The sequence below is a fragment of the Carassius gibelio genome, chromosome A21 (assembly GCF_023724105.1).
Source record: "Carassius gibelio isolate Cgi1373 ecotype wild population from Czech Republic chromosome A21, carGib1.2-hapl.c, whole genome shotgun sequence".
Classification (NCBI taxonomy): Eukaryota; Metazoa; Chordata; class Actinopteri; order Cypriniformes; family Cyprinidae; genus Carassius; species Carassius gibelio.
The window spans coordinates 12656002-12781019 of NC_068391.1; the positions used below are offsets into that span (position 1 = coordinate 12656002).

General features: G+C 38.4%; 1 protein-coding gene across 5 annotated transcripts; it reads right to left on the reverse strand.

The window, feature by feature from the left end:
- Nucleotides 1–5523: 5523 nt before the first annotated feature.
- LOC127942181 (protein turtle homolog B-like) lies at nucleotides 5524–95275 on the reverse strand. Of its 5 annotated transcripts, none has more exons than XM_052537822.1 (21): nucleotides 94982–95275; nucleotides 75042–75233; nucleotides 71208–71354; nucleotides 60235–60386; nucleotides 53153–53270; nucleotides 51230–51371; nucleotides 49152–49297; nucleotides 45737–45879; nucleotides 44595–44735; nucleotides 44372–44488; nucleotides 44129–44279; nucleotides 36476–36587; nucleotides 31170–31345; nucleotides 29344–29570; nucleotides 28889–28973; nucleotides 27731–27892; nucleotides 27333–27378; nucleotides 21289–21375; nucleotides 15412–17055; nucleotides 12473–12600; nucleotides 5524–9570 (listed from the first exon to the last, which is right to left on the reverse strand). In XM_052537822.1, exons 1-21 carry the CDS (start codon nucleotides 95043–95045, stop codon nucleotides 9356–9358), a joined length of 4395 nt encoding a protein of 1464 aa, XP_052393782.1. In that variant the 5' UTR covers nucleotides 95046–95275; the 3' UTR covers nucleotides 5524–9355. The 5 variants fall into 5 exon arrangements, with proteins under 5 accessions (XP_052393782.1, XP_052393781.1, XP_052393785.1 ...); XM_052537821.1 differs by having other exon boundaries at nucleotides 36464–36587; XM_052537826.1 differs by lacking the exon at nucleotides 5524–9570 and adding an exon at nucleotides 14399–14444 and having other exon boundaries at nucleotides 12470–12600; nucleotides 36464–36587.
- Nucleotides 95276–125018: the final 29743 nt, after the last annotated feature.

Below are 125018 nucleotides of genomic sequence, written 5' to 3' on the forward strand. Positions count from 1 at the left end.
TTCAACCTATGCTGAAGCTACTAAAAGGGTTAACATTGCTATTCTACAATAATAATAATAATAATAATAATAATAATAATAAAGCAAGGAAATTATAAAATCACAAATGAAGGCCCGTGACAAAAATACATTTTAACAAAATACTAAGCAAAAAAAAAAAAAAAAAAAAACCTGACCAAATGAAAACTGCCAAAACTATTTTGTACCATATAATTATAACCGCTTTGTTTTCCTAACTGCCAAGTGTCTGGATCAAGTATTTTCTAAATGCTGAAGCTCATCTCGAGTTTTCGGTAGCACATTCATGTAACAAAGTACATTTTTTCAGGTATTCATGTGTGGTTTTCTCTCATTTACTTTGTTAATCTACAGGAAAGATGATGAGAAATGGTAGGCACAGAGTTATCTCTGGTCTGGACCACAAAATATATCAGCAATAGCACCAAGTCATGATATATGTTCAATGGTATGGATGCTTACACACCACACTGAGGTCTCTAGAAAAAATTACGGTGGTTGTGAGAATACATACAGTACCTACTACAAAAGCAGTTTGCATCATCTGCTATTCGCTAATGACCACACCTTGCTACCGTGAGCATCTAACAGCAGAAAGAACATATATTGTATTTCTCCATAAACAAGACAGCTAAATTGGAACTAATCTTCTCTGTTTTTCTCGCAGTACAAAATTAAAGATTCCACAATCCGCCTTCATTACATAATTATAAATATCTGTTATTCATACATACAGTACATACTGTCAAAATATTTCTACTGGTAAAGTCTTTTGACTATAAGAATACAGAATACATATATCTTGGACTGTGCTGCTATACATATTGCAGGTGCCACACATTCTACCCCCACAACAGACCGCCTAATGTCGTTTTAGTCAACAGACACAAGATCTTGTGCTGACTGGACAAACAGCACTGTAGCTGGACTACATATCAAAAATAAAGAAATAAAAAATCAATTTCTACACTGCATGATTTGACTTATGCAAAATTCAGTAACTGGTAATGGTCATTTTGTGAACCATTTCAACCATTTAAAATAGGCATATTTCTAAAAAGATATTGAGAATAGTTAATTTACAGTATATATATATATATATATATATATATATATATATATATATATATATATATGGTTCTCTAAAAATGAGCATGAATCATTTATTAAATAATATTCAGAACATGCTTTCTCTGAAATGGGATTTTTGGGAAGATAACAAAAATGTCACTTTAATAAGGGTTTTGTCTCTTACTGTACATCGTGTCATCATGTTTTTCTTTGATTTTGTATTGCTTGAACCAGAGCTGTACTGTATGAAATAAAACACAGAAAACTAAAATAATAGATTACACCTTCCATTTTGGTTTGCAATTCTAATAGCATGTGTAACTTTGAATGTTATAATATATTCCATCTGTAGACTGCTACATGTCTCCATAAACCACAGAGACAGACAGTAAAACGACTCTATGACCACTTATCCATCAACAGCCACAGTGTACCACATATTCTCATTTACAAAAAATATATATTGCATGATTTGCATTTTTTATTTATTTACTTGTAGAAGTTCTGGTATATGGGTCTGCTGGACATGACCACCACACTCTCTCATCCCGTACATTGTGCTGATTCCATGCATTCTGCCTCTTGATCTGAAACTGTGTACCAAAACAATGAGCAGCATGATTATTCATATACTTTTTGTATCCCTGATGTACTATAAGAGGTCATCTTTTGAGAAGTTAACTAATAGGTTAGTTTGTTAACTCATTAGTGGCATCAATAATTGAAATAGAGTTGTACATTTGTTCACGGATATATAATATATGCAACTGTCATGAATAAAAAGGGTCATTTTAAGGGTTAAAAGCGTTCTGAATTTCTTCTGCTTAAACCTCTGCATAAGTTTTTATAATAAGTTTTGAAAGAGCACATGAATTCATGTCATTGCTCTACTTCTCAAACTATCATATGTGTCACTATTTCTTTTACATTGGTGAAGAAAAATCGTTCCCTTTCAGTCAGTCACATTTGGTGTCACGTCGTCACTGACATTTAGGTGTCTCACTTGGGAGCCCCAATCACCTTTGAGCATGACAAGAAATGGCCCATAACTACTGGCGAGTGGAATTTGCATGTAAAGCCACTCTCCATACATTCAGGTAAGATGGTGAAGTGCATCCACTCAATCAGATTTTGGCCAGTCCATCCCATGGTGGACCCATTACAGTATCTCATTTGAGGCTCCTGAAGAATATAAGATGTTGATCGCTGCATCAGAGAAGGGGGTTTTGTCTTTAGATGCTGAAGACTCTACTGAGCAGCCCCCGGAATTGGTGGCAGCTCAGTCAGAGTCAGAAATGTAGCATTGTTTTGGAGATGACCTCGCCTCCATCTCCTGAGAGCTCGAGGCTGGATGATTGGTATCTGGGCTCCGGATATGACTCTCAGCCCCATCCCACCCCGCCCAATGCCTTACTTTCCAGAAGGCCCCGTACACGGCCCGGTCAGGTTCGAGCTCCTCCCTATTCACTACCCTCGATGGTGGAGTGGCCAGGGGGTATGTGGATGTTCTCTGGGTGGAGTGTCAACTGGGAAAACAACAAGCTCCCCTCAGTGCAGAGCATTTTGTTTCTCGGTATGGAACTGAACTTGGTCAACATGACAGCACATCACATGAATGAGTGTGCCCAATCTGTGCTGAACTGCCTGAATTCGTTCAGTGGCTGTTCATGTTCCAGGTGAGCTAAATCATGCAGCTGATGCACTCTTATGACAGCTTGACAGAATGGAGACTCCATCCCCAGGCGGTCCAGCTTATTTGGAGTCAATTCGGGGAAGCTTAGATGGCTTCCCAGGAATCACTCCCACAGATTTTGTGCAAGATCAGGGAGGATGATGAGCAGGTGCTTCTGGTTGCGCCGTATTGGTTGACCTGGTCCTGGTTTTCTGACCTTATCATCCTCGTGACAGCCCCTCCCTGGAGAATCCCCCTGAGTAAGTATCTTCTTTCTCAGAGGCAGGGCACTGTCTGGCACCCACGTCCCGGTCTTTGGACCTGCACACCTGGCTTCTGAATTGGATGCGGTAGACCTCACTGGCCTTTCACAGGCTGTGATTGACAGTAACATTCAGGCTAGAGCCCCCTCTATGAGAGCTTATGCTGTGAAGTGTGGTCTGGTGTTTTTCTCATCAATATGACCTCTGTAGATACCCAGTCAGCATTGGAGGCTGCCCTCCAATTTGAAAGTGTATGTTGCCACCATTGTGGCACATCAGGATGCAGTGGATGTAAGATCCATATGGAAGCACAACCTGATCATCAGGTTCTTGAGAGGTGTGAGAAGATTGAATTTGTCTAGATCGCACCTCATGCCCTCTTGGGATTCCTCTGTGGTTCTTGCAGGACTATGGAAAGCTCCTTTTGATATGCTTGACCCAGTTGATCCTATCATTTAAGCAAGCACTCCTGGTCATGCACAAGTCTATCAAGAGGATTGGTGACCTGCAAGCATTTTTGTTCGACGAATCATGGATTGAGTTTGGTCTGGCTGACTCTCACGTTATCCTGAGACCCCAGCCTGGTTATGTTCCTTAAAGTTCCCTCTACTCGCTTTCAGGACCAGGTGGTGAACTTGCAAGCACTGCTCCTGGAGGAGGCACATCCATCCCTTGTTTTGTTGTGTCCATTTGTGCTTTGCGCATTCATGTGGAACACACCCAGAGCTTTAGATGCTCTGACCAACTCTTTGTTTGCTTTGGAGGTCAGCAGAAGGTAAAGGCTGCAGAGTAGCAGGTAGAGCCTGTAAGCCAGAAAGTTCCCTGTGCTGAACTCTGGTGGTCAAGCTCCTCCAACACTAAGAGGCGTGCAGACTCAGCAGAGGAGCCTGTTACTGGGTCTAGTACTTGTGATGAATGCTTTGGTCAACCCTTGAACTGGACTAGGTGTCCATTCAAGGGATTCTCCTTGGATAATCCTGTATGTTTTTTTCCAGGGTATGGTTTCCTTTGGTAAACCCATGTCTTTCCCTGGACTTGCTGTCATTTCTGCTGTGCACCCCTAAAATTGGGTTAAGACAGTATCTTGTGACTAGGTATTCTTACATGGATGTGTGTCCGCACCCCAACAGTTGCTGATATAATATTGTGAGAATTGGAATGGAACTCCTTTTGGCTTCCTTAGTAAGCACTTACCACTGATATGTTATCTGGCTTACGGGGCTTTGGGCATGTTACGGATTGAGGTACATCTGTCCTGGCAAGCATGCTTACCAGAACTTTCGCCATCAATTCTCGTAACACAGTTCTGGTTGTGGCGCATTCCATTGGGACTCCTAACATCAGTGTCAACATGACGTTGAACGTGATTGACTGAAAAAAAAAGTGTTGGTTATGTTATTTAACCATTGTTCCCTGAAGGAGGGAACAGTGATGTTACATCCCTCATGCCACTACCTTGAACTGCGCTGAAAGCCGGGATGCTTCTCGGCTACTCAGCACAATCCTGAATTAGTGGATGCATGCCGCCATCTTATATAACCGTATGTAGGGGAAGTGGCTCAGAGGTGATTGGGTCTCACTTGGGACATCTGTTATGTCGACACTGACGTTAACATCAGGGTTACCATAATTTAACCAAGACTTGTTTTTTTTTTTACCTCTGTTAAGTGGTGTCATTGCTTGTCATTAGCAATCAGTTAAAAACTGAAATTCTGTCATCATTTACCCCCCTCTTGTTTTTTACTTTCTTCTGTGAAAGCAAAAGATATTTAAAAAAATGTCTCAGTGCTTTTACATTTTGTGAACAGAAGCATTCTTCAAAGTATCTTACACAAAAGAAAGCAATTCTGGAACAACATGAAGGTAAATGACAGAATTGTGTATCTACAAGTGCCAGTTTTTTGTGCAATGTTCCTCTCTGTTTAAATTAAATAAATATAATAAACACTTATTATATTTCATTATATAATAAGATATAATATCATATCTTGTTGCACCAATATTATGATTGATTGGTTCAGTAACATTCAGCAAAATCCCAAAATCATGCTACAAAGGTAATAAATAGAAACCTATTCTTTGTTTATTATGTAAACATGTATATAATAAACAGGGTTAGACTCTCAAAAACTTCTCTAGACTTTCATAAATTACATTTCAAACATTTTAGCTCTTTCTCTGTGACTGGAAGCAAACGGTTAAAGTAATGCCAATGGTGGCATAAATCAGGATCCAAACATCTTCTGCAACTTAACAATCGACAGACAAGCTAAAACCGGATTGCCTATGAGTAAAGCATCTTTCATTCCAAGATGAAGTAGTATTTGGGCATTTGCCAGTTCTGCGAAATGTGCACTTTCTTGAAAGTTGCTTTGGTAAGCAAGTGTCCGCTCAGGACATAAATGTGAATGTGAACGAGTCATGAAAAAAAACTAGAAGATGCAAAGTAGAAGATGCTAGCAACATGACATGACCATAATAAAACAATACAAAGGAACAGAGATTTACTAAGATGATTTTATTAAAAATTATGCACCTCTGAGAATGATCTGGAATGGAAAAAGTCTAATCTTGAGATGTTTTGTCAAAAGCAATAAAATGCTTTCATCATTGTTTAGATATTAATGGCATATAAAATCAGTACAATATAATAATAAATAACTAATGCATGAATGAATCTCTAGCATGGCTATAATGCTACTAAAAAGTTCAGAAAGTGTTACAATGAATCTTACACCACCCATGAGGCGAATCAATTTAGCATTAATTGCCTCTCAAAAACATCTAATTTAACCGGCCGCTCTAGAGTTAGCCAATCTGTTCAATGATTGATGCTACAGTTGCAGAAGTTTTCTGCAAAGCAGAATGTTAGCTAGACTGGTATCCTTTTGGGTTTAGACATAATAAACGTTCACTGACAAAATAAACAAGTTGTAAATCCAATGTGAGGGTGAATGCAAGAGGGCTGAATCATTTACAACACATTAATATAGCTCTTTTGGCTCAAAAATGCTCTCATACATTCCAACCCTCAGGAAAAAGTAACATATTGGAAACTGAATCCAATATATGACAATATGTTTTATATCAATAGTTTCTGTTGCGTGCATATATTTGGCCAATTTATTCAAAATGACTAAAATTTTATAATACATTGTGCAATATATGCTATTATATTATATACAGTTTTTTTTTGACATATTACAGTACATTCCTAGCATTTTGGATATTAATTTCGATATTAATCAAGAGATAGATTCTCTTGTATGAAGGCTTTAAATAAAAAAAGGAACACAATGTTTAGATAATTAAATAGTTGTATATCTTTTAGAAAGCACCATATTTGACAATTGCCCAGTGAAATGGATCAAAAAATACTTAAGATAGGCACATATCCCGAATGAACGAGATTATCAGATGCCTCTATCTACCTAAAAAAGTGTGTTCTGACACATAAATAGAATACCTAAGCAAGTAGGTCTCATCTAATCTGGTTACTTGATTTACAAATAAAACAACAATTACAAGTGTGAACAATCAAGTCTTTGCTCAAAATTTAAAGCCTAAAGCTTAAAATGGTGTCTGACTCTTTGAAAATCAATCAATCCCCTGATCCAAATCAACATCTTCCACAAAGGTTGACCATTTCTGACGCCTAAAAGGTACAAGGGAGCATGTAATGCTCTGGCCTGTCATGTATAAGCAAACATTACATCCAAACAAACTTATAAACTCTTCACCAGACGGGAGCTACAACTACAGCATAGCTTCTCCAACCAACATGTACGCTTCATATCTCAAAACTCACACTCGCTAATGTTTAACGCTCTGATGCTAGTCAAGTAAAAATGTCGATATCATTGATGACCCTCAAAATGCCACAGCAGACGAATTTTGACGAAATTTCGCAGGGCCAAAAAGGGCCACTGTTTATGAATAATAGTAGCGATGTACGTTGCACAGCTCAGACAAAGTTCACTTTCAAACCAAGTTTTCTGTCAATGCAGCCAATCTGCTGACAAATTGAAACCTATTGCGAAATCTACAAGGGGAAATCTTTCACCCTCACGCAAAATTTCCAAACATGAGACTTCAACCACAAAACAAAACTTTTTTGCTCACAAAATTTTGTTGAAATTTCACTAACCTTACGGCACCTTTAAGCAGCAGCCATTATCTGCTGGAAGATCAAATTAATGATATACATATTATTAACAGAGTTCAGTCTGAAGACTTTTTATAGCACCTTATAATGTGGTGATTGGCCGCTGGGAGGGGCTTAGCCATGAACCACGCACCAATAACCCCTTTAACCTGCTATTTGGAGGTCGAGGGTTCACCTTTACTTGCTTTTCGATTTGAATAATTTTCCCAGGCTGAAGAAACAGCACAATGTTCAGCCATTTGATACAGTTTTAGACATTTTTCAATGCACATCTGTACAAGTGATAAGACACAGAACATGCCACCTCTCGTCTGACGGCCATTACATCCCCTTTGGACAATGGCTAGCACACTAAAATGTACATTTGCCCAGGTATGTCTGTTCAGACAGTGAAAATACATGTCTTTCTGTAGAAAAGAAGCACCGTTAGATGATAGAAACACAATATAAACCTTTGGCCACTGGGAATAGCCCTCTCATCCCAAAGAGATTTTCCCCAAAGGGTCTTCACAGAGGAAAGAGACAGGCGCTGGGTTGCCGTTTCTGGTTTAACCAAAAAAACTAAAAGGCTTGAAAATGGCCTACAAAGGCAGTAGATACAATTTTTTATCATTTTAAAAAAAAGCATTAAGCCCTATTGTATGCCTTTTTTATGTAAGGGGGCATCGCATGTTGATGACAAAAATACTATAGTTTATTATGGCACAAAATCCTATCCTCCTCACAGTAAAGTACAATTTATAGTCTTATTGATTAAAGAAGCTGTAGTATTTTTGGCATTACTACAGTACTTTCTGAATAGAGCTTGATAACAGAGAGAAGTGAGGTTGGCATAAACTAAAAATGTCACTCACAGTAATCACCAAGGTTTTGCTTCAGTGCAAGTTTGTGTTCAAAAAGTGTAGAAGGATATACTGTAGCAGCTTCTGTAATAGAGTATGCATATGTTTATCAAAAATTGCATTGAAATGAAATGTTCCCTTATTCAAATGGCTGTTGCTGCCATCCAAGCCTGTGTGTTAGCCTGTACTGTAGCTTTAACAGATGAATTGTTGTGCTTGTAAAAGAGTGTTTCCATTTCCTCCTTAGTTTTAGTATAGTGTGTGTGAGTAGAGATCTCAAACGTATGCATAATCTTGTTTCATACCATCACTAATATCCACAGTGCAGGATGCTTATAAATGTTACAAATTCATATGCTTCCCTTTAAAAAATGTGGGGTCAGTAAGATTTTTTAATACTTTTATTTAGCACAGACACATTTAAAATGATCAAAAGTGATTTTTCACGTCACAAAATATTTCTATTTCATTTCTACAAATAAATGCTGTTCTTTTCATCAACAAAGAATTGTGAAAAAAATGTATCATGGTTTTCACAAAAAATATTGAGCAGTACATTTGTTTTCAACATTAATAATAAGAAGAAATGTTTATTGAGCACCAAATCAACATATTAAAATGGTTTCTGAAGGATCACGTGACACTGAAGACTGGTGTAATGACTGCTGAGAATTCAAGTTTGCTATCACATGGATAAATTGCATTATAAAACATACTGAAATAAAACAGTTATTTAAATTCTATTCATTTTTCAAAATATTACTGTTTTTACTGTATTTATTTATCAAATATACGCAGTCTTGGTGAGCATAAGAGACCACTTTCAAAAACATCAGAAAATCTTACTGACCATTGCACTTTATGATGGATGGTTTGCTAAAATGTTCGAAATATGCACTGTGGAATGTCATATTAGAAAAATACAAACAAATGTTCGGATTGCTAACGTCTTCTGTGTTTGTCAGTATAGCAGCAGTGAGATTGTGGTGAGTTTGAGGTATACCTGTGAAAACCCTGTGATCTACTGTTGGCAGAATGAAACAGAAGCTTGACAGCTATTCCCTTATCTGACGCACCATCTGTTAAGAGTCACTAAGATGAAATGAGGCATTTAAGAGATTCTTTTAAATCTGCTCAAGATGACCTATCCTTCTGAATTTGAGGTAAATGGACTAGAGCAAAACCTTGGAACATAAGCATGTTTTTGTGATACATTAAGCGTAACAGAAAAGAGGAGTAAACCATTGGATTCAGGGGTGGATCTGAAGTCGTTGGCTGGCTGAGCAAGGGTGGAAGGAGCTCAGAGCCTGTAATCTCTGGGACATCAGAGGAGAGTGGCGTGGTCTGGGTCTGCTGTGTACATACTAGCCAAAATGGCTTTCTGGTCTTCTCGGGGCGGGCGGAGGTACAGCAGAGCAGAAAAGCGGGTGTACGGGTCCTGGCGAGTCAACTTTTTCTTCTTCTTGCGGAGGTAGAGAACTTCTTCTGGCTGGAGGACCTGAGAGGTGTGGGGCTGCTGGGTCTGAGAGGGGGGTACACCTGTACAGAGAGAAAGACTGATGAGCATGTGAGGACAGATAGTGAGAAAAGTGAGAAAAAAATTCTACAGTGAGACACTAAGGTAAACCAGTAGCAAAAAGAGTTTAATCTAGTCTTAATATAGGTTTTAATATTCAACATTCATCCTGTAACTAAAACCAGTGATACTTTCATGCCTCTTATATCACAAAACAGAAAATTTCTGTTTTAGTATTGCTATTATTACAGTGTTCAGTGCTCCAGTTGTTTTTTCTTAGTGGAAGCTTTAATATAATGTTTACTAGCATTCAAAGGTTTGAGACTTATTTTCGAAAGAAGTCTCATATGCTCACCAAGCCTGCATTTTTCATCAACTTTGAAAACAGTTGCAATGCTTCATATTTTTGTGAAAACTGTGACAGGTTTTTTCTCAGGATCTTTTAATGAATAAAAATGTCTTAAGAACAATATTTGTTTGAAATATATCTTTTGTAACATAAATGTCACTTTTTACTACTCACAATCTTATTGACCCCAAACTTTTAAATAGTGGTGTACATTGAACTATAGGTAACACGGTAACATTTTAGAATAAGGTTCCATTAGTTAATGTTAGTTAACTACTTTCATTAACATGAACTAAGCAAGAACAATCCTTCTAAAGCATTTATAAGTCTTAGTTCATGTTAATTTTAACATTTACTAATGCATTACTAAAAATAAAAGTTGTGATTGTTAACATTAGTTAATGCACTGTGAATTACCATGAACTAACAATGAATAACTGTATTTTCATTACCTAACATTAACGAAAATGAATAAATACAGTAATAAATGTATTATCCATTGTTTGTTCATGTTAATTAATACATTAACTAACATTAACTAATGGAACCTTATTCTAAAGTGTTACCTGTAACACTTTACAAAAAGGTTTCATTTGTTAACTTTATTAGTTAACATGAACAGTTCCTATACAGCATTTATTAATGTAGTTAATGTTAAGTTCAGCATTTACTTATACATTATTGTCAATTGTAAATCTAAATTTTAAGAACAAACCATGAACAAAAATACACATGGTTAAAGAAAATACAGATTACATTATGTTATCTTAAAGGGTTAATTCAACCAAAAATGAAAATAAGCCCATAAATTACTCACTCTCAAGGCATCTGAGGTGTATATGACTTTATTCTTTCAGACAAATCCAATTATATCCAGTGTTATAAAAAAAAACAATATAAAAATTGTCATTGATCTTTCAAACTGTTTCATGGCATTCAGCAAGTGTTGCAGTGCATCAGTCCAAAACAAGTTAAATAAAAAGCACCCATCCATAATAAAAAGTGTCTCACATGGCTCTGGCGGGTGAACAAAGTCCTTCTGAGTTCCATTAAATAGCTTGAAAGATCAAACACAAGTTTTAATATATATCCAATTGCATTCGTCTGAAAGAAGAAAGTCCTATACACCTAGAATGACTTGAGGATGAGTAATTTATGGGCTAATTTTTATTTTTGGGTAAACTCACCCTTTAAGTTACAATAAACATTTGTTGCGTGCCAGGAACATGAAATGTATTTTATGTTGTATTATTATTTAAAATTACTTTTCTTTTCTTTTTTTGTAAGTGACACAATTTTACTGCTGTGTTAACTGGGTTGCTAATGGGTAACAATGTAAAATCTGGGTTTCTGAAGTGGAACCATTTGAAAACCACTGCAAAAATCAAGGAAAATCAACTTTTTGTGAATTATAAGCTCTTATTTCTTACATCTTGCACACTACACAATAAGTGATAATGAAATGTTATAATGTGAGCATATCAGTACAGTGCCAGAGACCAAAGGTATTCTAGGAAAAGGTTTTATAGTGTTAAAGGAAGAACTGAGAGCACTTCAATGTGGAGAACCTCTGTTATAAAGAGTCTCTCTTAACACCATCTTCTCACACATCAGTGCCCTACAAACATAAATTGCATCTTATTTTAAATGACCCATGAGGAAAATGCTAATTTTCCCTTAATAGAAAATGCTCGCTCTTAAAGGTGCAATAGGTGATTGTCTTCAGAAACATTTGTGTTATGCTGGTTGAAAGTCTCTTCACATCCCGACAGCAATCATTATGTTAAGTGGTCTTAATATATTTATCTGTATTTATATATTCTGTGGGAGGCGTAGGACAAAGAAATGTACGTCCAATCAAATCGCTCGCTCCTCTCGCACATATTTTGCACATCTCACTTAGTTAACACACCCAATTCAGATAACCAACTCGTTAGAAGTGAGCTATTGTGCGTGAATGAACTGTGTTCTGATCGATAAAATCCCTATCGATAAAAACCCCGGGTGCATTGCTTTCTACTCCCTGAGCAGGGGTTTACTTCACTTGGGAACATGGGCTGGAATTGGGAACCGCTGATGAAGCCTATTGTAGTTATGTTGTCTCTAGTATTCTGGTCTGTGTGCATAAATGCGTTCAGGGGGCGTGGCTTTGGACGGCGATTGCAGGGAGGGTGGGATGTTTGCTTTCAGTGCTATCAGGCTAATGTTAGCATTTTCCAAGATGTCATATTACACCTTAAATAAATATGTTGTCTTGATAAAAATGCATATTATCGCTCTGTTTAAAATCGAAGTGAGCTGTTCTCCATAGAACAAGTCAAGTAGAATAAGTCATTATAGATGTGCTCCAACATAAAGGCTGTTCAAAATGGATCCAAGCGACCCAAACCAGTAACTTACAGTATAATCTTCCATTTCAGTAAGCATGCTTCCATAGAAGGTAGTATACAACAAAACAACTCACTTGGTTTTGGAATAGAGCTTATAGTATACTTATGATAAGCAAATGTATCTTAATATTTTGTACAGCAGCCATATAGTATACAAACTATAGTAGCTTGTGACTTGTTTCTCACCCATCTTTCGTCTGGTCTTGGAGTTGTTATTGTTAATGCTGACTTTCTTGGCTGTTTTCACTCGTTGATATCGCAGCACTTCTATCCTCTCAGACCCTGCAGAGCCACTTGGTGCACCTCGACGTTTTCTGTGCAGGAAGCAAAGAGAGGAAAAGCCATCACACATGGGAAGGGTAGTGCGGTGGCTCGCCATGTGTGTTAAACTGTTAATAGTAGTGATCACATGGAGTTTGATTAAGTTACTTTTGCTATAGGCAACTCAGATTACCCATGAATCTCTTGCACTCAAATGATCTGACCCAGGCATGGTCCAGTTTATCATGATAAGTATGATGCAAAACATTTATTTGAGTGTAAAGAGAGGTATAATCAAAGATTTTCAGGAATTTCCTGCCCAGAATTACATTTATAAATATATATATAAAATGTAAATATTTTATTCATCATTAAGAAATTAATTTTTATTTTTTATTTTTTAAATGTGTACATTACATCAATATGCCAACATTATGTAACGGTTTAGAGAGAAATCCTGACATAGATCGGGGTAATTACAATGGCTGAGCATACTTAAATACATAATACAATAAAACTGTAATGGTAAAGTACTATTTTTTTATTTCTTATAAAAACATTTACATATAGAAACTATCGATCCATGGCAGACATTTAAGTTTGTATGTACAGTCTTCCCATCCAAATACAGAATGGAGGCACTTAAACCGGCAGCCTGCATACTCTGCCTCACACACACACATACAGTACTCTCTCTCTCACACACACACACACTCACAGCTCTCACTAGGCACAATAAAATAACAGAAATAGTATTATAGAAGGGACGTCCTTCTGCTGAGGCTGCCGAGAGAAATTAAAGGCCATTAGTAGAGGGGGGAAAATCACAGCTCAGCAACAAAGCATTGTCAGAAATGTGCTCATAGACATGAATACTGTCTACAAATGGGCTTCACCATGCTGACAGGGGGAGAGATGGCGGGAGGGGATAATGGCTACTTGGGAACAGTCACATAATGAAAAATAAAACAAAGCACTTGGACAACAAATGTAACAAGAATTTAATCAGATATTTGTTTGTTTTTCAACTGAACAGCAATATTTAGCAATGGCATGCATGGCAATTTGCACATGGAACAGAACTTTAAAGGGGAATACTCTGGAAAAGCACTTCATTAAGTGAAAGCCACAACTTAAAAAGGTCCATTTTCTGGTGCCAATAGTACTTTCCCCATCGTAAAGGAAGTGCAGAAACTGTTTTGGAAGAAAACTTGCTTTACATGATTGTGAAATGTGTTCTGCAGTCCAAACTTACACAAAACAAGTGATAAAGTTTTTTTTTTTTTTGCATTTTATAATACAAGGTGTCTGTAGAAGGCTTGTGGTTTTTAAATCACTTGAACTACTTTCAAGCAATATAAAGCACCAATACCTAAAATGAAGTATTACATGCAACTCCTGCTTGAGACGGTCCCTAATGAATGGTCTACTTTTTCCAGGTTGAGTTTAAATTCCTAGCTACTCCAAGTAGTGTTTGTGTTGTCATTTAATATTAACCATATTTCAGAAGGAGAAATTCTCATAAAATCAATATTAAAGCTCTGTTTTTATTTTTATTGCGTCTCAAGCATGAGGTTGTGTTGTTAATTAAATGAAATGTGCTGGGTTTCCTAATCAATCACTGGGAAACGTACATATGCATACTAAGACCAGAATGCATATGGGATTCAAGACTGCAGAACTAAAATATGTGGCTATCTGAAAACAAGTATTTAAAAAAAAAGCTGTAAACTTGGTTATAAACGAAAGGAAAGCAAGACCCAAAGACTTGTATTCCCATTTAAAGGACGAGGTGAATAAAAGCCCCACCTGCTGCCCCCCCCCTCTTTCAGACATGGATCCAACCCTTACCTATTGCGGTGTAGAAGACCTGGTCACAACAACGCTGCCCAGATAGCTGAGATCAATCAAAAACAAAGCAGGTAAGACTCGAGGAGTCATCAAGAATGACCAAATGCCCTATTTAAGATGATGGCGACATTTCAACAGATGAGAGCAGACAGTCCCTGCAACACAATTCGCCCAACAAGCCTCCCCTGGCAGTCAGACCTGGGGTGACCTGGGTGACAGGAGGCAGGAGAGAGGGGGAAGTGTTGAACTTTGGAAGAGGAGAAGAGCCCTGTGCCTGTTGCGCTGGACACACCAACCATACACTCTGAGAGTCGCCTAAAAAGCCTGGAGTTAGTCAAAACAGTGGGCTTCATTTTGAGCTGGGATTGGTCAATTTTATTGTACATGTGGGGTTCCTCCTGTTGGGTGAAAAGCAGGGTAACGCATGACAGTGAATGAAAGGCTGAGATCCTGTGGTGGTGTGCCTCTGATTCCAGGCTTTTTAGGGGCTTCGTTATTGCATTTTAAAACAACTTAAAATTTCTCCAGAAACGTAGCCCTAAAAGGTCTGTCACCACGTCTGTGAAGCAAATAATCCATCTTGACTTGATTTGAATCTGTTACCCCCTCAACCACATTTGGTTAATGTCGCTCACTTTTGATCTGAGACAAGAGCTTTAAAGTGCTTCACAGACCTTATGAATGAAATCGGATGTCTGACATGAAAAGCAGAATTAGTGGCATAGAAAATTGTAACACTACTTGTCTATGTAGAAAATGGTTTTGAATGGTTTTGAATAATTCAAGGCATCTGGGGCAGTGTTTCTATGAAAGCATGAGTTCTAACATTACTAAAACCAGCTTTAGGCAAGCAGCAAACATAATTTTGCCCATGTGTGCAAACTGTAGCGTTATACCAAAATCAAAAGTGTGGTTATTTCTGCACTGAGACCCCTGAAGGATCCTAGATGTTACACTTAAGCCAGATGGTAAATGGTTTATCAGTCCACACACTGCAGGCCTAGTGCACCTACCCTGAAGCTGATAACTGGGGTGGAGAAGGTTCTGATGGAAGGATCTCCTCCTCAGTCCTCCTCTGAGTTGGCATCTGCCCAAAAATGTTGCTGCTTTCTACAGGAGGTGAAGGGGACTGTGATGGATAGCTTGCTGCTGAGGTTGCAAATGCCATATGGGATCGATAGCTGGGACTTGCCCTTCGGCTGCCTTGGCCTTGAGCAGGAGAGGAGGAGGGGGTGGACCTTCTAGAGAAGCTAGCTGAAGAAGGAGGTTGAAGGGTGATCTCAGACATATCAGGAGGGATCTGGGGTTGGATGACACTGGGACGGGGCCTGGGGCGTACTACAATCTCCGGTGAGCCTTCATGAGAGCTAATAGGACTCTGTGTTAGAGGTGAGAGGCGGGATGGCTGGAGAACTACCATGCTGGGTTCCATCCTGCGGGGCTGCCTTGGGCTAAGCCTGGGTGTAAGCTCGTACCATCGAGTATCCAGGCTTCTGAAGGAGCTTGGGCCAACCATGTGAGACACTGGGTCAGGGTAAGGCAATACTGGTACACCCATACCGTGGTTTGTGTGTCTTAGCTGCCCTAAACTCTGTGCCTCTTGCATAGGTAAACGCTTGGCTGGAAGGCCCTGAGGCTTGACCTTGCTGGGAGACTTGCCGGGGCGGCTTTTTGGGGCCTGTAGCTGCAGGATACCAGGGTAAGGAGATAATTGAAGGGTGGAGGGATGGAGGGCACTAGGAGGAAGAACAAGAGGGGGAGGAAGGGGAGGTTCCGGATGAAGATGCAAAGGGTGTGGGGGTGGAAAAATAAAGTGAGGACCCTCAATTGTGGCAAAGGTAAAATCAGGCCGCTGCCAGATATCTGGAGAGCGTGAGGTTGAGGGGTGCGCCAGGGGAAGGGTGTAGCCAGAGACTGCATAATGCTGAATCTCTCCCTCACCGATTTCCTCTGGGATGGTGGGATGACCAAAAGGTCCCTCCAGGTGGTAAGGAGGAGAAGACATTACTGAGCTGAGAGGGCTGGTGTCAGGCATGTAGAAAGGAGGTGGAGGCTCTGGTTCCCCTGGACTTCCTAAGTAGCTGTAGAACTGGCCATGGGAAAAGGCTCGAAAGTGAGGAGCACCACGAATCTGCCCTGTAGCCTGGAGTCGACTAGTCTCCATGATAGTCATGCCTTCCATGGGCCTTTGGAAGCGGGGACTGTAGGCTGGGGGCTGCAAGTAAGACTCCTGGCTAGAAGAAATGGGGGAGATCTGATGGGGTCTGAGGGTAGCCATCATAGGCGGCATGGGCCCCGGATCATCATTCTCCTCATCTGACTGTCGAAATTCAGGGTAAAGGTCGGACTCCTCGACGAAGGGGAAGCCCTCAATGCGCCGTGCCTTAACTGGGGTTTCCACATCTGTGGGTTCCATGACAAAGCGCCCATCTGGGCCACGACTGATCAATTCAATTGGGGTGGTAGCCTCTGCCTCTTGCTTAGAGATGCTAAATTTCTTGCTAATTATTGCTCTCTTGGTCTTCATGTATAAAGACAGCTCCTTCTCCTTGGCAGGACTTTGAGGAAACTTCTTAGCTCGTAAACCATCGTCTGAGGACTCTGAAGGAGGTCCAATGGAGCGGACACTTTCTGGACTAACCTTTCCAGAAGATGATCTATAAAAATGGGAAAGAAAAAAGAAAAGAATAATTAATAATGAATTATGTAATGGTCATAGTAGTTTCAAGTTAAAATATGGAGACTTAGGTCCCTGCAGAGCAAAAGTGGGCGTTTATCACCTTGTGCGTGTTTTCAAACTGCTTGGTGTTTCTAAATCATGCAATCTAAATGACCCCCCTTACCTAACCCCACCCATAAACCTAACGTCATTTAACGTCAACCAGTCAGGTATCATGGTGTAAAAACACCCTTATCTGGTAACTCCCATTACTTTTCTGCAGAGACCTATAATTGAAAATATGTCTTAGACAATATTAGTCACTCATCTAAATGCTTGCATTTGTTGAAGTGAGAAATACTTATAACACACCACAATAAACCAACACACAATGTGAAAGATTTTCTGACAGTCTTGCACACAAGGTATCTCAAAGTATCCTATCACACCCAAAACTCTTGAAGTGACAGGTAAAGTCAGCATGACGTAAGCTATAAAATCCAACAGTATATATACATTTCAGCAACTGAAACTTGCTTATTTACTTGAAATGATTGCTATCATTGTTATTAAGTCAGTTAACAGTTTTCTGAAAATTTTTTGACATGCTTGAAACATTTCTTACGGAGCCCCACACATGGTATGCAGGAAAAAAGTAGGCTAAATCGTGCGCACAATTTACTATTTCATTCCCTCGATTTATATATTGCCCACACAATTTACTGATTCATTCCCTTGATTTGCTAAATCGTGTACACAAATTGTGCGCACGTTTTAGTACATCGAGGGAATGAATTAGTAAATCGTATGCACGTTTGGTACATCAAGGGAAAGAATTAGAAAATCCAGTGCTCGTTTAGTGCATCAAGGGAAAGAATTAGTAAATCGTGCACACAATTTATTTATTTTTTCTTGAATGTCATGTGCGGGACTCCGTAATTTCTTAAGATAAAATTGCAACTTTCTGCTTCTTAAGCATTACCCAGAATGATTGCTTAAGTGGTTTGTTTACTTTAAGGTCATAATCATGTGAGCTAAAAGTAAACTATTATTTAGATTACTTGCCTTTTAGGCATCTTTATGTTACTTTACATATTAAAAACGATCAGTAATCTTTAAATCAGATTGAAAATATCTAGGTCACAGGTCTTGAGAATAATTACACAATTATTTTAGGCCGCATAAAGTAGCACCCTGAAATCTAAGAGATGATTTCATATGATTACAATAAGTCTGATTGTTGGTTGTAATTTTCACTCTTTTTTCTGGAAATATCTTGTCATAACTCATCCTTGTTAAGGCCTTTTACTCTCCAGTCACCACTATTTGAATGCCACAACTACTTAAGTTTTTTGTTTTCTCATGAAATGTGTTTAGTGTGTGAATGGTAGACATCACAATGAGGGTCCTCATTAATCATAGATGGTGACATTTTCCAAGATATCCAACTGAGAGTATTTATGTGACAAAACAACGAGAAATAACAAGCATCATCCAGAAAAGAAGAGAGAAAATCTGAAAATGTTGGAGCCATGATACTTTATTCAGTAACAAATATACATGTAATGGCTGAAGCTTTGTTTTTGCTGAATCATAACACCATGCACACTTTCGCTTGTAATGGCTGCGGTGATGGAGCTTGGTTTCCATGGCAACTGCCTATTGATGACTACCACTCAGGTGCAATGACGTTATGCCTGCTCCAAGCAACAATATAGTGCACCATAAAGCAGGCTTTTCCCCAGCCAAGGAGAGGGAACACACAATACACACTCTTCAGCAAAAGAAAGTCCCCACCATTGCTCGAACAAATGTTTAGAGGCATAATATAGAACACAGAATACGTTAAGAGAATGAAAAGAAAACTAAATGCACAGACGGTTTGATCGGATATTGATTTGCTTGTCAACAAGGCTGTGCTTTCATTTTGCAAGTTGGATAAAAACAATGATAGAACATCAAAGATTTTGTGTGGGTTTTAGGTTTAATTATCATTATCAGCTGATCATTTCAAGTTGTTTTCCTACTAAATGTTGTGGTGAAAGATAATGACCTCAGGGTTGCCGACACAAAGATGGTATCAGACCACCAAAGAGGCCACCAAAATAAACCTTTTCTGACTGTACTTGTCCTTCCATGCTAATTTCTCCTAAACTTTATAATAACTTAAAACAACCTTCAAACCAAGATTCTATGGCAAATGAAAAATGCATACAAACATGTTGCTATTTTAGGTCACACAATTCAAAATCTTCCTGGAATAACTGAGCTGAACATTTAAGAATGATTGTCAGACAATATAGTACCACAGTTAATGCATTTTTTGGCACAGGATATCTCATTAAAAGCTCAAACTACTATTACCATTTACTGTAAAAGCAATTACAAATAACAACACAAAGTGCATAAGCTTCACAATATGCCAGGACTGTGCAATTTTTATCATTTATATAAGTTAAATCCACTAACAAAACAATACTGTAACAAAAAGCTATCTGAACGCAGGAACACCAACTGCTGCACATTAACCTCTGGTGTGCAAGGGTGTGTTGGTGAAATACAGGCAGTGGTTCAGGTGCTTGCGAGGGAGAAATCTGAAACAAACATTATGGGGGTGATTAAGACACATGAAAGAGAGTGCAGGCCAGCCCTCGGCAGCCCGTGGGCTTAATGTGTGCAATGTTATTTAAACTGCTTTAAATGTGTGGTAGCAGAAAAGTTCACATGCAATGCATTATCTAGAATACAGGAAGTAAAAATATTTTAATATTGTTATAAAACTGAAGCTATGAAATAGATTATACACAATTATATAAGTGTGTTTACCATATACATTATAAATGCATGACACAGATAAACAGACATGTAGGTAGGTAGGTAGGTAGGTAGGTAGGTAGGTAGGTAGGTAGGTAGATAGATAGATAGATAGATAGATAGATAGATAGATAGATAGATAGATAGATAGATAGATAGATAGATAGATAGATAGATAGATAGATAGATAGATAGATAGATAGATAGATAGATAGATATGCTACTTTTGAAAATGTGGACCTGGATGAGGAAAAAAAAACATTTGGCAGATGGAGGAAAAGTAGCAGATCACCCAGATACCCATTTGGGAGAGAAAGTAACGCTAAGAAGAACTGAAAGCAAACTGAGGAGGCTTAACTAAAAGATGTGAATGCATCACAAAAGCATCAAAACTCACATCCACACTCTCATCTCACACACCTCGGATTCATCTCAAAGCGAAGGGCCAGCCATGTAATGGGTGACTTGATGAGAGTTCAGAGAGCTGTATTAAATTTGATTCAGGGATGATTGTGTGAAATATGACAGAAATTTCATTAAAAGGCTAAAATTATTTGAAGTCTGCTTGCTTACTTAATTCTGCATAAATGTGGTGTTATGAAAAGCGTTCATGACTAATTTGACCCAGTTCAGTGAAGAGGATTCCACTGCTCTTATTGTGCTGCCTTATTATAATCCAATTAAATGATCTGTGTCGCCCTCTGCAGGTCACGTTAAAACTAACAAATTAAAGGTTTGCACTAGGTTATTTAAAACCTAAAGTTGACTGTAGTTTGGTATGCTGTCAGTTTCCACCAACAGTTCTAAGTCCCTAATTTAGAAATGGAACGCGGGTAAATACACTTATAATGGAAGACTAATAAGCAAAAAGCTTCATGTAGTGCATATTATAGTGGATTAAACTTTTCAATTTTTGAGCTGTGAAGTTTTTTTTTATGTAACTATCCCTAGTATTTCTATATTAGTTAACCGTTGCAAACCCTGATAAGAGGAATTATTTGTGTAGTACATAACCAATTACACCACCAAGAGAACTACTGCCACCTCAAAATAAAGATAACTTCAAACAAAAATTAGTTTTAACTTAAATTATTGTAGGGGCTTAAAAATGATACAAGCTTTACATTTCTGATGTGTAACCCTCTGGCACACTTTCCTGCTTCCATTAGAAGTATACAAGTATTAACATAGGCTAAAAGAGAAATTAAGTAAAAAAAAAAAACAGAAAGTGCCTTTAATTTCGAGGTGCTAACCATAAATGTGTGGTGCCAAAAGGTGGCATATTCTTAAGATTTGAGTCTCCTGTGTGTATAGCACATGGGTTCACAGCCTGCCAAAACAACCATGGCCAGCAGCGCACATGGGACGCATGCGACATAAGGCAGTGCACACTGCTGAACAAGGTGCAGGCACTCACAGAGGACTGGAGGATGGAGGCCTGCAGCTGCTCCTTTCCTGCCCTTCCCAGTAGGGTTCTATGCCAGGCAGAGGGGTAAGAGGACTCCTGCGGCAGGAAACACAATAGAGATGGGAGGTATGGGGAGGGGAGGGGTCATGTTGGCCATTAACGAGGCTGCTTTATATACCAACATAGCAGAAAGAAAGCAAAAACAACTGTGACATGGAAAGATAAAAGTGAAGGAAAGATAAAGGGAGAGCTTGAGGACATAAGAAACTATGATGATTAAGGGCACTGGATTGTTCATTTACTAAATGACACAGTTCGCCTTAAGTTCGTCTAAATCTTTCACACATTTTAGGGCCTATGCATGCAGGGATGTCAAGGCCAGCTTGGATCCATGCAGTCTCCTTGTTCTGATACACCAACAGACATTCAGAGATTCCTGGAAAAAACAGCTGATATGCAGTGGAGTGCAAAGATCTCAGACTTAAATGCTTCAGGTCAGTATATATATATATTTTTATTATATTCCCAACTTAGATGTAAAGAAATATATATACTTTTGATGTGCAAATTATTATCGGCACAAGGTGTTTTTTTTTTTTTTAAGTCTTTAGGTTTAATGACAACAGTGGAAGCAATACTGGCTGAAATTTGCTTATTTATGCTAAACAGTGACATTGGAATAGTGCAGAATGTCAAGCATTTCTCACTCATTTTACATTAACATTTCTTCATTTTATATTTTCTAAATTCCCCCAAATGTAACAGTTATTTTTAAAATGACTCTCTTTCTTTCTTTGTTCAGACTGAATACCAGATTTTTAATGCGTTTGCCTCCACTGTATGATTTTGCAAAGCACAAGCCTATGTAAAAAGAAGTACAATAACACAAAGTATATTTTGTGAAAAATGAATACTTGATGCCATAACAATACGGCAGATAAAAGCAGTTACATTACTGGCTAAAACAGAATAAATTCAATACTAAAGCACTGCCACAAAGACATGCCATATCCCAGCATATCATAAAATTAAGTGAGCTGCAATAACTGCATGTTTTTAAATGTCACGACGATGGAGTGTATGACTGACATCATACTGGAGTAAACCCACTTAGCTTTAGATTACTGAAAGATGCACGTAGGAGGGTCAAGTACTATAAACAATGTTAAATGCTCTCTAGTCAGTTAAATCTCATAGTTTGTGTTTCTCAAGCATTAGAGGGCATCAACCGATGTATCAAGTAAAATAGCTTCCTGTTTGTTTAAAGCAGTATTGAATAGTGTGATAGGATAATACTTTATATATTTAATTATGAAGAAATAATATGAATAAATACTACTAAAATGTATAAATACGAAAATCCTAATCACTGATGTCCACTGTTATTAGCAATGGGAAGAAAGACAAACAACAGAGTTAGTGTAAAATGTAAGTTAAGATGAGTAACGTTTGTTAGAGCGGTATACTATAGTATAGTACCGGAGAGAAGAAACCCCCTGTTCTTCAGATGTGTGTTACTACACCATGGTAAATGCAAAATAAAAATATGAAAGGGTTGTTACACGCATTCTTGGAAGTAGAGACAACACAGCATGCACATTTACCATGGTAGAAACTGCGGATATAAAAGAGCATCTGTAGAAAACATTATCCTCTTTTTTGTCCGAGAAGACACAGGCATGATGCCAAAGCTCAACCCAGGTAGGGAGCCCTTAAGAGTGGAGGTCTCAGTATAATGACTCTCTAAAACGAGAGGAGACCTGGCTGCACTCAGCACTAAAGACAGATAGCGAGGCTCACAAAACAAGGAGCCTACATACCAATAGTACTGTCTTAGCGGGGCTATGGAGAGCGGAGGCTTCAGCAGAATGACTGTCTTAAATGAGAGAAAATCTACACAATCAGTCCTAGTTTGAGCTCTTAAGAGTGGAGGCCTCAGCATAACGACTCTCTAGAGTGAGAGGAGGCCTGACAACACTCAGTGCTGAAGACAGTAAGCGAGGCTCAAAAAAGAGCCTACACTCCTTATACTGCCTAGGCGGAGCTCTGGGGAGTGGAGGCTTCAGCAGAACAACTCTTTAAAATGAGAGGAAACCTAACAACAGTCAACCCTGGCAGGGGAGCTCTTAAAAGTGGAGGTCTCAGCAAAACGACTCTCTAAAGCGAGAGGAGGCCTGACAACACTCAGTGCTGAAGACAGTAAGCGAGGCTCAAAAAAGAGCCTACAAACTCAATCACTACCCATGACAGAGCTCTGAGACCGAAGGCTTCAGCAGGAAATCTCTCTTAAAGGAAGCCTAGCACTCAACCCTCTTAGAGAAGCTCTTAAGAGTGGAGGCCTCAGCATGACGACTCTCTAGAATGAAAGGAGACGTGACTAGACTCAGCGCTAAAGACAGTTAGCGAGACTCCCAAAAGAGGAGCGTACCTACCAACAGTACTGTCCAAGCGGAGCTATGGAGAGTGGAGGCTTCAGCAGAATGACTCTCGAAATGAGAGGAAACCTGGCTACACTCAGCGTCAAAGGCAGTTAGTGAGGCTCAGAAAAGAAGAGCCAACACTTCCTTAACGGGGAGCAGTTGGGGGTTCGGTGCCTTGCTCAAGCACCCAGTAGCAGCATTGCCAAAACTCGAACCCACACCTTAGGGTTAGGAGTCAGACTCTTTAACCATTAGGCCACAACTTCCTGTCTCTTACTGCCTAGGCGGAGCTCTGGGAAGCGGAGGCTTCAGCAGAACGACTCTCTAGAATGAGAGGAAACATAACAATGCTCACCCTGGCAGGGGAGCTCTTACGAGTGGAGTTCTCAGTATAACGACTCTCTAAACCGAGAGGAGACCTTGCTACACCCAGCACCAGAGGCAGTAAGCTATGCTCAAAGAAAGAGCCTACAAACTCATATCACTGCCCATGATGGAGCTCTAAAGAGCGAAGGCTTCAGCAGGATGACTCTCTAAAGGAGACGAAGTCTAACACTCAACTCTCTTTGTGAAGCTTATTAAGAGTGGAGGCCTCAGCATGACAACTCTCTAGAAGGAGAGGAGACCTGACTACACTCAGCGCTAAAGACAGTTAGAGAGGCTCCCAAAAAGAAGAGGAGCCTACCTACCAAAAGAACTGTCCAAGCAGAGCTATGGAGAGTGAAGGCTTCAGCAGAATGACTCTCTTAAATGAGAAGAAACCTACACACTAAATCCTAGTTTGAACTCTTAAGACTGGAGGCCTCAGCAGAACGACTCTCTAAAATGAGAAGAGACCTAGCCACACTCAGCGTCAAAGGCAGTTGGTGAGGCTCAGAATAGAAGAGCCTACACTTCCTTAACGGGAAGCAGTTGGGGGTTCGGTGCCTTGCTCAAGCACCCAGTTGTGGCATTGCCGAGACTCGAACCCACTCCTTAGGTTTAGGAGTCAAACTTTAGGCCACAACTTCCCCTCTCTTACTGCCTAGGCGGAGCTCTGGGGAGCCGTGGCTTCAGCAGAAAGACTATCTAGAACAAGAGGAAACCTACAACGCTCAACCCTGGAAGGAGAGCCCTTAGGAGTCGAGGTCTCAGCAAAATGACTCTCTAAAGCGAGAGGAGACCTGGCTACACTCCGCGCCAGAGGCAGTAAGCGAGGCTCAAGAAAGAGCCTACAAACTCAATCACTACCCATGATGGAGCTCTGAGACCGAAGGCTTCAGCAGGAAGACTCTCTTAAATGAGAGGAAGCCTAGCACTCAACCCTCTTAGAGAAGCTCTTAGGAGTGGAGGCCTCAGCATAGAGGCCTCTAGAACGAGAGGAGACCTGACTAGACTCAGCGCTAAAGACAGTTAGCGAAGCTCACAGAAAAAGAGCCTACAAACCAATAGTGCTGTCTAAGCGGGGCTATAAGGAGTGGAGGCTTCAGCAGGATAACTCCCTTAAACGAGAGGAAGCCTAACAACACCCAACCTGGTTGAGGAGCTCTTAAGGGTGGCGGTCTCAACATAACGGCTCTCTAAAATGAGAGGAGACCCGACTACTAAATGCTAGACACAGTTAGTGAAGCTCTCAATAGAGCCTACATACTAATAGTTTCTGTCTAAGCAGAGCTCACTGCCAAAGACTCAATAGCTAGAGTACTAAGCTAAGAGTACTAACCATGCTCCTAGGTGTCGTAATCAGCACTGGGAACTGTGATTTCGGCATAGCAACTCGCAAGGGATGGGAGCTACCTGGCTCAAGCTGATCAGGGAGGCTCACAGAGAGAATCACACCTAGGCTGAGAGGATGAGGAGGCTCAGAGCAGAGGAGGCTCAAACTAAAGCCTAACAACTCAAAAAGACTGTGAGGCGAACACGCTCGTGCAAACGCTGGCAAAAATCTTGATTAATTCCGCGAATGCAACAGTGAGCACATCCTTCTCTCTCGTGAGTCAAACACATATGTGCTTCCTACACAAGGTCTCTTGAAGACAGAAAAGAGGATGATGTGTTCTCCGCAGTCGCTCATTTGCTTACGTCATAGGCTTCCGCCTACCGTTGTCAAGTTCATTGTCGTTATTTCATTCATGCTTCAACACCGGTCACACTTACAGAGTTCCCATGGCGCCCTCTAGAGGATGCAGCGTGGAGTTCACTTTCAAAAGGGAATCCACAGATATTGTTGTTATCAACCAATGTTATTAAAGAGTTCACCTTAAAAAGCGGGGTCATCTGTGCTTCATACTACATTAACTCTGGATTATCATCTTTTTAAAATACAGTTTTGACACTGGGTTAAGCTACATGTCGCAATTTTGAAAGGCGTTTAGCGCTGGTTTTAATGGGTTGGGGGGTCATGAAATAATGTTTGATGTTAAGCATAAAACAACTATTCATAAAAATCTGCAATGCTTTAAATATCCATGTTTTTATTAGCAGTTTTAATTTAATATTCACTGAAAAATTCCTCCCCCACCATTTAAATATTCACATACAGTCTCTATCTGTGTTGAGTCTTTTTTGCACAGATTTTGCATATCATTTACAGTGCTTATACTGTTGTATACTCTCTTTTCAGTGTCTGATTGTTGCCATGGGAACTCAAAAGCAGCAGGGTCACTCTCAATCGTTGTCTGTGCAGAAAAAAATGAGGATGAACCTGAACCCAAACCTACAGTACTTTCTTTACCAGGGTAGGAAGTATCATCAAAACCTTGACCATTCATAGACAGGAGGTGAACGCCACAGTCAATTTAACAAGCAGTAATACATGAACAGCATTTTTTCCCTATAATAACTGAGTATTATATAAATCCCACAGTAAAACACTCATATCTCAAATTGCTCATTAACAGTGATAAAACAAAAAAGCAGTTACAGAAAAATAGAAATAAACTTCAAATACTATTAATGAATGCTGTAAGGCACCATTGAAAATGCAGTGAACTTTTTTTGTAGTTTTTGTTTCCTTTGAAAGACCAAGATTCACACAAACCCGGAAAACCTGGATATACAGTATGAGAAAGCCTAATTCCAAATGTGCGATTTTCAGAACTGGAAAAATCATGACAATGAATAAGATTATAAAACACCATGTGCATTTTGTGCATTGAATATAAATTTAACATAAGTTAAGCCAAGCTCTAAAATGTTTTACTGGATAAATTCATTATTTACCCTGAAGAACATGCAGGCACTAAAACCGAAATCCTGAAATGTGATTTTAATTATAATTGAGTTTTAAACCTTTAAGAAAAAAAAACTTTAAATATTGCTGTGGACAATAGGGGACCTTGAGAACAGTTGAGAGCCATTGATCTATGCAAATTTAAGTGTGCAAATTAAAGCAAACAGACAAGAGAACTATTTAGAATTCCATACTTATGGTAAAATAAAATAAAAACTCCTCTTTGATTAAATTAACCTAGACTACATCCATGAATCACCGGCCTATCACTGAGCAGTAATTAATGGGTCTTCTTACAGGATTTTTAAACGAGGAGGCGTGCCTGTCGGATGCCTTGATTTAAGAAGCACACTCCACTTTCTGTCTGAATAAACTGAGGTGTGAGGGGAGAAGGGGGAAAAGTCTTAAAAGACATTACTTACGGAGTCTCCATGCTCTTTCTGCAGTGTGTTATAGACAGAGGGGGGTCTGTTGAAGAGAAAACCAGATTAGAGGTTTCAGACACGCATAAAAAGACTCATTTCCTGATGAAAAGCATCCTGAAAAATGTAAAGAAATTCCGCTGCATCATCAGTTTTGTGATTGTGGCAACTGCCTGTTATTTTAACCTCTTCATTCTACAAGGAAACAAGATTATGGGAACGTCTTGAAAGTTAAACATCATGGAAAGTTTCTCAGTGTTTTCCAGAACTACTTAGATAAATCATTAAAAAAACGACCAGTCTGTTTGAGTCGCAAGTCCATCTGTAGGGTAAGATGTGAAGGGCATGGGGTTGGATGAGAAAGAGGAGGACATTCTTGCCGCGAGGGCACCACTGACCTCGTCTCCGCTTGAGCTTACGCCGTCTCTGTTTGTTGACGAAGCAGGCTGCTAGCGTGCTGAAGAGGATGGCTGCTGCCAGGAAACAGATGGTGGCCACAATGCCTGCCACCACCGGCCGCGCCAGCCCCTCGTCTGGCACCTCAGGCAGCGGAAAGTAGTCTGAAAGACACAAACAAGCTCGCATTCAGCACACACACACACAGCAGCTCTTTCAATGTTAGTGTGGGCTGATTTAGTTTACAGAAGGAAAGATTTGAAAGACTGAAACAGAATGAAATACTCACCTATCTCGATTCATAAAAACATTCAAAATACATTCAAAATCACTGTGGGAAGCTTTGAGAAAGGAAAGCAAAGACTGAATGGCAGCCTTGTGTTTATTTTGACTTCAAGTAGTGACTGAATTCTGACTGCATTACATAAGCTAATCTACTATTTATTAAATTCAACCTTTCAAGGGTGACTGTCAATAACTGGAAAGTGGTAACAGAACTAGGACTGTCAATAAAATAGAAACGATTATAAAATAAATCTTAATCACAAAAAAAAAAAACATTATTTCAAATAAATATAGTTCTAATCAGCATATTAGAAAGATTTCTGAAGGATCACATGATGCTGAAAACTAGAGTAATGACTGCTAAACATTTAGCTTTATCATCACTGAACAAAGTACACTTTAAAAAATATATTAAAATATAACATATTTTAAATTGTAATAATAATTCAGAATATTGCTGTTTTACTGAATTGGTGATCAAATAAATGCAATCTTGGTGAGCGTAAGTGACTTCTAAAAATAACTTCAACTTTCTTTGGACAATATTTATTCTTCAATTTGGAATTTCAGTAAACTGTGGTTTGAGAGATTTAAATTTTTTTTACAGAAACATTAATACAGTTACTAGAGTGAAAAAAGAGCACAATAAATACAATATTTCTAAATATGGACTTGTTTTATTTCCCCAAAATGATTCAAACAAACTGTGCAATTCATATTAAATCCAGCAGATGGCAGCAGAGTCTCATCAAACCATGATTATTTCAGAATCTATTCCTTCCATTAATGTCACTAAATAACATGATATTATGTGGAGTAAATTTCAGTACATTTTCAAAAACCATACGAAGTATAAAAATCCTCAGAGCACTGACCTGTGCTAGAGACTCCCACTAGGTTACTGGGCTCACTGACAACGTCCTCCATAACCGCCATCACTCTGAACTCATACCAGGCCTCCTGCAAAACAATGAGACATGAAAGTTTAGTTCTAATAGATTAGAAAGCTGCAAGGAGTTTGAAATAATTTAAATGAATTTGCATCTAGATGTTAAAAATATATTTAAAAACTAAACTAAAAAGCAAAAAAAAAACATTAGAAACACAAAGAGAAATCTACTCCTTGAGGGAGATATTCCCAACTTTTTGCTTTTTGTTTCACCAAAATAATATACACTTATAAACATGATTGTGACTAAGTGATGACTAAACCTTTATTGTTGGGTGAATTATTCTTTTAGCGAAACAGTATTAGAAATCACTTTTTCACTGGCAGGAATGCCAATACGAGCCATATGTCAGTCTTTTGAAATAGCCATCACAGACATACCTGAACCAGGTCTCTAGCCAATAGCTCTGTCTCTGCAGCAGGGATTGCATCATCAAGAACATCCCACCTCTCCCCGAGACGGAACTCCATGATGTAGTGATCAATTCGTGACGTGTGATTGGCTGGAGGGATCCATGTGAGTAGGACTCCCTGCTGTGTCCGGTTGGCTGTGAGGCACCGTGGTGGGGTAAGCAGCACCAGTGGTTCTGGGGTACTTATAGGAAATACTAGAAACAACAAAGTAAACCACTGGTTCATTTTAACATGCTGAAAAACCATTTCTTTCTTATTAGTGTTGAGCTACTTAACATATTTTGGAAACAATATATATTAAATAAATAAATATATTCAGTGCATCCGGAAAGTATTTACAGTACTTCACTTTTTCCACATTTTGTTATGTTACAGCCTTATTAATACAAAATGGATTAAAATCATTATTTTCCTCAAAATCCCACAAACAATACCCCATAATGACAAAAACAACAACAACAACAACAACACATGTACAGTACTGTTCATAATTATTCTTTGCTCAATACTTTGTTGATGCACCTTTGGCACCAATTAATGCCTCAAGTCTTTTTGAGTATGATGTTACAAGCTTGGTACACCTATTTTTGAGCGGTTTCTCCCATTCATCTTTAAAGGACCTCTCAAGCTCCATCAGGTTGGATGGGGAGTGTCAGATTTTCAGATCTATTCATAGATTTTCAATCGGGTTCGAGTCTGGGCTCTGGCTGGGCCACTCAAGGACGTTCATAGAGTTGTTCCATAGCCATTACTTTGTTATCTTGGCTGTGTGCTTAGGGTGGTGTTCCTTCGCCCCAGTCTGACAGCCATAGGACAACGGCACCAGTGTGCTCACCACACACCAGCTACAAGGGCTGGTGGTGGCAATTTGGCCTGGACACCCTATTACTATACTGGGGTATTAGGACCTACACAGACCCCAGGATGAGCACACCCTGCTGGCCTCACTAACAACTCTTCCATCAGCAACCTAGTTTTCCCAGGAGGTCTTCTATCCAGGTACTGACTAGCCTCAACCCTGCTTGTCGACTCGACATCACGTGTGCCAGGTGTCTCGACAAGCTACAGCCAATGAGAGAGCAAGGCATGACCAGTGGAAACAGGATGCACCAGATAATAATGATTTTAATCTATTTTGGAATAAGTCTTTAACATAACAAAATGTGGAAAAAGTGGAGCACTGTCAATACTTGTCTTTAAAAATATGTCTTCACAGCAGGGTTATTATAGTTAACTAAAACTAAAACTAAATTTATTAACCTAAAAAAAAAAAAAAAAAAAAATATATATATATATATATATATATATATATATACACACACACACACACATTTTGGTTATTACAATAAAAAAGGACATTTTAAATGTAACATTAACTGAATAAAGTTAAATAAAAAAATATATAAAAAACTTTTTCTTTCAGCTAGTCGCCAAGGCAACATTTCTCATTTTAATTCAGTTAAACTTGATGTACTAAAATTTATAAAACCAAAACTACTAAAAATTACAACAACAAAAAACACAACAAAATTATCAAAACTTAACCTAACATTTAATTTAAAAAAATTAAAAACAAATTATTACAATATCAATAAAAACTGTAATAGTATCTCAGTGATACTAAAATAATACAGTTTTTCAGTCACTTTTGGTCAACTTGGTCAAGCAAAATAAATAATATAGTGTAATATAGTTAGGATCATGTATTAAAACCGTTAGAAGTCGGAATAACAGCATTTCTGTCAGGCAGAGATGATCTTGTCACTGAAAGTTGTATCATGTAGGTGGCCAACCTAGTGTGTTCACAGTGACGACCTCGCTGAACGGGCCCGTCCCCAGTTTGTTCTGGGCCAGGACGCTGAATTGGTAGGCCGTCTCAGACTCCAGGCCTTGCACCAGGAGCCAGTGCTGGCCGCTGGGCACAGGCATGGACAGCCAGTCATGTGGTCCTAACTGCTCCCTCTTCACCCTGCAGGAGGAGTCACATGCACAGATGGAAAGAGTTCAGAGCGGCACAAGCATACATGCACATACGCTCCAATAATGATTGCCATGTCGCTCACGATACTGATGAGAGCACTGCCTGTAGCTAGACGCAAAAAGACAGCTTGTTTGGCTCAGTGTGAGTGCTCAGTGATATCCAATAACACAAAACTGTCTCACGGTTTCCCAGTGGAAATTCCGAAGGATGCAATTGCATTTTGACTGCTGATCTTTACAAACATATCCTCATAGATCTTCAGTGTGACTTGTATGCCCTACAGCCCTTTTTTAATATATGGCTTTAAAGGAGTCTTATGGACAATACATCTCCGTTAGAAAACAGTCAGAATGGCTACAATGTTGTGGAGAAGTGATTTTTTTTTTATGTTGGCAATGTATTGTTTGCCTTAGAGTGTGACATCATGTCCTGTTGCACATGTCCATTGCAAGTAGTTTTGCATTCTCAAAGTGCACCTACAGTCAGCTTGCTTCATTCTGATAAACTGCTGCCCTTGGCATGCATGGAATGGCTCCCACGGGACGTCCTGACTAAATTCACACTGAAATTATTATATATTCAAATATAATATATTTATTATATATATTCCGTCTTAAAATAGGACAATCCATCATAAAAGTTTTAATGTTAAAAAAATATTAATATAGAAATGATAAGTCTAATATAAAAAAAAATGATATAATAATAGCAATAATAATAGTAATAATAAATAATATTACATTAAAAAACTTCTAGTTCTCTCTCTCTCTCTCTCTCTCTCTCTCTCTCTCTCTATATATATATATATATATATATATATATATATTTCAGTTGTTCATTTATAACATTAGAAATATAGAATGAATTTCCACACCAAAAAATTATTTTGAATACATATATATATATATATAACATTAATTATATATAAATAATTTTCACATAAAAAATATTGCAATATTGTATGTTATAATATATATATATATCGTTCTAATACAAGAAGCAAGAAGTTGGTCAAGAAAGTTCAAAATGTAATTTCTCTCACAGAATGCTGTGCTAAACACAAGGCATCATTTGAGATGTTGAAATTTCACTGTGTTAGGAATATTGATGACTTTCAAAAAGAAAACAGTAAGGAATTGAGTGCTTACGTCATTCACCCCGATCCTATTGGTGAGTCATAATATTCCATTGAGGTATAATTGATCACTTCCTTCATGCCCTTATAGCATAATTCACAGGCTCTTGAGATGTGTGTTATTCACAGCATCTCAGCGGTCGCTCAGCACCTCTCCTGCAATGCACAGGAAGTAGCAGGAACACGCCAACTATCTGCGTCAACAAGGCTGATGGAAGCTGTTGTTTAATCTCACGTGGGTCACCTTTAAAGGCCATTCACACACAACCTTTAAAGCATGAGTCACACTGCCCAATGCTTCAAATGACACCTTTAGTCAGCTCTTGGCACAGGCCTCCGATCGCATGGGCACCTGTGGTGGACACATCAGGCCAGAGGATAAGGATGATCTAAGAAGTCGGAAGCATAACAGTGAGGAAAGTCTGGCCCTTGGGTGAGGATTAACATGCTTTCATCCTCCATGGGGCTTCTATTCTTCTTTGGCTTTTGGATGTGTGGAAGGACTCAAGTTAGTACTCAGTACAGACTCTGAACTTTCGGGTGAGAATTCACATCAGTGTTTTTCAATCTAAAGCAACTTTTATTTTAATTTTTATTTTTTTATAATTGCATCCTATTCATCCTTAGCATGAAGAAGATGGAAAACAACAATAAAAATATATATACATTTATTAATATATGCCACGATTCTTTCAGTTAGAGTTGCAATGTCTATTGCAAAAATATATATAAATTAAACATGAGAGTAAAGACTTACATTGTTACAAGCTGTTCTTTTTAACTTTCCTTTCATCAAATAATCCTGATAAAAATATGTACAAAATATTAAGCAGCACACAAACTGTTTTCAACTGATAAGAATAACAAATGTTTCTTAAAGGGGGGGTGAAATGCTATTTTATGCATACTGAGTTTTTTACACTGTTAAAAAGAGTTGGATTCCCATACTAAACATGGACAAAGTTTCAAAAATTAAGTTGTACGTTTGAAGGAGTATTTTTGTGCCCAAAATACTCCTTCCGGTTTGTCACAAGTTTCGGAAAGTTTTTTTTTCGAGTATGGCTCTGTGTGACGTTAGATGGAGCGGAATTTCCTGATATGGGTCCTAAGGCACTTCTGCCGGAAGAGCGCGCGTTCCCGTATAGCACAGCACTGAGAGCACAACAGACATTCACTGATCAGAGCGATTCACTGATCAGAGCGATTCACTGATCAGAGCGATAGCGTCATGAAAAGTCACAAAAGAAGTGTGTTTTTGGTTGCCAGGGCAAGACAACCCTGCACAGATTACCAAAAAAAAAAAAAACAGCATTAAGGGACCAGTGGATGGAGTTTATTTTTACAGAGCATCAACGGAGTTGTGCAAGTGTTTTTTTTTGTTCCCTGCATTTCGAAGATGCTTGTTCACAAGGCCCAGTTTGACGACAGATTTGCGTATCGTTTATTTCTTAAGGATGATGCAATCCCAACGAAAAAGGGTCACGATCGTGTGTTGGAACCGCAGGCGGTGAGTAAAACTGCTTTAAATATCTCTGCCTCCTTGTTAGTGCGTCCCCTCCCATGCCAGAGACCCGGGTTCGAGCCCCGCTCAGAGCGAGTCGTTGCTGCTGCTGCTTTCGTTCAGTTTCAGCCTCTGGATCTGATTCTGGATCATAAATAAACGGCTGAATCTGACTGAAAGCCATGGTTTGTTTTGAATGATGGGTTTTCCCTCACGGTAATGTCACAGCTCCCAAACGCTCCCAACGCAAAAGCCTATTCGCGCTCGTGATTCTTTAGCTCCGCCCACACGTCACGCCTCCAGCCGGTCGTGTTTTTCCGAGGAAAAATCGGTACAGACTATCTTTCTCTTATGAATTTAATAAAACTAAAGACTTTTTGGAGTTATGAAGGATGCAGTACTACTCTATATGTACTCAAGATTAACAGGATATTGAGTGAAAACGAGCATTTCACCCCCCCTTTAAGTACAAACTCAGCATTTTAGAATGATTTCTGAAGGATCACGTGAAACAGTAACAGGAAGTCAGAACACAACAAAAGATGTGTTGAAAATACATAGTATATAAAACTATACACACTTCTCTTCCCAGGCCATATAATCCTTAAACTGTCCTCCATTTCTCCTCCATATAACAGTCATGCATGTCTCTAAACTCTCAAACTAAATTTCATTACTATTTATAGCTCAAAAAGGAGTGAAATCTGTCTCCAGGGCTTGCGACATGCTAAACCTGTTCATGCTACATTCCCATGAAACACTGCTGCCATCTGTCACCTGGTGTGACACTGCAGAATTATGTTCTAAAATGAGCAAGTACCAAATATCACTAAAAAAGACAGTTTTTGAAGGAGATTTAAAGTCAAACGTTTGAGATGTTCTTGCTCGTACCCACCAAAGCAAACAAACAACGGTTATAGCGAAGCATGTATCATTCTATAGGGGAAGGAGCACAGAAAGCTATAGAATGCTGATATTGCGAGTGAATATCGAAGAGGACAGCGCCACACAGGGAACAGAATCACAGGGATGCAGAAGCACTGGCATGGGCAGCAGAGAGATGAAGAGAGGCATGATTAAGCCAGAAGCGAGAGTTTGCCATTATGGAACAAGTCATTAAGAAAAATACCTCAGAGGCACCTCTTTAAAGCCTGGATGTCACCTTCCCAAAGCAAGTAATGAAAACTTTTCAAATTATGATACAGTAATTACTTGCAATATAGTTGGTTCTCTGCGTATGGTTAAAATATCAAAACTGTGAAATATCACTGAACTGCGCGAAGGCACAAGACAAAATCTTTACTTTAATAAATACTTTTCATGCATAAGAATCATCAGAATCTCTCAGGGCTCTATACTGTAATGTACCAAACTGTACTGTATGTACAAACTGGAAGATCACATCTGAGAAGTTCTACTGGACTTAACATTGTTTAGAAAATTACACTTGATGTTTTCTATATTATGATTAACACTATGTGCAATATGTTCATTTCTGCAATTAATCCAAATTATGACAAAAAAGTGACAAAAATCATGATACACAATAATTATTAATTATCCCTTTGGATAAACAAGTCTGTTAAATGTAAATGTAAATATCTAGCAAATGTAATAAAATGACCGTTTCAATCCACTTCACAAGATTGTTTTATTTTACCAATAAAAAAAATGTTTTGGAAAAAAAACTGGGGTTGAGACAAAGATGTAGTGTGAACTTCTACTTCTAAACATGTACTGTTAAACTCAAAATAAATATTACCCAGACATTTATATTGTCTTTGAAATGAAAATTTGGTCATCGTTTACCTACACTCATGCACAAAAACGTACATTTCTTTTGAAAAAGACCTTCTTGGCAGAAGAATGTTCCCTTGGCAACTTACTGAAATAAGTGAATTATTTTTAGTGTGCTGAAGTGTTTAAAAAGCAGTCGAACTGCACACGACACCAACATTGTCTCGTCAACTTAATAAGGTACTTTGCATGCAGCTCGACTCATAACGACTCTGTGGAGGGATTTTACTGCCGTATCATGCCATTCCAATTCTATCATTATGAGTCTGATTAACATGGCCAACATGCTAACTAACTGCTCGTAGAACAAGAAAACTCAATAAAGAAAACAGTGAATCTAGATTACTCATGGATGACTATCTTTGTTCAAGACTTCCAGTATGAAGAGTTTGAAGAATGTTACATAAAACTAGAAATTAATTATATGCCATGCCATATTATACCCATAATTATAACTCTTACAACTCTTAACATTTTAGCTGCACTGACATTAATTTGAACAGCATGTCCGACTCATGATCAGAGGGCCCTGCTGGTCATCTCACCCCTAGGGGGAAAGGTTTCGCCCCATTGCACAAAGTGCCCCCAGATGTAGCAGCCTCACAGCAGCAGCGGAGCTCAGGTCAACAGTTAGGAAAAGAAGCAGAAAGCAAAGCATGCTGGGATGACTCACACATGGCCGTACCAGACTGAGAATGTCTGCTCAAAGCCGCCGTCGTAAGCGGGCTCCCAAGAGACGTTGGCCGAGGTCGTCGAGACCGAAACATGGACTTTGGCGGGGGGGTGTGGGCTTGTGCCTGTGGGAGGAGGACAACTCGTGTCACACTCGATATAAACACACACTTGTAAACAAAATCTAAAGCAAGGTCACATATTTTATTTTTCTGTGTCTGTATGTCTGTAAAAAGCCCTCGGTCAGAGCCATTAGATCACTTGTCTTAACACAAACACTTGGGCTAACACAAACAAACAGACTCTGTGTGCATCATTTATTCTTAATCTTTTTTTCTACAGCTAACCGTTAGCCAGTGGGGATGCTTTTGAGGAAAATCCTTTTGTTCAGAGAGCTTTTTGAAAGGAACTCACTGAATAGCTAACAGTTTAACCTAGCAGCTGCTGCTTAGCTACTAACCAGCGTCCCAACAGAGTTTCTTTAGCTGACAGTTTCACTGCAGCCACATAAATCCAAACATGCCCTATAGCACACTGGACATCTGGACATGCCAAAACAGTGGGCAGCAATATAAGGACTGAGCTAGCAGTGTTGATCTACAGCTGCACTATAACCACTTATAGATAAAGAACATGAGGGCGTCAGAAATTGCACTACTTTCCTCTATTGAATTTATAAGATATATTCTATGTAGAATATATTCTATTAGAAGAGTTTAAGTCTGCATGCACATATACTTCAAAGTAAGATACTGCATAGCTTAATAGCAATACCAAGTAATCTTTACACCAAGTGTATTCTTTTGACAAGTGCTATTAATGTGATGTGCTTTACATGAAATGAAGACACCAATCATATCAATGTCCTAGAATGAGCTACATTAATATAATGAAGGTGATTACCAAGATAACAACTAACCTTCTCAGAAAACATGTTTCATTTTTTTCAAAATTTTTGATATACTATTTCTAGATAACGTCTCGGTTACGTATGGTAACCCTCGTTCCCTGAAGGAGGGAACGGAGACGCCACGTCGGATGACCGACGAATATGGGATATCGCTTCGATAGACCAATCTACTTCGAGTGTAAACTAAACGAGCCAATGCACATTGGCATGCAATTATTGCATCCAGCTGCCGCTGATCACTGCGTGAGTATAAGAGGGCAGCAGGTGCAATGCATACCAGTTTTTCGCTGAGGAGCCGAGCCGGGAACCCGGCAGCTCAGCGGCGGTACAGCAACCATGGCGACGGGACGTGGCGTCTCCGTTCCCTCCTTCAGGGAACGAGGGTTACCATACGTAACCGAGACGTTCCCTTTCAGTCGGTCACTCTCGACGCCACGTCGGATGACCGACGAATATGGGATCCCTATCAAAGCGCCATGGGTGCTGCCCCTTCCAGTGCCCTGTGCGAGCCGCCTGCGCCCCTATTAGGTGTAGGCCGGGGCTCAGAACAAGTAGCTCCACTCACCATTGTCAAAGCACTACCTCACTGGGTGAGATTGGATAACACTGGGAAAACGTACCCGGTCCGCTTGGAGCCGGGACGCTGCGGAAGCCCCATCCTTCCCAAAGGAGGTCTCGGAGGCAAATACACATATAGCATCCGTTTAGGAGTATACGGAGAAATTTGAGGTGATTAAAGCCCTCTTGGGAAGGCAGAAGTCTGCCGGGGAAACACGGGCTCTAAGGCTATACCGTGGACTATACACATACGAGTACCGCTTAGGTCTCAATATGGAGCCCAGCCTTCCATGGTTCTCACGGATTCATCATGAAGGCCTGGCGCCGGACGTTCCGCCGCGTCCAGCTGCCTAGGGTGATGGAGGAACTCAACAGGGTCTACAGTTCGGACACTCTGGAGCAGTTTTAGCAAGCCGACACTAACCGGGGCCTCTCAGTGCCACTACCCGTTTGAGGTGAGAACACAGGAGGATACCGGCTCTACACGAAGGCTATAGAACCTAGCGAACGTGATAGGGGTCGCCCAGCCCGCAGCTCTACAAATATCTGTCAGCGAGGCGCCCCGAGGATGCAACACTTCTAGTTGAGTGAGCTCGAAGCCTGAACGGGCAGGGCACATCCTGAGCCTGATAAGCCAGGGTTATGGCATCCACAATCCAGTGGGCCATCCTCTGCTTAGAGACGGCATTCCCCTTCTGCCGGCCTCCATAACAGACAAAGAGCTGGTCTGAGGTCCTGAAGCTTTGCGTCCGGTCCACGTAGCACCTTAATGCTCGAACAGGACAAAGCAAAGCCAGGGCTGGGTCTGCCTCCTCCAGGGGCAGCGCTTGCAGGTTCACCACTTGGTCTTTGAAGGGTGTAGTGGGAACCTTGGGCACGTAGCCAGGCCGGGGCCTCAGGATTACCTGGGAGTCAGCCGGCCCGAACTCTAGGCACGAATCGTTGACCGAAAATGCATGCAGGTCCCCTACCCTCTTGATGGAGGCCAGTGCAAGCAGGAGCACAGTTTTCAATGAAAGAAACTTTAGCTCAACTGAATGCAAAGGCTCGAATGGGCCCTGCTGTAGTGATTTAAGCACTAGAGACAGGTCCCAAGAGGGTATACAGGGGGGCCGGGATGGATTTAACCTCCTGGCCCCTCTAAGGAACCTGATGATGAGGTCATGCTTACCCAAAGACTTCCCATTCACAGGGTCATGGTACGCAGCAATAGCGGCAACCTGGACTTTGAGGGTGGAGGGAGACAGCCTTCGCTCCAACCCTTGCTGCAAAAAGGATAGCACGGCCGCAATCGGGCATCTTCGGGGGTCTTCTCGGCGAGAAGAACACCACTCAACGAACAGGTTCCACTTCAAGGCATAGGCGTGTCTCGTAGACGGTGCTCTTGCCGAAGTGATGGTGTTAACTACCTCTTGGGGTAGGTCACCTAGAACCTCCGCATCCCGTCCAGGGACCAAACATGGAGTTTCCAAAGGTCTGGACGCGGGTGCCAAATGGTGCCCCGTCTCTGAGTCAGTAAATCCCTCCTCAGAGGAACCAGCCAAGGAGGGGCTGTCGAGAGGAGCACTAGTTCGGGGAACCAGGTCCGAGTAGGCCCATATGGCGCTACTAGCAAGACTTGCTCCTCGTCCTCCTGGACTTTGCACAACGTCTGTGCGAGAAGGCTCACTGGGGGAAACGCATACTTGCGTAGGTCCCGCGGCCAGCTGTGTGCCAGTGCGTCCGTGCCGAGAGTTCCCTCGGTCAGGGAGTAGAAAGCCTGGCAGTGAGAGGTCTCTGGAGCAGCAAACAGGTCTACCTGAGCGGCTCTGAACCGCCTCCAAATCAGCTGGACCGTCAGGGGATGGAGTCGCCATTCTCCCGGGAGCATTGCTCAAGACAGCTCGTCGGCTGTACGACTGAGCAGGCCTGGAATGTGAACAGCACGAAGTGACCTCAGAACCTTCTGACTCCAAAGGAGGAGGTGGCGGGCGAGTTGCAAGATGCGACGAGAGCGCAGACCACCTTGGTGGTTGATGTACGCAACAGTCGCAGTGTTGTCCAATCGGACCAGCACAGGCTTGCCTCGTAAGAGACCTTTGAGACGGTTCAAGGCAAGGTGCGTTGCTAACAACTCTAGGCAATTGATGTGCCACTGCAGCTGCGGGCCCGTCCAAACCCCTGAGACTGCATGCCCGTTGTACGTGGCCCCCCCGGCGGTGGTGGAGGCATGCGTGTAAACCACAGCATGCCTGGAGATCTGCTCTAGGGGCACCCCTGCCCATAGGAATGCCAGATCTGACCACGGAGTGAGGGTTTGGCGACAGGCCGGTGTAACTTGGACCCGGTGAGTGCCGCGCTTCCACGCCCACCTCGGGACTCGGCCATAAAGCCAGTGCCGGAGCGGTCTCATATGTGATAGGCCGAGCGGTGTAAGTGCCGCTGTGGCCACCATATGCCCCAGGAGCCTCTGAAAGAGTTTCAGTGGGACCGCCGTCCTGCTCTTGGACGTATTCAAGCAGGCTAGCACCGACCGCGCACGTTCCTCTGTGAGGCGTGCTGTCTGTTCGACCGAATCCAACTCCATACCGAGAAAAGAGATCCTCTGCAATGGTGAGAGTTTGCTCTTTTCCCAGCTGACCTGAAGGCCCAACAGGCTCAGGTGCCGGAGCACCACATCCCTGTGCTCGCACAACTGATCTCGAGACTGTGCTAGTATCAGCCAATTGAGAATGCGAACACTCTGCTCTCTGAGAGGAACGAGAGCTGCCTCCGTGACTTCCGTGAAGACACAGGGAGACTGGGACAGCCGGAAGGGCAGGACCTTGTACTGATATGCTAGTCCTTCGAACGCAAGCCGCAGAAAAGGTCTGTGGCGCGGAAGTATGGACACATGAAAGTACACGTCCTTCAGGTCGATCGCTGCAAACCAATCTTGGGGACGGACGCACCTGAAAATGCGTTTCTGTGTCAACATTTTGAACTGTAGCCGATAGAGGGCCCGATTCAAAACTCGCAGATCCAAGACCGGTCGTAACCCACCGCTTTTCTTGGGTACAATGAGGTACGGGCTGTAAAGCCCCTTCCTCATATCGGCTGGAGGGACCGGCTCTATCGCGGCCTTCGCCAGTAGGACTGCGATCTCTTTCCGCAAGACAGGGGCATCGGACGCTTCCACTGTAGTGAAGCGGACACCGCAAAGCTTGGGGGGAAGCCGGGCGATCTGAATCGCATAGCCGAGGCTGATGGTTCGCAGAAGCCAGCGAGACGGGCTGGGTAGCGCTGACCAGGCGCCTAAGAACCGTACAAGCGGGACCAGCAGAACCACAGCCGTACCCGCAGTGGGGCAGCGAGGTGGAACACAGGGGCCCAACTCGGGCGGCTTGTGAGCAGGCCGGAGTGTGATGCGAGTGTGGGGTGCAGGGCTCACCTGGTTCCACGGGTTGGCAGAGGGTGCGTGAGTAGGGCCTTTGTTGACGCTCTCGAACCGCCCGCAGCTGCCATCTGGCGAAGGAGGAGGATGAGTGAGGTCCGGTGCTTGGCCGTCCGCAACTCTCCGTGCCCTCCTGGGACCCAGAGAGGGAGGAAACTACTCTCCTGTCGAGATTTCCAAATTCTCCGCCTGGCCCTCCTCCAGGGGAGGGAGAGGTGCCTACACCATCCCCCAGAAAGCAGCTACCTCTCTCTGGGTCACCCGTCCCAGGGCCTCTTGCTCTTCTGCTTACCGTCAGGTTTGACGGGGGCCAGGACGGGAGGGGCAGCCTGCCTGTGCCCAGCTCAACGGCACCACTTGGAGGCTGCTGCAGATGCGACGCGTGAGCAGGGGCGGATGCAGGGGGCTGCCCTCGGCGACGAGCAGGCTGGGGCACTGCAGCCGGCGGGTTCGGAGCTCTTCCAGAAGCGCTGGATCGTGACCACCCTCGTGCAGGTCTTTCAGTGCCTTAGCCTTGTGCACCTGCAGTAACGCCATAGCGTGTAAGGCGGAAGCAGCTTCCCCGCAAGCCACATAGGCACTGCCGGTCAGACCAGACAGGTGCCTACAGGCCCGGGAAGGGAGCACCGGGTCTCCACGCCAGGAGGCGGCGGACTTAGGACACAATTGCATCGCTACCGCCCGCTCCACCGACGGGATTCCTGAATACCCCTTCGCTGCACCGCCCTCGAGGGTGGTGAGGGAGGAGGAGCCCACCGGCTGGTTTCTGGCAGTAAAAGGTGCCATCCACGACTTGGTGAGCTCGTCATGCACTTCCGGAAAGAAAGGCACTGGGGTGGGGCGCTGAGAACCAGCGCGCACCACCCCGAGAAACCAATCATCCAGCCGTGAGGGCTCGGGACGCGGTGGGGGATTCCACTCGAGCCCTACCCTCTCGGCGGCCCGGGAAAGCATAGCTGCCACTTCGGGATCCGAATCAGGCTTTGTCACCATCCCAGAGGACGGTAGCGCAACCGAACCGTGATCCGACAGCTCTCCCTCCGATGCTGAGATCGACATCTGGTCGGGGGGAGTCCCACTGGATACCGCTGGTACGCTCCTTGAAGAGGGCCCAGCGCGTTCCGTGGGTTGCTCCACTGGATCGGAGGTGCTAGAGGAGTGATGGTCCCCAGAGGGTTGGTTCCCTGCGGGGTTTGCCACCACTGTGATCCTCAAACCACTCGCGCTACTGCCGGAAGTGGTTCTCGTCTGTCGGCCACCAGAACGAGCCCCAGATCGCGGCCGCGGCAACGGGACTCCGCCCCCCTGAAGGTAGCGGAGCCTGGTTTGCAGCTCCGAGATGGTCATATTCCCGCAGTGAGAACATGACTCATCCACGAAAGCCACCTCAGCGTGCTCGACGCCCAGACACGTGAGGCAGCGATCGTGACCATCACCCGGTGCCAGGTAACGACCGCACCCAGAAACGCACGGGTGAAACGGCATCCTTATAAGGACGATCCGTCGTCTTTATAAAGACGCACCCGTGAAGCTCTTTTAGAGAAATTTGCTCTTTTAGGAAATGCTCTTTTAGTGCTGAGGCGCACAGGGGAATTGGCCGCTTGCAACACGACAGGGGTAGTGCAACCTGAAGTGTGCAATCCACTCGACACAGGAACGACCGCCGCTGAAGCGCCGTCTCGCCAACACACGAAGCTTCCGAGAGCGTGCTGAACCCGTAGTTCACAGCAAACACAGTTGAGCAGAGCGATACTAACGCTCGGCTCCGAAGCGAAAAACTGGTATGCATTGCACCTGCTGCCCTCTTATACTCACGCAGTGATCAGCGGCAGCTGGATGCAATAATTGCATGCCAATGTGCATTGGCTCGTTTAGTTTACACTCGAAGTAGATTGGTCTATCGAAGCGATATCCCATATTCGTCGGTCATCCGACGTGGCGTCGAGAGTGACCGACTGAAAGGGAAGGATTATTATTATTATTATTTTATTATTATTTAGATAATTTGGAAAGGAGTCATTTAGACTTATTTGTGGACCTGTTAGACCAGCTCACTGAAACAAAAGTCCTTATAGAATCATTTGCTCAACATAGTTTTAGTGAAAGTGAACAGGAGTTACTGCTAAAACTAAAACTATTCAAATGAAATAATAAAATTACCATAACTTAAATAAAGCTGAAATAAAATCTTAGTATTTATAAAATACTACATGAAAAACTAGAACTAAAAAAAATTAAAGTGGAAATGCTACCTTGAAACTGAAAAAAAAATGTAAAAAAAAAAAAAAAAATAGAAATAGAAAAGAAAACTTTTTTTTTTGTAAAAATAACAAAAGTACATAACAAAATAAATAAAAATTATGCTAAAATTACAACAAACTAAACATATAGAAATAACAGGTAATTCAAAATACTAATACTAATATAAAAAAATAGAAATAATCATTAGCCAAAAAGGTATTTTACATCAGAGCAGAACTAAAAAAATAAATATATGTATATATATATATATATATATATATATATATATATATATATATATATATTCAATATCGAAATTTCCATGATTAAAAAAAAAATTCAATGACTGTGGGAATCCAGAGTCAAAGACCAATGGTGTCCTGCAAAATATAAACTAAAATCTTTGTGCACCTTTAAGGAAAATAACACCTTTAAGGCTTGTTGATCTAATTTGATCAAAACTCATCACTGTATGGAAAAATCACTTTATCGCAAGTCGTGTTTGCGCGTCATGGGGTAACTCTATTTGTCTCAACACCTCATACCGATTACTAGGAGGTGCGTGCTGGCAGTGATGCTCGTGGCGACATTGGAGGCAACACACTCCCACTCCCCATGGTCCTCCTTGCTGAGAGATTTGAACTGTAAGCTGCCTCGTGGTAGGACATTGTGCTTGCTTCTGCTGGGCTTCCCTACCTTCTCCAATAAAAGAAAACATTTCTAGCAAATACTTCAGTTCATTCAATGATACATGATCCTACTTAAGGATCCTTAAGGATGTGGCTTACCTTTCTCCATGTAATGTTGGGGAATGGGTCTCCTTCTGCCTCACAGGGGATGACCAGCTCTCGACCAGCCTCCTGCCTGTACTCCCCTCCAGGAACCACCAGAAATTTGGGTGGGTCCTATCCATTGCAAACAACACATTATACTGATGCAGATAAATGATATAATAAAAAGGTAAATAAAGAAACGTTAACTCAAATAAAACCTACAAGTAAAATTTTTTACCTTTAGCACCAGAGGGGCGGGAGGGGACTGTCCCATTGTACCGAGGCTATTGTAAGGCACACAGGTGTAGGTGCCGAGAGAGTCCTCTGTCACCTCAGACACTCGAATACTTCCATCTTCCATTTGGCTCCAGCCAGGGTACTGCAACAGAGAGAAACATCAGCACACATACAATCAGCAAAATTGTTTCCCATATCTCAAAATCTACCATTCTGCAACAAAAATAGCTCTGTTCACAGCGACCTGTTTTTTGTGCATGTCTCTTTAAATGCTGATGTGCTCTGCTAACCCCGCCTCTCTCTTCCGTTGAAGAGGAAAGATAAAAATCATAAAAACATGCACTAAAAATTTCATTTTCTCCTGAAATCAGAGCCACTGTAGACACACTGAATTTGTTTTGTTTTTGATGGTAATGTACCATCGAATACACCTAAATTAATTTATGCCTGCGCAAATCATTTTACTCCAGACTGCTTTCTGAAAGAGAGACACTTCAAGGCAGGTTTTGCTAAAAAGTTCAAACTCAAGGATGGATCAGTACCCACTGTTTGTGATCCAGCTGCACCTCCAGAAGTAGTAAGGCCTTCACTTTATATTTCTTATGATTATTTGCAAATCCCCTTTCCTCTTCCATGTGCTCATTAGCACTTTTTATAAAGACATGCACCAAAACGGGTCACTGTGAACAGAGCTGTTTTTGACACGGTCAAACCATTGAGGATTTTTTTTTCTTGTTATAATGGTTGCTATACCCCTGACAAGCCATACAACTATTGCATTCAGCGAAGTCAGTGGAGCGAATTTGCTCTCAGAGCACTTTAGATGTAACATGACAAGCCTGCACATTTTCAGCTACATGGCCACTATCCTCAAAAGCCAACTGTACTGAGGAAGAACAGGGTTTGAGAATGAAAGTGATATCCTGTTTCTTCACTAAGGTCAGTCATTCTACGTTTTGCTTTATAGCATATGAAGTGGAGCCAGTGATCTTTGTCTGTGTGAGACTTTGAGATCAATGTGAAATGTGAATGAAACCCATCACACACAGCTGAGAGAGAGAGAGAGAGAGAGAGAGAGAGAGAGCTGAGGCCCACATGACAGCATCTGTGAAAACACTGAGATCACTGTCCTGCTGGACTCACCTTCTCTATCCGCAGAGGCAGGCCGTCTTTTTTCCACTTCACTGAAGTGACAGGCGGGTTGGCATCCACCGGGCAGCGGATGAACCCCGGCAGTCCGATAGCCACGTAAATAACGGGCGGCATGTTTACAACACGGGCAGGGTCTACAGGATATAACGAGATAAAAACATTGAATACAGCATAAGCGCTGTTATAAAGAGATGTTATAAAATTAGACATTGTTAAACTGTCAGACAGATGAGAGGAGTTTGAACTGGATGTCTCTCTGAGCCATTAGTCTGGAACATTAACACAGATCCTCTGAATAAATCAACTACGGTTGGAGAAGTACACTAATAAAGAACTTTTCGCTCTTACGTACTTAAAATGAGAGTGTGAAATGAGGCAGAAAGGTCTGAACTAGCTCACACTGAGACTGGTATGTTATGTTTTTTATATGTTGTGTTTAAAATATGTTTTTTTACAGAAAATGTGAGATGTGTTTGCCCATGCATAACTCGATGGTAGGGTGTTGTGGGCTGATTTTAATTGAGAGAGCCACAAAAAAGATCCCAAATCCCTATGAAATTTTTGTTTTGTCACTAAATTTGGTTTACATTTTCAATTGACTAAACAGGGAGTGTTAAGAGTAAGAAAGCATTTCCCAAGGAAAATTAATTGGCTTCCAAGGCACAATAATGGCATTTCTAATTGTATAAAACAATTTCGATTTTGAGAGATAACTATACAAATATTTAGTGACTACAATATTTATTTTACTGTAGAACGGAGTCTTAAGTTGTCTCATCATTTAAAAGTTTAAGGTCAGTAAGATTTAATAATGACAATAATAATAATAATAATAATAATAATTAATAAGGATGCATTGCACTAATCAAAACTGTCTTTTTTTTCAGACATTCTGACATTTATGTTATTTAAAAAAAAACTATATAAAATAAATGAAGTTCTTTTGAATTCAATTTTTTTCCTCCAGAGATTTTTTCAAATTGTCCACAAAAATATTATGCTGCACAACTGTTACTTAATCCCCAAATCAGCATATTACAATGATTTCTAAAAGATCATAAGAACATTAAGCTTTGCAATCACAGGATTAAATGACATTTAAAATACATGAAAGTAAACAGTTATTTTATTTGTTAATAATATTTTATAATATTACTTTTAACTGTACTTTTGATCAAATAAATGCAGTCTTATTGAGCATAAGCTCATAACCAACCCCAAACTTCTGAATGAAAAAATAATACATAAATATAACAAATAAACACCATGAATAACATATTATTTGGTCAATCAACTGCATGTACAGAACTGTGCGATATCACAGGCCATGAAGGGAAAAAAACAATAAATTTTGTGAAAAGCCACTATTAATTAATTTGAGCAAAAAAGCATGAACAACAGCATTATTTATATTCTTTATAATGTATAGACAACATCTAAAGCAAAGTGTATCAATAATACTGTAAAAAGAGATTCAGTTGCATGTGACTCATAAACCACAGTCTCTTATTAGTGAAGACTCCAGCCAACCGCAGCATGCTGGAGAACGAGAGGGAGCGGTGCTCCGAAACGAACACTTTGAAGAAATCCACCGCTCCATCTTATCGCTTAGCAAAGTGCCAGGGTCTATTTTTAGACCCTGTGTGGAGCTGAGGGACGGGATGGTGTGTGGAGTGGACCAGAAAGAAGTGTAGAGTTGAGAAAAGAACAGAAGGGAGTCGTGAGGATGGAGGACAGGAATGCTAAGGCAAAGAAAAGGAAGAGGAGGAGGAAAGAAAAAAACCTAGGCAGTCTTAATGCATGGAGTAGACCTGCAATGCCGGCAGACGTCCAACGGGGCCGCCATCGCCCATGCTAACAGCCTGCCGGAGTCTGCAGGTGATGTCACTGCAGAGAAGAGGGCTTCCACACAGGATGATGTCATCCCTTTAAATTCCCCCCTCCTTTTTTCTCACTTACTGTCAAATACACTTTCCCTGTGCCTCTGCTCGCTACACACATGGGCGGCCAGGCTATGTGCCAGCGGATAACACTGTTTCAGAGGACAGGTGAAAATTCCTGCAGTCTGGGCTTTCTGCTATGATGTAATCCCTTTCCGCCACTTCAACCGTGCCAAGCTGGTCCGACACAGGCTTCCTCCCAGAGAGGGAATCTGAAATGTCTGTTGCCTTGGATACCACAGCCACTTCTGCAGCGTTCATTCCCATCGCTATTTACTGCAAATGCAACATGTTTTTTTTCTACAATGTCTAGAAACCCGTGTTCTTTGCATCCGTCTGTCTGTGTGGAGGACGTGAGCCGTGACTGAGTGATCTGCTAGCTTACTGACTCAAGGTCACTGTTTCAATTCTGTTTCAGACTCCGGGGACGGAAGGCCATTCCAATCTCTCGGTTGCAAATAGAAAGTATCAGCCTGCCCAACAGTGGCATTTGAAGCTAATACACCCTCGTGCCCATGTATTGAGATGGAATATGACAGGAGACTAAAGTAACCCTTTCATCCATTACAAAAGATCACTCTGCAAGTAAATCTGTTATATACCACCGTTATTCAGCATACATGTAAACGTAAAAATGATTTGCCCCAAGATGAAAAGGCATAATGTGCTGAAGGAGAGTTAGACCACTGTCATAGATTTAGGATCAAGGAGAATTCCTCTATTATGTCATGTATGACATAACGGAATACAATAGGAAATTGGGAATCACTGCTTCATCTAAAAAGGATTTGTTACAGTGAATGGCTGTCATTGTATCATAAGTAATACAGGACATCATCATTTAGTATAAATGACCTACACCAGGAAGTCTTAAAATCATTTGCATTAGTGTTTTGAATTTATGTATGTATGATTATTATTATCTGTTTTCATTTAATTATTTTCTTGATTCATTAATTTACAACAAACTGGAAAATTTACTACAATGAATACTTTATTCTTTTAATTCAACAATTTATTTATTTGTTGGTTTATTTATTCAACTATGTATTATTTACAACAAATTGGAAGAACATTTATGGCATTATGACTACAAGGTCACTAATCAAATGTACTGTATGCAAATTTGTGAAATTGTTTACAAACGTCAGATGTTCTTAGTTTTAGAAGCGCAATATGGTTTGGGTCATTCTAAAATCATGCTGGATAACATACATACATGATGATCACATTCAACAAAACAGAAGTTTTTCAGATTTTTGAACCCACTGTATGTTAAGCGGGATATATTGACAAGAAGTAAAAATACCAAATCGATTGTATTCTGGCTGTTTCTCGCCTACATACTGCAGTTGTAGTTCAGCATCTGAATTTGTAGGGGCACCAGAAAAGGACAAATGTTTTCAGATGAAAAACAAAGATGTAGTGTTTCTAAGATCTAGTTGTGTATCAGTAGACTGACTCACAATGCACTATCAGGTACGCTGATGCAGAAGGTGGGCGCCCAAGGCTGTTACTCGGGCTGCAGGTATATTTCCCAGCATCCTCAGGTTTCACCTGGGAGATGATGAGTGAACCGTCGATCAGAATACTCACTCTGCGCTTTAGATCACTGGAGAGAGAAAGAAAGATTGACAAAGAAGAATCGAAAGGGAAAGTTGAATTAGCATCAGTAGTAACGAATAACACAGTTTACACTACTTACAAGACGTTATTCCCACAAAGCTCTTAGCTTATACATACACTACCGTTCAAAAACTTGGGGACGGTAAGATTTTTAAAAAGAAATTAATACTTTTATTCAGCAAGGACACATTAAATTGATCAAAATGATAGTGAAGACATTTATAATGTTATAAAAGATTTATATTTCAAATAAATGCTGTTCTGTTGTAAATAATAATATATCCCGAAAAAAATGTTTTCAAAATTGATATTGATGTACCAAATTAGCATATTATAATAGTTTCTGAAATATATTGTGACTGAGTAATGGCTGCTGAACATTCAGCTTGTTATCACAGGGGGGAAAAAATTAAAACAGAATTTTTTTTTTTTAAATTATAGTAATATTTCACAATATTAACTGTTATTTTAAACTAAATAAACACAACCCTGGTGAGCCTAAGAGAGATCTAATACATTAAAAATAATCTTACCGACCCCAAACCTTTGAACAGTAGTGTACAGTATTTTTTTTTATTTTCCACTTACTGGAACAACATAGTTTGTAAATAATGATTTTTTTAAACTATCCCTATGTATTTAAAATAAGATAATAAAGCACAATTCAAAGCTTTATGAATTACAGTCTACTCTTTCAACAAGAACAGATGGGCTGTCCGGGACAGATGTCAGAGGACAAAAAAAGAAAAAACAAAAAGAAAAAACGCTCCAGTGGACATAATGCTTGTGTGGCTTCTATTCTTGCCTGTGCTTCCACCTGTCCTGCTGCACAGAGCCTCTGTTAGAAAAGAAAAACCATAATAACCTTTTTCTATAGAGTGAGAGGCCACCCAGGAGGGTGTCTTGGATGGCTCAGTGCACCACTTCTTCTAATCAGTGCTAGCGGAGCGTATGATGACACAAGTGCTATGACACTATGTGTCTCTATGTTTACAAGACTATCCTGCTGTTACCTTAGAAACATGCTATTGCTTAAGTCAAATGAAATCAGTTGGTCTTCATATGAGGTGTTGCTTTCTGTGTAAAACATTCCCAATTAGTCACTTAGAAGGCCTCAAAGTATTTCAGTTCGTCAGAACGCTCATGAAGGTGTTCACAGGGAAAGTGAGACGCAAATGAGACCATCTGAGGCGTGACTGACACATGCACGCAATGCAAACACAAGTGAGAAACACATAACAAACTGTCACAGTGAACTTGATAGTGCTTGATAGAACTTGATTTCAGTTGTAAGGGGCTCACACTTGGCACTAAATTAATCTTTTTTTGACTGATAACTTTTAAAAAATAAATGTAAATAAAAAAATGCATCTTTTTATCAATGGATGAACACCACAAAATAATCAAATTATCAAATAAATTCAGCCCTGGTTTTATAAAAAAAAAAAAATTCTGAGAAGAAAAAAAAAAAGAGTGTGGCAAAAACAAAAAGACATATAAATGTAGAATTGACAAAAGTTAGAATTGCGAGATTTTTTTTTCCAGGAATCTTTAAAAAGAACAGCATTTACTTTTATTTTTTATTTTTTATAATATCTATAAAAAAATCTATACAAATTATCTGTAAAAAAAAACACCAAATCTAACTGACGCCAAACTACTGAACAGTAGTGTACAGTGGTGGTATTTAGTTGATTTTGTGCACCTATGATAACATTTCGTTTACTATGAAAATGTCACAACACAAAGGTTTACAAACGGTTTAACCAAAGCCTAAAACAGTTTCACAATGGCCATAGTCCCTAAAACTCACTGATGCCTCAATGATGATGATGAAAATACATGGACTGTGACAAACTCCACATGGACACACGACAGTGGGGGTATGGTACAGTAATGAACCCGATCATAACTTTACTTCTTGAAGTAGACATTATCTTCCTCCCAGAACCAGGTGTACGTTAGGTTGCCAGGATATGCCTCAGCCTGACAAGTGAAGAATGCGTCCTGGGATATGTTTACGGTTATGTTCTCTGGTGGTGAAACAATAAATGGGGGTCCTGAAATAGAAAAGAGACACATAATAAATCAGCATTACATATCAGGATGTGTCACATCCTATTGGAGCATATAGCAATCTTCAAGTCCCCTTCAAAGTTAAAAACAATAGAACCGGAGAAAGATTTCATGTAAAAGTTTCTAATAATAGATATTTGCATGCTGTCATTTGTATTCAACAGCTGTTAGACAATGTCAGTTGATTGTGGAGTGAATCATATAATATTGGATTCATCAATATTTCATTTACAGTAGTGTACATGCTGAATACCGAATGATATCATACAGAATGAGATAATAGAGATTTAAATGAGGTTAATAATGTAGGTTCCGCTCAGCTGTACTGTACATATTTGGATCAGCTATCATTTGAATATCATTGGCCAAGATGATAAGATTTCTACCCAGTGTGACAATCTGCAAAGGCCTACCCACAGATCTCACTCTACCGCCCACTGTGGGCATGGTTTCAGTTGGCAGTGCCAGTGTAAAGAGAGGGCTCTTCTGTGGAGAAAGCCTGCAGAGAGCTCCCCGACTCTACAGATGCTCTCCGTCCTGCTCGACAGCACACACACATAACACTTCAAAAACAAACCCGCTAGACCGCCAACGTGTCTACAAAGCAATGTTTCTGCAACTTGCCTCTTTTATGTCTCAGCTGTTGATTTTTGTTTCAACTAACAGATTTATTTTTTTTGTTTAGTGAAGATCTATATGATACTAAAATGTCAATTCTTTCACTCAGTTTTGCATTCATTTATTTTTGATATTTCTCAACTGAATTTTATGTATTATTTTATTGTTTGACCCTTTGACATCTTCAAATGTGTGATAAAGTAGTACAGAGATTTCCTGAAAACCTTCTTGGTCTGGTCCACAGTTGTTAAGTCATTATAATAAGAAAGTTTCTCATTATCATTAATTACAGCATTTAATTTCTTTACCCAACTATGGCAGAAACAGGTTTCAATACTAAAGCACACCTTCACCAACACCAAATCATTTTAGCATTATAGATATTACAATTAAATGGCAGGTATTACAGTGATTCACTTTTAAACCATTCAGTACAGTGGGTGAAAAATTAATTTAAAAGAAGCATGTAGTTTTTGAAAAAATGGAATGTCATTTTATGACTGCATTGATTTTGATGCTGGTTTGACTGACATTTGATGGGACAAAAATAGGAAGGAGTGCTTTATTGTTGTCTAGAAGTGTGAATAAGGTGAATAAAGAACACTGTTGCCGAAATCTGCCACTGAAATCTACTGAAATTGTAATCTTTTGACAGCTCTTATATTTGTATAAAAATCTTAACAAGTAAAGTAAATCATATGTAAATCATAGGTAGGCCACAGCCACTAATTTTTTTATTAATACACACGCACACACAAAAAACATTACAAATAGACAATGAAAGTTATAAATCCATTGCGTTACTGGGTTAAATGCTAACACGGCATGCTAAAAGCAGCAGACAGAACAGATAGGGAACCCAACAGGAAAAAGCTTCTTTGGCAACACTATGGTGGAAAAACTCTTGTCAGTGAAACCATTACTGCTTTATACTGTACCAGACAGCCAACATATGGAGTCCAATTATCTCTGTAGCTCTCCAGCATGGGTGCCATGCAGCATGCAGCTTTGCAAGCATGACTGTACACACATACACAGACACACAGAGGACTGTTCAGACACACCGCACGGCATGATAGTGATGTCATTCAATCCATAGCGAACTATAGTGTCATGAGGAAACAGTTTAGGTCAGATATGGTGCTACCTTGGACAAGTAGGCGTGTGGTATGGACGGCTTCTCCCTGCTCGCTGTACGCTCGGCATGTGTACGCTCCCCTGTCCTCACGGCTGATGGAAACAATCGTCAGGCTGCCATCACTCACCTGTGGAGAGACGTCACAGCATCACCTACTGAGATACATATCACAATAATCTCATTAACATAAAGAAAATGATCCCACTGACAAGCGACGGCAATCACACACATCACTGTATGTATGTATATATTTGTGTATATACTGTGTGTTTCTATATACATAATATTGACTGCTAGAGGTTAAAATGGGCACTGCAGTCCAAAATAAAATTAAAAATGGGAGAACGTTGTTCCTCCTCTGACTCAATGCCCATGCAAGTTGCCAGACTGAAAACACACAACAGGAATGAGTGTAAATGAAAATGGAGTGTGACAAGCCTTACACTGTAAGTTGATTCAGAGTTGATTTCTATGCCTCTGGTCATGCCAAGGCTGTTTAGGGTGGGTAAAATCCACAATTTCTGACCCAATTTGTTGGGTTGCTTTCATGGCTGCAATACGTTGTGTTTTCCACCAACTGGCAACCCGTGGTGTCAAAATACTATTGGGTAAATTGACAGTGGGTTGAATCACACTAACCAAAACAAAAACAGACATTCCAACACAGAACGCACATTTCAAAGTAGAATAACTGGCTGTAGCATTGTTTTTCTGAGATACAAGTGTCAACTTTGCATGTTTCCTAAATGTCTGCAAACATTTTTATGCTTCAGTATTTTATGCATTAGTACATTAAAAAAAATACATAAATCACCTTTTAAAATTACATTTTTTGGTTTAAATTATTATTTTTTTTTTATTTACTTTGATTCAGTGCATATACTGGAAAACAAGACAAAAAAAATACTGATCAAGAAAATGACTTTGTTTCAGGGAAAGTGAGTTTCTCTGAAACTTCTATATATATATATATATATATATATATATATATATATAAATCATGATTTAACAATCTTTCATAAGTCAATATAAATCTCCCTTTTGCTCTTTAAACAGCTCAGGAGGGTTTTTTAAAGTCTATCTGCTTCAAGTCAACAGTAGCGCCTTAAGTCTTAAGCAACTTCTAATTTATCTCTGTGACGGATTTAGCTTTTTTCTTATATGAACACATAGATCAGTAGAAATGATGTGATGGGGGAACCATGCTCAGCATCCCACAATACATCCATTTTTCCTGCTGCCATAGTACCCACAGCTATGTTTCTTTACATTTAACACATGTCTCATGACAGGGGCCACTCTTACAAGCTTAAAAAACACTTCTCAATTTGACAAAACAAATTGTCTCAAACACAGTATAAACACAAGTGCTTTGCAGTGAAATCGCTGTGAACCGGAGACAGAGACTGCATAGAAGAGATCAAACAAACCAGACCACCCCAACAGAGACTTCAAGATCAATATGCATCTCTCTTTCTGTGCCCACACAAGGGTTATTTGCATTTTATCAATTGCAAAGTAGTTCTTGTGTTTATGCTCTGGATTTTCTTGGATACATAGGCTGTGCCATGTGGACCGAGGGGGGTTTAGTGTTTTTATTTAACATTTTAGAAATTAGGATCCAAAAGCATCATTTAGAGTGGGGACAGTTTAAGTAATGTCCAATTTTGTCCCCACTACTTTATTAAATAGCTGGGATGCATCCAATTCAGAGGAAGCATCTACATTTGTTATTTATTTATTAGCTCTATTTAATTATGTAGTAGTAGTAGTAATAATAATAATAATACACAAATAATTGATTAATTTTAAAAATTTTCTTTAAAGATTTTAAAATTATTTGAGGATAAACTAATCATTAATCATGAGCTAAGCCTTTTGTGCAACAAATGATCCCAGTCCATATATTATTCTGATGTTTTCTTTTGTTTTTAGTAAAATACTAGGCCAGACTGCTCTGTGACTTGTCTTTATTCTGAAATAATATAAAACATGCAAGTCGTAATTCATTAATAGGGTCTTTATGAACTCTAAAGCTCTTTTCAAGCTTGCTGGATCGGTTTCGCAGTCATCTTTTCAGGACAAGGCCACATTTATGAGAGAGTGTTTCTGCTCGAATAATCTGAATAATTGATTTACTCTGTACAAGAGTGTGTGTTTTGTGGCGGAGGGGCAGGTAAGGGGTGGGATGCTGATCCTTTCTATACATGATTTATCAGTGCCTGTTATTGCAAAGGGAAAAATTGTCTGTCTTTGTAATTTATCATCAAAATAACTTTCTTCTCAGCTGACATCATTTAAGTTGGCACTGAAATAACCTTTAATTGTTAGCGCAATATAGGTAATGTGATAACACCACACATGTGTCAATAATACCAAATAACAATAAATTTAAAAAATAAATAATTCTAGCATTAACATTAGAACAAGTCAAGAAGCTGAAGGGTTCAGGAGACAGATGAGTGGAGACATGGTAAAGTAAAGTAAAGCCTTCGCTGAAGGGGCTGTCTGATGAATTATTCAGCATTCTATCAGACGGTGTAATAGCAAGACCTACTAGCAAGCATCATCATTACAGTTCATGCGATATCAAGCATGTGTGAATTTCTCCTTAGAAGACTAACAGACCTTGAGGGAAATATTTCTATTTTGTATGTTAAACTTTGGTTTTTGATTTGAAAAATCCCAAATAATGTGCACTGGTGAGAGCCACTGTTGTTATTGTTAACTAAAACCATATTTGAAATAATGCTGGAATAAAATAAAAGTAGAAATTAGATAAATATTAGATGGATAAACGTAAAAATGAGAAATGTTGCCTTAGAAAATGACTTAAACAGTTAAGTTTAAAATTGAAGTACCAAGATTATTACAACTAAAATAAAATTAAATTTAGGCTACAATATACAGGGGGAATAAACAATTACAAAAAAATTATTTAAAATTAAAACTGAAAAAATAAAAAATAAAAGTTAATTTAAAATTAATACGTTTTTTTTATGAATAAATACTGTAATAGTATATAAATAATGCTAAAATAACACTGGTGAAAGCAACTTACATTTTATCTGTATACACAGCTACATTTGGTCACCAATGGAGAAAGGTGCTTTTTATTTATTTATTTATTATTTGGAAACATTTATCCAGCAGAAGTTAAGAGGACCATGCTAATCAGCCAAACCTTGACCCCTTGACATGAACATACACACTCTGTCGCTTTTACAAGCTGAACATACTTGCATTCAGTCTACAATCAGGCAGCATTAGGGAAAGTACAATGGCAAATTTACTCAACAAACGGCAACAGTTTGAGATTCCACTGTGGATCCCAGACTTCATAATTACACTAATTACACAGACGGAGATGCACGGCCAGGCTACGGCAGACCCAACAACAACACACGTCTAGTAAACACCACTTCAGAATGAATAAAAATAAAAAACATTACTATGGTTGACACAATTTATTTAGCATTATTCAAAGACTCCATTCCACCTTCCATTCATAAATAACCCTGATATTGGCTAAATGAATCCACAGCTATATCTTTGAAGGAGTCACTTGAAAAAAATGTGATGTTCCTTTGTTCAACCTCTGAAATATGTCACATTATGGAAGTAAAACAAGTGGTAAATTGAAACTCATGACTTTAATAAACAGTATTCAGTACAGTATTCGAGCACCACTGTGTAGTCTTGTACCTTTGTCTTTTTGTCCGATTTTCAAAGATTTTCTGCTTCAAATCAAAGTTTTGGACATTCTTCTATTCACCTCGCTAGATTGTTTTGTTCGTGGCTTATTTCACAAAGACTTTTGAAGAATCTCTATAGGAAAGATACTTCTGGAACCAAGTGTGCTAAAAAAAAAAGTAATACAATTTGGGACAGCTCTGATGTACTTTATGGAGGTAATATGACAAAATGAGGTGAGGAAACACTGATTTAGGATGGGGATTCCCCTCTTTTAAAGACAATTACAAGAGGTGAGTCTGTACAAACCTACCACATCATTATGCTTCAAACACATCCAGCAAAAAAGCAAAGCAATTGTAACCAGAAGCTGTCCTCTTTCCTCTGTAAACAACATTAGAGATCTAATCAGTCAAAACAACGCTCTATTTTGACCGAACAAAGAGCTCGGCATCATTCAAATTAACAAGCAACGAATACCGTTGTTCCTCTCCTGATGTTATCTCACCTTACTTCAAAAGTGTTCAATCACTGAGAAAAGCTGGTCCCTGACAGGCTGTCATTTCTCTGCTGTGTGTGAGGAGATGGAGATCTCTCTATGGGCTCTTGTAAATCAAACTCTTTTCAGGGAGAGAACTGAGCCTTGCGTTCCTGTAAGAGTCTCAGTGTTTAGTCTTCAGTGAGCAGATGGTTTATATGCAGGAAGCGTTTGATGGTTATGTTCAGTATGTTTGGCTTCACGGTTTTGATGAGCCACAATCAATGGATCGCTTGTGAGAAAAGAGCTTGTGTTTTTATACGCCGTCCTTGACAAGGAAATCTAAAAGTCTGTTTTATGTCACAGACGGCTCAATTGATGAAATATAAAATACGTCACTCAAGTCGAGAAATTCCACTAGTATTGAAATACTAGGATGGTTTATTTTGTTCCTTATTACATAGCACTGTTAACACACCAGGCCCAAGGGACGCCTCTACGACACATAGTTAAAATGAGCACAGTTACAGCACTGAGATGGACAGAGGGCTAGTGCTAAATGATTAGGGAATATGACAGGGTTGAGGGAGATTAATTAGCTCTTCCTACAGGCCGTGCGATTAGCATGTTAACACTGCTGCTTGATTTCTTCAATCTGACAGAGGAAGTTTAAAACATACAGCAGGAAACTCCAATTGTTTTCCTTAAAGGCACTTTAAGTGCTGTGGCATTCTCTCTGCATGTCACTTGTTGGCAGTTTACACACAGAAGCAGGAAATGAATTGTGCTGGTGGCCCACTGATAACCTCATGGAGGGCTGGATTTGGGGCCGTGACGATGGTAAATAGGACAGAGGATGAGAGGAAGAAATAAAGAGACAAAGCCAAAGTCAAAGTGCATTTGACCTCTCATTTTAACGTTCATCAAATATCCCAAGCCATCACTGTGACAAATCCAATCATGTATTTGATATCAATCAGAACATCATAGGAACTCTTAAGGATCCACAACACTAGGGCTGTCTGTCACATACTAAAGTTTAGTACTGTATATCACGATTTTCAATACCAAAGCAAAAACAAAAATGCTTTAAAATTTACAAATACCAAAAAGCTCATGGCAAGTATTTTTCATTTAAGTAAAAATGACTTGTCTACATGCTTTTAAACTATATATTAACTACTCTTCACAAACCCATAGCACACATCCACATCTCTTCTAACACGTATAGAATATATTGATATGGTTTCACTGACTAAAAGAGAGATCTGAAACACAGTCCGAGATGACTCAATGACTACACTGACACTCATGGTGCTGGACCACTAAAGCATCTTCAATAGACATCCTCTCACTGTCCCAGCTGAGAGGAAGTGAGGTGACAATAGCACAGTGTTTTCTTCTCCCGGAGTCGATAGTAAAAACACTATCATTTTTTCATCTGTCAGAGCTCTGGATTCTGAACACAGTCTCTGTCTGTCATGTATAACTTCGCTGTCCTGTTATCTCAATTAGGTAACAGACTGACAGTGTGCTTTTTTGAGGCCAGCCTTGGCTCTGGCACATTACTAATGCTTGATGATGAACCATGAACTATGATCTTAAAGTACTAAATTGGCTACAATATCTAATGATGGCTTGATGGAAAATATAGCATTATTAAATGCACTAATGATGGCCACTGAATTTTCCAACCAGTCCTCCAACCAATACGCTCATATAGGTCGATTATCCAAATCCCTGAAATACGACCCATCAGAGCGTATACTACAATTGAGAACCTGTCGGAAACAGGACGTTTTCATATCAGTGTTTTGTACTCTTTAATATACGCTATAATTTGGGTTTTCAAATTACTGTGAGATCAGTGTAAAAAGTCCACATGTACCATTTAAATAAATGCGTATTTTGATTGGTAATGATGTTATACGTCATTTTATGACGACAGATCCAACACGACACTGTCATTATTTTTACACTCGCTAGAGGGCGCTAAACTTTAAACCGTAAAATATAGATCATAATAAGGTGCTTGCACAAATGACCAATATGGTCGTTTTTTGTTGGAGGACAGGCTCTGGGACAAAACAAAAATATACACTACTGTTCAAAAGATTGTACTCAGTAAAAAAAAACATTTTTAAGGGAATTTAAAAAGTGCCTATACAGAATTTATACTGTTACAATAATAAATAAAAAAAGTTATTTAAAGTAGCAATAATTCAGTATATTACAGTTTTTTTATAGTATTTTACATCCAATAATTGCAGCCTTGGTGAGTATAAGAGATCTAAAAAAACATGAAAAAAAATCTTACTGACTCCAAACTCTGAAAAAACTAAGCTGCAAAAGACCATTTAGAAACCGCTATACGAATGACATTATAACCATGAGCACATTAAATAAACAAGACCACTGTTGCCAGATCTCAGTAAAATAATAAGTGAAAAAAAACCAGGCTCAAAATAAGTGGTTTTCCACACCACAAATAGTTGAATGAATATGTATGTAAATAATTATTTATTGTAGCATAAATTAAATATATGATGAAAAACTCCACAGAAAAATGTCTTGCATTAATTAATAAATGTAATTTACTTTACATATCTCCCAACTGAGTTCTGGAAATATATATATATTTTTTTTTACATTTTACTTATAAGCACTTTAAAACTCACTGGAAAAAAACAAGCCCAAAATCATTAATTCTAAAGAAACAGGGCAACACCGCATATGACATATTTAGTATTGACCAACATGTACTGTCCCGATGAAGGCCAGAGTAGTCTACACCTCTACAGTATGTCATGCCAATCATAACAGAGGGTCAGATACAGGGAGAAAAATAAATAACTGCTGTTTTTTTTTTTAGGGAGACAAACACAGTTAATATTCATAAATGATCTATGTGTTTGCTCACCTTATACTTGCTGCTGTCCTGTACGGGGTCTCCCTCCCTGAGCCAGCTGACTGAAGGTTTGGGATTCCCGAAGGCCGTGCAGCTTAGAGTGATGCTGCCCCCCTCTTTGGCCTCCACATACTGCGGCGGCGTGTCCGTGAAAGTTGGGGGAGCTGTGACACAGAGAAAGGATGTAAAAATTCCCTGTCTGTTCTATTATTCACTGAAATTAATTAGGCTGGTGATATCAAGGCACGTTCATTCGTAACAATATTATGCCTATCATTTACGTGTCTTTTACAGACCCTGTTGAAGTATGACTCAAGGCAAGCCTCATCACTAATGGATCGAGCAATAGGAGTTCAGAAAGCCATTGTCACAGTTTAGCTAGCTTTTCAATGTATAAAAGGTTTGAAACGGTTCTGCTGCTAATGGTGGATGAACAGAGAACAGTTATGATTACTCTAAATAAATAAATAAATATAACTACATAAATGCAAATTTATTAAACATTAAGCCCTACACAATGATATTAATTAATGTAATTAACATTTACATCACAAAACAACTTTGTATAAATTAGTTTTATTAAAATAATAAATACACTTAATTGCATACATCTTTTTTATTGTAAAATAATATATATATATATATATATATATATATATATATATATATAAATGTGTGTAGGTAATATATACTATATATATATATATATATATATATATATATATATATATATATATATATATATATATATATATGTGTGTGTGTGTGTGTGTGTGTGTGTGTGTGTGTGTGCGTGTGTGTGTGTGTGTGTGTGTGTGACCCTGGATCACAAAACCAGTCTTAAGAGTACATTTTTTTAAACCTGAGATTTATACAGCATCTGAAAACTGAATAAATAAGTTTTCCATTGATCTATGGTTTGTTAGGATCAGACAATTTTTGGCTGAGATAAAGCTATTTGAAAATCTGGAATCTGAGGGTCCAAAAAAAAAATCTAAATACTGAGAAAATCACATTTAAAATTGTCCAAATGAAGTTCTTAGCAATGCATATCACTAATCAAAAATTAAGCTTTGATATATTTACGGTAGGAAATAAAAAAAATATCTTTATGGAACATGATCTAATGATCCTAATGATTTTTGGCATAAAAGAAAAATTTGTAATTTTGACCCATACAATTTTTTTTTGGCTATTGCTAAAAATATACCCCAGTGTCTTAAGACTGGTTTTGTGGTCCAGGGTCACACACACACACATACGCACGCATATATATATATATATATATATATATATATATATATATATATATATATATATATATACACAATACATGTATTTTTTATTTTTTATATACTTAATGGAAAACCACTTAAATAGTTTTTATTATTATTATTATACAAATTATTGAATATATACAGCCTCATCCCTGACTGTCTTCATGTTTCTAAGTCACTGAAAGCCGCTAATTGATATGAACAACACATAATTAAAAAAAATTATATTACAATAAATTACATCTACATGCATACGTGTGTACCAGTATATGTAAAAAAAAAATGCTCATATAACAGGCTATGAGCCATAAAAATGGAGTAAAGCAATCATAAAGTGGCACCATACATGCTTTTTGTGAGATTGTATGGTTTCAGTGTGCAGCTCAATGCATCTCCTGTGTGTGATAACTTGAAATGGGTTTAAGTTTTGTAACACTCGAGGGGCAATTATGTTGTGCTGCGTGATATTTTATTCAGAACCAGCAAATTATTAGTGACTTGTTGCATAATTGGTCATATTTCTTACTGTGTCTCCACAATTTTGTTTATTGCGTCTCTTAAAATTAATTTGGTGGTTACACAATTATTTCGAGGCACAATGGTAGATGCTTGAGCAGAGGATGACAAAGGAACACTAGGAAGAAACTTTTCTTATTATTTTAAATCGGGTTCAAATATTTAAGACAGTACTTTTGACAAGAGGGTCACACATTACCACATACATCACTGGAACATCTTGCTCTTCAGCAGCAAAGAAAATATGGGTTCAGCGATATCTCTTCACTTACAGAGAGCTGGACTGAACCCTTCTCAAGCCAAGCATCTATTTTACATGGCTCTAAATGTCAGTAAAACCTGACTCTCTGAGAAACTTCTTTGATTCAGCCTTCTTATTCTGGATTGGTCTGATTATAATACTAATTTTCATACCTCGTTTTTCAATTTTCAGCACTGATTAATTGTGCTTAATTAAAACTTAAACGCATTCAGTTTTTTGAAGGAACCCCCAAGATCTGATGGCACATGACCAGAGTGCTGAAGGCAACATTTCTGAGGCCAGCCGCTAAAACATCTGCGCAAAACACGCCTCCATCTGCTGCGAGTCTCCGTTTACTGCCTTACACACACTGCTGACCTGTGATGTTGATTAAAAATATACACACTCACACACTAATGAATGCAGAAAGCACAGGCACACTATAGGCTAATGAGGAGGCTGTGTGGGTCTAAAATAAATAAAAAAACTAATCTGTTATTGTCTTCATGTTTCATAGTCACTGAAAGCAGCTAATTGATATGGACATCAACGTTTCCCTTTGCTTTTCAATCTACATTCCCATTAGTGTCTAAACATTCAGGCGAATCCACTTGACATTAGCTAAATGGCTGCCACAGCACACCAAATGGAGAGAGAGCAACTGCCCAACACCAGATAACTGAGAATATGTCTCACTAGACTGAAATGCCTTGTTCCAAATATTACTCTGTGATTTAGCAAATAACCCAACAGGTTTAAGATTACTATTCTGTCAATATGAAATTAGACGACCTAGTGAATACTGAAATGGTTTTTTATTTGTCCATCATGACTTGTTCCTAAAATACTGGAGCTCATAGGTATGTGAATGAAGAAGGACAGACAATGAAAAAAAGAAATAGCAGAGGACTTATTTTATGAATCAGGAATTTATGAGATTATGAAAGTTGTCGGTTTCATTTCAGAAATATTTTTTGTTTTGATGTTGGCATTAAAAAAAAAAGCATTTTGTACATTTTGTTTTCAAGTTAAATTTAGTAGTAAAAAAAAATGTGTGAAGTGGTATTCAGTTCATTTCCATGAATGATTTCAAAACGAGATTCAACAATGAATTTGCATTATTATAAGACGTGACACTATCATTCAGAAGTTTAGGGTCACCAAGGCTACATTTATTTGATCAAATATACAGTAATACTGAGAAATGAATCACTTATTTCTTATTGTTTAATAACTGTTTTCTATTTAAATTCCCTTACTATATTTTTTTCTGCTGAAAAGCTGAATTTTTTGCATGTTATCACCCAGCTATAGCATTAACATAACCAGTATGTAGCAGTTCACAGTCAAGCTGGATTTGAGAGCCCTCCAACAGGTTGTTTTTAGCTGTGTGGCCATAACAGAAGCAATTTTTTCTATGACTGAAGCACACAAGAGCCTCTAACTCAACCCCATTACAGCAGGAGGTCTGTGTGTTCATAATTATGCCCTTTTATTATTTCAGCTAACACACAGGCAAACAGTGAGAGTCCTGGAATAGAGTTGTTGAATTTGCCAAACGATCACCTGCTCACCCTCTGTGCGTACTCACACACACCTTCACGAAAAAAAAGAAAAACACAAACACATTTTGTCTTTGGAACTACATAATAATCCCTCTGATATTTCTGAGGCAAGATGACATCATCTCTTATGCAATGAGTGTGTGTCAGCCGGCAGCCAGTGATAAAATCACAAGCTCTTATCACAGGAACAGATTGTGAGAAGAATTCAGCTATAATAAGGCTCTGTGGTTACACCGGCCACACAGGAAGATGTTTTAGTGCATACACACGATAACAACACACGCATTGAACCAATTGGCAGGAGAAGCAAGGAAAGAGGGCTGCGTGGAGCTAGTCCCAAATGAATATCTTCATCCTGCTCATCTTCCTCTGTCTGTCTGTCTGTCTATTTGTCTATCTATATACACTGTAAAAAATATTCCATACAATATATGGTAAAAAAAAATGGCAGCTGTGGTTGCCAGAATTGTACTGTAAAAAATACAGTAACACTATTTTAGGTTTAATGGTATTACCTTAAATTTAAAGTTTAATACCATAATTTAACTGTTACAATAGTAATATACCAAGTTACTGAAGAATTGAAATCGTTTGGTACCTTTGTATTACAACCCCCAAAAGCAGGTGGTAATGAGAAAGTAATGTGATAAAACAAAGCCCATCACAAGCAGCTTTTAAAGAATGAGATACATAGAAGGTGCACGGTGTCATTCACACAAGCACTAAACACCATCATGGTGAGACTCATTAAACTGAAATATGCAATAAACATTAATTTAACAACATTATATGTAACATACAACTCTAATAAACATAACAGATGAGAAAAAATTAAGAAGAAACATAGTTATTTCAAAGAAAAAACATCAAATTCAAACAAGATTTGAAATGCAACGCAGAGAATTCTGGGAAAGTAAGTTTACGTTTTTTCCCTAGCATTTTAGCATTTTCACAGTTCTTTACCGTTAAAATCACAGACATTTTTTACCGTGCAGTAATTTGTTACAGTCTATCTATCTATCTATCTATCTATCTATTGACTCTTGGTCAAACACAAATTAAATGTGAGCGACACATACAGAGAAGACTGGAACCTCACCAGAGGCTGACAGGGGAAACTGAAAGCCTGGTGGATGAGGGGCATTTCAACAGAACCCAAAAAGATACAAAGTGCAGAGCATCACTGCTTTTTCTCCAAACCAACTCCACTGTCCCTGCTGAAACAAGCACTGATTCAATTAGCCCAGGATGAGAACTGACCCCCACTTCCTGTTTCTCTCTCTCTGTTACTTCCTTCCATGAAAAACGCAAGAGTAGTTCACCTCACTGCTACAAGAAGTGGCTGTGTTATGTTCTCACATATGCATATAGGTGTGATAAGTCTGATTCATTTTAGTGAATCAGTTTTTTCACTGCAGTAAACGATTCACTGTTCAGATAAAGTATTATGATAAAAGAATAGTTCACACAGAAATGAAAATGTATGTATCCTCAGACCATACAAGTAGTATACGAGATCGTTTCTTCATCAGAATTTTGACAAATTGACCATTACATCATTCACTAGTGGATCCTCCGCTGTGAATGTGAGCATCAGAATGAGAGTTCAAACATTTTATAAATGCACCACAATAATCCACAAGTAATCCACACAACAGTCTATCAATTAACAACTTGTGAAGTAAAAATTTGCCATTCTTAAGATGTTTCTAACTTCAAACATTGTTTCTGGCTTAAATAAGGGTCCTCTATGCATGATACTGCTTTCTCCAGCGAAAAGGTAGTCTCCCCTGAATCAGGAGAGAAATATGCACAAATGAAGACTTTGATGTGAGATGAAAAAAACTTTTTTAACTAGATATAACTAGCATTATTATGGACTCATATCTACACTACATATGGCTACACATCTACACTTTGGATGGCCTGAAATTTGGTTTTCAGCAAAAATGATTTCTTTAAGTTAAATACTGCTTGTCATCACTGTTCTACTCCGTTATGTACATCAATTTTCTATTAATTTGTGAGTGTGTGTTTCAAAGTAGCTTTGCAGACACTTTCATAAAGACACGGCTAGTAAGAACAGATTGCATAAACTGCTCCAGCTGTGAACTTCATTCCGGATTGTCTTTATTTATTCAGGTTTTCAGTAGAGTAAAATTTATCAAGTGGATAATATGGTGCAGGGCGATTTATTAAAGAAAATATATAAAATCTTGCTCATATCACAGTACACTAACAAAGAAGCAAGACTGAGATAACAATTTTTAATCCAAACCGCAGGGACAAATTTCACTCAGTTCATATTGTGTTTTATGTAAAGATGGTGGAACTATGAAACCTGCTACAACATGAAAGAAATCAGCAAAATGGAGCCGGTAAGGAGTTTAAAGGGAGATGAAGTGATACAGAAAGCTAATTAAGCACAAACATAAAAGCCAGAACCAGCCCCCAGACCACTATTCTGAAACACTAATCATAATGTACAAATCCTCTTTATCTCACAATGATGGAGATCTGGAAGATGATCCAAAAAGCTAAAAAAAAAAAAAAAAGTACTAATTATGTAATTCAACATAGACAGTATGAAAAAGAGCTGGGGGACACAATATATTGGGACTACATTGATTATCAGCTGGTATTTTTTTCAATTAATCTGTACTGGGTGTCCATGCTCATTTCCCCTATTTTTGAAACATTAAAATGATATCTGCCATCATCTAACTTTCATTTAAAAGGTAATCTTTAAAAAATACTAATAATTACTATTAAATACTATTAAATGTAATCTTCCCCAAATCCCAAAATGAATCTATATTTTTTTTACACACTACCATGCCATGATGCTTAAATACGTTTATTTCAGTTTTCATTTTAATATAAAGTTTTAGTAATTTTGTTATTTGCTTGACTTTTTATTTGTTTATTAATAGTAATATTAAGCTTACATTTATTTTTCATTTTTCATTTTAGTAATTTTAGTAATCTTATTTTATTTCAGATAGGTGTTAAGACAACCCTTATTTTCATTTATTTGTCTTATTCAAGTGTTTCATCTAATATTTAGTTTAATTTAATTTCAGCTTTATTTAAATTAATGAACAAATTTTAGTTGACAAAAACAACATTGCTATGAGCATGAAACCATCAAAATAATCTAACAAACAACTTGATCTCCAATGTAAAACCTGGGTCTTGAAGTAAAACCACCATTCTGTGTAAATCCTGTAGCAGTTGTTCCCTTTTTAATTTGTAAAATTATCAATAGCTTAAAAATCAGAGCTTCAATAAAAAAGGGTTGAACATCAAACATCCTCTCACAAACATGTAACACATTTGTCAATGAAACGAGTGAACAGACTGGAATAAGGGCTATAAGTCATTATTAGTAAGAGTAGTGCACAATGACATCACTCTTACCACTATGGTACCCGAGGGGCTGGCCTGCTGTCAGCTTCATTTAGACCCAGTGACAACACACCAAAGGCCATCCCTCAACTAAAACTGAACAAACAGGCCTGTCTGGTGCCTGTAGATAAACTCACACTTTCCATTCCCATTAACAAACCAACAAACATGCTGCTGGTCAAAATTCTGTCACAATCAGAGCTGCAAATATCAATTATGCCAGTTCTAGAATTCTGTGCCTACCCTTGTGCTATCGTTTAAAAGACTTTATCTCATGCCATGATGCCATCTGGAGTGTTTCTGAAGCATATGGCCTCATATGGCATTTAGCACCCACATGAGATTGTGAGACCATCAGGACCATGGACAGCTCCCCAGTTCACAACCATCAGCACCACGGACAGCTCCTTAACTCAACTCTGTAGACTCTGCTGTAAGGTCAGTTTGATTCATCACAGACCTGATAATGAGCCAATTAGAATAACAGCATAAGCAACAGTATCATCCAAACAGCCACGCTTCACCCTGAAGATCAATGAAGCTCTATAGAAAGCCTGTTGTGCTCGTTTGTCTCTGTGGCTTTACCAGGGCTTGTGCTCTATGCAAAGAGGTCACAACTTCATTTGCTTAACAAGCTTTGTGGAAAAGAAGATTTGTAATGGCATTATCAAAATTGCAGTTCATCTAAGCCGATTTATATATAACAGCGCTTTTTGAACTCTCACTTCTATGCTTTTGGATGAATTCACCTGCTCGAAGACAAATGAGACTTTTAAGTCACAAGTCTCTAAACCAACAATGCACGCTCTTAATTAAACATAAAATGTATAGCAGGTAATTAGCACCTGTTTAAAATGACAATTACTTCATCATTCATGGTTAAACATAAGAGTAAGAGTAACATCACTATTCTTGTATCCTTTTGCTTTGCGTTTTTGAAACATTTAAAAATATGGTTATTATTATTATAAATATAAACCATTAAGGTGGTTTATTAGCCTTTATCTTCTGGAATGTTGACATTCCGTATTTAATTAAAAACTTTTTAAACAGACACTTGTTTATAATTACTGTGCATGCCGTTTTTAACAACCTCATATCAAAAGAGTCAATAACTGTACATTTAAAACAAGCAAACAACTAAATACATTCATACAGTATGGTCACATCTTAAAATCATTTAAAATTAACTAAGAGTCAAAAATGGTTCAGATTAATTTATTACATTATAATGAATGAAGCTTTATATTAAGACAATATGTGTACATTTAAATAAATGATTATACAAAATATGATGAAGAACTTAAAAGAAAGTTATTCCTCAAAATGTTCAAACTTTATACAGTAAGGTGAATCTGGAGACCTTTTGGCTTGATTGTATTCACAGCAAGTGAACTGCCACCAGCAATCAAGCAATGTCACAGCATGAGAGTGAAAATGCTGTACGATTTTTGGACTGCCCTGAGACTAAGCAACAGACGTTCTCTCCTCATGCGGGTATCCCATTAAATCCCATGGGATTAGTCTTAGCTCACAGTCAGTTTGGAATAGATTTAACTGCTCTGCTCTCTTCTCTGACCATGCCACGGGGATTTGAGTATTAAAAAGACGAGATGCTTCAACAAACCAACCTCTTACCTTGTAGCCAGGACATGACCTCCTAGCTTAAAGAGTCAAGTTAACTTCATTAAGTCACCACAAGGGTTTGATTTCAGTGAGAGTTTTGTGTTTCCCATCTCCAATTTTGCAAGAAATTTAATCTGAAATCCAAAGGATTAGGGCTACCCAGCAGCGGAATATAAATCTACTCTAAGATCACAGAGAAAGCAGAAGATATCTAGTGCTGCTCTGGACATTATTCATTAATTCACCTGTTTAATAGAAAGAAAGAAAGAAAGAAAGAAAGAAAGAAAGAAAGAATTGTTTGTGTTATTTTTTTTAAATGTTGTTTCTTATTGCTTGAAATATAGCACCACATATTTCTTTCTCCAGGTGTGTTTCACAGCAGAAACATGATGAAGTGATACAGGTTTGGAACAACAAGGGGCCGAGTACATGGATTTTCATTTTTGGTTGAGTTTCTGTTTTAAACACACAGATCAAAGAGTGCAATCCAATGTCTCTCTTCAACAATCAACCATATGTTTGCTCCACCTTACTGCACTGATTACATCACTTCCTCTCCCCCTTCTTATCACTTTTGACATGTGCCTCACACCTCGAGGGACACAATTGCAAATTTGTTTTTGCGAAAATATCACAAGAACTGTAAAACAACAGCTCTGAGGAATGTAGCGAAAGCAGCTAACATGGAGCTAATTACTTTCCTGAGAGCCATGCTAACCACCCCTTAAATGGCCTCAAACACACCAGCACTCCACACAATAACCTTCAGAAAGCACTTTATCAGCCGGCCCCATGCATATATTCATAAAGATATGCAAATGTTTTTTTTTTGCACAAAAGCCTGCAGAAACACCTCAGAGAGAGCGGGAATCACTAATGAGGGGCGAAGACCTGCCTGTGACACAGATGAGAAGCAAACATATTACAGTACACCCTAAAGTACAGTTTAGTCTCTGATCAAACTGTGTGAAAGAGATCGGTGGAGTTCTTATTGTGGGTTCTGAATCCTGTGCTGCTTTCCTCAGCGCTAGACAGATTGGCTGTGCTCTCATAAAAGACACACTGCTGATATTAGTGTGTTAGTCACACAGAGCCGCAAGGCACACAGTCACACACACATCTCATCTACACGCGGCTGATAAACTGGCCTGTCAACACTCCAACTTGTGTGCTGAGCTGCTGGATTTAAGACTAGCAACAACACAAATGGATACAAGCATCCACAATGTCACAGAGCGATGTTGCAGCAGGCATGAGGAAGGAGGGGCGCCCTTTCATCCTCCAAAAACTTGGGAGTCAAATAAAAAGATGCCCAGAATTACAACACAGTGTGTAACTGCAGAGCTGTGCATTTGGAAGGGTGAGCTGATTCACAGCTGTTGTGTATTAGAAGAGGCTGAACATATATCACACAGCAATGAGCTAGAGTTAATGTGCTGTAACCAGTTTGGGGATTGGGTGTCTGCTACCTAGGCAACGGAATCTGGAAGCCACAGTGACATGATGCATTCAACAGGAAGACTGACACAGTGGCGTAACCAGGCACGATGCAGCAGCCAATCAGAAAAGTGCATTGACGAGTTACCATTCAAAAGTTTTTTTTTAAAGAAATAATTGTCATATTTTTAAGAAATCATGATTACTATACTTTTATTCAGCAATAGCTTTTAATAAATGTGTAGTAAAAGTAAAAAAAAAAATTGTTTAAATTGATAAAACAAAATTTTTAGATAACATTACATTTCTATATCAAATAAATGTTTTTTTTTTAACTTTCTATTAATCCAATAATCTTTCAAAACTGTATCATGTTTGCTCAAAAATATTAAGCAGCACAACCACTTTTAACATTGATAATAATAAGAAAAGCTTGATGAGCACCAAATCAGTATATTAGAATGATTTCTGATGGATCATGTGACACTGAAGACTGGAGTAATGATGCTGAAAATTCAGCTTTGGCCTCACGGAAATAAATTACATCTTAAATAATATTCAAATAGAAATCAGTTATCATAAATTATTCAAAATATTTCACAATTTCACAATTCCAGTATTTTCGATTAAATAAATGCAACTTTGGTGAACATTAGAGACTTAATTTCCCCAAACTACATCATCATTAGGGCTGTGCCACAGAAAGTAAAATCAAATAGTCAAACAAGACAGACTGAATTACAGCTGGTTAGGACAACCTTATTTAAGGATATAAACTGTAAACTATAAACTGACAACAACATGTTCTGAGAAGAACCTGACATTCTCAGCCTGATCCAGGCTCAGCTTCCTCAGCCTAAAAACAAAAGCTGAAAGTGACATAAGAGAAAAACTGATCTCAGGTCAGAGACTCACCATTGACTGTGAGGTGCACCCAGCTGCCGTTGTGAAAGGTGTGGTACTGCTGCTCCAGCATCAGGACCTTGCACTCGTACCAGCCCTGGTCTTCTGAGCGAACCCTCTCAATACGTAGAGACGACTTGCCATGCAGGCTGGCTCGGCCTGTGGAGTTCAGAGACACATAAAAGATGTAAGAGATGTTCTAATGGTATCCAAAAGTAAATTGTTTAAATAAATCAGTTTGAAACACAAATATTACTCTGTTTTCATTCCAAATTACATATAAAATGATAATGAACAGATAATTAAAACATTTATTTCAATCTCAATTAATTTTTTTAAAAAATTATCTGTATACTTATATATATATAAACAACAACGTCTTTTAATAAATGCTACAACTTTCTGATTTATCTATTTATTTATTTATTTATGGTGAAATATCTTAATTCTGACCTTTCTAGATTATGCCAAAGTAACCTAATGTAATCTATTAACTATGCATAAAAACCTGTCTGTTAACAGATATGGGTGTCATGCCATAACATACAGTATTTTTAATATGACTGAGTTTATATTTAAGCGATAAAGTGAACAAAACACAGGCATTTTAGCGATTACTCATCTGAGCACCTCTGATTGGTCATTGCATTCATAAGCTCAACAGCATCGTGAGTGATTGGTTAATGCACAGTGCTGAAAAAAACATCTGTTTCTGACTCAGCGCCAGCCAGCAGCTGATGATATGATGCACTGAACGCTCTAATCATGCTGGTGTGGTTGTATTAAATATAGAAAATATTGATCGGCTATGTTTTGTCTTTTGGATGCTGCATTTAAAATCCACTTAGCTCAAAAATCTGAGGGGGCGCGTGCCCCATCACTTTGAAATGAGCATGATGTCTCTGGTGCCAGTCATGGGCAAATCCATCATGGCACTATGATATAGCTAGCTAGCTCTCTCCAAGGATCAAGCAGAAATGGGGATTTATGCCTTTTTTCTCTATATTCTGCCAACAGTGATGACAGATGGCAGGAAACAATATCAGCACAGGCAGAGGGATTGCAAGGCCTGTGTTTGTCCTCAAAACTCTTTTTTTCAATACAAAAAAAGGCATTACCACCACCAATAGACAGTCTGAAAATAATTTGTTATGGTACCACAGCATACAAAATAAAATAATAGTAGAAGTGAAACGAGAGCGGTCAAACGCCTGGCCTATTTTTACACCTGTGAGAGAGTGTTGATGGGAGCTAGAGAAACAACATTGACATGCGATGTAAGTTAAAGATAGTCCTCAGGAAGTGATATAATGGAGGTCAATACAGTATGGAAGCATGAAACCGCCTAATCCTACATTCATATTCTTTTCATTTTTTTCTCTTGTACTTTCTCCCTCTCACTCATTAAGTTAGAGGCACAGTTCAAACCTGTATGCAGAAGACAGAGGCAGACTTTTTTGGAGAACTTTGAAGAATTTCGCACCACTGACCTTCAAACGGTCAAAAGAAAAAAAGGAAAAAAATAAGGGTTGGAATGACACGAGGGTGTGTACATTATGCAGTGTTATTATTGTTCACTAAAACTAACACTTTTAAAAAATACTTTTTTGTTCACTGAAATAAAGCTAAATAAAAAATACAACAAGACTTAGAAACATTTGAAATATATACAGTACATTTAAGTTGAAGAATTAAAATATAAAAAACTGAGCTAAAAATATATATATATATAAAATTAAATTTATGCATTTAGCAGACGCGACCTACACTGCATTCAGGCTAACAGTTTTTACCTAACATGTGTTCTCTGGGAATCGAACCCACAACCTTGCTCTACCACTTTGATATATATATGTGTGTGTGTGTGTGTGTGTGTGTGTGTGTGTGTGTGAGTGTGTATGTGTATATAAAATTTGACAAAAGCACATAACAAAATATTAGGACTTGAACATAAATTAAAAAGAAAATGAAAAATAATATATGAATAAAAAATTAAATATAATAATAAATAAAATAATAGTATATAAATAAAATAAAATTATTTTATACATTTGAATTTAAATAGTAAGGGTTTTGCTGTAAAGCTGTAATTAAAATAATTCAGACATGCTTTGAGGCATTATGGGAACCAGAGTCCTGCCTCCAACACCACAGGCCTTTTCTGTGCAGTTTCTGGGGAAAACGAAAAAGACTAAAACTTGTCAAGCATCACTGTTTCAGCTCTACTTAGAATGAATGAATAATACAGTGTATCTCAGATATGTGGACGCTTTATCATCTCTCAATCTCATGGTTACACAAAAACCCAATACATGGGATTCATATGGAGTCATTTGGTGACAAGCAGGCTTTTTGTGGTGGGCATTTGATATCTATGCCTGAGTTATGCTGGACGCACGCCAGTCACTATTACAGCAGGGGTCTCACACACTAAGACACAGAGCTACTGTAGATGTGCAGAGTAGAGCCATTAATCGGGAGGAGGCAGTGGCCAGTATAAGGCCAGAGGTCAGAGGAAATACACTGCTGAATGAGACCTCATGTATATACAGGTCACAAGGCCATCTATGGACATTATGGATCCTGCTCAGCGGAACAAAAAGACATGTTCAACTTGTGTTTCCTGTGTGGAATGATAGAAATAGAACAGTATGTTCATATTACTGCAACAAACAAAGATGTTATTGGTATATGTACTACTTACATATTAAAAGAATAGATCACCCAAAAGTGAAAATTACCCCATGATTTACTCACCCTCAAGTCATCCTAGGTGTATATGATTTTCTTCTTTCAAATGAATACAATCAGAGTTATATTAAAAATGACCTGACTCATCCCAGATTTACAGTGGCAGTTTCTAATAAGAATTTCAAAAAACTTCTAATAAGATTTCAACTCAGGTTTCAAGCACCAGAAGAGCAACTGTCTTTGAGATTAATTCATTTCTTAATTTGTTTAAAAAATATATACAACTCAGCACCGAACAATCGCTGCTGGAAATTCAGCTGTGGATTCAGGATGAGAGAAAGTGAAAAAAAAAAAAAAAACACGTTCCAATCCCATTAACATTCACTCTGAGTGAGAGCCATTAAAATTGCATATCCTGCCCCAAGCCACATCTGATAAACTATCACAGTTTCTTTGCTTTTATGAATCTGACATGCTCTTAAATTATGCCCTTTCTGTTTCCACTCCTTATCAATGATGTAATTCATCTCAATTAGGAAGAAAAGGATCATATTTGATCTCCCGCGCTCCCCTCCACTCCATCTCAAAACCCCTTTCATCTGTTTGGCTGATGCTTTACTCTTGAGATCAGCACCTACAGTATTCCACTTGTCCACAGATCTGGACCGTCAGATACACAGGAGCAAAATATAAGAGCATTCTTCAAACCAGCCCACGCGTTTTGATTCATAATCTATTGACACGGCTGCAAGACTGCAAATAATGACCTCAGACCAAACAGACATTTACTGTTCACTAATTTCATGTGACAAGTATAGAACAACAATAATTGAAGAAAAATTACATTGCAATAGTATTTATCTCAGAAACAAGGCCAAATTATGTTTTAATACAATTTATTGGGCATGTTGGTTCATGAAAAAGCTTCATTCATGCAAAATGAAAAATAAAATAAAATTAAATGTTGCATTGCAAAAATGCAAAACAAATCTGCCTGAAAAAAAAAAGAATGTATAAAACATGAGTGAATTTCCATTATTAAATGTAATAATTAATTATTTAATTAAAAACATATTTACAACACTGTCCAAATTATACAAAGTGGCATTATTTCTGTGGAAAATATAATAAAATGTAGTGGAAGTCCGAGCTCACCGGCGTACTCGGGGTCCACGTGAGGAGGGTAGAAGCGGAAGTTGATGAAGAAGGGGATGGGCACTCCAAACTTGAACCACTCCACCACGTAGGGCTGGCCGTTGAGTGGGTGAGCCACGTCACATCCCAGAATCACGGTCTCCCCTGCGCGGGCCGTCACAAACTGAGGCTCCTCTCTGACTCCGTGGGCACCTGTGAGAACATATGGACTTTCATGAGGATAGGATTGTACCAAACACTCTGAAACTGCTTTGGGGAGCAATGATTCATCTAACAGATGAAACAGACTTTGGTTAGTAGATCAAGTAAGCTTGTAGACTAAAGCATTGACTCAAGTTCTATTCTGTATAAATGAACTTGTACGGATATCCTGAAACTATTTTACTTACAGTATCAATATACACACACATTCATTCTCTATTCACTACGATGACAACTATACTGTTTTTTGTGTGAGTGAGTTTTATTAAAATCACAATTTTGTAAAAAGCTATATAAGCGATAACACAGTATCATAGAGACTTAATGAAATAGAAAACTGCTATCCACCGTTCAACCTTTGCTACAGTAACCATGATATCCAAGCTTATCTTGCACACAGCAAATAAATAGGTAATCAAAACTGATTCATCAAATATAACATTTGCATTAGATAGGATACGAATTCAAGTCTTGCTTCCTGCAGGAGCAAAACTGACCTTGGCTTAAGGTCACTAGCCAATGAAAAGCTGGTATAATGAGTGGATGCAAGAGAGTATGATAGCTTCCTTAAGAGGTGCTTCACAAATGAAACAGTCTGGCTTAATCCAAGCCCAGGTGGACTAAAATTGATTTATTCAGTATGTCATTTTCTTTGTGAGGCACATAACATACAAAAATCTGGGGAATCAAATGACTGACTCACAACTGTGATTAGATATAGTCAGCTGATGCTTCTCCTCTCTCTCTCTCTCTCTCTCTCTCTCTCTCTCTCTCTATCCTTATAATGAGGTGATGATGAGAGCCGGAGTGCCTCCAGCGCGTTCCCATATACCCAAGACTCCCGCTGCACCCACTACCTACTGCAGCAGCGCCTGCTGATTGGCTGCTGGTGACATCACCAGTGAGCAAAACAAGCCTTGCTATGACTTCACTGTTTGCACAACTGAGAGCAACAAGCGGTTAACAAGCTGCTCTCTCTCCTCTCCCCTCCAGATTTACTCCCGTTTACAATGAAAGACACAAGGGATCGAGCCAGTCAAACCACTTGAGCTCAGAGAGAAAAATGATGTCAATTTACAACAGAGAGAACTTGAGCATTCTGTGCGCTAAAAATCCAAGTGATCCATGTTTTTTAATAACAACTTTTTTCGGGCAGAATACAGTTGCATGTGCCCCTTTAAAACAAACAAATATTAAATAAATAAATTGGAATTAAGTTGCCCAATTATTAACATTTGAATTTACATTTATTCATTAGCAGCCAGCTACTTATCCAGATCACTATTTCTGATATCAATGTGTAGTTATTATTAGTAGTAGTAAGTGAAAGGAAAATCAGATAATTTAACTGACTCTCTCGCTTGATCTCGTGCATCAAAATTAACTTATCTTCAAAAGCCATTTTGTAAGTTTGATGGTTGTTATATTTTATTAGATTTTCAACTGCTTTTAAATGAATCAATATAATATAATATAATATAAATTGAAAACCGCCATCAGTAGATGTTGGAAAACTGGTTTTCAGAGTTTTGCCCAAGTACAACAATCTTATCATCAAATTCGCACTAATATACTGTGGAAAAGCACCAATATATAAGTCATACATTAACAATCTAGCAGCATATGAACTTTACAGATCTTGCTCAACATTATAAATGCAGCAGAAGGCTGGAGGCACCGTACTTCTTTTGAAAATCCCACTTAGGAAAGTAGGTCAAAGTAACCCGTAAGTGTTTCGAGATTGTACAGGATTTGATTCAAAACAGTGTGTTTCTCTGAAAACTCTGAATCAACACCCAATAGTCATAATATTGCCATCTATTTCAGCCAGCAACAAAGTCAATATAGCAAGAAAATGTTGAAATCTTATTAAACAAATATCTATATACAGGAAATGTTCCAGTAAGTGTTTTATCATCATTGTGGCAGTTCTTTAAATACACAAAATAAAGGCTACTGGCTATTACAAATATATTTTTTCAATACAATGTCACTACATGAAAAAAATTGGAACATTCAAACAAATATCATTAAATTAACATATTTCACCTGTTCAATTAATATTCATGTTAATCAGTTTTAAAACACTGTTTTTTTTTTGTTTGTTTTTTTTTAAAGTTTGTTGTGCTTAAAAAAACGAATCAAGCATCTGTGTTAGCATCCATCAAGCATCTGACTATTTCAGAAGTCTTGTCAGATTGTTGTGTAACTAATGAGTGGTGATGAGAGTTTCTGATTTGCAGAGTAAAAATCACACGCAGCAAATAAACAGGATGGATCCTGACTTTGCAATTACAGCTGAATGAGCTCACTGTCTGACAGAACAACCCGATGACAAGTTAAAATGGTCTGTGTATGACTTGGGAAGAAAAGAAAAAGGTGTAAAGACTGCAAATGGGCAAATCCAAAGAAAAAGAATAAAAACTCAGCTGTACAGTGCAAATTAAATGACATTACCTCCTCTTGGTGAACAATAGGCTGTAGCTTCCCCATTCATCTGTATCAGAGGATTCTGACAAGGCTGATAAAAAAACTACATATCATGGTGGCTTTGAACACTAATGATGCTCTAATGGAAGGGAAGGACTTGACCTAGTTTGGCTGGATCACACTACCCCTGCCATTGATCACTCACAGAGTTCACACAAAACCCTCAGAGGCTCAGTCTCTCTGTTGTCAAACTGCCCAAGCTGAGTCCCGACCAGCTCTTGACTCTTCCAGCAGAGCCGCGTTCTGATTTCAGGTGACTTACAACAATCTTATGATTACAGTTTGGGAAGAATACAGAGGATTTTGAGCTAATTAGTTAATGATTCCTGGATATCGTTAATGTTACAGTTTCATTCAAATGTTGATAATTAGATTATTTCATTCTACTGCGTATGCAGACCATAGATAACTGAAATTCTCTCTCCTTCATAACAATTAACTGAAAACTATATTTATTGATAAGACTACATACAATGGATGCTATAAGAAGACCCAAAAAGAATCTGCACTTATTTTGTAATGTCTTTTATGCTTATCGTGAAGGAAATATTTGGACAGAGTTAAATGAATAGTTTACCAAAATATGTTCATTTTGAATCATTGTGTGATCAGTTGTTCAGAAGTACTCATTTAGTAATCAGACTGATTCAGCTCTCAAGTTCAAATCACTGATTCAATTGGAATGGAAACAATTATCATTGAAAAATGACTTCAATTTTGATATGTTTCTAACAATAAGCTATCATATACCTTAGTATGTAGATTTAACTACTAATATCATAATACTTCAGTTGTGCGCTTAGCTGAGTGCATTTCAGGGTCTGCTCTCCCCTCTCTGCAGGACATCTACCTCAAACGCTGCAGAAGTAGAGCTGCAAAAATCATCAAAGACTCCACCCACCCCAGTAATCATATTTTCACTTTGCTGCCATCTGGTAAGCGCTTCCGTTGCCTGATGGCAAAAACTGAGAGACTCAGGAGGAGTTTCTTCCCCCAGGCCGTCAGGCTCTTAAACTCTAAACCAGCTTCTTAACATCCTCATGCCTCCACTTAATGTTCACTTTATCTTTTTACTATATTCACTACCTCACATAGACACACTGACAGTGTCGCCCTGTTTTGCACATCTGCTTCTTGTACATTCCTGGGTATCTTAATATTTAAGACTACAGTAAAATGCATATATGCACATTGTACATCCCTGTACATCTTAATATTTAAGACTACAGTTTACACTCATGCACATTATTTTACGTTCTATATTTAATTCTACAATATACATTTTTTATATTTTATTCTTATTTTTTACTTTTATTTCATTCTTACATAGCTTTATTTATGTATATTTTAATCTGTGTTGTTTTCTTTAATAATTGCACTGTCCATGGAGCGGACCTGACTCACATTTCACTGCTGGTTATATATGCTATATAGTGAAAGTGAAAGTGAAAGTGAAGTGACATTCAGCCAAGTATGGTGACCCATACTCAGAATTTGTGCTCTGCATTTAACCCATCCGAAATGCACACACACACAGAGCAGTGAACACACACACACTGTGAACACACACCCGGAGCAGTGGGCAGCCATTTATGCTGCGGCGCCCGGGGAGCAGTTGGGGGTTCGATGCCTTGCTCAAGGGCACCTAAGTCGTAGTATTGAAGGTGGAGAGAGAACTATTCATGCACTACCCCCACCCACAATTCCGTCCGGCCCGAGACTAGAACTCACAACCCTTCGATTGGGAGTGCAACCCTCTAACCATTAGGCCACGGCTTCCCCACAATATATAATTTTGTATGTGACGAATAAAAATCTTGAATCTTGAATTCAAACGATTGGGGTCAGAACGATTTTATTTTTATTAACTAATACATTAATTCAGCAGGGAGGCATTAAATTTTACATAAATGCTGTTCTATTCATCAATACATCTGGAAAGAAACAGATTTCTACACTGATAATAATAAGAAATCTTTCTTGAGCACCAAGTCAGAATGATTTCTGAAGACTAACAGGAATGGCTTCTGTAAATTCAACTTCACATGAATTCATTTTAAGATATAGTACAAGCCCCAAAATAAATTTTTCTTATTCGTCCTTCTTTAAGGTTTTCAGGTTTAGTTCAACAGGTCTACTTTTAACTTCAGTCATAAGTGCTCATAAGTGTAGCACAACCAGACTACAATTAGTCTATAGTTGAATATCATAAATTACTTAAAAAGCCTAATTGTTTCGTACTTCTAAAAGTATGCTTCCTCAAATTAGCTAGCTATGTTGCTACTGCTCGCTACAGTTTTGTTAACAGCTTGTAGTTTAAAAAAATGACTTAAAAATTGCCACTAGTATAGATAAATCGTAAAGGTTTGGAAGCTACAGTTTTACAGTGCTTTAGAGATACAACACTGTCACAAAGTTGTGATATTGTATGAGAATTCATTATTTCAGAAAGTCCAAGTGGTATTTGACACCAACATAATAACTTTTAAACTTGAATTGTAATCCCATAATAATCCTTTTCATTCTATTCCTCTAAAGTGCCAAGTCATTCCAGAATGATTTGACATTGAGGTACATCCCGGGATCTTATCAGTCTATAGAAAATGTACTGTACATATGAGACCTAGAAAAATAAAAGGCAATATAGTAGTTTGACATACCCATTACTGATATAACATTAATACTTTTTTATTACTTATATTTTAATTTAATTTTAAATAATTAGTACTGAGCAATGAGCAAGGCACCAAACCCCCAACTGCTCCCCTGGCGCCACAGCATTGGCTGCCCACTGCTCCGGGTGTGAGTGTGTGTGTGTGTGTGTGTGTGTGTGTTTGTCCACTTCTCACTGCTGTTTGTGTGGACTTGGATGGGTAAACTGCAGAGCACAAATTATTGTTTGTATACACAGAAACGTCCTTTCCTTCAACTTAAGCATCACAAACCAATTGGAACAAGAGTATCATAAAAATACTTAATTCAGTACTTAATTCTGACAAACGGTTTAATCCATTTTCTTTCATTAGGTTCATGCACTTTTAAGACTGAACGACACAGCACTTTTCATGGTAGACCAGCAAATATTGCTTTATATTCCCTAACACATTTGCTTCTTTTTTAATATTATTCGATTCAAAATGATTACATTGTATATACAGTAATGCCTAAGACTATGTTTTCTAGAAATTCGGATGGCAGTGAAAAGTCTGAAGAAAATCAAAACAAATTACTAGAAATTACTTTGGCAAATCTCATCTGCATTTGACCTGCAATGATAACTCCAGACTATGGCTCAGCTTGTAGAAATGCTAACCTACCATTAAAAAAAAACAATGCTAAACACTTAACACTTAAAATGCAATGATGGAAAATCACTTAATTGGATGTTTTTCATCCCTCCAGCACAGTGCTCTGAAAGAGAAGGAAATGGAGAATATAATTAATATAGTGTTCATACAATGTTCAACGCAGGGGCACAATCACTTTTTCAGACTGGCTGGTGGCTTTTTCAACAGTGAAGAAGAAACACAGGAGACAAAAAAGATGATAAGATAGATAAGAAAGTGTAAAAATGCTCTAAACCTGAACCATCTGTGGGGCGTAAACTGATCATATGTCAACACAACTGATTGTGTTGGAAAGTTTTTGGTGTCTTTTTCTGTTTTTGAGTCATTTTTGTTCCATTTAGGGACAATGCATGAAGTAGATTAGCACATCAATAAGTAGGACCTTGATTTCACTGAAGCACTAAACATGTACAAAACCGACGTGTGTTTAATGTGAAGGGTGTCTTGAAGGTGAATCGCTGGCTGTGTGGTCAAGAAACCTGATCTTCTGAAATCTCAGAATGAGCTAAAGAGGGCTGAAATCCTGCACTGAAAAATACCATATAAATCTTGTTAAGTAAAAAAAATATTCCCTTGTATTTTTGATGTGTCAACTGTTAGACGCATCTCATTTCTCGTTTCACTGCCAGTTCTCTTTTCAATATCCCACAGTTGTTGTGAGCGTGCGTTGTCAGGGCGGCAGAGGTTAATCTATCCTCCAGAGAGATGCCACATGATTAAGATCCAGCTCCACAAACTCCTCTGAGTATAGTCTGATTTCCTCCCCAACTCTCACAGGCAGCGTTCACTCCTCCTTTAGGCATGTGTGTGTAAATGACTCTGTAGTAATGACGTTAGAGGCTGACTCAATAACAGGCCAGGCAGAAACAGAAACAAAATATTGGTTTCCACTAATGAGGTCTTAAAGCTTTAAAAAAGCTTTAAGCACTTGTGAAATTCCATTAAGCTAAACTGGGCTCATTTGCCAGCAAATACAGCAAATCTTACAATGGTGGGTGCACTGTAATATACTGTATCAGATTTTGCACATATCCAGGCATCTATGGCAGACACCAGCTGCTAATCCTATATTTTTGGGGAAATGTTGACTGTATTCAATCCTCTTAGTCAGCAACTTTTCATGCTGAAGAGTCAGTGATTAATCTGCAGCCTTCCAGCGTCAATGTTAGGGGCAGTCGTGGCCTAATGGATAGAGAGCAAGACTAGTAAACCGAGGTTTGTGGGTACAAGTCTCAAGCTCAAGTGAGACCCTTGATCAACACCTTGGGTGCTGCATCATTGGCTGCCCACTGCTCTGGGTGTGTGTGCACTTGGATGGGTTAAATACAGAGCACAAGTATTCCGAGCATGGGATGTCATATGCCGCGTGTCACTTTACTTTCACTTTCTACAACTGAAACAGCAGATCCAAAATAATTTACTGGAAAATCTCTGCACATTAATGATTACACATGCTCTTTGTAGGAAATATGGGAGTGAAAGATTAGTGGTTTCAAAACCTTAATAGGCAGTTACTTTCTGTAACATCCAAATTGTCAGGGTATCTCATAAATGATCTTTACCAAATGCTCTAATACAGAGGCAGAACTCAAAAATTGCACTTTGCATGGGAAACTCCAATTTGATCACTGATTTTAAAGGGGTTTGAAATTAGCATGTCAGTATGCTAACAACACGATACTCTAATACTTTTCAATATTCAACTATGTTTACATATAATGAGCATTTATCTCATCTTTTTCACTGATCATAATGCATTTTTGAATCGTTTTCACCATGAAGAATAATATATTTGCCAAAATGAGGTATTCTAGTGTAATTAAGATGTCTTCCAGAGGGAATAATTGTCTCTCAAGGTGTAATGGCTGTAAATTGTACTTTGTTTCTTTTTGAAAAGTTAAAATGAAGAGTTAAAATGTCCAATAAATAAAACTTCTTAAAACAAATGTTTTGCATATTTGAGTGGATTTAATAAAGAGGCGTAAAGTATCCAAATCCCAAGATGTATTTCTCAATGGTGTGCACTAAGAAAAAAGAGGGAAAACTATACAGTACTTCTGGGATGGGATGATTAAAACCTATTATCTCCTGAAACCTGCACATGCTAACACATGCACCATGCTTTTAACCAGAAAATGTCGATGACATACAAATGCTCATTTAAAAAAAAAGTACAAGGCATTTTCTTGTACTTTTCTCTTTACACATTTTTACTCAAAAAAGCAGTGCTAGTCAATACAGCAATTCCCGGGATCACCTTTCAAAAAAACAGGTCATTGATCTTATCGAATACCAAAATAACTGAGACAAAAAAATTAACTGTATCTAAATATATTCCCAAACACATGCACATTTGGATTAGCAATGGCAGAAGACACCTACGATGCTCAGCAATGGCTAGCATTATATAAGCAGCAATTGAATTCTCTGGCAATATATCTCTCTATTTCTATCTGACAGCAATTCCCTGTTTACCTCCCCTTCACCTTTTCACTGTGTGCACCTAGTATGCTTTCTGCATGCTTTAGTTCATTCCACTGCACTCTGGAGAACAAGACAGCCCAGAAAACATGCTAACAGTAGCAAACTAGCTCAGCAAACTGTTTTCATTTGTTACAGCAACTGGCTAAACAGTCAGTAAGCTGTTTCCAGACAAAATTGTTTGTTGGTGCAATGAAAGTAGCAGTTTTGGACAGATGCACGTCTCAGCTTAGACCAGCTTGAATTTCCATGCTGCTAGTTTAGTGCTGGTCTATCTGGTGGGATAATGCTCATCTGCACTGTTCAACAGACATTAGCAATGCAGAAATGTGTCTGTTCCACACACAGAACACATGGTCTTTTCTTCTCCCAAAAACAGGGGCTAAAAGATGGCTTGGTATCAATCTGTCAGAAAATCACACTTTGTACACAGCAAGATGGCACAGCGAATGTCTCCTGACAACATTCTCCCATCTGGCTCTGCAGCACTGTGAAGAAGCAGTACCCTAGTCTAGTAAGTCTGCTGATCTGCTCTTAAATCAGCCAGTTTAATGGCTACATGTCACGCTGTCTAGTCTCTGTTTCCTTGGGTGTCCACTAGTGGGCTCACTTCCCCTTAGGCACTTCACCGTAGGCACTAGAATTCCTCTAGTCTTGTCCTGTCATCACAGTAATTGCACTCCTGCTAATTTCACCAGGTACAGTCACTTTATCGTCATTAGCCTCCCTATAAATACCAGTCTTTTCCTGTTGTTTAGATGTAGTCCTTACCCTTCGAGTATCCAGCCTTCTCGTCCCCCGAGATTCTTCCTGGTCTGCTCATCCTCCGAGTCCTCTCGTTTCCCGAGTTCATTTTCCTGTCCCTTTCCTTTGTTTGTTTATTTTGGACTGTCTTTTTGGTTTTGACCTTGGCTTGTGTTGACTACTATTTGGATTATCCCTTAATAAAGACATCTACGATTGGATCTCTCTCTCTCCCTGTGTCTCTCTGGGTCACGATCGTTACACTACATTAAAGGAACATGCCAAAAACAAACTAAGCTTAATCAAAAGCATTTGTGGCATTATGTTAATACCACTTCTCCTTCCAGTTCTCTTTAAAAAAAAGTTGGTTCTTACATCGGAAGTGAATAGGACGAAACTGTCATTCAATACTCACTGTGTCGGCAGTATAGCCATAAATGTGAAAAATTGTTCACTCACCTTTTCTGTTCAATGTTATATCAAATTTTACAACTTTGTTGACAATATAATGCATAAACCTAAAAAGAATTTCTGCTTTTAAATGTCATAAAAAATTATGGATGTAATTATTCACTCAGCTCACGATATAATTCAATTCACGATACTGATTTCAAGATTCATTTTTCTCACAATTTTTTTAAGCAAAATTAGATTTAAGACAAATAATAAATGAAAAGGTGTCCTTTTATTATTGCTTGGACAAAATGCTGCACATTTCTTTGTGAAACAGATATATGTCAAATAACGAAACTAAATTGAAATTTTAAAATAAATCTAATCAAATAAATAAGACAAAAAATGTTGTCATCATAAACAAAGGCTTTGCCTGTGCTCTTTCTATTATAGACAACCACTGCATTTGAATCACAGTACAAACAAAGATGCTGAATACATGTGTTACGTTTATGAACTTTATTTCCTTATTTGGTCTTCCTGTTTTGTTAATTGACTGATCCCCACCTGTCTTCAGCTCCCTGATTACCTCCTGTGTTCTCAAATACCCTGCCTGTTCAGTTCTTCGTCGTCCGTGATTATTGTAACCTAACCTAATGTGATGTAAATTCAGTTGATGTTATAATGATGTTAATGGGTTGTATATAGTCTGTAATCTCCTTCAATGTTCAGTAAACTCCTCATTTGATCAAGACCCTTCTCGAGCACTTTATTCCTACACCAGTTAATACCCAACTGTAACAGGATCACGGACCAAAAGAGTTTAGTTAGCTGCGTTTTTCTTTCTTTTTGGTTTTTGCTCTCATCCCTCTCCCGGAATGGCGATTCCAGCATTCCAACTCCTATGCCTGGAGCAACTGGACTGTTCGCTGGAGGACCATACCAGGGACTTTCTTGATCTGGCGTGCCTTACCCACTTCCCCGACTGCTCGCTCTCTAATTTCTATTACACCGGCCTGAGCGAGCGGCGTAAAGCACGCCTACCAGCGAAACGGTCCCCGAGAGGATTTCGCCGTCTTCGTGGAGTGGGTGCTCAAGAAAAATGGATCCACATTTACCATCTGCACCGCCGAAGAGGATATCTCCAGCCCCACTCCCGAACCATGCCATCACGCAGCATGGAGCCAGAGCCCACCGCGGCCGAAGAGCCCAAGCCTTTCGCCGAATGGTAGCAGGACCATGAGAGCGCGACTGGCCAGGTGTGTGAGCCGGCAACACCGTGCGTCGTGGGAGTTTTAGTGGAGATCGAGGGCGTGGAGGAAAGCCCTGCCACACTTCTACTACTGAGGGTGAGCTGTATTTCGTTTCTGAAAGTTGTATGGAGCAATTTATGGACCTTATGGACTGGTTTATGGAGGTAATTCCTGAATCCCCTGTTTCTACGCTGGTTCCATCCAGCCCTGCATTTCCTGTTTCTCTGCTGGTTCCATCCAGCCCTGATCCTCCTGTATACCCTCTCAGTCTCCCGCTCTCACCTCCTCCAGTCAGTTCATCTGCTCCATTTCCGCTGGTTCCACCCAGCCCTGAATTTTCTGTTTCTCCGCTGGTTCCGTCCAGCCCTGAATTTTCTGTTTCTCTGCTGGTTCCGCCCAGCCCTGAATTTTCTGTTTCTCCGCTGGTTCCACCCAGCATTGAATTTTCTGTATTCCCTCCCAGCCTCCCTCTCCCACTTCCGCTGGTTCAATCCAGCTCCGTATCTCCTGTATCTCTGCTGGCTCTGTACAGCCCTGATCCTCCTGTATTTCCTCCCATCCTCCCTCTCTCATCTTCTCCTAGACCAGCCAGTTCCTCGACCTCACCTCTGCTGGTGCCAGTCAGTCCCGCAGCTCACCCTCAATCCCCACCATCTGGGCACGATGGTTCGCCGCAGGACCTCCAGTCTCCAGCTCCGCCTTGGTGTGTGGATTCCCTGTCTCTGCCTCCAGCCTCTGAGCCCTGGACTCCTCCTCGGTCTTTCGACCCAGCGGCTCCGCCTTGGCTCTTAGCTCCCTCATCTCCACCGTCGCCTGGCATCCCACCTGCTCCACCGGGCTCCCTCGTCCCTCCGGCTCCACCTTGGTCAGTCGTCGACCATCCGCCGCCTCGGGACTCCTCCTTCCCTCTGGTTCCACCTCCATCCTCAGTTAATCCGGCTCTGCAGTGGTCTTCCAGAGCCCTGCCTTCGCCTTGGTCGCCTGAGCCTTCTGGTCCGCCCTCCGGATCCTCGGCTTCACCCTGGCTCTGCGGCTGTGCTGCTCCATCTTGGGCTCCTCACCCACCGGTGCAGTCTCCGTCTGTCGGCCCCCTGGTGTCGTCGGCTCCTTCTCCACCATGGCTCCTCCTGCCGTCGACTCCACTGTGGATCTCCATCCTGGCTTGTCTCCTCCTGCTCCGGGCTCCTCCCTGGCTCCTCCCTGGCTCCTCCCTCCATCCACTCCGCATTGGTTCCTAGCTCCTTGTTCCCTCTTCGCCTGCCCCCTGCCTGCCCAACGCCCGCCTCCAGAACCCCCACCCTCCCTCCGCTGGTATTCCTCTTGCGGTGCGAGGACGCACCGTTCCGGGAGGGGGCGAACTGTTACGTTTATGAACTTTGTTTCCTTATTTGGTCTTCCTGTTGTAGTTTTGTTAATTGATTGATCCCCACCTGTCTCCAGTTCCCTGATTACCTCCTGTGTTCTCAAATACCCTGTCTGTTCAGTTCTTCGTCCGTGATTATTGTAACCTAACCTAATGTGATGTGAGTTCAGTTGATGTTATAATGGTGTTAATGTGTTGTATATAGTCTGTAATCTCCATCGATGTTCAGTAAACTCCTCATTTGATCAAGACCCTCCTCGAGCACTTTATTCCTACACCAGCAAATACCCAACTGTAACAACATGCAGCATGAGCAGTTTTAAAAAAAAATCAAAATTATATAATTAGAAATTTCAAAATAAAAACCGAATGCTCTGACTTTTTGTGAAACTATGATACAGTACATAAAATCCTACCCCAACTGTACTGCGATTTGTTTAGCATCTCAAGCGATTTGAATCGTCACATGTTTGTATCGATTTTCATCTGGCTCGTGGTGAATCGTTACATCCCTAACTTCCACTGTAAGTACTTCATCATAATGTAACCTTACTTTAAAAAATAATAATAATAATAAATGATATAATATTAAACATGGAACTAAAACCCAAGGCATATGTTACTTTGGGTTTTATGTGTATGATAGGGTATGCGTTAACGCTTGCAAGGCAAAATACTGTCATCGGCATAATGTGCACATTTAGTAGCCTTTATGCTTAGCCTGCATATGCAAGTTTTTCATTAATTAGTTTGTCCACAAGGTGGCTACTAACCCAACCTGCTGTTTCACAGATGAAAAAGAAACAATGAGACGCGCACACTGATGAGAGCTTGTGTGAGGTGAAGATATTAAAAGAAATTTTGACGCACACAAAACATTTTCCGCAAACACTAGAGAAGAATGAATATTTCTTCTGTGCATGTGTCGAGCACCCGTGTTAGTTGGGGTGTGTTTGATACTGTATGTGAACACCTTTCCTTTTAAACTCCCTTTATAAGTAGACTGTGGGACTGACCTCCCGCACCACTCTGTAAAAGCAAGATGGTGGACCACAGTACGGAGCTTTCTACTAAATGCCAACTTCCACAGAAAAACATGTTATTCTGTAAAAAAAGAAAAGAAAACAAGGCCTTTGACAAAGAGAGGAATATAAGACCAGAATAAACATTGGTCTGGCTTTCCTGAGATGAAGAGCCCTTTGAGCTGCTAAAGGATCCAATTTGACTCATAAATTGTAATGACTACATTATTAACATCTGGACAGTGTTACTATTACAGCATAATGGTTACCAGGTCACTTGACATTGTTAACAAAAGCCGAAGGTCACTTGACATTGTTCACAAAAGCTGAAGGTCACTTGACATTGTTCACAAAAGCCGAGGGTATCTCAATTTCGTTATATATCCTATTTTCTTAATTTGTTGCATGGGGGGGTCAAAGTGCATTTTTCTTTTGGTTTGAGATGTAGTGCTCCCACGTGACATCTAATGGTTGAAAAATCATATATAGTCCCTTTAATTAGTATAATTTTTTCCTTAAAATCTTATTAGTGGTCTGGTTGATTTCTTAGCGAAAGTAGCAGGTGTATGATTGGGGTGGAAGGTTGGATAGTTTGGATTTGAAGGAAAAAAGTTTATAAAATACAGGCGCCATAGCATGAGAAGGAGAAGAGGCAGTTCAGGAGGGCCTGATTCATCACAGTCAGCATCCTGCCTGTGTCACGTCCCGTGCCAGGCTTCTGCCGCAGTACACAGTGAGCAAACACATGGACTCGTGGCGAATGATGAATCTAATTTGAACAGATCTACAGTGCAGCCAGACAGATTGAAAGGGATGGATGCACAGATAGCGATCACTCAGAATTGATTGCCCTCTGAAGGGTGGTAGCGGAGGAGAGAAAAATGAGGGCTGGGGAGAAAAGCGAGAGGGGCGGCAACAGCGAGAAAGAGAGTATCCTGGGAAGAGAGCCTGGGGTACAGTACTGAAGTATCTCATGGCCAGAGTATGAATGTTTAATGGATGTGGTGGAGCCGGGCGGGAGGAGGCAGAGTCCGCTCCATCAATGGACAGCTTGAAAAATGAGATGCAAAGGGAAGCAGTCCAGTAAGGGGGGACAGGGAGAGAGGCGATCAGTACGCTGGCTGGCTGGCTGGCTGGCTGGCTGCCGAGCCCACGCACGTCAGCGGAGTCACACGCTCACACATGCTCTCTACATCTCTGTCAATTCCTTGTGAAGTCCAGCAGCTTTTTCTGACACACACGATACAGCAGGATCTGAGAGCGCACATGTAGTCTGGCATCTCGATGAGGATGGTGTCCTGTATTACACTGTGTCCTTAGCAGACATGAAGTGATAATATTATAGACAGATCTTTTCCATATTTCTCAGATATTTTGTCCTAATCAGCCACGGTTTATGCAGCCTCATGCTGAGTAGCCCAGCCAACACCGAAATCTCATTCTATACTATTTTGACAAAATAAATTAATTACTAAACACTAAAATCAGTCATTTTTTCTAAACACGGTCATCAATGCTAAAAGGGAATTTAGGCATCACTGCATTATAAAGTGCAGTATAAAAAAATAGTTATTATTATTATGAGATTTTCTACAAAGTAAATTTAACAGCGTTATTAAATTATTAGTGTTTTAAAAATTAACTTAAGACTAGGAAATGAGCATTTAATAAAAACCATTAAATATCCAAGTAGCTGATATACAGTAATAAATGTAAAAAATCTCTAAAATTAGCCAACAATACTGATATACTGTCCATACTTAAAATCTTAGCCATCAGTGTACAGACAAAATAAGACTGATTGTTAGTTTAGAATAATATATTACATAATAAATACATTAAGCTGCACCAAATAAAAAAAACGACCGAAATATCACAAACTGCAATTTTATTCCTTTGATGTCTATGCTGATTTTCAGCATCATTACACCAGTCTTCAGTGTCATATGATTGTTCAGAAATCATTATATGTTGATTTGATGCTCAAAATTTTTTTTATATATATATATATATATATATATATATATATATATATATATATATATATATATATATATATATATATATATATTATAATCAATATTGAAAACAATGCTACTTAATATTTTTGAGGTAACTGAAATACATTGTGTTAAATAAAAATAAAAAAATTTCAAAAGAACAGCATATAATTGAAATAAAAATACTTTGTAACATTACGAATGCCTTTACTATTAATTTAATGCATCCTTGCTAAACAAAAGTATGGTGCAAAAATACTTACTGACCCTGTTCTCTTGAACGTAGCATACAAAACCCAACATTTTTCACACTGCACAAAACCCAAATTGACTCCTGTTGTAATCCTAATATTCCACTGACTCAATCTCTGAACCACCAAATAATTCATACCACGTTTCTACCATGTGCTGAATCATGAATCTCCCTCTGCTCCCCCGACGCTGAGTCAGACTAAACACCTCCGCCCAGCATCACTCCTCCATTAGTCAGCAATCTCACCACACTAACGGAGTACCATCTTCCAAGTGTCCTTGAGTGTCATCATTTTCAATCATGCCAATCAAAAAAGGAACATTTCTGTTTGTGAAATCAGGAAGTGTTTCAAGATATCGCTGCATTGCATCATCCACAAACGACACACAAACAAGGTTCTCCATGCACAATGGTCCTCTGAGATGACTAGTGATCCTTCTGCTGTGCTGTAGGCTGTGGCCACATCACAGATGCAGATCTGAACAAGAGCAAAGAGTGTATCGATCAATAGGCCCATGCTCTCAATTCTTTACAGATCAGAGGCTTTCTGTTCAGTGATTTCCACAGTGCTAAAGTAGACGTTAAGCTGTAGCTTTTACTTTAACCAAGAGGCTGCTTTCCACTTACTAAACACACAGTTCATGAAAAAAACCCAGTTCTTCCATTCCCAGGGTGGACGATACATGCATAAAATAACCCAAAGAGAAGGTTAAAAGGTAAACTAGGTTCTTTAAGTGGTGGTGGCAATGTAAAAGTCACATTGGATCATAGTGTCTACCAAATGCATACATGTAAGCTTGATCATTTTACATTACCGTATAAAATCTAGATCTTTGATGACACCCAAATGGAGTCAGTGAGTACCTGACATGTTTTCTCCAACATGGGAGGGGTTTTTCAGCTGTTGATGAGCTTGATTTAGAAACATACTGTTTTACTTCAATGCCAGAGCTAAGTCATGCATAATTAACCAAATTCCACAGGGCTCTTTTGAAGGTATCTATATATGGAACATCTTGTGTTGTCTTGCATGCATCTATCAACAGAGAAAGAGGAAGACTGCATTTGGGGGAGGGGGACCTGAGTCAATGCTGGCCAAAATACCAGCTGATTGACATTTAAGGGTTAGTGACTTTTATGAAATGAGCCATTCGCCCTGGGCCAGCAGTGGCCAGCAGTTACTTTCTATCCACACATCAATTGGATGCAAAATTGCCTTTGGTGAAAAACTGATGCTAGAGCACTCAAGGTTCATGGGGTTTCTACAGGATGTGTGTGGCAAATGATTTCATTGGGGAAGATATTAAGAAAAAAAATCTTAAAAGACCAGGGTTTAAAGATACAGACCTTAGGGTAGCACCATATTTCATTTCTGACAGTAATAAAAACGATGCTGTGAGGGATGGAGATGTACAGTGCTGATTTTTTATAACATACCAATTGTTCAACATAATGTACCATTTGTTTAGGAAGATTCTAACAAACTAACTTTCTTATTCTAACTAAGAAAGACAGAAGCTCAGATAATGGCCAGAATTCATCTTCCTAACAGCTGAATGAGTCTGTGGATAATAGACACATCCAGTTCTGAAAAGCTCTATCCACAAAATTTCTGAATGAGAAAAACTCTTCTATTGCCTCAAGCTTGCCTGCCCCTCTACTTTTCTGTCCTATATAAAGGCAAAAGCCCCCCCCCCCCAAAAAACAAAACAAAAACAAATAAAAAGTAAATGTAAAATAAAGAACTTTTTGTGTTCTAATAGTTGTAACTCCACTTTGTTCTTTGTAGCCCAAAGCATTACCCCTCACTCAGAATCACTGGAGCCAACAAAATGCATTTGGAAATTGGCTGCCTCAGCTGTGCCCTCTGTGGTTCATGTTCTGCAGCTTTCCATACAATCAGTGTAAGTCAGCTGCTTTCAATTCTTTGACTGGAATGCCTGCCATGGATTTGGCTGGATTATAGCTGACATTATAAATCATAATTACAAGACATCAAAAGTATCGGTCAAGAGAGCCAGTGAGTTGATATATAGCAATTTGTGGGTTCTTTTTTTTTTGTAATACCACCAAAACACAGAAACGTCTCTATAAAATCGACCCATCCAATATTGGAAACCCATCCAGATGCGATGACAGGCAGCTTGTTTGTTGTTAATTTTTCCACATGGAAGAGGCCTACACTCTTATCATTCCACTAGGATGAGGGTCAAGCCATCACAGCCTGAAGATGAAGGAGAAGTAATGACTGTTGGAAAGGACATCCAGTGCTATCCAACACTGCTTAAAAAGACCTGTCAGGTCCCCCCCCAGGCCATCCTCCACCAGGCTTTCCATGAATCATAGACTCCGATACAAAAATTGAGAGCAAGCATTCTTTACATTCTCCATTTCCAGCGGGCAGCTATATCAACAATGCAAGGGTTAAGAACGTGGCAGATTCTAGTCTGCTAGCAGGTGCTAATTGCTAAAACAAATCACAATCATTTCCCATGTATCCACATCAGCTCAAATAACATCCTGTCTGTTCAAATCAAGGAGTAGCTGGTTAACATGGCCTGTTAGCAGTTTCTGGTATATGCTGTAACTATAGCATTGTGGAGAATAAAAGGTAATTTTCCAAAAATATAATATAATATAATATAATATAATATAATATAATATAATATAATATAATATAATATAATATAATATAATATAATATAATAATGTGGAAAATGTCAAAGAAGTTTGGGGTCAATAAGTTTTTTATGAAATTGATGAACATGAACAGGAATGTGATCTGATCTCTCCTGGTATTATAAACCTCATTGGTGCATCTAGATAAATTTAGATAAAAATAACATCTTGAGCACCTGCCAAAATGACAACTGAACAGACATGTTGATTTGGCAAAACAAGTTTAAAGGGGACAGCTGTTAGGCACAATCTCTTATCATGAGGGAAGATGGCCTGCTCCTGAATTGGACTGCTGGAGGTCTCAACAAGTTCAGCGAGGTCAGCTAGTATTGAGCCTCGAGGGCCTACCCGGAGCAATACATCAGCTCATGGCTCTCCTTCTCCTGCCTCCAAGTTTAGATAGAGCAACAAAGTAGAGATCTGGCACCTGGCCAGGTTTGTAGCTGGTGATTGCGGGCCTGTTTGCCAGCTGACAGCTTGAGACGGGAGTGTGAGGGCAGGGAGAGAGCTGCATTGGGGCTGGGGTAGTTCAGCATGACTCTTGGCTCACAGGAGGGAGACACTGATCGTATGTGGCAAAGTGCACAGTCAGAACAGCAAGGTGAAAGATGTCTCACTGTCACATAAAGTGAATGACACAGCTCAAGTTTAGCAAGGTAAGATAATCACGTTATGCTTTATATACATAAAATTAGGGTTAAATATCACCTACGTCTACAACCATAAATTGAAACTGGTATAATGGCCCTATCAACGTGGGAAATGCATAACTATTCAAAGTTTTTTCATGCTATGAAAAAGTTCTCACGTGACCCAAGATTGGATTCTCCTCACTATACGTTAGCAGCCCTCTTGTGGACAAACTGTAAAACGCAGGGCTATGTGAGTCCATGAACCCAACATCTGAAATAAAGACACACCACTTATTTCAACTGGTCTGAAGGTCGATCAGATGCACAGAACACATTTTGGATTACAATTATGAGGGCTCCTTTTAAGTTCTCTTGTGAGAACTAGGCTAAAGCCATCTGCGAGGTCTAATATATTCAAAAATGAATAACTAATACAGCATTCAGCCAAAAAAACTGATCTAATAAAACACTATTGAGCAGTTATACATAACAGTATCACCATTATGTGTACTTAAAGGTCCACATGTATATTCTCAGAATTTAAATTTTTATTTCACCTGAAAATGACCTTTTACTCAATCTCATAAGGGTTGCAAACCATGAAAGGACATGCTAGAAAAAATTACAGACTCAGTTACCACAAATATCCAATGGTACCATCTCTTTTTTGGTGGGTAAATCATGACAAAATGTTCACTTTGTGGAGATCACACCCTTTAATTTGACAGAACCTACTTAATATGAAGTAAATAACCCAAAAGTTGCTAATGGGATTGAAGAACAGGTGAAAATGGATGGAATAAAAAAGCACCAGCTCAAACCCTTTAGTTTTGCAAGACCAGATTATTTGAAAACAAGCACTTCAACAGAAATGTCACTAACCAATGACACAGCAATATTATTTATGAATATAGAGAAATATATAATCCAAAATAATTAGACAAAAAAAAAAAAACAGAACTGCTATCTTTTTAACTTTAAAATATTCAATATATATATATAAATTAAAGATTAAATATTAACTAGTGAAAAAAAACTTATCAAACTTAAGGCTGTATATAATAAATTGCACTTCAACTCACCTTGAGCAGCTGTTCCTCTGGTGCTGAATACACTTGCTATCAAAGTGGCCACATACCAAATCATAGTACTATTGCCAACCAGAGAGAAACCTTATCATATCTCAAAGTGCCCCTTTCAATAAATCATTCTTAGCCGAGCTCCTGGACGTTAGACACACTGTCAGCTGCTGATACCCTTTTATTCATGCCTTGCATACTTTTCTCCGACGGTTCCCTTCATTCTTTCCCTCCCCTTCTTTCCTTTCGCATCCTCTCTCGATGAAATAGAGCACCTGCACCAGCGCACGGCAGCCAGACGCGGCTTGATAGCACTGTCAGCGTGAAACCAACCGTGACAATTTAGCTGTTAGCTCCGCCTCCGCTCGAATTTCATTGGCATGTGGGGGAGGCGTCGGGGCGGGGATTGGTCGCCTCCCCGTCGCTCTCCATGTAAAAACGGAGAGCACCCGCGTTTCAAGGTGAGTTGGAGCGTGAAGTAACGTCGGATCCGCAGTATCATGCGCAAAAGCAAAGTCGTGTAAGCAGCCTTTCGGATGTCCAACGTAGGCACAAGGCTTCGCGTGTTGTGAAAGTTAAAGGCGCGGAGGGGTGGAAGACGTCACACTTTCATGTGTGGGGGGGAAATCCTCAACCTGTCCTTTATGCGTCATTCCCATTTCATGCCATCAGTTGCAATGCGCGCGTTGTATTGAGATGTGAATCTAGAGTCACACTGAATTCTCTGGTAGTAGTGATGTCACTTGTTAGTGACCTCATGGCTAAACCCAATTTCCAGCTCTAAACTATTTCTAAGGAGGCAAGTAAATAAAGCATTTTAATGATATGATACTGTAAAACTTTTGGATAGTGGATAGTTAGTACCTAACTTTACTGTAGGTAATTTGTTTTGCAGTGCACCTAAATAAATAAATAGTTTCATAGAAGGAATTGTGCCCTCAGTGAGTGCAATATATTTTTATATGATTTAGATAAAGAATACAACATTAACATTTTAAATGTATAAAAATACTACCCCCAAAATTACAATTCTGTCATTTGTTTTTCCTGGGGTAATTCCTAACCCACATGTTGTTGGTTTTTATTCAGTTGGGAAAAAAGGAGAACTTTTAAAGAATCTTAACAGAGCTCTTTTCCATACAGTGATAGCTCATAATGTCCAAACTGAAAAATGATTTCCAAACTTTAAATATTGACTGATAATTCAAAATGTTTTCTGTCACCTGTTTTCTGAAAAGTTATCTTGTCCATTGCATTTCCCTAATTTAGAAAATGCTAAAAGGGAACAGCTGTGGTGCTAAAGAGAGAAAATAGTTTTACTATTACAAAATAGACAGATTGAGACATTTGTGGAGATAAAAGAAAGATTTGAAGTGTTTTTTTTTTTTTAAAGATTTTATGGGATATTGTTAATTTAACCGGGTGAACAGATTGCGTGACCACAGTGCCGTTACCTTTTTCATGTTACGAAAGCAGATTCAAAGAGAAGGCCAAAAACTGACAACCCATCCCTTTAACTATGGTTAAAAATACTAGTAGGTACTTGACTTTTTACCCAAATTTTTACTAATTTACCCCAGTCTAACCTTTTCTGTCAAAGTAATGGGTAACGGTTATTTGTAGCACGGTCTTTGCTTGTGACATCTGAAAAAATAACAGAATTTTCCATTAAAGCGCTTTCTTTTTGTTTACATTACTGTATCTAATAATTTTAACTGTTGCATCTCTCACATATCAGAATTTTAGGCAGTTTTCAGTCCAAATAAAATATGTTTAAAAATCAAATTTCCAGGAATTCAGAGGTGTTAAATAATTACTGTGTACAGCAGCATAATGTTTAAGACATGCTGTGTTCTTTGCTAAACATCCACAAATCAACCCAATAGGAGACAGCTGTAAATTCAAATGTAACTTCTTGCTTCCAATTTAAAGGGAATAATCTGCTATACAGTCCATTTGAGCAATGTTTTTATAGCAATTCTGGTTTTCTGCCATTGCTTAGACCTTAACACGTCCATCCACTTCTGCAGAGAGTTTAAAGCAGCTTTGACTGACAGTTCTCAACCAGTGTCTTCAATGGTTTTTTACTACAGACTCGTAAACTTCATGACAAGAAACTTACAAATAATACAAATCTTAAAAGCTATAGGTTGAACTAATGAATCTTGCACTAATTTACAAAACGTTTTGACTTTCTAATGCAGTTTGATAAGCTTTATCAAATGAATAATGTTCTATTCAGAATAGAATAACAGGATTTATTGATTAGACCATTAATACCATAGTGCTATTATTATAAAGACAAACTCTTTAAAATCCTCCTGAAATGCCCTTTCAGACTGTATTTAGCCGATGAGTGTACTGTCCTTTTCCACTCTGTGTATAAACCCACATTCAATGACACACACACTGTTCAGAGGCAACTTTAAAAAAAAACACTTGGAGGCTTTATGAATTATTGTAACCTCTCACTTATCTGTCTCAGTATGTATATGTATTACCAAGTTTCATGCTACCCACTCACCCTTATGAGTTATTAACCTGCTTGTGCATACAGCCAATTTGTAGGTAGTTGTACTGGTAGTTATATATACATTACTTCACAGAAAGAAGTGCTTGTTTTCCCTCAGGTACAAAGATAAAGATGTGCAAGAAATACACATCTGTTGGGTTTGACACCAGCTGCGTAACCTGAACTGAAAATAACAGACAGGCATCAAAATGCTCTCAATTTAAATAACCAATTTAGAGCTGAAGGGCAGATAAAGATATTCAGCTAAGCCCTACAACTCACCTTTACATAGGACATTATTATGTTGTTAAGGAAACCATGCATAATGCTGTAATGAGACAGGGAATTGTTTTTTTATTTTATATTTATTTTTTGTTAAATATGTACTATGTATTTTTTTCTTGATTTGGTTTATTTCACAAGTGTACACATTCAGTGATTATCAAGATAAAGTAGGGCAATTAGCATTATTCAATGCTGATTCATTAGGATATTTCAGTTTTTCAAATATTATGTCTATTTTGCTTGCATACCAAAATGATACAGACTATTTTAAACCAAAACTTGTTGTTTGAAGCAATTCATAAAAAAAAAAAAAAAAATCAGCTCATAAGAGTCATTTGTTCATGAATTGAGTTACATTTGGCATGTTTGGTACTTTTTGGCATGGAAAAAGGACAAATCAGGATTTTTTTTTTATTAGTATTATTTATTTATATATATATATATATATATATATATATATATATATATATATATTAGGGGTGTAACGGTTCACAAAATTCACGGTTCGGTTCGATACGATACACTGATGTCACGGTTCGGTTCGGTTCGATACGTTTTAGATACAGCAATATGTAAAAACATCTCAACTTTTCAGAATGCCGCAAGCGCACCGCGGGTCATGTGACAAGAACTAACCAATCAGCTTCATCCTTTCCCGTAACAACGTTGAGAGCTCAGCCAAGATGAAGGATCAGCTGATCATAGTTGTATATGGATTGCAATTTTGAAATAAATTTAGTAGCAGAGCTACTGCAAGCGATTTTTAGAGCTGCAAATCCATTTATCCTTCGCTGAAATTTCTGCGTCTCATGGAGAGAGCACGTCATTGTTGCTTAGCAAAGACAGACGCCTCATGAGCGCTTCTGCCCAAGCGCTTTGGAAAGGAGGAGAAAGACGCGCTTAGCGTTTTCCATGCGTTTTTAGGCACGATGGCGCTCGCTCACTCAGCACGCGCTGAAGGCTCGTTGCAAAATGTCGAATGCCTTTAACAGACCAGAAATATAAGATCCTAAAATAACCAACAGGTCTGGTGTTTGGGTTGGATTCCCTGTAAGCTATAGTTTCTAAATGCTGCAGGGATAGTTTGCTGCGTGCATGTTTCTCCTTTTTTTCGTCTTTTCCCAGATAGTACTGACGCATATATCCCAGATATTCCCGCTGGTGTTTTTTTTTTTTTTTTTTTTATTCCCGCTGGTGTACCCTGTCATGTTGCAGATGCGACATACCGTTGTTTTTTTATCCACCACTCTCTTGCCATCATCATTATAGCTTAAAGGGAATCCAAAGTGCACCCAAACACCAGACCTGTTGGTTATTGGAGGATCTTCTCATTTCTAGTCTGTTAAACGCATTGGCTATTTTGCAACGAGCCTTCAGCGCGTACTGAGTGAGCGAGCGCCTGCTGAGTAGCCTAACATAAACATATAAGATGGTGTTTTTTTCTTCTTCGGGAGTGTCAGGGGCGTTGCCTGTTACGTTGTTTGGGTTATTGGGCTACCTTGTTGAACGCATATCATTATATTTCTCTCTCTCTCTTTTTTTTTTTTTTTCAAATATAATTAATTACTCCAACGAACCGTTCGATACGAATACGCGTATCGTTACACCCCTAATACAGTATTGTTCAAAATAATAGCAGTACAATGTGACTAACCAGAATAATCAAGGTTTTTCGTATATTTTTTTATTGCTACGTGGCAAACAAGTTACCAGTAGGTTCAGTAGATTCTCAGAAAACAAATGAGACCCAGCATTCATGAAATGCACGCTCTTAAGGCTGTGCAATTGGGCAATTAGTTGAATTAGTTGAAAGGGGTGTGTTCAAAAAAATAGCAGTGTGGCATTCAATCACTGAGGTCATCAATTTTGTGAAGAAACAGGTGTGAATCAGGTGGCCCCTATTTAAGGATGAAGCCAACACTTGTTGAACATGCATTTGAAAGCTGAGGAAAATGGGTCGTTCAAGACATTGTTCAGAAGAACAGCGTACTTTGATTAAAAAGTTGATTAGAGAGGGGAAAACCTATAAAGAGGTGCAAAAAATGATAGGCTGTTCAGCTAAAATGATCTCCAATGCCTTAAAATGGAGAGCAAAACCAGAGAGACGTGGAAGAAAACGGAAGACAACCATCAAAATGGATAGAAGAATAACCAGAATGGCAAAGGCTCAGCCAATGATCACCTCCAGGATGATCAAAGACAGTCTGGAGTTACCTGTAAGTACTGTGACAGTTAGAAGACGTCTGTGTGAAGCTAATCTATTTTCAAGAATCCCCCGCAAAGTCCCTCTGTTAAAAAAAAGGCATGTGCAGAAGAGGTTATAATTTGCCAAAGAACACATCAACTGGCCTAAAGAGAAATGGAGGAACATTTTGTGGACTGATGAGAGTAAAATTGTTCTTTTTGGGTCCAAGGGCCACAGGCAGTTTGTGAGACGACCCCCAAACTCTGAATTCAAGCCACAGTACACAGTGAAGACAGTGAAGCATGGAGGTGCAAGCATCATGATATGGGCATGTTTCTCCTACTATGGTGTTGGGCCTATTTATCGCATACCAGGGATCATGGATCAGTTTGCATATGTTAAAATACTTGAAGAGGTCATGTTGCCCTATGCTGAAGAGGACATGCCCTTGAAATGGTTGTTTCAACAAGACAATGACCCAAAACACACTAGTAAACGGGCAAAGTCTTGGTTCCAAACCAACAAAATTAATGTTATGGAGTGGCCAGCCCAATCTCCAGACCTTAATCCAATTGAGAACTTGTGGGGTGATATCAAAAATGCTGTTTCTGAAGCAAAACCAAGAAATGTGAATGAATTGTGGAATGTTGTTAAAGAATCATGGAGTGGAATAACAGCTGAGAGGTGCCACAAGTTGGTTGACTCCATGCCACACAGATGTCAAGCAGTTTTAAAAAACTGTGGTCATACAACTAAATATTAGTTTAGTGATTCACAGGATTGCTAAATCCCAGAAAAAAAAAAATGTTTGTACAAAATAGTTTTGAGTTTGTACAGTCAAAGGTAGACACTGCTATTTTTTTGAACACACCCCTTTCAACTAATTGCCCAATTGCACAGCCTTAAGAGCGTGCATATCATGAATGCTGGGTCTTGTTTGTTTTCTGACAATCTACTGAACCTACTGGTAACTTGTTTGCCACGTAGCAATAAAAAATATACTAAAAACCTTGATTATTCTGGTTAGTCACATTGTACTGCTATTATTTTGAACAACACTGTATATATATATATATATTTTGCTGTAGTGCACAGATTTAGGTTTTAAACTCAAATCCACAATTCACGTATAATGTGATTTATTTTGCCATGGTGCTGAAAAGCGGTTCACACAGCCACCGAAAATAGCTATAGTGTGATGGATTGATCTGGGATTTTAAGGACCTGTATCATGATCCAAATGAAAATCTGCATTTTTATCCAGCTCTATACGTGTGTAGTATGTGGCTGATCATGGTCATTAACTGCTTATTATGCTGATGATATTACTAGATTCTCATGCAAATATTTGTTTTTAAACATATCTTTTGAAAAGTTACTATTCATTTCAGGGTTAAAACTGCTTTAAAAAAATATTTTTTTAATTTTTTTTTTTTTTTTTTTTTTTGTGAGCACTTATACGAGTGATGAATCATCTTGTAGTGGAGAGTTCACTAGAACATTGTATCACAGAATAATAACAAGGCTAGAATGCAACACCTTCAATCTTAAGCTTTGACTGCCTGAATGACTACAAAAATTTACATTTTAATCAAAATTCTCCAGAGCGAAATGTGAGCGCTTTCAGTGCTGTTATTGCCAATGACAAGATAAGTAATTTTATAAATATATTTATACTTCTCAGTGGGTTTCCACTCAATTGAGCAGAGGTAAAAAAAAAAAAAAAAAAAAAAACCTTGAAAGACATTTGATTTAGCTTGTATTCAGTCCTTCTTGTTTTACATTAAACCTTGGCAGAGCTCAACACTCAAAGCAGATGGGATCTTATTTTTTACCCTGAATGTGTGACATACAAGTGCAGTTGTGTGACCTGCAAAGCATATGGGCAAGGTCTGGGTTTGTGATTTATTTTGTTTGTTTTCACACTGGAGTATATGAGAGTATTGCTTAACTCTGACATGTCTGATATTAGAGATAGACAGGGTTAGGCAAGACCCTTTTAAACCTATCTTCGCTGTATGCAGGCAAATGGGATGTGTCAGAGATCTTAAAGGGCTGTTAGGGATATATTTTCTACTAGTGTTCTCCAGTGATCTATATTAACTTTCTCTTCACAAAACCAAACTTGTGATTGGAGATCCACACTTTTTGCTATAATAGTACAGATGTATGAATAATGGCATGCTCAGGATTTATGTTACACAGCCCAGTGTTGCAGTCATCTTGGACTTAGGGATTGATTTATGCCACGAGTGAACATTTTCAATAATTGGATCAAGGTAAAGTGAGTAGGACTGGGTATTAATCAGCATGTTCATATTTAGTTCAATTCTGATTCACAAGCTTTTAATGTGATTCATGGCTGATTCATTAGGGAATATTTCCCCCCTCATATGCCTTTCTAAACCAGTGGAACACAACTGAAGAGGTTTGGACGTGTGTGTTTTGACCATATGTCAAAGGGGTCCAGTGTTGTTCTTCAAAATATCTTCTTTTGTTCCACAGAGGAATGCAGTTCAAACATGTTTAAGTTTAAGGGTGATGAAATGGTGACAAAATAGAACAATTTGGCTGAACTATTCCTTTAAAGGATATATATAAAATGCTGACCAGGAAGGTCAGGAGCACTTTGCATAATAAGAATTCATATTAAATGTGTATGCATCATTAAGTAGGTCGTCCAGGGCACGAGTCGTGAAATGCATTAAACTTTTCACATGTACCCACAGGGGATAATAAATAGGACTTTTGTGTTTTTCCACTCCATTAGAAGATTTGCATATGTATATATATATATATATATATATATATATATATATATATATATATATATATATATATATATATATATATATATATATACAGTACAGACCAAAAGTTTGGACACACCTTCTCATTCAAAGAGTTTTCTTTATTTTCATGACTATGTAAATTGTAGAGTCACACTGAAGGCATCAAGGGCTATTTGACCGAGAAGGAGAGTGATGGGGTGCTGCTCCAGATGACCTGGCCTCCACAGTCACCGGACCTGAACCCAATCGAGATGGTTTAGGGGTGAGCTGGACCTCAGACAGAAGGCAAAAGGGCCAACAAGTGCTAAGCATCTCTCGGGGAACTCCTTCAAGACTGTTGGAAGACCATTTCAGGTGACTACCTCTTGAAGCTCATCAAGAGAATGCCAAGAGTGTGCAAAGCAGTAATCAAAGCAAAAGGTGGCTACTTTAAAGAACCTAGAATATGACATATTTTTAGTTGTTTCACACTTTTTTGTTATGTATATAATTCCATATATAAGTCCACATGTGTTAATTCATAGTTTTGATGCCTTCAGTGTGACTCTAAAAATTTACTTTTTTTTTTTTTATTGTTTTGGCATTTCATGAAATGTTAACTACTGTCGACTGTCGAAAAAAATACAAGAATGCAAATCATCTCTAGTCAGGCTCTTGTGTTCCTTAAGAAATACAACCACGACAGATAAACAGCTTGCCAACATACTGGCTAATGTTAATGCTGCATGTAGCTGGATGTTTTCTCTCTTTGAGGCAAAACACACTAGTATGAAAAATACTGAGATAATTACACAAAAGGCTCTTTTTTATTGAATTTGTTTTGATTTCAAGTTTTATATCAGTTTGCGACACCATTGTGTTCTCTCTGAATGTGAACATAATTCAGCCTAGTAATTACTTTAGTCTGTTATGAGACATAGCAGTAACCGTATTTGACCTTTCTATGAACAGAAAGGGGCTTGACTTTGGTTATTCATTCATACAGGCTTGATTTGAGCTGCTTCTGTAAGCTTTTGTGTGAACAGGATGAATCGAGAGTCTTTTGGCAATGTGGTTTTCAGTCCAAAGCACAACTTTGTGAATGAAGCCAATCCATGGGGAATAAGCACCATGTGTTTCTCATTCTTTAAAAGCTGATGTTAATCGTTTACCATTTAGCAGCTCTGATGTTACAGATATTTCTCCATCCCTCTGGCTTTCCTTAAAAATAATTGCAATTGCTCACGAGCAACTCACTGGGTCATTGTAATTGATTCCTGGATTAGAAAGACAAACATATCTTCTCATCAAGTATTTATATATATATAAACAAATGCATTTAAACAACTGTAAACAAGAAAATAGTTGGATAAAATGACATAATGGTTTTTATCTGATGAACCTCATTACCCAAATAATCAAGAAGATCATCTCACAGAAAAAGGAATAGCAATGCAGAACGGGTTTATTGCATGCGTTAGCACCATATTGGGGCCATATTGACAAAATGCACCACATATGGGGAGGGACATATCGATCCTCCTCCTCCTTCTTTATGCTTGTAACACTCAGAATCAAGTGCTAGTACACTTCTCTGCATACTGTTTCCTATACACCATCCCATGATGTTTAAAAAGTCTAACTGGGGTTCAAACATCTGAGACCGCACTGAAAATAGTGGTATTAAAAAGTTAGTGATTAAGTATTTTTTAATTGTATTTTATGTAATTTAAATTAAAAAGAATAATATGTTTGACATACAAAATACTAAGACATTATAAAATCTACACATACACTCTACATTTCAGTAAAAATTAATATATATATATACGTATATATATAAAATCAGCATATTAGAATGATTTTTTGCAGATCTTTGTGACATTAAAGACTGGAGAAATGGAGGCTGAGGCTCATGAAAATTTACATAAATGACATTTTATATGAATTGCATTTTAAAATGATGATAAAATAGAAAAGTTATGAAACGTAAAATGACCCCAAACTTTTGAACAGCTGCGTCTATATGAAAGTATAACAAAATTAAAAATAGAATCATTTTTATTTGTTTTGTTATCTCAGAACTTTAGACGATTACAAACATGTCAAAAATGTGTGTGCACTAATGTGCAGAGTGCACAATCACCCTTAGCACATTTGTAATTGTATCTGTGTTTACCCGTTCTGTTTAGAGTGCCATGAATGTCATGTTTCCAAAAACTGCATCTACGGTAAGCTCTTTCATTTAGAAATGACCTCTCTCTGTTTGCCGTAATCTACTCTACAGGCTGTTTAGATTGGTTGATAAGTGGTCAGCTGTTTATTTTCTTCGAATTTTTCAGCATGGCATATGTACAATAAAGGCAACCTTTAAAAGCTTCTTTCAAATGAACTAGCTAAAGTAATCCCCGTTCATTCTGGTTAGGGTTGAGCAAATAATTGCATAGCTGTTTGCTGGCACTGCTCCATCTCTGTGCCCATGGGAAGTCTGGCATACACGCCTGGCCATGGCACTTTGGATTTGGGGATGGTGGGAGGGGGGTGGAAAGTAGGTCATATGGCCTCCTGTCAGCTACAGTCTGCCTGTGACCATCACCCCCTACTAGTAATTCATTAGCCCTACTCAAAAGCATCGGCTCTCTTGGTTTAGTTGGAAAGTGTTGCGACTATAACCATAGTAACTGTAAGTACTTGTGTTGAAAGCCCCAAATCAGCCCTAATGATCAATATGTCGGGTTGTTAGTGTGTCAGCGGTACCACTGAGCTGTCGACTGTCCTCTTGTTATCACCAGCATGTAAGATTTTACACCAGCAAACACAATGTGTAAATATGTACATAATTCAAGGTCATTGCAGTTACTGTTGTTACATCGTAGATAAAGATGTCATCTAGCCTAAGAGTGTAATTCACATCCAACCATAACAGTGAACAGACTTTTCCTAATGATTACAGTTGAAAATCAGACATCTGTTCCACTTGTGAGCAACAAGAAAAAGATCTGTGCACTGTATTTGTTTATCACCAAAAAACAGTTTTGACTGAATTATGATCTGTTGTCCACATGGCTGACTGAAACATGACGTCTGAAAGATTGAATTGAATTATGTGATCCAAAATCACATTTATGTTGAGCCTTATGTAAGATTTAACACCAAAGATCAGTTTTAAATGTCGATGTCCTATCAGACACAACTTACTTTTAGTATGTTACCAATTAGCAAAGAGGATGCGGATTTGCAGTTCAAATTTTAAAGTTAATGTTTTTGAAATGAGGAAATTTGAATTTAATTTGTCAGGACCAGCTTCAAATGTTGCCATATGAAAGTTTAAACAGCTTTGGAGTTTGAAGGTTCATAGACCTTATAGATGGATGGATGGATGGATGGAACATAAATTTCAACACTTGTGATGGCACTGATCTAAGTTTACTTTTTTGTTTGCCAAGTTGGTGCAGCTCAACATTATATATCACCCAAAGTCATGACATGCTGCAGAATGTACTAATGGTGAAAAGCATGAGGATTTTCTTTAATTATGTAGACTCTTAGTCATACTTCAGATGGCATGCGGCTATACCATATTCATTTGGGAATAAGATGCATTTCTTATGGTAACAGTTTGAGACAGGCTGATTGGAGATGGAGAGCTTTATATGATGTATTTCAGATTCATGAGATAGTAAATCTATATATAGTGTATTGAATGCTTACAGTATGTCACTCTACTACAGTATGTGCATTAATGGTTGAGTATTGAGACGAGAATACTTGGCTGTAATGCCTGAGGGAAGACTAGGTGAAATGAGTTGGCCTGTCATTTGGCTTCTGGTCATAATCCTCTCTAAAGTGAAGAGCAGTTATTAAGAACTTCCAGGGCATCTGTGTGTATAAAACAGCCCCTCACACTGTGCTGGCCCACAAGCGAATCAAAATTGACATTTTCTTACAGGGCTGACATATTCTGACAGATTTTCAAACAGCACTAGAACATTTTACTCTTTGTTTCAATCTGCTTGTTTGTTTATGCATTTCAGACAGACTGCCAATCTGTGTGTTATCAGTAGTAGGGATTTTTCCTTCTGATTACATTGATATGCCAGTATCAAGTGATTGACAAGTGATTAACTGAATCATTTACAAAAGCGATTCGTTCAACCACACTGCTTCGTTCAGGAATGAAACAAGTGACTGGCTGCATCAAAAACTGCAAACTTGTTGACGAAAAAGGGTAGTAAATCCAAATTCATAGTATTCGTAAAACAGTACGCCAAAAGTACCCAAATAGTGAGAATTTGAAGTGTGCATTTAATGGATGATTTACTATTCCATTAGGCAACAGGAGAGGAATTAACAGTAAGACTGAAGCAATGCATCTGACGCTGGTGTATCACATGACAATGACAACATGACACATACAATATGGTACATGCGGATTTCATTCATACTACACTTATAAAAAACATAATCTTTTAACCATTGTGAACTGTTAAGTGGGAAAGGGAGGTCGTGGCCTAGTGGTTAGAGAGTTTGACTCCTAACCCTAGGGTTGTGGGTTTGATTCTTGGGCTGGCAATACCATGACTGAGGTGCCCTTAAACAAGGCACTGAACCCCCAACTGCTCCCTGGGCGCCGCAGCATAAATGACTGCCCACTGCTCTGGGTGGGTGTTCACTGCTCTGTGTGTGTGTTAACTTTGGATGGGTTAAATGCAGAGCATGAACTCTGAGTGTGGGTCACCATACTTTGCTGTATGTCATGTCACTTTCACTTAATTTATATAAAAGAAGAACCTACTTTAGAGATTATGCAATTTTGGACACAGCCAGAGTTTTTATGCATGAGTCATTGAATCATTTACTCAACCAATTCATTCAAAGATGCTGATTTATTCAATAGCACCACTACTGTGTGTGTTTCTCAGGAATGCACAATAGTTGATTATTCTGTGGCATCTTTTGGAGCTATTTTCACTGCTGGAACAAACATATAAACAAATGAACTGGCAATGTTGTGTGTAAAATAAACTCAATATTAACCTGTTTATTGAACTGTATGATTTTTATACCAAACTCTGATGGTTTAGTACTTTGGGAACTTTCCTTGATCATTATTTATTTTAGGGATAGTGTTTCCTCGGCTGCATCCCCTGTCTACAGACATTCTAATGCTTCCTCCTTTTGTCTTCCAGCTCCTCAACAGAGGTGTCAGCCTCTAAAGATGAATAGGTGGCTCCTCTAGCCTATATTTAATGTAGGTGCCAAGATTAATTGGTTTTTATTTAGAAGGAAGAAAACTGCTGAGCCACAGAAAGATTGCAAGAGAGGTCTAATGAAGGAGTGAGAGGGAAAGTGTGTGTGATAGAGAGAGCGAGAGGATAGGTAATATACTGTACGTCAGTGAGATTACCTAACGAAAGCTTAAAGCAAAGAAACTGGGCCAAAAGGCAAAACGAGTCCCCCGTGAACACATAGAGAAGTGCACCAGCATTTTTATTCATAAAATCCTACAATGTGCTAATTAAAAAAAGGAGGGAGGGAAATCAACTGCCCTGGAATAATTGCCATGGATATATGAAGCAATGAGATTAATTACCTTATGATAAACTATCCAAAAACGGAGGTCAGTGCTATTAAATTATGAAAAACAGCAAATATGCCCTAGTGAATAGTGAACCAATTTTATTCCATTGTTCTTAATATGTACAACATCATTCATGATGGAAGTATTAAAATTGCCTTAAATTGTTCTGCTGGCATATATAATGAGAGTAGTAGATCAAAAGTAATTGTAACAGAGCATCATTCAATAAACTGTGTTGCTGCGGACTGTAATCGGATAAAGCTCAGTGGCATTGCGTTTTTAAGCCATGAGCTTGATCCGTTGCTTTGCAAACACTGTGTATCATGCAGGCCTGATAAACAATTATTTTCCTTCTTCTGGGGACACAGTTTCAATGATGTGGAGATATAGCCGAATTAGAAGTTGTGTTGAGCTGCAAATCATCAACTGATGGGTTGCTCTTTACATGCAGTTTCAAATACACTGACAATTAAGAAATGTATGGCTCATTGATAAACATTCATTTTGACATAAGCAATGTACTCAATATGACAAAATTAAAGTCTCTTTATATCTCATTTATCATATCTTAGTTAGTAAAGTCATCATGTCAAAATGTGACATTTTAAAAAATATATATTTATATATATAGTATTAGAAAATTTTCCACCCTCTTAAGATGCTGTCAAGTTTACCTTTGTTTGACAAAACTGAGTAATTTCAATAGGAATCTTTGTGAATGAGAGTTTTGTATGAGGGCAAAAAAAAAAAAAAAAAAAAAAATCCCTACGAAGATTTTGCTCATTTTGCTCCAGTTGATCACTTGAATTTACCACGCTGTCGCTGACCAACAGAAAACTGCTTGGTTTGTTCTGCTGCAATATTACAATATTGCTAATATGCTGCTGCACCTTTGTAAATATCCCTTTGCACGTGAAACCAGCAGCAGAGCTGAGTGCTGTAATTCATTGCTCACAGGTTTGCTGTCTTGTCTATTATAGTTTAGAACTGACCCATCTTTCAATAACAGCCTTTTTTGCATTACACTATGACAGACAGGTTCATAAAACAGTCTGTGCTGTCACGTGTCACACAAAAACTGAAATGATAATGTTGTGACCTCAGACACTACTTAAGATTTTTTTCTTGTTTCTCGTTTCTTTTCTTTCTTTTTTTCTTGCCGTTCAAGGTTTTTTAATTATAATTATTATTTTATTCTCATTCTTTCTCTTATTGTCAATGTAATTGCAAAGCTTTACCAGCAGAGGATGTATAAATATGACTGAAGTCTTCTAAGGACACTCAGTTTTACACAAATGTGATGAGCAAGACATTCTTAAACCCACATGAGTGACTCAGGTTTGAACAGCGTGCAACTCCTAAATGCAAGAAACCCATTAAGGGACTTTCTAGAAAATGAAAAACATGTCAGTGGCATTATGTAGACATCAGTAAACACAATAAAACATGACATGATGGATACTGAGAGTAACGGTGTTCGTAAACAGCAGGAACTGTCAGTTTATTTTTTACCATCCTGTTATTCAGCATTTAATAACAGTATACTGCAGCACCCCTGACTCATCAACAATAAGATATGTTCTCCTTCTGCATATAAAACACTTGATTACATCATCATTTGCTGTCGGGATAATAACTGTACACACTGTTCTCCACTACATCTTTGTCATTGCGTTGTTATTCAGTTGAAAGCACAGATCCCACTTCTGTCCTCTGTGTCAATCTCTAGTATTGCCATTGTTACTATCTTCCCTTAACTGAAGGCAATGCTTCAGTATGATTGTAAATTTCACACTGCTCATTCCTAATAATGCTGACACAAACGCCAGCCTTTATGGATTCTTCCTCAGTTATATGCCCCTGGGCTTGGATTACAGGCCTGCAATTCTTATTGACAGGCCAAAGGTGCAAGTGTGATTAACTACGAGGAGCAAGAACCATCCTCATACAGATATGCAACAGTCACAGCGATTCTGGAAAGTATTCCTAAATCACAAGATAAAATACAAATCAATGTGTTCAAATTATTCAGTGAGATCCAATAGTCTGAGATCACAAGTGGAAATTATTGTACTTTGCATTATTGTCTAATTGAAAGTGTATGGATCTGTTAAATCAGAAAACTCACAGATTTTATTTGACAGATTCATATACTGTGATACATATACATGTATACTGACTGGTCATAAGGAAATGTATTCTGTATAAAGTTTTGGAAACATTATGATTTTTTAAAGTTTAAATAATGCTCTGTATTTATGTGTTCAAAAATACAGTAAAAACACTGATATTGGAAATAGAACTTATTATTTATTCATTATTTATTACAATTTATTCCAGGGATGCAAAGCTGAATTTTCAGCATCATTACTCCAGTTTATATAAATACGTTAGTTTTCAGTGAATAATAAAATGGAAATTGTTTTCTACTTTTCATCACTTTTGTTCCAACCGTTTTGTTTCCTAAAGCCGACAGTAATTAAATCATGAGATGACTTAGAGTCTTTAATGAAGGATAAATGCACAATGGATGACGACCCAGTGAAAGCAAATGTTGTGATTTAAAATGGTGAGACAACTTCTTTCAAGTCAATATTTATATTGAAATGAATTGTGTGCATAGTTTAAGACATGTCAAGTGTCTTCCTAAATTGCTGCTTGAGTAACTGCAAGATGTTTTGTAATTGAGCCTACTTAATCTTGACAAACTTCATTAAGTATGTTGAAACTCTCTAATACTTCTTTCTCAGGTGAGAGATAGAGAAAATGTCCTGTGCATCAACTCTTTCAAGCTGCTAGGTTGTGAAATTAACATTTTCATCAAGTTATTATTATTTTTTTCTGTTACAGACCAGTTAATACGTTTCAAACTTTGTTTTTGCTGTCAGGTCTGAGGTGCGAGTTGGGATCCCACACTTCTGACTAAGAGTTAAAGGTTAGTGGAGCCAGGCACAGCATGTGTGATGGACACACTGTTGACAGACTGTGCTGTGAATGTGTCACTCAGAGTCACGATGATGAAACCACTCGGCCAAGATTTATTGGAATAGAACAGCCTCTCCAAACATCTTGTTCAGTGATGCATCATCAAACTCTGACACAGTTTTTGCAGTCTGGGTATAAAAAATAAAAGATTTTAAGATATGCTTTATAAAGATTCAAAAAGTTTCAAAACTGTTCAAAAAGCTCAAAAGTTCTAAATTAGAGAACAGCCCTTTCACCAAATATCCCTCTTCTTTTTTTTTTTTTTTTGTAAAGATATGTTTATTGGGAATATACATAAAATTATGTAGTAAGAAAAATTACCAAGAATATCAGAATATTCCTTTTTTTTTTTTACATCTAGCAAAAAGATGTATGTCAAAACATTTGTCACAACGTTAGATAGAATTACAATAATAATAAATAAAAACAATAATGTCCAGAGATGAAGCAAGAAAATAAGAGAAAGGAAAAATACACTTAACAATTAATATACAAACTGGTCAATCATTAGGGTATAATAAAGATATTGCATCAAGAAAAGAAGCCCAAATATAGTCAAAATCTGTGGGTTTTTGCCTAACAGAATAAGTATTTTCTCAGCGGTACTATAAGATAGAAGCTCATTAATCCAGTGTTTTTGCTCTGGAGGGTTCGTGGATTTCCCGTTTTTAAGTATGCATTTTTTAGCAGCAGTGCTTGCAAGCAGAATAAAATAGCCTTCATGATGGGTCATGCGAAGTGAACTGATATCACCTAGTATCCAAATCTTAGGATCAGGATCGATACGATTCTTTGATATTTCGGAAATTGTTGCAATGACATACTTCCAGAATGTCTCTAAGTCTGGACAACTCCAGAGCATATGAAGAAGAGTCCCAGTAGACATTTTACATCGTTGACACTTGGCAGAGATCCCATCATTAATTTTGTTTAGTCTGTAGGGGGTATAATATGTTCTATGTAAAATGTTAAATTGAATTTGTCTATGCTTGGTTGAAACCAAAACTGTTCTAGAAGAGTACACCAATCATTAACATCATAAGAACACTCCAGATCTGATTCCCACTTTTGCTTTGTTGAAAATCTTTGGTATGCATGAAGATTGCTAATAAGAATTTTGTATATAGGAGATGTTAAGCCCTTTGTAGAGGTATGTCTAATATCGAGCAGTCTGTCTTCAAATAGGGATTTTTCAGATATATTAGGGAACACCAATGATTGACTTCTTACCCAGTGTCTTATTTGTAAGTATTTGAAAAGGTGGTCCTTAGGCAAGTTAAATAATTCAGATAACTGAAGGAAGCTAGCAAATATTCCATTTACATAAAGATCACCAATTGTTTTAATTCCTTTCTTAATCCATCTTTGTATAGTTTTGTCAACAATGACACTTGGGATATTAGGATTTCCATCAAAAAGAGTGTTCACAAGTAATGATGTGTTTAAACCCAAGAGTCTATGTGATTCCTGCCATGCATCAAATGTGTCCAGGAGAACAGGGTTTTTCGTAATCACAGAAAGTTTCTTCCTTGTGCCCAGAAATGGAATAACCTTTAGTGGGGTAGTTTTCATTTCATGCTGCTTTATTGAGACCCATCTCACATCATCGTTTTTTGGATGCATCCATATCCACAATTGTCGGAACTGTGATGCTAGATAATACATTCTAAAATTTGGGAGATGCAGGCCTCCTTTAGCATATGGAGCCTAAAGTGTGGTTAAATTCACTCTTGGGGTTTTCTTATGCCATAAAAATTTGGAAATAGCTTTGTTAAGGTCTTTAAAAAAATATTTTGGAATTTTAAAAGGGACACTATCAAATAAGTAAATGAATTTGGGAAGTATATTCATTTTTATTGTGTTGATTCTACCAATGAATGATAGAGGTAAATCCATCCACCGTTGAATAACAGTTTTAGTTTGATTCAGCAACCTAACATAATTATCATGATATACTTTATCAAGGGAGGCACTAATATTAATACCCAAATACTTGAAACCACTGGGACACCATTTTAGAGATCCAGAGAGAATTCTAATATCACTGTCTGGTATATTAATTGGAAAGGCCTCACTTTTTGTGCAATTTAACTTATAACCAGATACAGCACTATATTGTTTTAGGCACTGAAATAATGGGGGAAAATTAATTAATTGGATTAGTTAAGAATAATAAGAGATCATCTGCTTATAAACATAGTTTATGCTCATATATGCCAAATGTTATACCTGTAATTGATGGATCAGACCGAATGGCTATAGCTAATGGTTCAAATATCCCTTTTCTTAAAAAAAACTAGTTCTCTAATTGCTTGAAAAAGGAATCTTTTTGCTCTTTAAAAAGACTAGTGATTTCACATACAGATAAATGGGATTTTCTATCTCACAGTAAAAAATAAAAAAGATATTTGTCAAATAAAGTTTCAAATGAGTAATCTTGTGTGGGATTAAAAGGTCAAATGCGAAGTCGTAATTAAGAGATAAAGTCTAGGTGTGACATATAAAGTTGCAGTTTGCGACATAAAATCATAATCTCTACAAACAAAGTTGCAATTGTGAGGTCTAACATCTCATTTGTAAAATATAAAGATTCATTTCTAATTGTGATGTAAATATGTGCAAGTTTCAGTCACAATTGTGTGAAATAAAGTCGCAATTACTATAAAACAAAGTTGCAACTTTGTATTGTGAGATATAAAGTCATAATTGTGAGGAAACATCTAGGTGTAAGATATACAGTTTCATTTGTGAAATATTATAAAGGCCAGATTACAAATTATAGTGCAATTACTAGAAACAAAATTACAATTGTCAGATATAAAGTCACATAGTGGGATACAAAGGTCAAATTGCAAGTGCTAGATAAAGTCTAGGTGTGAGATATAAAGTCACATTGTGAAATATTAAGTCAAACTGTTACTTGTTATTATTATTTTTTTTTTTATTCTGAAGTTACAACAGAGTTATCATTTTATTACTTACACTACAATTGTTCTTAACCGGGTCTTCTGGCAGATGTTTTATTCAACTACTTACCATTATGTTCTAAAATTAATCTTTAGGTTAATTAAAACATGAATTACCCTTTATTAAGTACCCTTTATATTATGGAGTGAGTCAGCAAAATGAGCTCTAAATAACTGTTCATTGAGTTTGCACCTCAGAGAGATTACACAAAGAGACATGTGTGAGACGCTCTAAATATAATCCTCCCTTGTGCCGGAACGGGCCGACTAAAAGAGTTTAGAAAATAATTTCTGGACAGACAGTCAAAGAATAGCCAGTTGAGACCATGTTAACCCGCAGCTCTCATAGAGATATCAGGAATCAAGCTCTGAGTGACACACTGGAACATTCGTACTGACTCTCTCGCCCACCGGACTGGGGTTTGCACCAGGCCTCAGCCAAAAGTGTTGCTCACTGCCGTCAATCAAGTTCAGAAAGATACATACACGTCAACACATGGGATGGATGCTCAGACTGCAATAGAAGAGAGTTTGAAACTGTCTTTGTTTCAGGAAGGAAGATGAGAGTATGAAAAGAATCCAACAGCAAGATTTAAAGCTCTATCTAAATCCAACCCCATCGCCGAGGTAGAACTTGTTTGTTCGCTCTGGGCCACTGAACTATGTAATTGAACTGAGCTGTCCTCTCGCCGCCAGACACCTTTTAAAGTCTTTAGTAATGCTCAACATCCAAGTGCATTGTCATTATTTCTCTTTAAAACATTGAACATTGTATAAAAAAATTTATACTTTTCACTAAAAACAGTATTTGTGTTCTGAATCTAGTGAGATATGTTTTAGACCCGTACTGCTGATAACAAAATGTATGTTTGAGCAAATCGTAATTTGCTTGTCACATAGCTCTTTTTCTTTATTGGCCACCTGACAGCTGGTCCAGGATCAGTGTCTCATCTTACACTGCCAAAATCACACTGACCTATGACAGCGTCAGACTGGTCTGAACACTTCAAGTCATTCCCAGTTATTTCATATGACATATACCATCATTAGCATGTTAGGGAGTGTAATGTGAATCATTTTACCCTGTATGGGGAAAAAAAGAGTACATTAAATGGCCGGTGGATGGAAATTGTTGAAAAAGGCCAAATTATTATTATCATGTATTTACACTATGTATTGCCACTAGCCACAAGTTTATTGGCTAATACATATTTTGATAAGACACTCTTTTCTCTTGTCAACACGATTTCTTAAGAGGTATAAAATGAGCATCCATAAATGAGTAGGAATATGTTTATTAATAAGACCATCTGAATATGTATCCATAATCATGCTCTTCATTACTCATCTGACTTGACGTGAAATCACGCTGACCAGGGAATGCAAGTTACATAAATGTTCCTCCTCCACAGCAGCTGCTTCTATGTTGAGACTTCACAACTCTTGTGTGTGCACTATTATCTGTGCAACTGTAAAGTGCGTAGAATTGATGTCATCTCTGGTGATACAAAATTAATCATAACTCCCTTCCCAGAGGAATATATGCTAGTTGTGCTATATATTGTCAATAGTTTCACGACTGACCAGACTGAAATAAAAATGAAGACATGCAAGTGTTGGGATGGATGAAAAGAATGAAACCAATGTAAACTTTTTGAATTATGTATTTTTATACATAAGCTTGTTAAATTGCTCTAGACATGGACCTTACCTTGAAGCGATCATTGCAAGCACCATATGCAAAATGATAAAAATGAAAACGCTCAGAACCATTGCATGCATTAAATATTATGGATTACTCATAGCAAGGTATTAGTTCTTGTTCATTACATACATGTATTGTCATAACTTAAATTATATTATTCCTATCATGATCATTTGAGCATTTCATGCTATTAAGTTCATGTTTATTGTGGAACCATGTGTGCTGATAATGTCTTATTTCTATATTGTATATTAATGATTGACAAATCTGTATTGTGGCCTTCAGTTTTACCACTTGTCTTATTGTGATAATTATCTTTTTTTTTAAGGTATAACACAGAAATGGAGCTATTCTTAAGCTGCTTTTTCTGTAAATAAAGTAAATATGAATAGCACACTGACGTTTTCTACCTGAGTCATTCTAATTTATAACGGGATTCTGGGTGGCCTGTAATCACGGTAATATTTCATTAAAACATTGCCTTCAGACAAGATTACACAGAATACAACACATTAATGCCACAAGGAGCCAAGGTGCATTAGAAAATCATTGTTCAGTTCATTTATTGAGGAAAACATAATCAGAGTAGTTACACTCGTGCCCTGGAGTCAAATCACTCAAAGCTGATTATAACTGTAAACGGCACGTAATTTACACACCAACTAAAGGTTATTGCATACACATCTGTTCAGCTGCATTCCAGCATCCAGACATTCCCAGCAGCACTTTTGTCAGATAAATGACGGTTCATTCGTTTTCTAATGTGTCAGCTATCAGGCTTTACTTGTGCCTTACTAAAGCCAGATAACTGAAATAAAGCTTGAGCCTCAGTCAGCAGTAGTGGAGTGAAGCGGGAATGCCCTCATTAGATGCTCGGAGGAACGTCTACCTCATATACATTCTCATTTTCTCAATGGAGAGGGGCCAATAAATCAGAGTGCAGCGTGCTTCGACCCCATGGTTAATGCTTTATAGCAGTACTCAGGCTTAATTGCTGGCATATTGAGGACCACCTCCAGTTGAGCTCAATCACTTTTGTGATGTGGAGGCATTTAAAGGCATGAGAATCCAGCCTGTTTAGAGTTTGTTTGTGTAATGCAATTCAAGATCAACTGTCTGTAAAAAAAAAAAAAAAAAAATTCCCATCATAATCAATAGTTTTCTAAGTAAAAATACAAGTGACATCATAATTTATCATATTATATATTATCCAGCATTTTTTATGTGACATTATATTATTTATTTTCTTCTCTTCTTTTTCTTCCTAAATGTTTGGTCGGGCTGGAACGAGTCCAAGGAATCGGCTGCAAACCTGATGCAATGCACAGATAAGTGAGAGAGTAAAAGAGAAGGCAGTACACATTAGAGAGGACACTAGCAGGCACTCGCTCTGTTTAATTACGCAGAAAACAAACAGTGCTTACAAGATTATCCTGAAACATAGCAGGCCTCCATTAACATGTCAAGCTACACCAAGGTCTATTCCACATGTTCGGATACATCACGGCTTTAGCTCATAACATCATGGCTTTAGCTCCTGCATCACTTCTCCATCTCTGATAGCACTCGACCTCCAAAGCCTGAATGCTTTACAGGCCAATATCTGCATCTCATTTAATACAAATTTACATAATGTTATTCTTATAAACTATGTTTGCCAAAACCAATAGGTTTGTGAAGTATATAAGGATATCTAAGGCTCTTATGAACCTGCATGCAAATGCTTGTGATGCACTCTATTGGGAGTTTACCAATTGATTTGAAGTTGGCTGACACTCTGCAGAATTTGTTTAAGGTCACAGTTCTTGACGGAATATAAAATCGAGGGTAAGCACAACTTGTGATTAATCAAATAAGTAATAGCATGTTTTGCTTTAATTAATATTATATTTGCACTTGAGTTTGCATCTTAAGTAGTGGTACACAAGACGACATTAATAGGTTTTATCAAACTTCTTATTTGTAGCATATTGCTGGGAATTTTTTTATTTATTTTTTTGGCAACCAACCAACCCCGAAACAGAGGGCTGCACCAGCCAGTAAAGGAGGTCTCTCCTTAATTTTACAAGCGGTTTCGGGTTTTGTGGATGCAGGCTATAACAGATCCAATCTAACATATAAGCCAATTTTCCTTGGCCGATTTTACATTTTTAATCGGTGAACTGACAGCCTCTCCCAAATTTTTCAGGTGTGAAAATTTGCAGTCTTGGTGCATTGCTAGCCATAATGCACAAAGTGCAGCGGCAGAGCATCCCTGCTTCCCTAATTTCACTGACAGTGTAAACTATAACAGACTGCGCTATGGGCAGTAGTGGACAGCACTTGATGAATGGAAACTAATGTAACATCATGTAGCAATAATGAATTACTTTATGAGCTAATATTTATTCCATGTTCTTTTTGTAACAAATACTTAAAAACAGAGAATGGACATTTAATGTCAAATGTACTTTTTATCATGTGTCCAGCTGTTCCTTGTTTTAAGTTACTACTAATAATTAAATAATTTTGAAAAAAACAAAAATTTTCATAGCTTGTTGAAATATTAATTTCAAATATTCAAACTCAGATTGTGAAATGTCACAATATGAAAGAAAAGATTGGTCGCTACTTCTGTTTAACTGCAACTTTAAATTCAAAACCATATTACAGAGCCTTAAACTGCCCAAAGGTTTCTTTCTAGTGTGAAATGTTAACATTAATAAATGACTGAACAGACACTTTATCATCATGTGACCTGTAAATGACTGTGTGCGAGGAGAATTCACACTTCTGCATCATTGGATTGATGAGCTTGATGTAGACCATGACCAGCTTGCCCCTTTGGACCCATTTTTTTTTTATATTCAGCATCAGAAACATTCATGTTTGATCTCTTGTCTTGTATGATATGTAACATTTTGCCATACAGTAATCCATGTTTTGCATTAACTGTCTTGCATGACAAATGTTGATAATTCAATTAATAGTGTTGGTTTATGGGCCTGAATAAAACGACTTAAAACCGTTCACACAAACAGATATCAGAACGATTCTGACAGGGAGTGAAATTAGAGGAATAACAGCGCTGGATGTGGCCTTGACCTTTAACAGCCCCCTGTCAGATGTAAAGTGGGCCTTCAGAACACTGCCATACAGACTTAATGGCCTCATTCTCTGGTTATTACACTCTGAGTCACATTCATATGGCTCAGCAGGGCACCGCATGGCCAAGTTGTCCCACATATCCATTAAAAAAAGCCAGTGTGGACTTTCTGTAAAAGATGGGTACACATTGCTTGTTTCTGAGACAATGAAATGATGAGGCTGACTTGTCTGCAATCCAACACTGCCTTGCCTCAGAAATAGGAGTGTAACTTCCTGGAGAGGAGGAACTGGTTGTGTTGTCAGGGTTATTGTTGCTCTTTGGGTTGTGATAAACTGTGTAAATTGTGTTATTGCTCTTAAGGGTCAACCCCTTCTGGAAATGGACAAATACATTAAAAAAAATAACAATAATTGAATTTAAAAAATAATAAAAGTTTGCTTTATTTCAGCATATCAAGTTTTTGATTTCAGGGGCACACACTTTATACATTCTTACGCTCTATAGGAATTTTAGAGTGTGTATGGGGTAAAATAAGCATTCGTTTTCATTACACAGAATGACCTGGGTTCAGTCCCAATGCTGGAATAACTGAATTCATCCTTTTAAATAAATCTATTAAAATTTCAGCTGTATGACAGTGGATTTTTAAACAGGAACAGGGTTTCGCTTGGCTCCATTTTAGTTACTTACCCTAAAGTTGTGATGACTTCAGCATTTTGTTTGGCATCTATACACAAAACCTAATCATGCAGTAGGTACAGATTTTTTTTCTTCTAATTCTTTAAACACTATACAAGGGCAATAATACATTCCTTTTAAGGTTCCTAATATTGTTTTGGGGGTCTCCTACAATATGTTTACATGCATGCAAGGTCAAAAAACGCATATATATACGCATATACGTAAAAGTACAAAAAGAGAGATAAAATATCATCATGTTTACAAAGAAATTAAGCCAGTAAAGTTTATTTATATTACAAAGCAAAAAAACAAAAACAAAAAAACTTATACATACCATAATTGAGTGATTATCCCAAACCAGAGTCAATGTTGGAATTATGTCACAATGTTGATGTGTCTAAAATAGTAGAGACAACATATAGTTTGAGTTTTGTAATGAAATTACAACTCAGCATGAAATGAATGCATGTTCCACTTCATTGAAGTGATTTGTTTTTAAATCTATAATAAATAATTTGATTTAAAGTTGCAAAGCAAAATGCATGTTATATATATATATATATATATATATATATATATATATATATATATATATATATCTTATATTGTAGTACCAGCATGGATTGTAGGTGGGGGGAGTCAACATACAAAGCTCTCTTCCACCCTCAATACCATGACTGAGGTAGCACCGATCCCCCAATTGCTCCCTGGGTGCCACAACAAAAATGGCTGCCCACTGCTCTGGGTGTATGTTTACAGTGCAAAAAAAGTGCCTCAATATGACAAAGATGTTATTTAAAAACAGCAAGTAGCAGAGAAGGCCCTAATCAGTCTGAACCGATTTTCCAAACAGCTTTTGGTACTTTCTAGTGTACTTTAATTCCCCCTTAAATGCGAGTCTCATTACCTATGCATTGTGCTTAGAATGATTTCTAATCATACTTATTTTCAAATGATAATTGAGCTTGCATGCTCAGCTGAAGGTTGTTCGAAACACTTTAAAAAGCTTTACAAGATGTGTGAGAAACAATGGTTGAATTTCTAACTGGGCAACATGTTGGTTTTTGCAATCATTGGTCTCCATGTTTAGTTTTCAGCAGGTTCAGTATAATATAATTATGGGAGAGCGTGGGGGTGCCAGACTCTCCTCGAATTAGTGCTGAGGAGAGGAAAACATGAGAAGCGTTTCCCAAGAGGGAGGAAAGAAAAGAGAGGACACAGTCAAAGAGAGCAGTCCTCTTCATTATCCCACAAACCTATTTGTGACACAGTACATCACTTTTACACGATGCCTTGCTTCATCTGCTGTGATCCCTCACAAGATTTTGATCAATGAGTGGGACATAAACAAGGCTGCTTCGTATCTCTCCATAGCATAGCATAGCATATCAAGTTTATGATTTCAGGAGCACACACTTTATACATTCTTACGCTCTACAGGAATTTTAGAGTGTGTATGGGGTAAAATAAGCATTAGTTTTCATTACACAGAATGACCTGGGTTCATTCACCAGGGACTGCTTCGTATCTCTCCATAGGGCCTGAGTGCTTCAGTAAGCGGTGAGCAACTTTTGCCCTGTATTGCAGGCAAATGAAGTAACTGAGGCGCTTGCTTGAATGAAGAAAGTTATTGAAGAAATGATTACATGATTACAGGGTTCCTGTGCAGTCTTCACAACTCCCTACTACCTGAACATGCGTTATATGTTGAAGCCCACTTTAGTTTTTTTTAAGCCAAATATCTGTAACATTATACAAATTTTTGGCAAATCTGTGCTATGAAATGTCAACCTTGTCACATACTCTCATAGTGTTCTTTAATGTGCTCTTTTTTCGTTGTGTGTGGTGGTGTTGTAATCTGAAGACGTTCTGTAGTGGACATTAGGAGGTCTTGGTGACTCACTGAATGACTGTACTGTCCATGTAATTCTCTGCCCACAGACATGACCTCTCACAGTGGGGTCTATAAGAGGACTTCTTCATGCATACAAACTGCCCGATGTGAGAAGCTAGTACAATTCTGCTCACTGAGAAATTCATTAAACATCACAGAGCAGTGTTTTAAGTTCTGGTGTTCTGGTGTTTATTTTCAGTCAAAATTTGAACTCTGATGAAATCTCTATTCGCTTGTTTCGTTGTGATGTATTAAATACTGAAAATGTACTCACCCTCAGGTCATCCAAGATGTAGATGAGTTTGCTTCTTTTTCAGAACAGATTTGGAGAAATTTAGCATTCCTTAGCATCACTTGCTCATCAAAAAAAAAATTATTTGCAGTGAATGAGTGCTGTCAGAATGAGAGTAACAGCTGATAAAATACGTTCACAAGTAATCAACACCAACATAAGTCCAATAATAATCATCTTGTGAAGTGAAAAAGCTTTGAGTTTCACTTCACAAGATGTTAATTGATGGACTAGAGTCATGTGGATTACTTGCAGATTATTGTGATGTTTTCATCAGCTGTTTGGACTCTCATTCTAACGGCATCCATTCACTGCAGAGGATCCATGGGTGAGCAAGTAATGTAATGCTAAATCTTTCAAATCTGTTATGATGAAATAGCAACTTCATACACGTTGGACAGCCTGAGAAGATGAGCCAGTTTTCAGCAGATTTTCCTTTTTGGGTGAACTTGCTTTCACAATCAGAAAAATATTTCCAAAAGCTATCACTAGAAAAAATGTTCACAGTTGCTCTTAATCAAAACGACTGCCAGTTCTTCAGTAAGATTTTCGGTCACTACTAAAGGGGTCGTATGATGCGATTTCAATTTTTCCTTTCTCTTTGGAGTGTTACAAGCTCTTGGTGAATCTAGACGAAAGCAAAAGCACTTTCTTTGGCCTTCTGAAAGTAGATGCATTTACGAATCTTTAAGATTACTTACAACAGAACAGCATTTTATGGATGACTGTTTCGTGAACCTAGGAGAGGAAGTCATTCTGACTTTGCTATGACAATCTGGCGTTTCTGAATAAGCTACTATAAGTATGTTTTGTTGGTTGTACTTTATTTAACAGTACGTGTACTTACTTGTACTTATAGTGTACTTACAGTGTATTTATCTAAGAACCGACCATGGCTTGTGTACTGCAAACAGATATGAGTTTCATCACTTTGTCTGTCACGCGACTCTGTTTCCCTTTCGGGCTTGAACTAATGTAATGCTTGCGGTGTTTTGACCGATCACAATGCACTGGGTCAGTTGGCCAATCAGAGCAGACTGCTCTTGTCAGAAGGAGGGAAAAATAATGAAAAATAATGTGTTTTTTGAACATTAAAGCACGTCAACATATTCTTTTACACCAAATACACAAAAAAAATTAGCTTTGAATAGCATCATATGACCCCTTTAAGGAATTTGTCTTGATTTTTGAACCAGATTTGGAAAATACAGCTTTTAAGTCAGTGTTCACTATACTACAGTAAACAATTTAAGATTTGCAGCACCGTCTGACATCATAGAAAGTGGAAATCAATAGCTTTTAAAGTTAAGTTTCTACCATTGAAAACCTCTTTATCGATAATTAATATTTAAAATAATAAAAAATGTGTTTTTAGTAGGTAATAGGGTCTAGCATGAAATTTTGAAAACATGATTTCATGGTCAGGGATGAATTTGCAGTGTGTAGGACGGTCATCTATGACCTTTAATAACATCAGCACAATTGTAATATAATATCAAGGCCTCACGCCCCTTTTTGAATGACATGTTCCTCTCAGCTGCCACCCACATACAGCCCACACCTGATGCCAATGGCTCATACAACTTGCCCCATTGTATCGTCATTGTTTAAGCATCCCTATGCCGATACATGCTGCTCTTGGTACATTAAGTACTTACACTTCACCATGAGTCAGAGCACATCTCCTCGTAGCGGTCTGATAGTGACGGGATTGGGGGTGACAGAGAAACCTTCAGCTACCTTTTTCAGCTCCTCCGTGTCCAATGTGAGTCACAGATAGCCCTCACTCCCCCCTCCTTGTACCGAACTCCCTCTCATGTTCTAAGGAGGTGTTGAAATGAACGCGCTTGTTAGACCTACAGAGATGATTCACAACAATGAATCAAGCCGCCGGCCCACCGTTAGCACTCTGCTGGTCAGCCAGACTGTCGTTCTGATCGTACAGCTGAAGAATGGCAAGCCGCTTGTTCCCTGCTGTTGCCATGGTTTCCAGCTCTTTCGTCACAGTGTATTTCGTGTGGCTCCCTGCATGTTAAAGTGAAGGGGAGGGAAGGGAAGGGAAGAGGAACCTACCAGCAACGTAGGCCCAAACTTCAACTTCATGGACTATATTTACCGTATTATATTTACCATGGACTATATTAACCATTACAAATTCACAGTTAAATGCAGCCATGAAAGTAGAGTTTTGTCACTTTTAGTTCATATCTGTTAGCTATTTTTAGTCTAGTGTTCTACCTAATAGTTAATAAATTTCATTTTTATAAGATATTACCAATCAAAAATTTGTTTCAGTAAGATTTTTTGTAAGGAAATTATTTCTTCTGTTAAGCAAGGATGTTTTGATTAAAAGTGACAGTAAAGATATTCATTTTATATTGTTATATTTATATGCTGTTTTCTTTTAAACGTTCAAAGAATTCTGCAGAAAGGGATAGTGGTTTTCACACAAAAAAAGAAAGCAGGTTAAGTCTTTAACATTGATAATAATAAGAAATGTTTTTTGAGCAACAAATCAGAATATTAAAATCACATCCATCACAGGAATGAGTTGCTTTTTAATATATATATATTAGGATAGAAAAAGATGGACATCTGTTTTCTTCACAGAATAAAACTAGATAACTGTGAATTTTTAAGAAGAAGATGAAGTCATTTTTCTCAGAATTGCAGTATTCTTAGTTTACATCTCACAATTCACAATATTGCAATATTGTTTTTAGTTTACATCTCACAAACTCTTCTGCCGCTGCAAAAAATTATTTACTTTTGATCTAACAATTCTGACTTTTTTTATTTATATATGACATTTCAGACGACCTCTCAGAACTACAAGTATATTTATAAAAAGTGTTGGTGAAAAATGTCAGAATTGTGAGATTTTTACTGTTCAAATTCAAGCAGATTATTGCTGAGAATAAGAGACTTCTTTCAAAAACAGTACAAATAAATAAATAAATCTTACAGACCTCAAACTTTTGAATGGTAATGTAGATTTTTAACAAACAAATGAATTAGTTTTTACAGGAAAATGAAACAAATTTGATGACGCTAACGTGAAAATGCCTATTTTTTGCAATTTCGTGAACATTCTG

Bases quoted from the DNA above. Each gene is read 5' to 3' on its own strand.
- LOC127942181 (XM_052537821.1), bottom strand. From the start codon at position 95,045: ATGATTTGGTATGTGGCCACTTTGATAGCAAGTGTATTCAGCACCAGA. The intron at 71,355-75,041 runs GTGAGCTCGGAC...TGAACTCCACAG, and splicing joins CGTGGACCCCGAGTACGCCG to GCCGAGCCAGCCTGCATGGC. The intron at 49,298-51,229 runs GTAAAGTTATGA...TTCTCTCTCCAG, and splicing joins GATAATGTCTACTTCAAGAA to TGATCTAAAGCGCAGAGTGA.